The sequence below is a fragment of the Idiotropiscis lumnitzeri genome, chromosome 9 (assembly GCF_059441095.1).
Source record: "Idiotropiscis lumnitzeri isolate Australia: NSW breed Sydney's pygmy pipehorse chromosome 9, RoL_Ilum_1.0, whole genome shotgun sequence".
In the NCBI taxonomy this organism is placed as follows: domain Eukaryota; kingdom Metazoa; phylum Chordata; class Actinopteri; order Syngnathiformes; family Syngnathidae; genus Idiotropiscis; species Idiotropiscis lumnitzeri.
This window is the reverse complement of record NC_142399.1, coordinates 14,822,429-14,947,633: the sequence shown is the minus strand read 5'-3', so window position 1 is coordinate 14,947,633 and position 125,205 is coordinate 14,822,429. Positions and strand designations below refer to the sequence as shown.

The 125,205-nt window shown below is 39.6% G+C and overlaps 9 protein-coding genes and 1 pseudogene across 12 annotated transcripts; 6 read left to right on the top strand and 4 right to left on the bottom strand.

The window, feature by feature from the left end:
- Positions 1 to 13,643: 13,643 nt before the first annotated feature.
- vwc2 (von Willebrand factor C domain containing 2) lies at positions 13,644 to 48,258 on the bottom strand. The gene is made up of 4 exons (XM_088304905.1): positions 48,000 to 48,258; positions 37,610 to 38,291; positions 33,435 to 33,564; positions 13,644 to 14,719 (listed from the first exon to the last, which is right to left on the bottom strand). The coding sequence occupies exons 2-4, from the start codon at positions 38,210 to 38,212 to the stop codon at positions 14,568 to 14,570; spliced, it is 885 nt and encodes a 294-aa protein (XP_088161031.1). The 5' UTR covers positions 38,213 to 38,291; positions 48,000 to 48,258; the 3' UTR covers positions 13,644 to 14,567.
- A 1,748-nt stretch (positions 48,259 to 50,006) lies between these two features.
- Positions 50,007 to 60,136, bottom strand: LOC148330384 (poly(rC)-binding protein 3). 2 transcript variants are annotated; one of them, XM_088304492.1, is made up of 14 exons: positions 59,645 to 60,136; positions 58,732 to 58,773; positions 57,547 to 57,657; positions 57,421 to 57,444; positions 57,296 to 57,328; positions 57,089 to 57,205; positions 56,892 to 57,023; positions 56,339 to 56,467; positions 55,592 to 55,681; positions 54,779 to 54,820; positions 54,302 to 54,377; positions 53,172 to 53,224; positions 51,691 to 51,860; positions 50,007 to 51,353 (listed from the first exon to the last, which is right to left on the bottom strand). In XM_088304492.1, the coding sequence occupies exons 3-14, from the start codon at positions 57,622 to 57,624 to the stop codon at positions 50,993 to 50,995; spliced, it is 1,305 nt and encodes a 434-aa protein (XP_088160618.1). In that variant the 5' UTR covers positions 57,625 to 57,657; positions 58,732 to 58,773; positions 59,645 to 60,136; the 3' UTR covers positions 50,007 to 50,992. The 2 variants fall into 2 exon arrangements, with proteins under 2 accessions (XP_088160618.1, XP_088160620.1); XM_088304494.1 differs by having other exon boundaries at positions 59,650 to 60,136.
- Positions 60,137 to 63,585: 3,449 nt separating this feature from the next.
- Positions 63,586 to 72,053, top strand: mocos (molybdenum cofactor sulfurase). Of its 2 annotated transcripts, XM_088304843.1 has the most exons (15): positions 63,586 to 63,756; positions 63,839 to 63,928; positions 64,017 to 64,083; positions 64,186 to 64,830; positions 64,926 to 65,002; positions 65,072 to 65,271; positions 65,371 to 65,487; positions 65,557 to 65,916; positions 66,008 to 66,178; positions 66,274 to 66,383; positions 67,088 to 67,212; positions 68,465 to 68,561; positions 68,715 to 68,844; positions 68,942 to 69,046; positions 69,192 to 72,053. In XM_088304843.1, the coding sequence occupies exons 1-15, from the start codon at positions 63,645 to 63,647 to the stop codon at positions 69,342 to 69,344; spliced, it is 2,559 nt and encodes an 852-aa protein (XP_088160969.1). In that variant the 5' UTR covers positions 63,586 to 63,644; the 3' UTR covers positions 69,345 to 72,053. The 2 variants fall into 2 exon arrangements, 1 of the variants encoding a protein (XP_088160969.1); XR_015845078.1 differs by lacking the exon at positions 69,192 to 72,053 and having other exon boundaries at positions 68,465 to 68,547; positions 68,942 to 68,966.
- Positions 72,054 to 72,372: 319 nt separating this feature from the next.
- LOC148330382 (lysophosphatidylserine lipase ABHD12-like) lies at positions 72,373 to 76,105 on the top strand (annotated as a pseudogene).
- Positions 76,106 to 78,555: 2,450 nt separating this feature from the next.
- tm9sf3 (transmembrane 9 superfamily member 3) lies at positions 78,556 to 91,642 on the top strand. Its single transcript, XM_088305528.1, has 15 exons — positions 78,556 to 78,772; positions 79,909 to 80,104; positions 81,965 to 82,087; positions 84,938 to 85,098; positions 85,234 to 85,311; positions 85,729 to 85,860; positions 85,940 to 86,106; positions 86,177 to 86,271; positions 86,358 to 86,488; positions 87,695 to 87,834; positions 88,047 to 88,115; positions 89,191 to 89,337; positions 89,416 to 89,499; positions 89,594 to 89,670; positions 90,145 to 91,642. Exons 1-15 carry the CDS (start codon positions 78,680 to 78,682, stop codon positions 90,210 to 90,212), a joined length of 1,761 nt encoding a protein of 586 aa, XP_088161654.1. The 5' UTR covers positions 78,556 to 78,679; the 3' UTR covers positions 90,213 to 91,642.
- Positions 91,643 to 91,805: 163 nt separating this feature from the next.
- On the bottom strand, positions 91,806 to 96,762 carry prdx3 (peroxiredoxin 3). The gene is made up of 7 exons (XM_088305532.1): positions 96,621 to 96,762; positions 93,940 to 94,030; positions 93,679 to 93,820; positions 92,861 to 92,996; positions 92,421 to 92,524; positions 91,950 to 92,115; positions 91,806 to 91,864 (listed from the first exon to the last, which is right to left on the bottom strand). The coding sequence occupies exons 1-7, from the start codon at positions 96,654 to 96,656 to the stop codon at positions 91,814 to 91,816; spliced, it is 726 nt and encodes a 241-aa protein (XP_088161658.1). The 5' UTR covers positions 96,657 to 96,762; the 3' UTR covers positions 91,806 to 91,813.
- A 99-nt stretch (positions 96,763 to 96,861) lies between these two features.
- Positions 96,862 to 103,492, top strand: sfxn4 (sideroflexin 4). Its single transcript, XM_088305530.1, has 15 exons — positions 96,862 to 97,180; positions 97,327 to 97,392; positions 97,653 to 97,709; positions 97,796 to 97,822; positions 97,956 to 98,010; positions 98,405 to 98,430; positions 98,506 to 98,559; positions 98,643 to 98,705; positions 98,824 to 98,892; positions 99,336 to 99,426; positions 99,698 to 99,813; positions 99,885 to 99,970; positions 100,036 to 100,153; positions 100,226 to 100,344; positions 103,334 to 103,492. The coding sequence occupies exons 1-14, from the start codon at positions 97,139 to 97,141 to the stop codon at positions 100,301 to 100,303; spliced, it is 948 nt and encodes a 315-aa protein (XP_088161656.1). The 5' UTR covers positions 96,862 to 97,138; the 3' UTR covers positions 100,304 to 100,344; positions 103,334 to 103,492.
- On the bottom strand, positions 100,973 to 104,734 carry dennd10 (DENN domain containing 10). The gene is made up of 9 exons (XM_088305529.1): positions 104,434 to 104,734; positions 103,715 to 103,911; positions 103,551 to 103,630; positions 103,315 to 103,463; positions 102,852 to 102,963; positions 102,639 to 102,739; positions 102,022 to 102,129; positions 101,817 to 101,911; positions 100,973 to 101,726 (listed from the first exon to the last, which is right to left on the bottom strand). The coding sequence occupies exons 1-9, from the start codon at positions 104,477 to 104,479 to the stop codon at positions 101,559 to 101,561; spliced, it is 1,056 nt and encodes a 351-aa protein (XP_088161655.1). The 5' UTR covers positions 104,480 to 104,734; the 3' UTR covers positions 100,973 to 101,558.
- Positions 104,735 to 105,384: 650 nt separating this feature from the next.
- On the top strand, positions 105,385 to 118,642 carry eif3a (eukaryotic translation initiation factor 3 subunit A). Of its 2 annotated transcripts, none has more exons than XM_088304561.1 (22): positions 105,385 to 105,587; positions 105,969 to 106,159; positions 106,231 to 106,367; positions 106,462 to 106,625; positions 107,217 to 107,416; positions 107,836 to 108,044; positions 108,503 to 108,674; positions 109,608 to 109,712; positions 110,725 to 110,823; positions 110,925 to 111,041; positions 111,108 to 111,293; positions 112,255 to 112,602; positions 112,704 to 112,808; positions 112,877 to 112,990; positions 113,067 to 113,189; positions 113,267 to 113,420; positions 114,266 to 114,447; positions 114,664 to 114,743; positions 114,815 to 115,260; positions 117,033 to 117,156; positions 117,236 to 117,435; positions 117,929 to 118,642. In XM_088304561.1, exons 1-22 carry the CDS (start codon positions 105,539 to 105,541, stop codon positions 118,096 to 118,098), a joined length of 3,675 nt encoding a protein of 1,224 aa, XP_088160687.1. In that variant the 5' UTR covers positions 105,385 to 105,538; the 3' UTR covers positions 118,099 to 118,642. The 2 variants fall into 2 exon arrangements, with proteins under 2 accessions (XP_088160687.1, XP_088160686.1); XM_088304560.1 differs by having other exon boundaries at positions 117,018 to 117,156.
- A 1,548-nt stretch (positions 118,643 to 120,190) lies between these two features.
- On the top strand, positions 120,191 to 124,058 carry emx2 (empty spiracles homeobox 2). The gene is made up of 3 exons (XM_088304562.1): positions 120,191 to 121,099; positions 121,850 to 122,034; positions 123,076 to 124,058. The coding sequence occupies exons 1-3, from the start codon at positions 120,709 to 120,711 to the stop codon at positions 123,241 to 123,243; spliced, it is 744 nt and encodes a 247-aa protein (XP_088160688.1). The 5' UTR covers positions 120,191 to 120,708; the 3' UTR covers positions 123,244 to 124,058.
- The last annotated feature ends 1,147 nt before the right edge of the window (positions 124,059 to 125,205 follow it).

The following is a 125,205-nucleotide window of genomic DNA, read 5'->3' as shown; positions in this document are numbered from 1 at the left end:
CAGACAACAATGTAGCAGGTAAAGAAAATACCTGCTGTGAATCCTGCCCATGTTTTGCTGGAACCGCTTTGCTGCATCAGGCATATTGGCTGCTTTATGTGCAAATTACAAGTGCAATTAGAATCTCAAGACTGTCAAGTGAAATGTGCTGCACAGAGTTAGAAAACCTGTTCTCGGCGGCATGTCTTGGGTTTTCTAACAGAATGAAGACCCAAATTACACAGCTAAAAAAAATCTGCAGTGGGTGGAAAAATTCAATGACACCTGCATTTATTGCAGTAATTGCACAGATTGTGCCTACAAAGTAATACGTTCAAAATTTTCATTTTCATTTTTAATTCTAAAATAAATCAAATCATCAGCTGTCATTTGGTAGTTCTTTGTAAATTTAAACTTATTTCAGCGACCATTTAGTTTTTTTCCCATTTATTCTATACAAGATTACCAATTGTGTAATGTGTCCAAATGAATCTACACTGGACTGGAAAAAAATGGTCATATTTTTTGCAATGCTTATTTACACTATGGCAAACCCCAGTTATGCATTTATAACATTCTTCTGTCATTAGTGATATTCTGAGAATTCAGCATACTAAAGTAAAGAAAGAAAAGTAACGTAAACGCGCCATTTCCTGGACAATGTATAAGTGGTAAACAGAGTTCATTTTATGGACTCTGAGACTCTCACCAAACGAGTCCAGTTCACTTGAGTCAATGTTTTTTCCCAATAGGTCTGATAACTTGAGTCAGTGAACAACGTAGTTCCCTGAGTCCACTATCTTTATGTGAGTCCTTACCTTGCATATTTAGCAGCATCCAGGCAAAGGGTTCTTCGGATCTGGATACGTCGTCTCTCTCTCCTGATTCAGTATGATGATTCAAATTTATCGCAACCTCGAGCCATCACCGTTTTTGTGGTGCAGGAGTTTGCGTCTCCTTATGATCCTTGGAGCTATGTCGGACCTTTATGACATTCATTTGGATTTTCTCTTCCAGACACCAACACCTGGGCCTCCTTTACAGCCAAGACCTTGTTGTAAAGCTCTTTTGCAAGTGCCTGGAATTGCACATACAGCTGGGCACAGCCCAAAGAGGCAGTATTGGAAGGAACATTTCCTAATTACAGGGGGGCTGTTCTAAAACCTCACCAGGGTACCCGGGGTGACTGGAAGTTCACCCAGCCAGTGATGATGCATGTTGTGGACTCAGTGAATCCTGTGGGTGGGGCTCAGGGAGCCTGTGTCATTGTCTGCATTGTTGGCAGTAAGTTGGAATTGTTTTCAGTGAAGGTTGAACTTTAAATCTGCCCTTTTGTCATATATATTGTTTGTAAACATTATGGCCAGAATTTCACCCAGGGGATCGAGTCGGGTCGATTTGGTGACCTCAGCATTGGATTTTTTATTTTTGCTGAACTTTCTGACCTTCAACTGTCATTCTAGCGGTTCAGACACTCTCATAACAGTTGGGTTAGGAAATAACACAATTTTGGGTCAAAAATGGACCAACATACAAATTGGGTCAATTTGACCCACCTTCTTTGTTGGTTTTGTAGAAAATAGTCCAATTTTGGGGGTTGTTATTTACAAAACTGCCCATTTTGTGGGTTGGTTTCTGCAAAACAACCTAAAAAGTTGGGTCAAATTGACCCAAGTAGTGGATCAGTCCATATTTGACCCAAAATTGAGCTATTTTTCACCCAACTGTTTTCAGAGTGCAGCTGAGTGGGTTGAGAATCAGTACCTCCAAATGTCCAAAAGGGTGGCATGCCGTGTTCGGGTCACACATGAGATCTTGCCCCAAATGGAGTTCAAGTACCTTGCGGCCTTCTTCAAATATTGGTGAACAATGAATCAGGAGAGTGACAGGTGGATGAAGCATCGGTGCAGAAGCAGCGCCAGTCTCTTGTGGTGGAGGTCTGGATTTACTGGCCACTCTATCTTCCCACCCTCACCTAAGGTCATGAGCTGCGAGTACTAGAAGGAAAAGATCACTAAATGAAATTTCCTCCGCAGGGTGTGCGGGCTTTCATTTTTAGATAGAGTGAGTTTTTTATTTTCTGTTCTTTTGCTCACTCACTCAAAGTTGTATCCCACGTACGTTTCTATTTTCTGTAAAGTGTCATGTTTTCTGAATGTATAGGATTATGCATTTCATCCTTTTGTAAAGGTTCAAGATGGGTTAAAGCAAGAGTGGGCAAACTACGGCACCGGGGCCACATGTGGCCCGTTAAACGTTTTGATCCGGCCCGCCGAAGTTGAACAAAAATTAAATGAATCAACCTTGCTAATGTTTTATTTTCTAAATAGTGTGGTGTGTCAAAGACAGACATTTTGTTGTAATGTTTTTGTTCACTTTCTTTTAAAATTAAATGTATTTTTTTTTCTCTGATGAAGTGAGGTTACCAAAACACGCCATCCATCTGCTTCTGGTCTGGCCCCCCAGTCAAATTTTAGAACCCATTGTGGCCCGCCAATCAAAAGGTTTGCCCACCCCTGGGTTAAAGGTTGCATCGAGGCACCTTTCCTAAACATTTTAGAATCCAAACAGCCTTTCTACCAAGTACTACTACTTTAGATAGGAACGTTAAGGAAAGTTCCATTGCAAAAACATGAATTCAAAGAAGCTCTGCGCGCGGCCCCAGGTAGGTGGCCGAAAGGATGGATGGATGGATAAATGGGCGGGTGGATCGATGGGTGGGTTTCAATCTTGGGTTTGATTCAGGAACCGAGCAGCTCTCGGACGGTGATAATGATGTAAAAGCACTGCAACAGACCATTTGTGAAGAAAATCAAAACAAGCGGATCTACAGCATCTCTCTTGACAGCATGTCATCATTTTTCTGAAAATCTAGGCCGCTGTGCGGTGGCTCAGAATGAAATGGGCCGTTCATGCAGCTTCCCCAAAAAAGACAAACGATGATTGATGACAGATCCAATGACTGTTGCCACAATTTTACTTGAAAACGGAGCTATATTTACGCTGGCAGCCATCTTCTTCTTTCATGCTTTTGAGACGCTTTGATCCATGATTTTAATTTGTGTGATTTTGTTCCGGAGTTTCCCATAGGCGTCCTGATCATTAGAATGCTGGCAAACAGCAAATTTTGATCAAAAATGGCTTCACGTGTACCTTTATGGAATTTTCTTGTAGCAAATCAGGTTTTCTGTGAATGTTACTTTTTTTTTTGTGAAGTATGACTTATAAAAGCATGGGCAATATGAATTTTTTAAGAAACTAATTCCACTGAAACTAACACTTAATTCAAGTATATGACAATATTACACGTGTTAAAGGAAAGATTAGGGCAGTTTGGTAATTTAAACCCCCCAAAAAACAATCTAGCACAGTTAACTTGTGTTTATAAATATTTGTTGACCAGTATAATTATATCCATGAACAATAACTACATCTGCAATAATAAGTGATTAAACACTTAGATAGATGCCTGTTAACGCAGTTTTTTTTAAATGTATTTCAGCAATTGGTTAAGACATCCTCATAATGATACCAAATCTCGAAAGCAAATTCAATACTGTATTTAATGTCAATGAGGGTTTTATGAATGGCGAAGCATACAAAAACATACATGTACACACATGAGAAAGTAATTGAACATATCTGTTTGAACTCCCACCCCTTGTATCATGAATTATATGATGACGAATGACATCTCAATATACACTCGACTATACAAATATACACATACATAAGTATTCATATATATATATACACACACATAGACACAATATCCTATATATAAACAAAAATGTATATATGTATGTATCCTGTATATGCATACACATACCCCCCCCCTCCCCCCCACTTATTAACCATGATCATCCATCCTCCTGTATTTTGTTAACACCATACTTTTGTACAGTACTTTGAATTGTTTTAAGATTGGCCATTGCTTTAACGCCTCAATCAAACTGTTTCATTGTTTTACACCAACATTTGATATGCAAAAACTTCTCCTGGTGGTATTTCGGCCTAATGTTTTAAAGTTGTAATTTCCCCTTAAATTATAACCCCCCCCACGCCCCTGAAATTCTTTGCTGGTAATTGATGGCACTTGGCTTTGTACATTATTATTGCTATTTGATATTCAAGCGTGTCAGTGAATTTTGACAATTTTGACCGAAGAAATAGTGGATTTGTATATTCCAGATAGCCTACCTTGTCAATGGTCCTTATTGCTCTTTTTTGAAGAATGATTAATGACTGCAAATACATTTTATACTTATTATTCCAAACCACAACATATTGTTTTAAGTGTGGCAAGACTAAAGAACAGTAGAGAGTGTGGAGTGACTTTTGATCCCGAACCTGTTTTTGCTCTAATTATGATTTCTATACCTCTGAATGTTTTATTCTTGATGTGGCTAATCCAGCTAAATTTGTCATCAATTTTCAACCCAATATTTCTTTTCATGCACCTTATCAATGGCAAACCCATCTATTTCGAACTGCACGTGTATATTCATATGGTACTTGTCAAATAAAATGTAATTCGTTTTGCTCACATTTAAAAATAATTTATTTACATCAAACCATAATCTCAATGCATTAATTTCTTCATTGATTTCAACCTGTAATTTCTCCAGATTATTTCCAGAGTAAAAACCTTCCTGTCGCCAGTGACAGCAGCTCCTCAATATACTTGACAGACTCCATTGATTGTAAAGAATGAAGCATTTTGGCCCTAATACTGACTCCTGGGGGACGCCACAAGCAATGTCCAAGCATTTTGAGATATGATTCCCCACTTTCACAAACTGTTGACCACTGTCTAAATAACTTGACTGAGTCTTTTGCAATGTCACTTACACCTATTTTATCCAATTTATTCAATAATAATTTTTCCCTATGGATTCAATAAGTGCCTGTGATGTTGACTTATTTGTCCTAAAAGCATATTGACTCTCAGTGAGTACATTCAACTTGTCCAAAAATGAATCTAGTCTGCTATTAAAAAGTTTCTCCAGTATTTTTTAAAATTGTGGCAACAATGAGACAGGTTTGTAATTTGTGAACTGTTGCTTGTTCCCATTTTTTTGACCTTTGCTATTTTCATTTGGTTTGGAAATAAATCAGTTGGGAATAATAAATTGCATATGTAGGTCAAGGGCTGTGAGATCCCTTCAATGATCTGTTTAACCAGTGGCGTGCCAATATCAATAAAATCTGTAGATTTTTTTGTTTTTAGACTTATTTACTAAGTCCAAAATTTAATTTTCCTCCACTGGAGTAAGGAACACTGAGCAGGGATTTTTCTTCACCAATTTCCTCGAATGCTCCCCATCTGACCCATAAACTGGAATTCTGCCTACATTAACAAAAAACTGATTGAAGCGATCTGATATGTTTCAATAATTATTTTTCTTCTTACAGGCATTTTGTAGATAACCATGGTCAACTTGTTTTTTTGTCATATTTATTGATTGGACAATGTTTATCATAAAATGACTTAAATATTGAAAAAAAAAAAACTTTTGTATGCTCTGTCCACGTCTGCTTCATTCTTAATACTGTCCCAGTTCTGAATCAATACTTCTTGTTTTAACATTCTTTTAATAAATCTAAAATAAAAAGATCAATAAAAAGCAAAAGAACTGTATTGAAGTTCAGAATTCATCTCACGACCACCACTCCCTACTGGAGAAAGCAAATGCGGAAAGAGTTGGTGCTTCCAGTTTTAATGATTGATTCCTCTGTCTTTTTATCGTCTGAATAATAATCATTTTTGTTTGGAGATTTGGTTCCTATAGTTCCAATTAGATACTGCAAGTACTGGCAGGTGGTCAGTAAGATTTCTGATAAATAACCCACTTATTTTGTTATCGATTACAATGTTAACAATGAGAGTGGCACTGTGAGTTGTAATTCTACTGGGCCGGGCGATTGACGGAAGCCGGCTCATATCATGTATTGTATTTAAAAGAGCTTCAATACTTTTATGGTTCTTATATTTTAGTAAATCAATATTAGCATCTCCACATGTATTTTTTTTGTTGTCTATTCTTGAATACATGTCTTCCATCCAAACCCTAAACTTTTTAATACTTGAATCCAGTATTCTATACACACAGCTGATTAAGATATTTCTCAGATTTTCCAAACAGATCTCGATTGTAATACTTTCAAATTATAGCAACCACTTTTGCATCATTTATAATTGTTCATCTAATATATACCAAATAATATAGCCTTTGGCCTTTCTGTATGGGTTTTCCGTTATGTGGGTTGTCTGCAAGTACTTTGACTTCCTTCAATATTCCAAAAACTTGTATCTTAGGGCTAATTGTAATTGTAACCCTGAACAAGATAAGCGGCAGAAAATAGATTCATGGGTAGTCTACTGGAAGGGTGCGAATAAGTCTCATTAACAGATATATTGTGACACCGCCACCGTGGCACAGCTAAAAACGATGGCGTCAAAATGTGGCATGCGATAGACTCTTTCACATTTCTATGCAGCATAACACAGATTTGCTTTTCAATAACAAATGAGATGTTGCATGAGGCAAAGTAGCAGCAATGGTAATGGATTTTCTCTGTTACCCTGGAATATCGACTTGTCCCTGGCTTCTGTTATTAAGCTGCCACCAAACTGCAAAAGTCTCTTCTTTTGAACCCTATAAACTGAAGAGAAACCCTCGGGATGGACACCTACAGCTTCAAGATATACTTTTTCTCCTGTCTGGTATTTGAAGTTGTTTGGAAACAAAACGGGTGGGGGGGAACAAATTCAGCAGCGCTGTATGTATTCAGAACCTTTTCATGCACACAATATCCCAAGGGTGTCCACACTGGCATGGGAGCAAGCAGCATACGCAAACTCTCACACTCAGGATCAAGATATGACATGGATGAAGTATTACCATGAGGAAAAAAACCAACAGGCTGAAGTTTTTCTCCAAATGCAAACTCCTATTATTAATATTCATCACAGCACAAACGAAAGCTGTTTTTTCTTGATAACCCCACAAACCACAACGACAGCGCCAACCTGGCAGCAGCGTTTGCAGATGGCTGGCGTTCATGCAGCAGCGCTGCGCTGAATTGACCACCAAAATAAGAAAGTCTTCTGCAAGCCGTTCACACTGGCTCAGTAAGCTGCCTGTGTGAGATGAAATATTACCATCCTGGCCGCTCGAAGTCCTGTAACTCATTTTCCATAACAACCTGTGACGGATTGGATGGTCGGCGTGAACTTGCTCTAATCTATTTAACCTGTGTGTGTTATTTGAAGAAAAGAAAGGACCCTTGACGCAGATAACGTTCCGACATTATACATTTTTTCTTGCGATGGTGTGTACCAAAGGTACGGGGATGAACACAGAAGGGCAATTCAAAACCTCCAAGAGATGAGAAGTAGAATGTAAAATGTGAAGATCTTAGTTAATGGCCTGGGAGCAGAGCGCCACTAACAAAACTAAATCTATAAAAGGCAATTTGAGGCTCCGGGCGCGATTCACTCGGATTGATCAAGGAGCAACCCGATCACAAGGGAGCATCACGCATGTCTCCATGGTTTGAGCAGGTGGAACTGTCAGGGGGATTCAAAGTTGGATTGAATGGATTTGTGGAGATGGGCTTAGAAATAAATCCAGAAGGTGCAAATAGAATCCTCAAAGCATTTTAACCACAATTGGCTGGTGTGCAGAGAATTTTAAAATTCCTAATCATATCAGTGCAATTTCAATGAATCCAAAAGAGAAAAAAAAGTACATCTCAGTGCAGAAACTTTTGGCTCAGTGACAACACCTTTTCTAAAAGTCCCACCCTGAGCAGCAAGCCGAAATTCACGGACTGAATACAAGGCTTTGTTTATTTTAATTGATTCTCATTAAAAACTCATTTCCCACTCTCCAACTGAAATGAATGCAGCACATCCGCCATTAAAAATGTAGAACCTGAGGCTCGAACTGCACTCTTCCTCGCTGAAGAAAAATAAGTGGAGAAAAAAAAAAAACAGTCAATCATTCACTTCTGATGATTGGCAGAACCGTGAAGATTGATCACCATAGCAGCGTGGGTCATGTACAGTTGCAATATTCCACAGCTACAGAAGACACACTAAAAAAAGAATAAATAAAGAAAAAAACCCGCAGCTTTTGCTCTCAAATCAGTGGTTCATGAATCTGGCTGATTTTTAAACATGATCGCCACAACAGGCCAGTGATCATGGTTTTGAAGTTGCTAGTAAAATGCAAATTGTAGCTTTGTAGAGCTCCATAAGAGGAACCTGCACATTTATGTTTCTTGGTGCATATTGTTTGTCCATGCTTTCATGGTTTCATTTTATTGCTGTGCGACATGACGCTTGGTTAGAGCTCAGATCCTTGGAGCCACCGATCTCCCGCGGCGATTTCCATAGCTTTGGCTTCTTTATGCTCCGAAGTCGCTAAGTCCATGACCAGCCCTCCTTCTGTCCCCTCCATCTGGCCAAGGCGTAATTGATATGACATTATAATTGAATTCTTAAAAAAAGGAATGCATCCAATAATTAAATCTCTCTTCTCTCTCATTCGTGTGCTTTTCTGACAATTGGTTCAATATAAAGAAGATGAATAAAGACACTTGAGCTATTTGGGGAAAAATTAGAGTTGATGCTCTTCTTCAAATGTAATCAAATTACACATCAACTGTCAACTGTAGTTGGACGTATTATTACGGAAAGTAAAAGATAATACATTGGTTTCTGGTCATGCAACTCCTTAAAAGACATTTTGACTATCTCAAATTGGGGGATAAAATAATTATGAATTAATTTTAGCATTCAAAAATGTTTCTGTAATAAATGCAGTGCTTTTAGTACTTCATGGCCGACTGCTCCATGAGTTACTGCAGGAGGTATAAGTGAAGATGAAGAGATCACAAACATGACTCTTAGTCTTCAATTCAAAGAAGCAAACCTTATTTAAGCATAATCCACGCCTTAAAATGTATGACACTCACATTGTGACTGCATAGCCAACTTCTGGTAAGGATTGAATGCACAGCACATTAATTAATTATTTTTTAATTAGTGTTTGACATGTTTTCAGTCATTTTTCATTTAGGTTTCAATACATTTCTTTGTTGTAGTTGGTTTTTTTTTTGTTTTTTTTTAAAAGACATTTATTCGCGTGTATTGTGAAACTTGTGGCGCTTTAATTGCAAATGACAGACTTGGCTGGTTGCAATACATAAGTAATGAATTTCATCAGCACGAGTAATGTGATCAGCACTGGTGCAAGCACGGTAGTGTATAGTGGCCAGAACAGGGCAGGAGTCTAATTACCACGTTGCAGTGTTGGGAAGTTCAGAGGCTAATCCTTTATGAGTGGCTCTGACAGATGTGTCCAATTAATGGCCTGTCTGGAAGAAGACTAGTTTAGATGCATACCATCTGGGGATTTTCATTTCAAAGTAAAAGACCCAAGACTCACTTTTGACGAGGATTTATGGTGAGATTTAATCAGACTATCCCTTTTTTAGTCATATGCTGAGACTTCAGTTCCTAAAGTGTTGGAATAAATAAGAAGTAGTTTAACTCAAGCAAAAGGTTATGTTGAAATGTTAAAAGAGCTGTGAGAAGAGCGACTTTTTTTATTTATATATTTTTTTTGCTACTGACCACCTCCCCGAGAGAATCGTAATTTTCATTTTACAGTACAATTAAAAGTAAAAGAGTGGTAAACATGTTTTGGCTCCCCATCAACAAGTAATTGGAGAACAGAGAGAGGGGGGGGGCGTGTCAGTAAATTTCATCGGTCCATCATTCGTCATTCGTAAATGGCCGGCCCGCCAGTTCATCAGTCGTCAGTTCATCACAAGCCGTCACTGGCGTTTCCAATGCCCTTCTGTTATCGTGAAATTCCAGTTCATCTCCTCTAATTTTACACCTTTGCCCATTTCGCATTGATTGGATTAAGTGAAATTTTGACTTTGGCGACAGCCAGTCGGCTACTATATCACACGCAGACACACACAGCGCAAGCGGACAGAAAGCCAAGTAAATAAAAAAAAACCCAAAACAAAACAAAAAAACAGACAGGCACGCGCAGAGCGTGGTGAAATAAAAACAATATGGGACATGATCATTATGGACTGTTATAGTTAATAAATTTTTACAACACAGCCAGCTTCCTTTACTGGTCGGGATGACAAAAGAGAGAAACAAGCTTGGAGAATAGAAACTGAGATATAAGAACAAAATCAACCACAGTTTACCAGATTGACTTACGATGTTCAAACATGATGTTAAAAATGTTTTTCTATCGGAGAACAAGGAGCCCCTCCTGTGCTCCACCACTTGGGTGAGCGGCGAAAAAACGTTTCCATCTGCAATTAGTCCGTCAGTGTTTCAAAGTTTTCGTCGTCAGTGTGTATAAAAATGGGAGTCCATCAACGACGGACTGACAGATTTTCAGATGGTACTGATGAAATGCCAGAGAAGCTCAAAATTTACAATTAAACATTATCGGCTCAATTTTTTCGCGAACAGCCTAATCCTACGTGGTGAGCTGTGGAACTTCGCTGAGGTGTTTTTTTTTTTTCAATTTATTTTTTTTTACAGTCTGTGAAGTGGACACTGAGAGGTCACCCCCCCCCCCTCCACCCCCACACACACTCCCAATTGTTCATCACCTGACTAATCCACGGAACTTTGTACCTGTCTGGTTGTGCCCCAGTCAGATTCACCAAAATCATGTCACACCAGCAGTCTACCATCCGTCAGCACTAAGACGTGGTTTAAGCAGATATAAGTTGAGATGCACCTTCTGCCATCAAATTTCACTCTGCCTGACACATCGCCTAAGACACTCACTGTTCGGTGGTATGAGAAGCTAAGCAAAGACCCGCCTGCCAAATTGGCCAATACATGCATTATTTCTCATATGACTTTGTACAAACCACTGTAACATCCAAATGATTTTGAGAATGTTATTTTACATTGTACATTATCGTGTCACGGGTTATGAAAATGCAGGTGCAAGAACAGGGCAATAGTTTTTTATTACCTGAATAATTAAATAGGCTAGTTAAGAAACTAGACGTAGGGTGAAAATGATATAAAGAGGACACAGTTCTATGAAACAAAGTTTTCACTTAAACACTAAACCTGTAGTGTTTTACCAGGAAATGTTGGATTGAAGAGAAAAAAAAAAAACATTTCACTATCATTTCCCACTCCAATGCGTGAGCACATTTCCATTCCTTCTTGAATGAATGAATTTGCTTTGAGAGGACAGTCAAAGAATCTTACCCGTTAGGTCTGGCAAGAAACCTTAATGGAGCTGAGCCACCTCTCCCCGGCTGCTCAAAGAAAAGCCTGTCATCTTGCATGTACATGCATTTAGGCTGATTTGCCTCGGATCCCGCTGGCAGGCTCACAGGCACGTTTCACTGCTGGAGATGCTACGCCGTTGTCTGGCAACCCCCTAGATCACAGAGTTGTGCTGCATGACCGGCGCATTGTAAAGTGTGAGTGCACCGTGCTGCTCATGCAAACCACAGCTAGTAAACATGGAAGCACAGCATCTGCATCCATTGATTTGCCGCCTGCCCTTCGGTGCTCATTACCTGGACTTATTATTCGGCATCGTTTTGATCGGCTGGCCGGGGGACCGCCGGGCTTGGCCAGACACATGCACTCATTACTGCTCATTATAAACTGCATGTGTAATTGTGTCAGATTTCATTTTAAGGCTGAATTGACCATAAAGGTCCAGATTCAGATTGAATGCTTGAATCAGATTGTTAACATGCAGGTTAACATTTGCTGCCATGATTCGCTCTGAGTTTCACTTTTGCTTCCATGGGACAATTTACAGCTCAACATGGGAAGAACAGGTGAAGACAGGTGAGCCGTGATTGGTCGTTATCTGAGCCCTGAGCTACTGTGATGTCATTTTCAGTTGACGGAAAGTGACAAAATGGCCGCCCCCTGAGATGGTGAAAAACGGGTGGATTTTGCTGCTTAACTCATATTCCACAAACGCTATATTTATTAGAGTCATAAAATTCATCTTGTCTTCTTTATGTTAGTTGAGTTTTTTTCAATTCTTCAGACAAACGGAGGTTCTTTTTTTTACCTTTAAAAAGAACCTCCAGAGGTAAAAAAAAGAACCTCCGTTTGTCTTAAGAAAAAAAAAATCAAGCAATATTATTGAGAATGCCATGGTTGGTCTAGTGAAGGTGCATAGGGCATATTACTGTCACTACCGTCATTGTCAGAGACTCTTTTGTCGCCGAGTGCCTCCTCAGAAATGATGCCAGCTTTTGTGAAACTGGAACAGTGCAAGTTGACACATTAGCGGCTAAAGTGGCTAACAGTTAGCCCAAGCATCCACAATCCATTCACAAATTGTGGTGTGACTCACCATAGGTGCCTACCAGTCTTAATAAAGCTGTTTCGCCATCTGTCATATTTTCATGAACTATATATATATTTTTTTTTTACACAAAAAGAAAATGCAGTAACTTCAGAAAATAGTAGTTTCAAATTAGCGTCGTAGGTCAGAAATTCTGTGCTGATTTGTCAGACGTTTGAAGGGAAGCCCCTTTTCATCTCACCTTGACTGCAATGAGGTTTTGCACAAAGGTTAAGGAAAGGTGGCAGATAGATAAGGAGATCCGACTTTACGATGCTGTCCACAGTGTTTCTTAAAAAAAATTTTGTCTCCAGTATGCACAACGGCTGCTGGTGGAAAGTGGAGCAATGAGTGCATCTGGATGCTAAATTATCATCAGATGTGATGCAACAGGCATATACATCAAATGGAGAACAATTCAATGCTCTTTGACATGATGGCAAAAGGCACACTTAACCTGTGTATCCATTATTATTTAAGTAATAATAATAATATAGCCTTTATTAGTCCCACAATGGGGAAATTCGAGATTCGAACCCAGGCCTCCTGGGGAGACTGGGTCCTGAACGCGGCGCCTTAGACCACTCGGCCATCCTGGCAGCCAAGATTCGAACCCAGGCCTCCTGGGGAGACTGGGTCCTGAACGCGGCGCCTTAGACCACTCGGCCATATTTATACTTTATGCGAAAGTTTTGTTTGGTGGTGTGCAATGAAACGTGGTCAATATAAAATATGTGCCTTGGCTCCATAAAGTTTAGGAAACCATGCTATGCGGTATCAGGCCCCTAAAGCTCAGCGCCCACACAAGCAGTCAGATCAATCCCTTGTCTTTTGCTGTTTGCCGTGCAGCATTCTGTCTCGTTCACAATGTCGCTGAGTTTGTTACCGACTGCTTTTCATTTCTATTGTTTTTTTTCCCCGTGTTAGATAACATACTGTTAAAATTCTTGTTTCCGATGATTGATTTTGCCTCTTCCTGGCCTCCCTCCTTGTGCGTTCTTTTTACTCACTGTAAATTAAAAAAACGACTCTGAAAGCCAGATTTATATTTAAGTGAGATATATCCAAAATGACATGTACCAAACACCTAAACAAGCCTGAACACATAAACTCGCTGAATACATGAAAAGGAGGCATGATTTGGATCTGGCCGATGACATGCAATTTTTTTTTCATGCTTGCACCACCACAATCCATCCATATCTGAATAAGATAATAAATAGAATGCTACCAATTAAAAAAAAAAATCATTAAGAAATGACAGACACATGTTTCCAATTTATGGAAATAATTTGCAAAGTATTTTAATTGGTGCCTTATAAAGGGTTAATATCATGCTAACAAGAATTTGATCAAATACACAATCTTTTTTTTAATGAAATGAAACACAATTACTTTCAAGGGTTTTGGTGTGCGTGTGTGCTGTGTGTGACATTCAGGGATCCTCCGAAATGTCACGGACTTTATTCATATCTGAGGTCCATGTCACAAACACACCGAAACCAAATATTTTAGTCATTTGGTAGTCAGTAAACAAGCACTGGGTTTCATACAGGCTGATCGGAAGCATCATGCCAGCACCCGCAGAGCCACAGACTGCCGTTTATTTGAAACAGGAACAAACAGCACCAAGATCCCAAAATAATAAATAAAATGTTTTCGAATCAAAGCACATTTGAAACATCCGAACAGACTAAAGAACATACAGTGGTACAAGTCAGAAAACAGTCGAGTTAGCTTGAACTTTACTTTTAGCTCCGTAGTTGATCACCTTGAACAGCAGCGCCCAGCGGATTACCTCCAATTGAGACGGCTGCTCGTCTGAACGGCAGTTAAGGAAGAGGTGTCAGTTTGTCACAATTATGAAGACGTCGAGGTTTCAGCCTCTTGTGTTCTATACATTCGCTTGTGTTTCTTTGTAGTCAATGAGGCTGATTATTAAAATACAGAGCCTATAAAAATATGTGTACCTAGTTCAGCATAATGACATCTAGACAGTATTTGTATATATTCATAAATAATTCAAAACATAGATAAATAAATATTCTATGTGCGGATTATAAATCTTCATAAAAGCCTTAGTACAGACTCCAAATACTGAGCCGGCTGACCCTGACGTCCGGAAGTCTGGGTGAAAGGCCAAGTGTTCACATGGACGGGCGCTGGTGTTGCATGCCAACCTTCCTCTCATCGTGCCAGTTTCTAACCGCGCTGGCATTCGTTCTTACTGCAGGTGGCCTGACGTTCGATCTGCCAGGTGCCCTCTTCGTATGTGCAGTAGCAGATTGTACACTCATTGATCTTCACCTCTCGGCCGGCCGGTATCACTGTTGTGTCTGCAAAACAGTTGGGTCCTGTTGGCAAGAATAAGAATGGAAAATGAGAACTGCAAAGCAATACACATAATCGGACCAATAACAGCATCCGGAAATGAACCAAGACAAGAGCTCAGAAAATTCTCTTGGATCCCCAATACCCTGTCCACCACCTCTTCCAGCTCCTCCCCTCAAGTAGGCGCTATCGAACCATGCACGCCAAAACCAACAGACATTCAAACTGCTTCTTTCCTCTTGCCATTAACACCCGAAATAGTTAACTCAAACTCTATAGTGGCACTATGCTCATGTTTGCCAACTTTATATATTATTATTATTATTATCACCGCACGGATCGTTGTAGCCGCAGCCGTGTACCTACTTGAACAGCTGTTGTTGATCAATATTCCCCAGCACGGACACTTTAAAGCACTCAAAGACCATCTTTATAATTGCACACACAAAATTGCACTACATGTACTGATAATGGACACTTAAAAAAAGGTGCAACATATCTGCATTTTTTGCACAAATGTTGTAGTATTGTAAGTACTGCACCGTTGATAATTTCTAATCTCTGCTCTTATGACTGTCCAAACGGCAATTTGAAATGGGGACCCGTAGGACCACAGTACGTCCATCCATCCATTATCCAAACTATTTATCCTCACGGGGGTCACGGGCATGCTGGAGCCTATCCCAGCTGTCTACGGGCAGTAGGCAAGGTACACTCTTGGACGAGATGCCAGCCAATCGCAGAGACCACAGTACGCTTTTTCCATTCTACCTCAATCTATTTCAGGTGAAGCCCAGAGAAGCAGGAGCCCTTTCTGGGTGTTTTTGATATATGGCTTTTACTTTGCATAGTTGAGTTGGAACATTGAACATCTTGGGCATCCATTTTTGTGCCGAGCAAAAGGGCAGCACAACTGTGCACAAGTGTGGAGTTTTCTTCTTTTCTTTTCATATTTTCAGACTTGCACTGATGAAAGAGGGTGTTTGTGACATTGTGAAAGCTGTTGTGGGATGGAAGGCAGCCGACTCCCGGCCAATCGTTGCGGCTACCCTTGATCACTTTAAAATCAGGACAGTCGAGATGCGCACAATGCTTGACATTGCAGAAGCAGAAATTGTGAAAAATGTGCGTTGGCCAAAATATTTTCGTCTAGTTTTCATTCACAAAATGAACACTAGTCGTGAGAATACCTCTACGCACTTTTGGCATGATCGCAGCATATCTCGTATCCACGTTTAGCAAATGTTTAGTGCGTCTTGTCAAAAATTGATCCATTTCCGTTAGTTCAAACAAAACGCCTGCCTGATGGTTGCATCCGTGATTGGCTGAATGTGCATAGCTTCATATGACTAATGAAAGTTATTTTGAATCAAACATAAGATAAAATTAAATAAATAACACACATAAATTTTTTGTTGGAGGTGGTTTTTAGCCTTTTTACCAGCCCCCTCCCCCCAAAAAAATAAATAAATAAAAATAATGAAAGAAAAAAATATACATGTATATATATATATATATATATATGTATATATATATATATATATATATATATATATATATATATATATACATAGATTGACAAATGATACGAATACTATGACATTGTGATTGGATGGTCGTGAGTGAGGAGGTGGAGCCTCCGTCGACCAGCACAAAGTGCCACAAGGCTCAACACGAATTAGCTTTTGGGCTCAACACCGGCACAGAACAACCACGGAGTGAACAAGCCTGTGTTTTCTGTCTTATTTTGCTGATCAGAACAATGACGTCATTGATAGATTGCGGGAATAATGACATTATAGTCGATGAACGATTTTGCATGAACTGCTAAATATCGACCGATTTTGACCCAGCCGATCAGATCCGTGTAAAGTCATGATGATGAATTGATGATAATAAACCCTGATAGGGTGTGTTATGCATTTGAATAAGACAAATTATCGTCCAGATGATGTCGTTCATCACAAGTGCTGTCGGTGTGTGCGCATTTTATGGCCTGATGAGACAAAGGTTAACCATTCCCACATGTATACATGTCATCAACGATAAAAGGGATTGTTCTCACTGTGGATGACAGTGTACCGCTATTTCTCATGTAAGAATTAAGAATATTTTCTTGATTTAGAGTTAGGGTTGGATATGTGACATTTGGATTCAATTTGTTGCTTTCATTGATCCAATACCTAGATATATCTTCTTATTGATTCAACAAATGTTTAATCCTGGTTTGAGGAATGCTAACGATGTGTGCACTTGAGGTCTTTTTGGGACTTGTTTTTAATCCTATCACCTTGAATCTTGTTTGCTATGTATTCTGTTTTGTGTATTTGATAACCTTTACCGAGCCCTCTGAGTCAACACTTGTTTCACAATGTTTCTCTTCTTCCTTCTCACCGTTTCCGGCCTGACAGTTTAGCTAATCATCATGTATTTGTCGTGCGTTCCTTATTTGTGCCTCATTAATTTGAGCTTCCACTTTCACATTTTCAGTTTTGTATCTTTCTAATATTGTGACTCAGTAGTAGGTCTAATAATTGTACTTTTTGAAGAAACCACATTATCAAGTGGAATATTTTAACAAGTGGGATTACAATTTGATTCAATATGCTACAGCTTAGTTCAAGAGGGTAAGATACAATGACTTTTTGTCGAAAGTTGGCAAATCGTTTTTACGCTCAAAATTAACTGATCAGTACTGCAAAAAAGAAGTGTTTGCCTCACTTCTTGATTTCTTGTTTGTCACAGATAAATATAGCTCATTAAATAACTTTAAATATTAGTCAAAGACAACACAAGTACAAATCCATCCATCCATTATCTGTACCGCTTCTCCTCACTCGGGTCGCGGGGGTGCTGGAGCCTATCCCAGCTGTCTTCAGCCAATCGCAGGGCACAAATAGACGAACAACCATTCGTGCTCACACTCATACCTAGGAGCAATTTAGAGTGTCCAATCAACCTGTCATGCAAAGTTTTTGGAAAGTGGGAGGAAACTGGAGTACCGGAGGAAACCCATGCAGGTACGGGGAGAACATGCAAAATCCACAGAGAAAGGGCGGAGTCGAAATCGAACCCTTGACCTCTACACTGTGTGACCGCGTCGCCACAAGTGCACGTTTTATTATTATTATTATTATTATTATGATTAAGGGAGAAACTCCAGCACTACATGTCTCTGTGTGAAAATGTGATTGCCCCCTAAACCTAATAACTGGTTTGTCCACCCTCAGCAGCAAGAATCGAAATCAAGTGATTTCTATAACTGGCAATGAGTCTGTCACATCGCTGTGCAGATATTTTGGCTCACTCGTCCTTGCCAAATAGTTTTAACAGCCTTTTATACGTTATGGCACAGAATTTCAATCAGATTCAACTCTATACTTTGACTAGGCCAGTCCAAACCATTTTACTTTTATAAGCCATTCAGAAATTGACTTTCTGATGTGTTGAAGCAGAATCCAAATGTTGGTTCCATCAATCACAGCACGTCATCCAAGTTCTGAATTAGCAAAGCCGCCCCAGTCAATCACACAGTCATCACATTTGACTATTAGTATAATGTGATTTCTCTGAAATGCCATTGCTGATGTAACGAAACACATACCTTTCAACAATATGTGTGTGTTTTGCAAAAGTAAGAAATTCTTTTAAGTTAGAGAGGCTAGCAATTTTTTGTTCTTTGTGACCTCCTGGATGAATTGTAAGTTTGCTCTTGGGGTCATTTTTGGAGAATGGCCACTTCTGGTAGGGTTCACCTCAACTTGTGAATAAGTGCTATAACCATCATTTACTGGAGTCCTGAAGTTTGAAGAATGACTTTGTAACCCTTTCCAGACTGATATAAGTCAATTACTTCATTTTTCATCTGTTCTTGAATTTATTTGGATCATGGCAAAGTGTTGCTTTTAGAAATATATGGCCGACTTCATTTAATCATAAAGGTTCTATTATTATATTATTATTATTATATAATTAAATTAAAATTGTCACAGTAAATTTCTGATTCAACAAGGGAGACAAGTACGTTTGCACACAGGGTCAGGTAGGTATGAATATTTTTTGCCCCTCAATGAATCATATCATGATTTAAAAACGGCATTTAATGTTTACTTAAGATATCTCAGCTCAACTCTGTTTTCTACATTTGTTTGGTGATCTTAAACGGTGAAGTGGGGAAACTATGCAAAAAATTAAGAATTTTAGAAGAGAGTGCATTTTCATGGTACTGTATTGACACTAAATCAGATTGTTTGTCAGGGTCTGGGGGCCAACATCCAGAAACTACCTCAGTCTCCCCTACCCTTACGTTTAAAATAGAAAAAAAAAAATCAACATTTCAATGCTGAAATAACTAAAGACCAACAACGGTCATATTAAATATTGACCGGAAATTAAACATTGACCACACATTGTAATTGAGTTTAGGATATCTGCCTCAAAGTCTAGTGGTACTAAGGTCAAATCTAGTTTCAGGCTGTGTGGAGTTTGCTTGTTCTTTTCATAATTGTGTGGACTTTCTAGTGTTCGTTTAATTGAAGAATTGCCCATACGTGTGAGTGGGGCAATTAATTTTATGGAATGATTTTAACCAGTGCAGGGAATACCTACACATCTTGCCCAAAGTAGTTCAACGTCCAGCTCAACGTCATCCTTTTTGAGGCCTATCGTAAAGAGTTGGATGGACGAAAATCAACTAATGGAAGTCAGGAATTGCTTTATTTTTTTGTGGCCCAGCAGATATAAAAAAAAAAAAAAAAACTTGAGAAGCTGGCATGGAAATATTTATGGTATACGAAATGTAATCTGACAGGTATTTTGTCCCACTCCTCGTGAGCAAACTGCTCCAGCTGTTTTCTACAGACTGCATGTTTCAGCTGTTTGCCCAGATGTTCAGTAGGATTTAGATCAAGGCTCTTCAGAATAGTCCCATGTCTTGTTGTGCTTCTGCTCCCATGAAGGACCTTGGTAAAAAAAGTGCACTGCCTGTGTACAGCTGGATCTTTCGTCCATAAAGATTAAAAGATAGTTACTTGATAAAACATGCAAAAGAAAAGTTAATACAAAATACAGATACTCTATGGTAGAGGTGTCAAAATTATATGATTACCAAATTAATCGACAACCATTTAATAATCGCGTGATCATTTTCAGGCATTGTTTCACATGAATCTTCTGAATCTTCTGATTTCAGCCTCTTATCAGTAATTATTCTCTGGTTTCTGCAGTCCTTCATGAAACAAGACTGATTATATTTTGTGTTTAATCAAAATAAGAATTGAAAACATCTGCTTTTACTTTGGAAAACTGAGTCAGTTTCATAAAGGTTGGCGAATACAGCAGTCCTTCTAGTGTGACACTGCTTGTCTTTTAGTTTTAGTCTTTTAATATTCTATTAATAATTGGTTAATAAACAGTAATCTGGGAATAATTTACATTGTAATCCAATTTTATTACAAAATACAATTTTATAGCAAAATAAAATTGAATTACAAAATGAACAGAATATTTTATGTTGCATTAAAGTGTATCCGATTAATCGACCAATTCTTATAATATTCAACAGTGACAGCCCTACTCTAGGCACCAGGTCGCCCCTTAGGACCACATGCCTGTTCTAAAAATAGCTCACCAGGCATGAGATATTGTGATTTCCGAGGAATGGTGTCCGTTTGATCATTTGAAATTGCAGTGATTTATATATATTAAAAAAAAAATCAGATTGACAGATTTATTAATTTTCTACCTTGTTAAGTCATTTTGGATAATTATGAGGAAAAAAGATTAAATTGGCTAGTGTCTTCTCGGAGATGAATAGCATGAATTATTAATAATAACATAATTAAAGGTCATTTGTGAAAATGCGTCATTTCAGAAGTGTTTATCACACTGTTAGCACTTCACAGTACCCACAGTTCAAGGGTGCAATGTTTTTTTTTTTCCATATTGGATGAGCATTTTGTAACAATCCGCCATACATTGCAGTAGGCCACATACAATAGACTTTTCCTGAGCAAGCCAGAGTGCAGTCAAAGACAAACAGACCGCAAGCAACCACAGCATCAAGCGTCACAGTGAAAAAATATGCTCTCCAACTCTGTCCCAAAATCATGTAATGGCATGAGAATGAAAAGGGCAGGAACATAATATAATAGACACACAAATTTCATATCTTGCGATAAGGTTTGTAATACTGTAGGTGCCATGCAGTGCCCTTTTCTGACCGGCAGTAATCAGAAGCAAACCAATACAGAAGACATTTTACAGGATGCATCAAAGTTTTCACCAGGGCCATTTAAAAGGTGGAATTTACACTCTGACATTTTCCCCAAACTACCATGAATCATCCAAAGGATGACGCTTTTCACTGCCATTAACAGCCTCTTGAGACCAATGAGTGGCCGCCCTTGTTTTATGCAGAGAAGCGTTTTGCTTTTAGCATCAGACAAGGGATCCATATTTTTTTTACTACAATAATCAAAAACATTGAAAATATAGCTATTAAAATGTAGAATGAGCCAAATCCCATAAAATAATGTTAGTGTCTCCAAAGACTTCTTTTTAAAGGCCTGGGTCACCATACTCCAAGTAGAAAGGCGTCTAAGCATTTTTTTTTTTTTAATGAAGGTACTAGAGTTCTCTGTTCAGACAAGTATTGCCTTGGTCATTAATTATGTTTGTAATTTCAATGGGTTTTCGGAAAGAGATGCTGTTTTTGTTCAAATAGTTGAGGAGACATTTCAAAAGCAAATTTCTGCGTTCTGTGGAATAAAATTAATAAATAATATTACATCACAGCAGGTCAGTCGCTCTATTTCTTTAAGCATCATCATACCAAATCAGATCGATAAATGTTTGTTAGCCAAGTTATTTTTTTTACTATATCTTTAAATTTGTAATTTCTCAAATTTCCCTATTGTGGGACTAATAAATCTTTATCTTTATCTTTATCGTTAAACCAGATCTTTGACCAATGTAGTCAAATTAGATGGATTTCTGCAGCAATTTAATCGATGAAGCAAAGATTTTTCAAATTATTTTTAAGCTCAGTTGTCATTGTAGTGCATGGAACGGTGATCTTTGCAAATGAAAGCGAAGAATCAGCTTTTGCCGCTTCTGCTTCGGTTTCAAATCTTATGCTTGTTAGATGAGTACACCTTTACCACCTGATACACAATTAAATGTGATTCGCAAGCAGGTCGCCCTCCATAGCTTGAACCAACCATTTCTGACATTAACAGACAAACATGATTTAATTAGCGATTCTCCTGGTTTTCTTACTTTCTGATTCTGTAATAAGTACATTGCTGTGGATGGCTAGCAACCAGTTCAGGGAGTACTCCACCTCTCGCCTAGCGGGTGTGCTAACCATGCCGCCAAGCTCTTCGGTGATACTCGTAAATGCCAATAAAGCAATTTCTTTAAAAATATTTATTCTTCTTTCCTGAACTTGCCTCAAGCACAAATTGAACAGAAAGTACCAAAGAAATGAGCAAAATTTTAAAATAAATAAATAAAGAAATATAGCGGCAGTAAAAACAATGTATACATGCGTAAATATTTTTAATATATCAAATATATTCAGACATCACAAAATGAATACGAATGACCTTTGCCCTCTACAATTACAAGGTGCTGAAAGTGGTAGTAGCTTTCAGGCATTTACGTGGATGGCGATTTACTTCTTGAGTGAAATTGGCTTTAGTGTCCAATGGGATTGCTGCACATGCATTTTCAATTTCTTGAAAGTACCGTAGGTAGAAAAGCGTTATACAAGTGACAGCCCAATTACCATTTGTCTACTGCACAATATCCTTTAAAATGCCAATGGGGGAGTTGAACACATGAAAATGCATGTGCAGCAATCCCATTGGACAGCTTTGCTAAAATTATGGAAATTATATTGATAGGCCCTAGCAGACATCACTTCACCAGAATTTTCTTTGTTGTCCACGTATTGGGATGGCTGTTGTCTTCTGAAGGTTCTTTTGTCTTCAGCCTCCAGGAAGAAAATAAGAGGCCATAAAGCATCTATTATCTCCACAGCAGCGCCACACAAAATATAAACTCGACAGGAATTGTTTCTCGCAGCATCAGGTATCGCATAACAATAGCCATTCCTTGCACTAACAAGCTCTCAAGCTGCTGTGTCATACATTACTATGTAATTAGGAGACTGAAAAATGAGGGGTCTCTCCGCCCCGCCGCAGCCGCCGCATTTCATTGGGTGTCAGCACCCAGAGGAAGTGAGCTGCTAGCACATCAATCAATGCGAACAGCCTGTCAAAATGTCAGCTTTAACACATTCATAAGTCCTTTAGATGCCAGCAGACACCCCTGCTGGGGAACAGCTCATCCTGAGGCCGAGGACTGCTGTCGTTCCTGATTCATCATCATTAGGGGTCCTTACAACAGTTTCTCAAGTAAAGTGTATCAAAGATTTGCAAGGGCAATAATGTTATGAAGCAAACGTCAAACTTCATCATGATTAGACTGCGAAACACTTCTAGTGGCATCGGCGCATGCATTGCACATCCGTTTTTATCACCCTTTTATTCGTTTGTCATGGCTTCATTAATACACAGGCCTCATCTGGATCACTCGGTGCCTTTTCTGTGCAGCAAACTCGGTACGACAAGAGCTTTTCAATAACACTCGCGCAGACAAATGGACTGTACGTGTACACCCAGACATTCACTCCAGTTTGTTAAGAGGTGACAAAGGCAGCATGTGGAAATGATATGCCATTAGCACCTGTAGCTTGAAAGCAGCATCACATCATGTAACGGAAGAGATGACACATTCAAACATTCACATCTCATCATTCAAAAAAAAAAAAGAAAAAGAAAACCAACAGATCTCAATTATCCAGAGAGAAAAGTCGCTGAAATCACTCATCCTAATGGACTTCTCGAGTGCATTTGCATAAGAAATGCAGAATAAAAGTGTCACTGATGTGTAAGGATAAAAAAATGAGAGGGACCAATATAACAAAAATATGAATAAATGAATTCAAGATATTAATAGCTTAGAGTGTCTGTACTGCGTCCAGCATAACCTTTTCTTTTTCACGTTTTATCCAGTGAGACCACCACTAATCTTTATGGATGAATCCACCTGGAAACAGGGCAACCTACCGATTGCAATCAATGTTGTTCATGAAGGTAGAAACACTTTACCTTCGTCATTCAAGTGTCCAAGTAAGAATAGGATTTTGCTTGAATCCCATAATATATTTTATGCTTTGATGTCATTGTAAGGAGCTCAATCGCGTTGTAATGTAAAACATCCATCCAAAGGGAGGCGATGAAATACATTCAGAATGAATTCACAAAAACATAAAAGCACAAGCGGAGAAGCACTCTGATTGAGCACACCGCATGTAATGTGATCATTTCTCATTATGGCAAGCACAACTTTAATGCAATGGTGCAAAATGCCGAGTAAAATACTGAAATATGATGAAAGCGCTCAACCAAATAGTGAAATACATAAAACAAAACCGTTTCCGTGCCAAGCGCAAGTCTAGTGCAAAACAAAGTCTAACTGTGTGCATGGGTGGAGTTTTCTTACTTTTGTTTTTTTTTCGAAAATGCCGCAGATTGAAGGGGGTCTTTGCGCCGTTGTGGGAGGGAACGGCGGAATAGAGGCGTAAATGTAATGTCGGCCTCGCAGTACAGAAGTGCACGGTACGATTCCAGCTCTGGATTTCCCGTGTAGAGTTTCCATGTTCTCCATGTGGGTTTTCTCTGGGTCGTCCAGTTTCCACCCGCATTCCAAAAATATGCATGGTAGGTTAATTGAACAATCTCAATTGTGTGTGTGTGTGCGTGTGGGGGTGGGTGTGTGTGTGTGTGTGTGTGTCGCTTCAAATGGACTTAAAAACAGCATTCATAGTGTTCTTTTTTTTTTCAAGCCACATCTTAAAAGGCCCTTAATTCTTGCCTTAATTCAAATGAGCCTTTATCGCTCTTGGCAACGGGGCCACCAAGTCTCATGTTACTGTACTTGAAGTGATATTGGCTCTGGTTCAGACCATTTATCACATTCGCACAGATTAGTGCTGACCCTAATGTTGGGGTCTCAAAGAACACCATTTGCTTCCTTGTACGGTTTGTAAGACGGTAACCTGCAAGAGTACAGGACAAGAGGAGTGGAACACTGGCAGAAGTGATGAGGAGAGAGGCCTCTCTGCTTTCAATATGGTTGTTTTAACAACCTTAAATAGCAGATAGCGCAGAATCTTGATTTTAAATTGAAAAAGTGAATAAAATAATCAATTTTCTTGGCTTGATGAGCCAAGATGGTGGCGTGAGTAAACGCAACGAATCCGTACTCTTCAAGTTTCAGCAGATTTGGGAGTAGCTTTTGCAGCGTTTTGGTTTATTTGTTTGTTTGTTTTTGCCTCCATTCTCATGAGTGGTATTTACAGAACTGCTTCCTGTGGTTTATTTAATGACAGCAACTGGGACTTCAATGTACCACGGAGATCTGCAGATTAGCGGACCTCTCCTTCACCATGTTTCCAAAGTGGCGCAGAAAGGAGCAATACAAATACAAGAACTAAAACACAGTGCTGCAAAGGGCTAACCTTAATGATAACGCCTTCAAAACAGCCATCCCAAGATTCATTCTCGACAACTCCCAATTCAACAACAAAACGGATGAGCGACCACTGCGATACTACGTGGTGGTTATAAAGGAGACATGGCTGGACTCTTTAATCCTGGACTCCACTAGCAGGCCACGCTAGCTTCAGGGCAGATGGATCCAACAAGTCTGATAAGAAGCGTGGAGTCGGGCTGTGTGTATGTGAACAGCATTTGGTGCACTAACGCTAATTTGCTGCTGTCCGGGCATCGATTCTATTTTATGTTCCATTGTAGAACCCTTCTAGCTGCTGAGAGAACCCACATTGATTATCATAATCATAATCGGTTTATGTGTCGCCCCAAGCTAACGCTAAGGTTGCCATGGTAACGTTACACAATGCCATATAGACAAACAGATGGCCGCGCAACCTGACTGTATTATAATAACGATAGCAGACGCTTATCATGCGAGCTTGAAGTCTGTGCTGTGTGGCCATTCTCTAATTGCTATACACAGCCATCATATTATGGTAACTTCCTGGACAAACCTTCCATTTCACCCAAGTTCCGTGTTGGGGTTTTGACACGGCATAACAACACCCACGACAAACCTTTAGCCCTGCCTGGTTCGTTACCCCTCTCCTGTCCTATTCAGTCCAATCCTGTTTTCTACTCGTTGTATCTGTTCCTCATAAAATGGAGCACAGTGCACATCTACTATAGATAAAATCCAGCTACTATGTAAGGTTATTGGTGTCATGTGCTCTTGTTATGTTTTCATTGAATCGTTTTTTTTTTTTTCTCTGTTCTCTCCTCACTCTAACCTTGCTCTGGCTGACTCTATCTCCAAGAAACATCTCAAACATCTCATAAATAACAAAGGGAGTATATCAATTTGCACTGTTGCCCAGCAAAACAGTTTTGATATACATTTAAAAAGCTATGCAAAATGGCCATACTGCATGACCAAATAGCCAGACAAGGACATGTTTAAAAAAAAAAAAAAAAAAAAAAAGAATCCAACACCTAAACCCACAACACAGACTTGTGTTACTTTTTTTGACAGCATCGTTCTGCTGAATGTCACAATTCATGGAAAATGAATCGCTCATTATTTCTCTAGAAACCCCAAAACTCCAGCTATATGTTTTCTTGTTTCGAGAAGAGGTGCCAAATCCAGGTCAATAAAGTAAAAAGGCTGCCACACTTCCCCTTTAGCCAAAGGTGCTTCTACTCAACCGGCAGGTAAACAAACTCCCACAGGTAAACGAGCAGCGACAACTGCAAAGAGAGATAAAACACCGACCCCACCGAACCTGACCTCTTCAATGCATCACCTGTCCATAAAAATCCATCCATCCATCCACTTCCGCTATCTATCTATCCATCTATCTATCTATCTATTGCTTTGTTGTATGCCTCCAATATATATATATATATATATACATATACCTGCATAATACTAGGAATGTTTGATACCACTTATTTCCGTCTTTTAATTGCATTGTACACTGATGTTCTTTTTACGAATCACTAAATTTAACTTGACAGCATCCAACAAAATGTCATTCACAAACTTTATAGGTAAAAGGCTGTAAGAAGAGTATATTGCAGAGAACCTGCCTCCATTCACAGCAGTTCTTTGATATTCATGAACAACTGTCTGGGCGAGATGTCGGCGATACCTCACACTTTCATCTTCATCCCCTGGCTCTTCTCCAAATGTCTCCATGCATAACGACCGAATACCACATCTGAGAAAGGGGACCCTGCCATAGGCATTGATTTTGCATGTCTGAAAAGGCCACGATAATGCCAGCGCATAATTGATGAACCCATCAAACGTTGCAATACTTTATTGTATTTAGCGATGAAAGTGATCAAAAGCCAAAACGCAGAGTGGCTAAATCACACAGATAGCAGATATGTTGAAATGGGAATCTCATTTGGGTACTTGCGTTACAACCTTTCTTTCATTTATTTCACTTTGTCTGTGCACCTTACTTTTCAACATCGGTACAGCGACTGTGATTTACTCATTCAGTGGTAATGCACCCCTGGATGAGGAATTTGTTATTTTGCCATTAATGAGATGAGCTTTGATGTGACACATTTCCTACAAGCTATTAACATCTGCTACATTTAAACAGCATATGCTAGCAGGGCGACATCAATGACCGCCGATAACCTTATTTTGCACAAATTACTGTGTTGGGTGAAAGATTTTCCCCTTTTCTGATGCAAGTAGAATTCCGTGTGATTAACAGCGGGTCGGTGGAATGTGACGACTATTACCATTTTAATTCTCACCTTTAAGGAAGCATCATGAATAAAAGACAAAGTGAAATGAAGTTTAGTTACTGGATGTCAATAAAAGTTCATCGATGACGCCATCACTTCTGTTTACCTGGGTTCAAAATATACAGCAACTAAACAGCTGCTGTGTAGCTGCAAGCAGAATTAATTCCCTGCATTACATTTCTGTCCGCGGCAGTAAAAGATTAAGTTGCAAACTTGTTGGTTGACTTTGCTATTTTATTCATCATTTGGCAATAAAATATAATATTTGAAATGACAGTTATGTGTTTTCATGCTTTTACTTTATTGTTTCTTTTATACATTGTCAATAATCAAATAAATGTTGTAGTCTCATATCTTCATGCGATTTTTTTTTTTTATTTCACATATCTGATTACATTTCATACATTTTAGATACTACTTAAATTCATCACTACAATGATCTGTCTATTGATTTTGGTTTACTATTTAGTGTCATGTTTTTTTTCCTTGTGTTTGGTGTGTCTCGTCATGTTCATTGTGTCCACCTGTTTGTTTCCCAAAGCTGCACTTCCTTCCAACCCTTTCTGTCTTGTCCAGGTGCTCCTCGTTGTCTTGTTAATTTGTTTGTATTTAGTTCCTTGTTTGCTTTCTCTTCTTGTTGGTTCATTGTCCGTCAGTGTCTTCCTGCCTGTCTTGTTAAGTAAAGTCGTCGTGTTTTCTTTGTCCCTGTTTTTTCCTACTTTAGAATTTTTTTTTCCAAGTTCCTTGTTTGTCTTTTTTTTTTGTCAATTTAATACCCTTTAAGTTTCCCTTGCCTCGGTTCCCTGCATTTGGGTCCTGCTCTCCCTCAACCATCACGCAAAACTTGACAATGACAGACTTCTAAAGCATGAGAAAGGAACAATGTGTGTTTTATTTTGATCAATTGTTACATAAATATATAATTAATCTAGTGGTGTACTTATAGATAAGAAACATTTAGGATGGAATAGTTCCCATATTCATCGACTGGTCCAACCGAAAAAGCACTGTTAATTGCTCTGAAAAATAATGTTAATAAAATATTTAAATGAAAAAAATGTGACGAATTTATTGCAGCCTCTGGTTACAAGTTTTTAGGAAACATTTTAATCAGATGTCCATGTACATTTTCCTAATTCATTTTTTACACTGATTGTGAACCTGACCTTGTTTTTTTTGCTTGCACAGCAGGTTTTCATAATAAAAATAACATGTAATATAATATTTTTTTAGTAATATTTGAAAATTAAGTCAAGTTCAGCAACAGGTGATTTTTAATGTTATAGCTACAAATTACAATTCATGGGGAAATTAATTTAGTTTTTATAGGAATCACGGATCAAATAAAATTAATCTAAATCACAGTCTAAAGTACATTAGGGACAAATAAAGCCATCTCTGACTACAATTTGCAGTTGATTATTATTATTATTATATATTTTTTGATCCCACCACTCATTTTTTCGTCCAAGGTTGTGCATGCTTGAAAATTCATTTTCGTTTTCTCTGCTTAGTTCTATGAACTAATACAATTTTGGTCACAATGATTGTGATAATATTGTTTCATATAGTTTGTTTTGCTTGTTGTTGATGAAGGATAATAGTGAATAACATTTAGACTTGAAGTTTATTACAGTTTGGTCCAATGAAGCTTCAAAGCACTGGCAATGAATAGTTCTTGCAAAGAACCCTAAATTTGACAAGACTGACTAAATTGGAAACTAATCGAAAATCCTTTCACTTGCAAGAAAGCAAATGGTAATAAATCCACAACAAAGATAATGATAGCGTGTCACAAGTAAAGGGGCATTACATTTGTTGGCAAAGAAGCAATGATCAGTGTTTTGGCTCTGGGGAGATATCAGATGGTATTCAGTATGACTCATTGTACTTTTGGGAGAAAATGCGCACGATTTCAAACTCCAAATGCCACTTTCAATTTAGTGCATCCTATCAGGCACATGCTACAAAGAGTGATATCAGGAAAAAAAATAGAAGAAATAATAAGCTGCCATTTTTATCAAAACTCTACACCCCCTGTTTTAAAATTACATTGTACTATATGTGATGGAGTGTGGGAATGTCGGACAGCATGACTAATTGTATGCGTGAGTCTGTGTGTCTCTTCGGGCTTTTTGGGGTCTAAATTTTTAAGATAAAAAATAAATATAGTACCAGTAAAAAAAAAAAAAAAAACAATTTCAAAGAGAATTTCAGATAAGAGCCTTGACAGCAGTGGCTAGCTCATCCTTCCCCGCCCACTTAAGACGCCATGATTGTCTTGGCGTACTCTAAAAGTACAAGTAATACAGCCAGTGTCAGGGTTTTGCAGTGTGCTTCAGCATTGGACAGTTCTGCGCTTAAAGGGCAGCTAAAATTAAGAAGAAAAAGAAGCATTAGTGATGTCAATGGTGTGATAGTTTAAAACTCACGGAGAGCACAAATCATTTAATCAATGTTGACAAGCATTTGTTTAGATTTTTTTTAACTATATATGCATATATATATATATATATATATATATATATATATATATATATATATATATATATAATTTCTGTATTTAACACATACTGTGTGTAATGTCTAATGTAAAGAACTTTTTTTTTTCCCCATGTACAAGTCACTTCTGAGTATAAGTCGCAGGACCAGCCAGCCTATGAAGAAAAGTGCCCGTATGTGTACACAATATTTACTCATTAATTTAAATTCTTTGCAGTGCATCACACCCAATTTTTAATGATGTTCAATATCCTTTTAATACTTTTTTCACATTATTAACATAAACGGTGTCTAAACCTCTTCCTGAATGATTGACTTGATGTAAGGTTAAATCACAACAGCACACAATCTTTACTATCCTTAAAATGTCATAGAATCCAATGAAAAAGTAGTCTCTAGTGTTCTGCTGTCTGCACATTTATGTTGATGATTCCTTCAGGCTGGCCGGCTCACTTTGGTTCTGGATGGCTTCATTGTACGTTTAAGATGCATTGTGTGTGTTCATTGTTTTAAACTTGGCTTGTTGGTGGTGCTGCACGGTTAATTACAGAGCTCGCTGTCTGCCTGGTATAATTTCCTGTCTCACTGGCTACAGGGTATATGAACAGATTATATCATTTAATACGGTGCTATTTCTTGTCACAGATCTACTTTGAATGACAGCAGCAAGAAGTTCGGCATCACTGTAAGTGACGGAATCAACATATAAATTGATTTATGAATAAAATAAACACGCTGCCTCAATTCCACATAGATGAACAAAGTAGGGATTAAACGACTTCAGGTTTCTTGTAGTCAAGTCGAAATCAATTAATCGGTGATGTCATTGGTATTTTATCAATGACGTTTTTTGTTAGCAAAGTAGAGTGGTCTCCAACCTTTTTCGCGCCGCACATGGAGATATATTTTGACAAACTGGCATAGAAAGAAACAAAAACTATAACTCACTACCGCACTGTCGTTTTTGTAATAAATGAGTGCCGAGCATGTTTTTTTTTCTTCAATGAGTGAGCGGGAAAGTCTCATCTTGGGTTATATAGCATAGTGAGTTGTAAGATAGGAGATAAAAAAAAAAAAAGCTTTCTGTTTCACATTTTTATTGGAATTGTGCTTTAATTGCAAATGGTAGCCTAATTTTTGGTCAAATATTTCCACACGCTTGTAACCTAGTACAACCGTATGCTGTAAAGTGACAAGTCTCACAATTTCTGATTCAGGAACAGCAGTGAAACAGCAGTGTTCATGTAATTTGCTGTCTTCGATACATTGAACTCAAGCTTATGGTAATATGGTTGGAATCCATCGCAACGCAGCATATCCTTCTCGGCTGAAAGAGCATGAAGGCTTGGTGGCAATTTTGAATATTATTTTACACCCAGGCCACATCTGTCTCCAAACAGATGTGCGTACAGCCAAAGCTCAGTAAATCTGTTCGATCCAAAGGAGAAAAGATGGCGCACTGCCCAAATGCAACACAAAGCAGTCTCAGCATGTGCAGATTTCACAACTGAACAAACCATCATCATGTTGTCTGCCAAAATACAGCAGATAAATATGATCGTCTACTACTGATACTTTTAATTTGTATTTTGATGATAAGACGTCACCAACAGTAATTTCTGCGCACATTGTAAATGTTTTTTGTCTACTTTAATTCACTTGGTTGGAAATGTAATCAAGATCTCTTTTCAAAGCCATTCGGTTAAATATTTTCAGTTGAAAATTTCTCCCGTGAAGATGAAGCTCGGTGCCATCATGATAACGCAATAATTTCTTTTCTACTCTGAACTCTGAAGGGATTCAAGCAGTGCTGTTATGCGACAACTGTCTTTTTGTGTGCAACATATTCCATGTCGTCTTCATCTGGCTGAATAACTCAGCGATATATACTGTATCATTTTAGTCATTTGCTGAAGGAAGCAATGTTGATGACATATCGACATTGAATTGCAATCGTGTCACAAGCTGTCCTAAATCATTGGAAACAAATTTGACTTGAAATGACTGAGCTGCATGATTTCTTCTCAAATGGGCCAATGCAGACCCCCCCCTCCCCAACAACGAAATATGAGTGTGCAGTACCTCGACTTGTGGTAGCACGGCACATTGAGGCATAAGTTTACCCCTGAACAAATGCTGCAGCCTCTCTTTGAAATTAGCTTAGAATGAAGAATAATTTGTCAAAAATGTGGAAAGACACATGACTGATGAGCCATATGCCATGCATGACCTTTGAAAAGTTATTACACAAAGGCACGCACACACACATGCGTGCACACACATACAGTTCATTGTACTATTAATATTTTTCAGGGTTAACTTTTCAAAAGAGAACATGCATTATTCATGCAATGAACGCAAGATTAAAGTTATTTTTTTAAACTACGCTTTGTGGGTATCGTGAAGCCACATGAACTTTGTTTCTGTAGCATCACAGATGATATCTAAAGGTATTTTGAAAATGGGAAATGTCTCGGAAGACGCGCTTCACACGTTCAAGTAAAACAGCAGGACACCACAGGAATAGGAATTTTCTGATAAATATGTCATTATCGTTTCTGATATTGCACACCTGTGCTCCGATTTGTACTTTCTCTGAAATTACAACACCAGATACCACTTTCCCAGCCTTTTATACACTACACTATTCTATCCTCTCTGAGAATGCTGTGTGACGTTCAGCAGATAACAGTTTGTTACAAAGACTCTTGTGTATTGGGTGAACTAACAAAAAAATGAAAAGGATTATTGGAAAGCTAAACAAATACATCGCTTTGTCCACTTACTTAGCTTGATGCAAACGCCTAATGTGAAACCCTACAGACAGATGAAAAATAGCATTGAAGTCGCAGTAAAAACCTTTAAATAATGAATTTAAAAAATATTGAGCAATATAATGTAGAAAAAAACAATACAGGACTCGCATGCAAATATGTCGTCTCGACTAAAAACGAGTTATATTACTGCAGCTTTGCATCGACATTGTTGTTTATGTCTTTTCATATACTCGACTTGTGTTGAGTCCATGTGCATGCATTTAAGTGCCGCATCCCTACACGTGAACAGGCTCAACGTCAGAGCGTAAGCATGACATTTGAAGAAAATGAAAGAACTGAAAAGATTCGACCAATAGAAACACTGCAAAACTTGCGTGTGATGGCCATAACGTGCACAACATGGGTTTGTCAGCTTTCTGTGCCATCAGCCTTCAGGTAATTTTTTTAGGTGCATTTTAGCCACATGTGCAGAGGGGTTTTTATTCGATGAACGTACACTGGCTCAAGTGTTCAACTGGACAAATCAAAATCTGAAATCTTGCAGTTGAACAGAACATCCTCTAACTTACCGCTCTTGCAGATCGGACAGCACTGGTCCGGCTCATATTCCGGGTCCACACATTCTGTCTGAGGGCAAGCTGACACAGAACACAGCACCTCTCCGTTGGGCTCACATCGGCATTTCTCGCACGGAGACACCTGGAAAACACAATTAGCACACTAAGAACCAGTTCACACATGCACAAAGCATTCATTTTTAATTAGTTCCTTGCCAACCTTGTCTCACAATAGCACCGTGACAAGATTTCTCAAAAATGACAGTCTGTCAAAATGCTGAGTTTGGTTGGAATGGACACTTCAACTTGAGTCCAACGCAGCAAGAATTTTGAAATGTAAAGTTTTAGTTCCAAATATTCACGGGTTACTCATTCAGGCCTAAATTTCCGAGACGGTCACAGATCAAAATGATTGTGATAGTTCAAATGCCCTAAAAAGTCGACTTAACCAGAGCAAATGAAAGATAATTAGGGAGAAAAGCAGTGTGGACAGTAGAAGAGGTCATGTATGGTACTTCAGCAGTCAGTTGTTTTTTTTTTTTGATGAATTTATATGTTACAGAGGATTTTTTTTAAGCATTTGAAGAGCTCAGTCCATGTTTTGGAGAAAATCCCACAAAGAGGATGGCCACCACATGCTACCCAGGTCTGTACATAAGAAATACATTCAACTTTAAAAAATCTCCTAAAATTGTCTAATTCTGCTTCTCGGGGCATACAACCCAGGGGTGTTCTAATACAACGCACAAGTAACATTCAACATGAGAGGACAACAAGTCAAATACATTCCAAATGGAACAAAGTCCTTAAAACCCAAATGTCCGTTTGATCTCTAACTTCTTGTTGACTTTTCGTTGAATCCTGCGAAAATTAAGTCGGGAGTCAGCACTACGTCATCCTTCCGGTTTAATAGGAAATTCAAAAAAAGTTTAGGCTATATTGACAAATCAACTCACCTCACTTTGCTATGACACCACAAATATATCGTACAATACAATATATTACAACTTTATTTATATCGCGCATTTCACAACAGCTGGAGCTGCAACAAAGCACTTTCCAAATCGTGTAATATAAATTAGCAGGTAATTAGAACACCAATTAAAACACATTCAAAATAGATACTAATATTTTAAATATGTCTATTTATTTGCATAGAAATCTTTATGGATGTGATTTCCTGTTAAATGTTGGCGAAATTATTTGTGTTCAAGACTGTTTTGTGTTTACTGGCAGGGTTACTTCCATTGACCATATATGGAAACACTGCGTACACTTCCTGTACAGTAGGTGGCGAGTTACTCCAAAGCGCTCTAATCCGCCCATGAACCAAATGAGGGCCATAATGCAAAGCTGGATTCTTGTTTAGGTTTCAACTTTATGCCATTTTAGAAGTTAAAACAGGTGCCGGCAGCCATCAGCGTGCACCTGCTGCTACTTTAACAGTTCAATAGATCGGCAAATAAGTGTGTGTGAACCTCTTTGGGAAGCTGCTGGATGATGTACACTGATAGATAGTGCACTCCATTTACTATTTTAACCAAATTTGATTTTTCCATCTAGTGGTCTATGACAGTATTTTTTTTTTTTTTTTTTTTTTTTTTTATGAGGACGAGAGGAGGGGACACACTTAAGGACTGACGATAGACGGACTGGCGGACCGACAGAAGCGATGACGGCAGCTGGGTTAAAAACATGACAGACGATGGACGTAACCATGATGGACGGGTGCTCATGCGGCTAACAGACTTGTAGCAACCTCTGGTGATATGATTGTGCCACATCATACCGTCCATGATAATATTGACATTTATTTTCGCCCAGAATACAAAAAATCCACAGTATTGATGCTATTGCAAGTGACAAGTGCTGTACATCCATGCGGTAATAAGAAACGACCAAGCTCGACTAATGATTTTTTAAAATTTTTTTTTTAGTCTGAAAATGATTTAATATCCACTGTTGGATCTCAAGACCCCCAGGGCGAAGCAGAGTAATTTGGAACACATTAATAGAGAGGTGTATGATTACAGAAATCATAACTTTGAGGACGCCAGTGTGCCATCATCACACGCTTGCCTGAGGGAATAATCCTCACTTATATTTACGTTGGGAATAAAAACTCTAACGCTTGAGACATGTCAGGTAAATCACTCACTCTCGTATTGGCTACATGCAGCCTCTGCTCACACCTCACCTCCCGTGAAAATCAATTGAAAAAAAATAATAATTTTGAGAATGGAAGTAAAAATTAGCAACGGATACCGTGGTTGCACAAGTGTACACACCCTCTTTTAGTAAGAGCTATTCAGAATTAATCATCCATACAATCCATTTTCTGTCCCACTTCATCTCACTTTGGTCACCAGCCTATCATAGAACATGTAGATAAACAAATCATAAACATTCACACCTAACGACAAATTAGTCTTCAATCAATCACATTCAAACTCTTGTTAAATGCAAGTCAGCACCCACCTGTCATCATTTTAAGTGATTCTGATTAACCCCAAATAAATCAAGTTTTGATTTTGTACTTGGGGCTTCCTAACTTTTTTTTTTCAAGCAGCACTCTGGAGGTTTTGCGCCGGTATTTGAAATTGTTTATAATTCCTTTCACCCGGACTATGTCCCCAGTTCCAGTCGAAGAAAAATAGCCCAAAGCATGATGATGCCAACGCAATGCTTGACTGTATCTACAGTATAGTATTAATTTAGTGATAAGCAGTGTTGTGCTTACGCTAAGCATACATTTTTGAATTACGGCCAACAATTTCAACCTTTATTTAATAATCCATTTTCGCACATGCATTTGTGAGATTTTTCAATGTTTTTGTTTTTCTTTATAAGATAGAGCTTCCATCTTGCCAATCTACACTATAGTCCAGAAATATGAAGAAGAAAGAAGATTGTTATTAAACATACATAACCGCCACTAATTGCCAGAAATTCCTGCAACTGTCCACCTGCCTTTTGGCAGAATCCGGTAATATCAATAAAAAGCGAGAAGGGATTTTTTTTTTTTTTTTTTAGATGCAACTTGACTTGGCTTGTACCAATTAACAACTGGCAAGGAGTAAAAAAAAAGAAGATTCATCATTGAGTTAAAGAAGATTCATCGTCCCTTTTGTCGTTGAGGCTGAGAGTGTTTGGTCAAATATGGAATTACACACAGTGCATGTAAACCAGAGGGGGAAAAAACGAACAATGTGTGCACGTAAACATACTTCAAATACTGTCCAATAACCTGTCTCAAATTGACTAAATAGTCTAATTTTAGGTCAAGTGAAGGAAACAAGTTACCGGTAGCGTTAGGTTCTAATAGGATGTTTACTGTGAAAATCAATAGGAACAGGAAATAAACATCATGAGAATTTTATAGGTGTGTCTTTGAAACTAAATTTAAAGCAAACAAGTTTAAAGGTCTTTGCTCTTCAATTGTTCCCATGCGTCTCATAGCCCAGAAAATACTGGAGCTGATTGTGTGCAGATTGAAAGGCATGCAGCGCCTATATTCTCTGTGGAATGCTTGTTTGGCAGTCCCTTGTGCCCACCTTTGGTCCTATCAAGAGTGCGAAGGTTAATTCTGACAGCATTGTTGCTGATTGCAGAGGCTTTCGCCTCCGCATACCACTTCACTGTGAAAAATGAAGCGAGGAAGCACTTTCCAAAGAAGTTAGCAATCACGCATAACAACCTGCCTGTTGCAAATCCCACGGCACAGCACAAAGGCTAATGTATGATGCTTGTGTGAGATTTATTTTTTTTTTTTGCAGGTTTAGCTCAGCACATGTTTAACATAAAACCGCTTTTAACATCTCAAGCTTGACTGCAAGATTCAGGAATCACTAGCATAAAAAAGGTAATTGCAACATTGTGTTCGATAAACGATTCCAGCACACAAGAGACACTTGTGCATATAAGACAACTACACAAGTACAGTAAGAATATGAAAAGACTGCTGAATCCGCACGTCCAAATTGAGCCTACGGAAATATTCTAGCAAGAACAGAGACAAGTGCTGACCTTGGCCATTAAAAATCTGCCTTCATGTCTTCCTCTCCGCCTGCTATTTTCTTATGTAGTGCTTGCCATAGACTCATTTGAACGTCAAAGGAGGTTCTGTGAGCATTTTGCTCCACTTGAAAAATGTCAAATAAAGAAGTGGAAGCAGTTCATGAACTCACCTTAAACTCCTCTAGCGAAGAGTAGATCTTTCCGCGAAATTCACAGTAGTTCTTTTTCTCCTTGCACTGCGGGCAGCATTGACTTGTGTCCACTTTAATGCAGCGAGGATGCACCCTGGGACACTCTGGCTTGCTGCACAGAGGACCTTCATCTGTACAGAGGCAAGGGCATGTGGACGGGCCTGGGGTGAATTGCTCACCGATTGCGAATACAAAACCGCTCTCATCCATGCAGCCTTTACCCCTGTAGTCCGGGTAGGCATACTCGTCGATGGCTTCCAAGGACAAGGTGACGTCACTTGTGGGGCCCACGTCTATTTGGTTGAAGTTATCTTGCTCAGTCAACAGCTCTTGAGACTTGCCACCCTTAGATCTGAGGTTGGACCTGGCACGGCTCGTGGCAGTTCTGTTTAGACCCAAAGTATCGTTGTCCTCAGGCTGCAGCTGCTTGGGGACCGCTTTGTCCTCTCTGGCCTGGGTCAACACCCTTTCCAGACGTTCACGGCCAACTGGTAGGGTCGTTATAGGATTACTCTCAGCAGCGCTCATCAGGAACCAGAGAACAAAGAGAACCTCTGCTGTCATGGCAACGGAGTGCAGCATCTCTCCCCACCACCAGTGAGGTGGGAAAACACCTTGGCTCACATAACACACTTCACATCTCAGGTGTGAGCCAGTCCATCTGGAAAGAGAAAATTAAACTGGGGTTATGTGCTCAGTAGTTTGTCACTTTTTATCCCACGTGCGGGCTTTGGAACAACGCAACAAATTCACATGGCTTTGTTCCATCACGTCAGACAAACACCCCAGAGAGTTTAAGATCAGTGAATTGGATTGTCAAGATAGGGAAAATTCATCGGCCTGTGTAAGGAAATCAATACTGCTGGATACCGTGACAGTTCTCTGCATCTTTCAGTCTTGTTGGTGACAAAGAGGAAGGACTTCAATCAAACGTTCTTAAACCTCGGCTCCTTTTAACGGAACAAAGAGTCTGGATCAATTTGCTTCTTAAAATGAATCGTAGTCAGCTGTAAGAGGAATTGATTTGAAAAAGAACATCATTTGTGTCAGGCTGTAACCGCAAGTCATTCAAAGTGAAGAAGCTTTACTTTTCACTGTGCATGTTTGAGAATCAAAAACCTCCTCGGAGCCTTCTTTTGTGTCGTAATCGCATATCACTTGAACGTAACCTTTATGCACAATACCTTAATACACAACACCTCGGGAAGAATGAAACCCTGGAGTAAACTGCTAGCACCGCACATTTTATAAAAAGCTGTGCTCGATATTTTTATTTTTGCCTCTCGCTAAACTTGATTTACTCTGGCACTTTGAAATTCAAATGCCTGCTATGACGCTTTGCCGCGCTCAGTGGCCTACTTCCATTTATTTCCTTGCCATCGCTGAAGCCAAGCAAACGCTGCAGTTGCATTGATGTTAACAATTTCATACAATGATATCATTATTTTGTGTTGCCTAACAAAATGCAAGATAATCCTGTGTGAATTTATTCCCGCATACTTAATTGAATAGATTCATTCGTGCACTTCAAGACGCTTTCCTCCAGAGCAAAAGACTGAAGAGAAGTTAGTGTGAGCACAAAACAGCTACAGTGTGTTTGTGACAAGTTGAAAGGCAGATGTTATGTTATGTTTAGACAACCTGACAAAAAAAAAATCAGTCTGGCACCTAAGTCTTCATAAATTCTGAGCCACTCAGAGGAAAAAGCTGAAATTGACTGCTGGCAGCCAACAGTATTTGAGCAATGTTTCTATCTGATTTTCTATGTTTGAGGCAAAAGCTTTTGAGTTGTAGTCAAAGTGAAAAGCAGCAGAATGAGAGAGAGAAAGAGTGATGATGAGACAAGCCCATTAGTAAAGGAATCTCACCCCTACCTACCTGAACAGCTGTTACAAGCTGTCACTTGGATACCGCGTGCTTGCCTTGTGCTCCTGAACGAGTGATCACTGACTGCATGGCTTTCACGTGGCTTATCAAATGAATGTCAGCAAGCACATACCGTTTTTTTTCCGGACTATAAGCCGCTACATTTTTCCTAGATTTTGAACCATGCGGCTAATACAAATGTGCGGATTTTCTGTATTTTTATTTTTCATACTCACAGTAAATCATTGCCTGTACAGTTAATAACGGTTTTCTGATGGTGTCAGTTTGTTAAATATTTGAAGTTTGGGATTCGTGAATTCACATCGATTTTTTTTTTTATCACGAAATGTTCTCATAAATGAGCATTTCAGTACAAATTAGTTTTAGTGTATCAGTAACAGAGTTGAGACATGAGAATAAGTTAAGTAACAATAAACAAAAACTATTACTACTCAATGTGTATGAATATAGAAAAGTTAGAGATGCTGGCAGGTTAGTGGAGCAGCCTCTTACGATGTACACTAAAATCATGAACTGGAACCCGGCAGTAAAAAAACTACAAAGTACACTTACAACAGAGTTTCTGGGATTCCATTGAACTACTGTGCTAACTGGATAGTTATAGTCAGAGGCACCGCATCAGTGTAGACAAGCTAAGCAAGGAGACCTTGTGGTAAGGCTGATATTAACATTGAAGCTTAAGAAACAAAGTGTCATTGTGGAGAACTCTGCATAGGACCCCTTATTTGCCATTGCTGGCTAGTAGGCTCCACCTCGGAGAGACGGCTGATAACAGACGCTGCAATAAGGGCTAAACGATTTATTGCATTTGCGACATAACTGCGACCTGATAAAACAAAGGTTGCAATTTCACTGGTCGTTGGGAACTGAGCCGAGGAAAGGTTGCGGAGCAGGCAGGGATGTCAACTCTGTGATTAAAGCATGCCATGCAGACAACACATCGTTTGATTTCTCACAAGACCTTGAGGTGAGTATCTAAAAGGTTTGATCTTTATCATCGGGCGAGGTAAATAGAAAGAAAAAAAAAAACTGAGTGTTCACGTGACCAATTGAAACACATCCTTTGGTCAAATGATGTGAAAATTTGAAGCCCCATGCAAAGTTGTCATCATAAGATGTCGCCTGCACAGCATGTAGCCAGATGATCCTTGGTCCGATTTCATGAATGTAACCGAAGCCTAAATGATGATTCTCCTCATTTCATTGACGAGCCGCAGATTGTAATTCCTGCTGCCACTTATCAATTGTTTAAATCAGGTGTTACATCATATTAAACGGTATAATCTTACTTTTCCTGCACTTTTTCATGCGTGTTGTTACCGATTGGAGACTGGTAAGCTTTCATTTTTCACTCTATATATTCTATTTATTTATTCATCTCGTCCCCAAGCACCACCTGAGTAGCCCATCGTACTGTTCAAAAATAGCTGTGACGTCGTTGTATAAGCACTTTAAAATATCATCGTCTTAGCGGGAGAACTTGTTTTTAAGCACTGGTAACTTTTTTTTTTTTAATCAAGACGTTGCTTTGATAAAAAATGTTAAAACAATTGTGAATACTGTGCTAAATTGAAGAATGAACTCCATCTTGATAAATCACGTGTTTATTATCGATCTACGCGTGTCACACGACTGTAACATGGCTGATCCGATTCGGGTCGAGCATTTAAACGGCGGAGCGGAAATCATCTTGCCACATGGAAACAGATGACCAGGGAGCTTCAATTAAACATGCAGGCGCTCACCTCAACAATTTTGTTCCGCTTTAAATCCTTGTAAACATTATTTGTTGATTTGTGTTATGTTGCATGTCAAAGGAGAACCTGTGATTGCACTCCATCAGTCGGGTACCGTTGAAATCACTTTCAGGCAATAGACCGATTTATTTCCCCTCTTTATCATTTCCTAAGGATTAAAACACTTTACAGGCAACTTTATTTCATAAATTATTGGGCTGTTCTTTATTTTGTTGTTAGGGAGTCTATAAAACTGAGATTACAATGTTTTTAACAGTTAACAACTATGAGAAAATAACGTGATCTATATTGTGTATTGTCATCCTGTCAGAAGAAAATCCTAAAGAGTGACTTATTCTTGGAAACAGCAAATCAAAAAAATAAAAGGGAAAACTGCGCAAACTGATCTTATAACATTCTACAGTAGGTAGAGCCGTTTACTCCCTTTGGTCGCCATCGTCTCTAAAGTAAAACGCATAAATATGTCTTGGGCATTAATTTACATGGCACAAGTTGAAAATCTTGTCTTTGTATCTTTGAAAGAGATACAAAAATGAGCAGGAGAAATTGAGGACATACAAGATGAACAAATCCATTACAATGGTGGACAGAAAGGAAAACTGACTGCCGGACAAGCTTCATTCATTCGGAATTGAATTGTATTTATTGCAGCTTTTTCAAGGTTATTCTGTCTTCTAAACCTTAATCTCGCTGTTTTATTGCAAATCACATAGTTTCCTTGGGTTTTTTCTTTCTTTCAGAGCATTGTATAAACTCTATTAAAATACAAATCAGCCCTTTGGCACAGATGTGTCATTATTTTCTGGGTGTTTTTCTTTCTTATAAGTTCAAGTTCAGCAGATGGGAAAAGACCTCACAGCGATAGTGCTGGGGCGGGGGGGAAATGACATTGGTTCATGCTTCAATGTTCTGATAGGATACTTGAAAATACATTTTATAATTACTGGAAAGCAACTAATGAATCCGGATTTAAATATAACTTTTTCCCGACATGAAAGCAAGGGAAAAGATGATTCAAGGGTCACATTTTCCACTGTTTGCTATCCTTTGCATGTCTTTCGAAGGCAAAGGCGTGCAGAAACGGTTTTGCAAATGTTGCTTTGTGTGAGTGCACATTTCATGCTTTTCACAAAACGTAGCTCATGGTATGGTGCTTTTTTTTTTTTTCAACATGTAGAATCGGGTCAGGCTATCAAGTTAAATGATCACTATGATTGGCTTCGCCAAAGCTTGAGCACTATGAGCACTAGCTATCACTTTAGAAATACAGTTTGAGTTATAAAGCTCACCTTTTTTCCATGTACACACAATTGTAAATAAATACGTAAACTGAGAATAGATGCAAACATCATTTGCAATCCGATTCTGAAAAATAGATGCAGATGGTCTGGAAATAACGAAATCCAGTTGCAGAACCCTGCAAGACGAACCAATTGTTCTGTCGTGTTCAGTTGCATTGCTTGGGGTGCGGCTTGCTTTTAAGACTAAAATTCAGTGTCGCAACTCTCTGCTAGTAGTGAGAGTCAAAATTAAGCCTTTTAAACTGAGCACAGATGTGGCCCTGTGGACTCAGTAAAGCCTTTGGACTTACTGCAGTCATCAGAGTTCATATATTGTAAGATGATATATATCGTAAATGTCTGAAAGTCTCTTTAATAGAAAGCTAAATCATCTCTGCAGGTGGAGGAGGAATTACTTTTTAATTCTTTCCACTTGCATGTAATTACCCCAGTTAAATGTGCAAGAAAATGACAAGTCCAGTGCATATATATGTTATATATTTCTTTATTAAACTGAGAAGTAAGTGGTGAGGCGATTGTCACATTGGGTGGGCTTTGCATGCATACATATAATGGACACGTCTGAGCCAACGCCAATGTTGTGAATACATAACTTCCAAAACTGTCAATTAAAAAAAGAGTATTTGGCTCACAGAAGAATCAAAAATAATTTGTATTGCTCAGTAATGGACAACAAGTGTTGAGGAAAGCAGGCAAAATGTCTGCTCATTTCATTCTTTATATAAATTAAATGATTGCTACTTTGTAAATCTGTGAGGTGCGGAAACAACAAACAACAAACCTGAAAATTCCAGGGGTATTTACTTGTACATTACACGACATTAAAGGATGTCCCAAGATGGCCCATTTTTCACTAACAAGCCCAGTTTATATATTGTTTGCTCCAAAAACTGGAATTAGTTAACATTATCTTTTTATCCATTCATTGTAGAGAAATTAAAGTCATTAAATGGACTGATTACAAACTCTCCATTGGAAATCATTGGACTTTCATTGCTTATAATGTCCAAAAACGATGGTCAATTGGCACCAAATGTTATGTGGACATCCCTACCTATGACCAATTCAAAATATCAAAAGGATTAAGCTCTCCGTGGATGATTTATATGAGAATGAGGAAACGTGGAAGTGACCAGGTGCAGCCGCAGAGCTACATATACGAGGGCTGGGAGGACACGCACACTGCATCTTTGATTTCGGTGAGGACGTGCGGTGCCGAAATCACCAGTCATGATATTTACAGAGACTAAAGTTAGAATTAGTAGACATGCACATTTATTTGGATGAGAATTGGCCCAAGTTTTTTGACCTACAACGGGACGTCCAATTTGGAACGTAACAGCCGAAATAATACGTTCCAATGCGGCCACAATCGTCTGTGGAGTCGGCCTCCCCCAATGGAAGTTTTTGTTCATTGAACATTGACACCCCCTAAGCGGCCCTGACTAAAAGCACATGCTCATCCGCGATGCACACCGTTCCAGAAGGTATCCCCGGTGTTCGATGAGGTCTTAATCTTAAATCGATACCCACTCACTTTCACGCCAAAGCTGGCGGCTGCAAGCGGTGTTGGACAACGCATGCCGCTGCTTCGGAGACAATTCTGCGACATGAAGATGAAAGCTGGACAGTAAGGTGCTAATTTTGTTGTGCTAACGCCTTTTGTATCAACGACATGAAGCTAATTGTTGGTATTAGCCATGCCGTTATTCTACTCTTAGCCGGGGATGGAAGGGGGGAGGGGAGAAAGATCCATGCCCGCCTGCTGCCCGCTGCCAGCCGCTTTCTGCCTCCTAATAGTTGACATGACTTGAGCGTAGATAAATGTCGGAAATATAATCTGTCGGTTTTTGTGTGCACATTTATGCTCTTGTCTGCTTCGGCTTATGGAAGTGGAGAATTGATCAACATTTTATTTTTGATTTTGTGGAGGTGATCACATGAGCTCACGTTTGATGTCAATAAATCCAAACTATTGTGCAGAATGCTTTCATAATATCAAAGGTTGAAGTGGACAAGAGTAGTAATGTGCATTTGCATTTTGGTGGCGATTGGTCGCCGTTTTAGACAACAGAAGTGAAGAAACGAGCAATATTACCTCGCTTTGGCTCCCTGCTGTGACGTCGATGTTGAAACCGGAAAAAAAAATAACCAGCCGAGCTCCAAATGGGGGCGTGCCAATTTGTTGTAAATCTCATCCCTAAAACAAGACTTAAATCACGACAGAGTCTTTTATGGGGGGGAGATTTTAGTACTGTACTGCAAATCGATTCTATAAGTGTCAATGTTAAGCTCATCCCAGTGTCCCTTTAATGAGCTATGTCAAGTTTAGTTTGAGGCCCAACTGAACCCATTTGCATTGAAAGTAAGCTACATGTCACTGGTTCTTGATGAACAATACGAACACGGCGGCCTGAATACAGTTCAGAAGGCGTCAGCACAGCAAATGTTCAAAGCGCAGACATTGACGAGCTAACTTTAAAAACCTTGTTAACCTCACTCTATTCACTCTATATTAGTCGGGAGGTTTACAACAAAGCGATGGAAGAATCTTGCGATCAACGATCGAGTCCACACAATAATGACAAGTCTGACAAGTTTTAAAAATATGGAGTAGTCCCACAGTAAGAAAAAAAAGATATACAGAAATACAAAAAGCATCAATTCATGCTTGCGATGTAGCAGTACGCAAATTGTAAGATCAAACACATGAAGAAAGAAACACCGTTGAATGTCCCACAAACTTTCCAAATTTCAGACTTATTAAATAATTAAATAGATTTAGGTTTCTAATATTTTCCACTCTTGTGCTGGGATTGCTCCTCACATCTTTACTATTCTTAAAGTGCAGTAAATGGCATTGGATTCTTTTACTGGAGTGCGAAATTTTTTTTTGTCATTATGCCATGGAACATAATCTGTGTATGTGATAGCTTTTGTCAAAGGAATACTTTCGACTGTGTTAATTCTGTTTGTCTTAATGTTTGAGTACATTTGGGAGCGTGGATGAAAGCAAAATTACATTTGCTGTTCCGTTGCAGCAGAGCAAATAGTGAATATGATTTTTAAACCTAAGGAAAGAATGCTAACGCAAAAGTAAATAGAGCAAGCATCAGATGATTACATGATAATGTAATTGGGCCTTACGCCATATTAACACGAAATAAAACGCTTTGACACAAAGCATCAGCACTAAATCTAAGTTTACGGCTGATTGTGGCAATGAAGGTTTATATTTTTTGCCTCCCAATAAAACTGAACTGAGATAATCAAGGTGATGAATGTTGAAACAAAGCAACATTAGCAAGATATCGCAGACCAAAACCACAACTGTTTTTGACTACTTAATGATACTGAGAGCTTTTCCTTGACACAAAGCCAAATTCACAATGAATAATTTTCCGCATCATTGCTCGGCTTTGCTATTAATATTGCAAATTTGCTATTGATCCATGTGTTTTTTCTTGCTTTTTTTTTTCTCAATAACTCTATGATCCTGATCTCCACTGACATTTAAATGTTAATCTGACTTTCTGCACAAGAACGAATAAACCGCTCGTTTTGCAGCATGAGCAGGTTTAGTGATGTCACTTTGGATTCATGTTCACAAAGTCAAAGGTCAACACTTTGCTCAAGTCAACATATTTGTCACAGTTGAACACAGAGGTGCGACCACAGTGATTAATCTACAAGAGATTTAACCTGGCTGTTAGTTCATGGTTCAGTGATTCTCACCATAGCGTTGATTTATGACTCATAATAAATATTGTTGCTTTCATTACCAAGCAGAGGAAATCAAAGCCATAAGTCTTGAGGAGCTCGGAGAGAAGATTTAGCTCAAGCTTGACTAATAAGACACTACTCATTCTATTCCTATAGATTAGACTGACAAGACTTCAATAAAGAAAAGGTTGACCTGCCTCTTGCTTTCTGCGCTCATGTCACTCAGCGACGTTTCTTCTAGGTTAGCTTTGAGCAATTTAACACACACATTAATTCTATAAATAGGCCCAAATAAAATGAGGCATGCTCATCTTCAAGAATTTTCCACACATGAGCTGAGACATCTCTGTTCTAGTTGATTTCTAATTAGCTGTGATGCGCTCTGGCAGTATTTAAAAGTATCAAATCTATTACGAGCATGTTTCATCCACATGAGCGGCGACATGCAGAGGGGGAAATAAGCACGCGCGGCTAGGAGCAGCCTTGTGTTTTGATTTGCGTTCAGGGCTGTTGCTGTAAACAGTGCAAGGCTCACACAGGTTGGCTGGCAATGAACCGCCACAGCCGGTATCGCATTCAAAATGTCTCAGTGAATAAAAGTAAAACGATGTCCCTCTGTCACATCAAACTAGATGTCACTTAGAGGAAAAGCAAGTCCACGGGCTAGAATTAAATCAGACTCACAATATGCCTGCACAGCTGTCTGCACTTCATTTCTTGCACATGCTGAATATCGAATTCCTTATCTTCACCCGCTCCAACATTCAAACATGCCAGCTACACGCTCGGGAAATGGAATTAGTATTTACTTTGGGTCAATTTGTGACAAAGCACATCACAGGGGATAAGACATGAAAGGTTATGACAGTGTTTGCTTGTGGGCTACCATGTAACAGGGCTGAGAAAGCATTGAATTAATGATGTCATGTTTAAAAAAATGTGACACAGGTAAAGGGTGGAATCATTTGGAATCGAATTAGAACAATAAGGTACACCAATGCATAGTATTCTGTCAGCAGATAATTTGCTGTGAGGCTTGATAAATTAATTTGATCCTTTCAATGTATATCTTACAAGAGACCTACATCAAAATAAAGTTTTCCAAAACACACAACCCAAAAGGCAAACACCCTTGCAAAACTGTCATATAATCTTTGGATCTTGTGGCCCGGAATAAAGGTGAAAATATGCTCGCGTGCACATTTCCAGCCAGGAAAAGTACAAAAGAACTGAGTCGATATTAAAGGGCAGAGTGCAGCATATGACAAATAGTGTATATTTCATTTTGATACAGCTCACCAAGAAATGTCGTTTAGATTTTACTGAGTGTATAATGCAACACAAACATCACTGCGGTTTTTTTTTCTCATCCTCTAGAAATCCTCATACCTACCTGAATACAATCTGAATGCAATTTCATTGCACATGTAACGTGTGTACACCATAGCTACTACTGTATTTTCTCATCCCATCCTTAAGTTGCACGCTAAAGGAAGACACATGCAGCATCTACAGGTGCAAAAAGCGTCTCTTCTATATCTTTCTGAATATGCACTCGTAGATGCTGTTTGTATAATATATAATTGCATTTTACAGTCTGGTTGCAATCTAAGTACATAGCTCTTTAAGTGCACTGAAACACACCCCCAAATTGCAAAAGAGCATTCCACTTGAAGTGCAACGACAATGACGTGAACCTACCTGTGATAAACGCACGGTTCCGTCAGCGCTTTGGGTCTCCAGCACACACAGTTCGAAGAGTATACAGTGTGTCGGAAGGAGCCCAGACAGCAACAAATGATCACAACAAGTGCAGACTGGTCCACTTTGTTAAAAGACGGTGGCTCTCTGGAGGATGGCGGCTCGTTTTTAACTTTACTCGTCTCACAAGAGTGTATAAGGTGCTCCGCTCTCTGCTTGTGCTTCAGAGAGTGTGATGTCCCCCTGCTCCACACACACGGGCACTTTATTCTCTCTCCCCAAATTATTAAATAAATGGAGGCGGAGTTGCTTGGTTCCGACGTCGTGGTAACGACGGATGTGGCCGCTAGATGGCGCAATTTACGAGTGCTGACGGGTACGGGTCAGTCAATTGATACAGCTTCTATCGGTTTTACTCTCCTATAAAGAATGTCGGTTAATTGTGTACAGGGCTTTAAAAAATGGACCATTCATTGCATTTATTTTTTTTTCAGTTGTTTAAAAAAAAAAAAAACGGTATTAAACCACCACAACTGGAAACGCCCACCTCAACCATACACTGTGATGTAAAATATTTTCACACAACCATGTTATAGAGACTTAAGCACCAGAAAAACAGCTTTAAAAATATTGCTGAATAAATTATTTGCAATTGAATAAACCGCAGTAACGTGGTTGGAAGTCATTGCTAATGCTAGTCTTATGAATATTTGCCACCAATGCCAACTTGTTAAGTACATGTTTAGGTGCATGATTTAAAAAAAATAAAAAAGATCTATCGATATTTTTCTGATTATTGGACGCAATGAATAAAATAGATACGAGGACATACCCAAGTACGGGGGTTGGCAATTCATTTTGCAAAGGGGCCATAAAAGAATTTGGAATGCTTGAAGGGGGCCAACTCGACATGCTAACCTCAACTATGCCAGTTATTTTTAAAAGTAAAAAAATTTTATTGTTTTGTTTCGCTACTGTGCTACGTGTGCAGATATGTTATATATTGTTGAAATGAGGAAATCCAAATTGTACACAAAATTCAGAGTGGTCATTAAAATTATATTTTTACACCTTAATTATTCGAACGTTAATTTTTGTGCATCAACTACCAACTCCCAAATACAGTACAGTATATAGATAAGTGGGATGCAAATTCATATTAACAATGACGTACAGTAGAATGATACAGAGATCATTTATAATACAATAATCCAATATTTAGAGGATGTGAAACTGTAGATATGTGTACAGTATTATCAGGCAAACTCTTCTTGGCTCCCTTCCCTTCACAACGCAGAATATAAGAATTCTGCTAACATTAAGACCACTGAGGTAATTTCCTCTTTTTTTTTGTAAAAAAATAAATCAATTTGCTTTTTGAAAGCCTATAGTTTTCATTTAATTTAAAATGACCACTTTATTCTCTTTGTTTGAAAATAGAAATGATCTCTGCATCAGGGATTGGCAGTGACCCGACATCATCATACAAGTGACGTCGGTGCTCTCTGCTGTTACACCTTGCCTGAGGTTGAATATCAATCTTCACTGTCATTACATTTTGGCCCCATCAACTATTGATCAATGCACTTCAACATTTAAGCCCAGCAAAATGGCCCATACGGTTCTCTAGTCAGAAGGGTGAATTCAAGGTTGGGACAACACATTGGGGACGGAAAGAAACTACCTACACTCCACTACACAAGCAGCCTGTTAGCAATACAGTAATGTAGTGTATACACTTGGGTCTAAGATAGTGATTAAAATTGTCAGTTTTTTTTGGGGGGGGGCTGCACCTTACTGAATATTTACAAGGATTATATTCTGCTCTTCCTCCCTGCTCACCTGGGATTTGCAAGTGTATTTATTTATCAACAGCCTGCATTCAAAATAGTTTTTCTGCTTTTCAGTGTCTTGCCCTACATAACACATAAACAACAGTTTCTTTGGGCAAATTATAGCCCCAAGTGCTCTATCAAAAAAAGTGAAGAAATGAAACAGTATTTAAAATAGGATTAGGACTCTCCAGATATTTATTTAAAATAAGGTATTTTTCCTTCTGCGTAGTCTTCATTCTAATACAATAAAAACTGAAAATTACATAAAACAGTGAACAATGCATGAACTTATGTACAATGATTTGTAAAATAACAATTCAGACTCCACTAATAAAAACAAACACTTTTTATTAATAAAAACTCACATTTATTCCAAATCCATATCATTAACACCAAGCATTACAAAACTGCAATGTTTCAGTACTATAGACCATCACCACCAAAAAAACCCCCCAAAAATATAACAATTACTGTGCCGTGTCAGTTTCTGACGTAAATGGTTAATCAGTTGTGATGGAGACTGAACAAAAAACAAGCAGAAACAATAAAGGAGTTGTTTGGACCAGTCCCACGCTACAGGATTACAGTGCAGAGTGAAATCCACTAGAATCCAGTGTGGTTTTAGAATTATCCCATCAGAACTGCAACAGTGCCACGCTACTACAGAACACCCAAGCCCGTTAGCCCTGATGAGAGCCTATAGTGAAGGAACGTAGAAAAGTATGACAGAGAAATGAAGCAATCCGTGTTAATTATTCTAAACACAACCACCTCTATTGTACATAACAAAACGTTTAACAGCCTGCTGCCTACGGAATTTGCGATCTAAAAGTGGTCTAGGAAGAAACACACAAAGAAAACATTGCATATTATGAAACAAATCTCCTGGAGTAAGTCTTCATATAAAGCTCTGTGACACAAAGCCATAAGAAATGTTTGCTTTTTCCTTTTTCAAAGCAAGCCTGAGTTTACACATTGCATATTATGCAATTGATACGGAGTTAATACGCACCTCGGACGCCTATGAAAATATGCTCCCCTGATTAATGGAAAGCGAGAGCTACACAGGTAAGCCTTGCATACTTGTGCCAGCCATTGACACATTCACCATCATTTTTGCAAAGTGTTATCCAAATAGACAGACATGTCCAAGTGGACTCAATATGGAGCAAACTTCTGTCGCTCAGACTTTTTGACACCAGAGGTTTGTATTTTTGCAGTGTAAGGGGCTAAACCCTGTGTTAGGCTGGTAGCGGCTGCAGGGTGGACAGCCAGAACGGGAAGTGTTTTCATGCCAAGCAGGCTGGAAACAGGGACGGCATAGTGGGAATTTTGGATGGCCTGTAAGGTGGAGGGAGCGTGGACGTTAATGTTGGTGGGGGCTGGGGTGGTGGCCGCCAGAACGGCGAGAGAGGTAGCAGCATTGGAGGCGGTGGAAGCAGACTGAGCGTAGCTCATGTTGAGGTCAACTGAGGTCGCAGCGGAAGCAGCCTGCATGGTGTATTTAGCCATCTCTAAGCTGCACGCCGTGATGTCGGAGGGGATGTTGAGACGGTGTGAGGTTAAGGGAGGACAATGGAATGTGAAGGGGCAACAAGTGGGTAAGACAACAGAGAAGAGAGAGGAGAAAACATGAGAGTCAGAGTAGCAATGTGTTAAAAAAAGCAGAAACAATCAGGATCTCTTTTTATGGAGTCAAGAGACCAGAGCAATTATCCAACCACACCTTGACCACAATTATTCTGCCCTCACAAAAAAATAAAAAATAAAATAAAAAAGATAGGTTGACTTTCTCATAATTGTGCACTCTACATTGCCGCCCTTTCTTTAAATGGTGGCAGTGCATCATGTCTTACCTGGCACTGATGAGGTACTGGGCCACGCTAATGCTTGCCGGTGAGCCTGTGATCGTGACTTGGCGCATGGCTGAGCCATCAGTGGCACTGGCAATTTTGATGTGTGCTCCCGAGACCTGGCGAATTTCATTGATCTTGCTGCCTTGTCTTCCAATTATGCAGCCAATGAACTAGAAGAGCAGGAGAGTGAACGAATGTAAATAGCAAATGAGCTCATGTTTCTTCCCTTCGCAGAAATAATATCACAGGGGAGTAACTAAACAAAAAAAAAAAAAAAAAGAAAAAATAAACACCACTGTGAATCCTTAAGAAGAGCGGCTCAAATTGTGGGACGATATTACAGCTCACTTTTAGGGATTATGCAAAATTTGTGAGATTTTGCCAAACCTTCACAAATCAACACAAGCCAGTTGTAGTGCATGGGAATTTTAAGGGGCTGGCGATTAACAGGTTACTTGTAGAAGGTTGTTTATTTTGACTTGTAGAAGGTTGTTTATTTTGTGTTTCTACAAGTGCTGTCAAGCAATTAAAATTTGTAACTAAATAATCGCAAAAAATACGTAATTAATTGCGATTAATCACGTTTTTCAACTACTATTTATTGTGCAGCTTGTAACATGTATTTACTTGAATAATATCCTGTAATTAATTTAAAATCACCAAATATTAAATGTATTTTAAATCAAATAATGTTCTAATCGCTTTCTTTGATCCTTCTATATAATCTAAATGGATCTTTACAAGCATTTTTCTTTCTCAGTTTTCCAAATTTCTACATTTAGTTCTGCCCACAAGCACCACATTCCAGAACTGTTGGTTTGCAAGGCCCAGTGGTAACTTGAGTAGGATGTTTTCTTCTGAGATGATGTGCTGAAGATGTACATCTAACAGGGCCAAGTATTTGAATTTGGCTTTGTAAGAAAAGCAAATTATTTTTGAACTAAATAAAACTGCGTTAAGTGAGTTAAACTATTTTATTGCAAATATTTTTTTTCTAACGCTTTAATTTTGACAGCCCTAGTTTCAATAGATGCCAAAGGGCATCGGGGCATTATATTAAATCTTTGTATCATTTGCCACTTTTCTTCAAATTTTGGAGGAATCAGTTTTTATTTTTTTTTCTTATTATTTACTGTGTTAAAAAGACTGCTGTGCAAAAGGTGGTGTGGCAAAAAGATTTTGTCTAAAGACATGCATGATACTAAATTGAACCCTACATTGCCTTGCTTCACTTTGACCAAATTATCTTTAAACAAACATATGCTTATCATAACGCATCTGCACAAACATTTCACAATAAGGTATTGGGAGCATAAATGAATGAAAGAAAAAGACGATACAGTTCTTACATGAAATTACTGATGTCCAAAACATTCCTTCTCAAAGCTAGCCACCGAGACAGTGCTAATAATGTACGCAGCATCCGAATTATTGGTGTGGATTCTAAGTAACCGCCACAACACAAACAATGAAACACTTACATCATTAGGTATTGCCAACTCCTGTGAACTTGTAGGGGCAGACGCATCGAATCCTGTAAAGTAGGACACAGAACGCTAACAACCGCATGCCGCTAATGGCTTCCACTTTTGTGACATAACAGGTTGACCTACTTTTAGTAGTTATTACTTTTTATAACACTGGAGTAACAAAAAGAAGCTTTCTAACCACATGTACTATGTATTATATACATATTTAACACACATTCTAGCCACATATTCCACGGCTACAATTCTAAGGCTTTAATGTCATATACAGCGTGGATTCTTTTACGTCAGTCCTCTCTATGTGGTGCAGGCTCAGTTAGTTGTAGCAGACTGCATGGAAATGTGGGTTGATGATGTCAGGGATAGTCTGAGCCAAGATAATGTTAGATTTTGAGGGGAGATGTCGGTGGACGGGAGGGATGGGAGGTCAAGAGATTGGGATTTGTTTCCGACGGTGAGAATTGGACTCTTTCAGAGGATTGGGAAAAAGAGACAAATGGTTAAATATTCACAAGTGTGTAAATGCTACTCTCATTTTCACATTTCTCTCTTGGTTTAAAGTATATGGACTAAAGTACGTGCCTCATTGACTTTATTAATTTTTCAGGGGATGTGCTGACATGTGGGGCAAGGCTATAAATCTAGATTTGCAGGAGCAGTTTTGGGAAATTGCCCTGTGCGTGCCCCGTTGCACAACTGAAAGGTCCAAAAAGGAAGAATTGTGGTTTGGATGAATTTGAGAACCCTGACCTAAACTCCATCAAAACCTTTGTGAGTGACGCCGCTTGTGAGCCAGCAGACCCTCTCAACCACTGTTAATGACCTCTGACCTCAACTGAACCCTCTGATAGCTAGCTATTTTCCCACAATACCTTTGTCTATTCAGTCTACATGCTATCCACACACTAACCCACTCTGCGGGTTTCACGGTTTCGTTTGATCTCCTCTATGGCTTCGTAAGATGTGGCCACTAACAATTGACCAGATAGAGGGTGAATGGCCTTTGAGAAAATGGACGCAACCTTGACACTATCTAATGTGACAGGGCTGTTTGATGTTGTGATTGGAAGAGGAGTGACGACAGAGGGATCGATGGTCTTCCCCGGGGAGCCGTGGGTACGTACCAGGGAAGGTAGGGTTGCTCTGCCCAAGGGAAGGGAGGGGGATATGCTGCATAGCCAACTGGTGAAGCTTGGTCAACTGCAGGGTAGGAAGGAAGTTAGAGCTAACCAATCAAACTGGATTATTTCAGAGGAGTTGACAGCTACAATACAGAGACAATCTGAAGTTCACAAACATCACAGATGGTGTCAGTGAGAAGATTCTTTTCCTTCAGAAAGCATGCTGGACTCTCATGGAAGTAGTCTGAAAATACAGTCACATCTCTGGCTGCAAAACTACAACTTGATCATGAAGGGACTACCTTTAAACTTTGATTTCAATCAGAGCATGCTGCTAATTGGTGTTAGTGTTAGTAATGTTGACAAATCAGAGTTTCATTGATGCTGAGACGGTTAAGAAAGGGGATATTTGGGACTGGGGGGAGTGGGCAGAGTTGGACAGAGAGGGGAGGAGTCAGTCATTTAGAGGAGCACACTTACATCTTGATGAGCAAAAGCATATTGCCCTGGAAGTGCAAATGCCTGGATGGTGTAAAGAGAAGAGATGTGATTACGTGTCACTTGACATATGAGCATGAAGTGTAAACTCAGGCTTTGGGTGCTTTATCGAAAATCCATTTCCCTCACTTTTTCCATAGCCAATCACTGTAATGGGTTTGATGGAATTTTATCTATACTGTATGTCATCTGATGTTTTCACCCCATTTTGACAATGCCAGAAATTCAATAACAGATGTCTGATAAATGAGAGCAGCATGTGCCAAATGTAGGACAGTGGCAAGCCAGTTCATGGAAAACATCAGATCGAGTCACGATATTGTTTATGTTTCACTGCAGGGAATTAATAATGCAAATGGGTATCATTTATATCCGTCACACACTGGCTACATTGTTGAATGTATTTTAATCAGCCTATTTCCTCAACTTAATACTTATATTTGTGCAATATAAAGTTGTTACCGCCGTTCGAGTGTCATAATAACCACAGTCCGCTTTAAAACAGCCTTTTTTTTCAACTTAGGTTTGGGGGCATAAAAAAAGGGAATCCATGACAGGTTTTTATTGGGTTGACAGGGCAAGATACTTTGTATTTGACAAATAAAAGAGCTTAAAGGGCACACGTTTATGGAAAAGGCATTTAAATTCATGTTCGTTGTTTTAAATATTCATTTATCAATATGCGTCCATGAAAATTTGAGCAGTGACTTAAGAAAACCCTGCCCTCAAAATCAGCAATTCTAAGTTTTTGGGGTTTTGCCAAAAAAAAAGGCAAAGGTGAAGATGGCAACTTACTTGTGCAGAGTGCTGTTGTGCTAATACTGCATGAGCTCCAGCAGGTATGGCCTTTGGACGGTAGGGAATAGTTGCTCCTTTTGGAGGAGACTAGCGACAAAGTCATGAAAACCAAAAAGAAAAACCCAGAATATTTTATATACAGAACTCTGACTAAGACTGATGCATTTTACATCATTTATATCCCTTGCTGAATCTTTTAATAGCCGTCTAATCGGCTGAGAAGGTTACATGGACCTTGCATGCCACAGATGAAATAAACTCTTAATTTACAAGACTTTTCATTTTTCCAGCATGAGCGTAACCGTGCCCTTGCCAAAGGGTTGGAAAGAGAGATAAATTAATTATCTCAACCCCGGAAAATACAAATTATGCTGTCACGTTTAGTAAAACAGGTATTGTGATAATGCTTCATGATATTATGTGATAATAGCTCATCTAATTGTTGGCAGCTTCATCAATGCAAAGGTGAGTTGATTTAAAGCTTATTAAGTCGCTAATTAATTCTTTGCTCTTACCAAAATCATCACCTTGGAAATAATGGCTTCATGGCTGAAAGGTTTTCCTTGTAAGAACTCCACCAACGCACTCAGGAAAATTAATATGCATATATTATTGTATGAGACCAACAGGGAGGTCCCAACTCTCAACTCAATGCAAAGCTTTCCCACAGCGCTGAACAAATAAACACGTTGCCCTCTTGAGTGTCTAAACAAAGATCATGCAGGGCCGTTTGAGCGTACATACCTCCAGCATGATGGAGCAGATGTGTCGCACGCACTGAGTGATAGCTTGTGGAGTGCCCGAGATTGTGACAGCCCTTTCGGTCGAATCCGGAAGCATGTCTCCTGCCACCTGAACCTGGGCCCCTGTGGTCTTAACATCACAAGACAACACAGCAAAATGACTATTTACTGCCAGAAAGAGCACTCCATCACCCAAAATTGAAATGCAGTGTCAAGCACCTGCAGCTTTACCCTGATAAGATTCGGACATGCAAAGAGCAGCTGCAAGCCAAATAGAAACGTGTGCACCAATATTTAAAGAGGCGCACATAAATAATCTCCGGTTACAATGGGGTTTCAGCCTTTGCACTGGCTGAGACGTTCAGATTCTCGAATGCAGCTCCCGATGCAGTTGAACAAAATGTATAGAAAGGAAAATTGTGCCGGCTTGATTGAAGTGTTTGATTTTTGAGGACCCTTGACGCCAGAACATCAGGTAGAAGGCGGTCTCTTCTCATCCATATGCAGACAACCAACTTCCCGAGAGAAAATTGCAGAAACACACGGCCTCCTACCTCTCGGATCTCTTTGATCTTCGATCCTCCTTTTCCAATCAGTGAGCCGCACTGGCTCCCTGGGAAAACCAAGCGAAGTGTCACAGGCGGATTGCTTGTCACATTGCTGTTTGTCATTGCTGCCGTTATATCCTGTGGAGAAGATCAACAACATATTAGCGCAAACTTTCAATTGTAAAGATGTCAGCAATACTGACCTCCTCAAACTTTTGTGCAATCATGGAGAAAGCTCTGAAGATTCCCTCTGTGGGTCCTGTGATGGTTACGATCCTCTCCGGAGACGATCCCTCTGATATGTTGATGCGAGCGCCGCTCTGAGAAAAAAATAAATCAAAATATATTCAATTTAATTCCTATGCTGTGCCAGGGAGGACATGCCGAGTTACGCGCTGTTTAGTTCTTACCTCCTCTCTCATTTTCTTCACTGTTTCCCCTTTCTGGAAACAAATAAAGAAGATTAACTGATTCCTTTCCATCTTAATAATGGAAATGACACAATGAGTGATGTTTTATTTTAAATGTAACCTACCTTTCCAATTATACTGCCAACTTCCTGTCATGAAAATAAATAAGTTATAACCTAAACGCGTCTTTCAAAAACATGGACTACAATACAACAGTGAATTAATTACTTTATTCCACAATGGTCAATTACCTTTCCATGCATCAATAGCCTCAGTGTCAATGTAACATTCAGAGTCCCATCTGAGGCCATTGCTTCCCTCTCAGACATGCCCTACGTTTTCACACCTGATATGGAAATACTCTGCAAATGAAATAAAAACAAGTAGCGTTACTGCTGTCTGTGGAAATGCATCATTTCCATTTTGCCACTGTCACCTCTCGAGAGAGAATGTCTTCAGACTGATAATTTAAAACAATGGCTTTCATTGCAAAATCCTTGACTGTATCATCATTCCATCAATCTCCAGCAGAAATAAAACTGATTTATATCTGTAAAGATGTTCAGAAGCTCATCACGGGACTGAATTTGGACCAGTGAGGTTTTTCTCCTGATCTTGTAGTTGTGAGTGCGAGGAAGATAAGCCTATCACGAGGAGCAATCTTACATGGGACCAAGTCTTTGGTTCCGGCTTAACGCAAGATGTGTGACTCCCTTGGATATGATAAGACACAAAGGACGCCACTGTGGAGAGCCGACAATCAAGTGATATGTGTGTGATGGTCTCCAATGTACTGACACACAATTTCAGCTCGGAAGACACTCTGAATCAAATCTTTGTTGTCTATGCAGAACAAATGAAGAATGTTTGGAGGCATTCAGTGTCGGAAGAGAGGCTTCTTGCTAATAACACACAAAGAAAAAGATTTTTTTTTTTTTTTACTAGATTGGATGGCCGACATCATTTTTTATGAAGAAAGTTCTATTTCTTTCTTGAAAGAAAGAATAACCATGAAGTGTTTTGGAGTGTGCAGACCTCCCTCGCGGTTAACGTGAGAGTATCTGACCCAGGGAAGACAACGGCACTTTTTGTGTCAAATCTTTGCTGCTCTGTCGCAATATGATCAAAATCAATGAACTGAATTTACTCTTTGTCTTTTAGAGATACTTTTGGGGTTGAGGTGGCTTTTTTTTCTGCTGCTTGAAGCCTCATCTAAACCCTGCTGCTCCAAGCAAATGTACAGTAGATTGCTTCCCGGGGAGGTAAAAAGGGGAAAATAGCATAGCTACATGCTATTGGTGCATACCCATGAGGAGTTTCTTGTTAATCCGGATTCATCTGGTCCTACCGCAGGATTTTTGTGTACACAATTACATTTGTAATACATGACCATTGACCCCCCCCCCTCCCTCACAGATTCCCGTTGGGATACTTACATAAAGCAATCAATGACAAACTCTTTGCTGCCATTCCAAACCCTAAAGGAAAACAAACAAAAAAAGAGATTATTTTAATCACGGAGCAATTACCAGAATAAAATATTTGACGATGATTTGCTAACGAGCCGTTTACTCTGAAATTGTCCCGTCATATTCCAGTGTTGATTCCGACCAAATTACCAAATCCAATTAATACGTTTGAGGTTGTTTTGCTGTCAACAATGAGGCTTCTTTTCTCCTCTGTGTATTATTATAAAATTACAGTGGCAACATCAAATAAACAGCAACATCTCTTCCTAATCCTATAGGCCAGGATTTGTTTAGTTAATGCTAAGACCCTTTTGACCCATTTCTGTCACCTCTAGTATGTCAGCGCCTACTCAAGACTTCCGAACAAAACATTGGCACACAATAGCGCCCACAGTTGACAACGTGATATCAACAAAACAGCTTATTAATCAGTCAGGCAGGTGGAAAAAAAAACGACAGGGGTCGCGTTTTGGTTTAGGGAGGTTATTTTATATCGCACGCCATAAAACAATACTTCACTTATAAAATCAAGTTCGTTTTGGAGGAGCACATAGAACAATGCTGAGCGCAAGTTGATGTTCTAGCAATTCGTGGAAAGTGGACAACCGCTGTATATATTGCATTAGTCTATAATGTATTGATAAAATCGGGTAAAAAGTCACTTTAATGGACCAAACTGAAGACAAACAGCCATCTTAATCCTTTCCATCACACTAATTCAAGTCAGGAGTTACACATAGGTACAAAGACGCTCATTCTTTCATTGCAATCAATACAGTTGTCTGCAACACTGCCGGCTGTCCAAAGTAGACGGTGAACACCCTACATCTTGAAGGATGAAGGCCTAAGTCAACACGACAAATTAGAAAAATGTACTGACCTTACATGCAAATCATTCACTCCTCTCCTTTATGTTGGGCAGCTCCTTACAGTAGCAGTTTGTTTGTTGTCCGTGTTTACTTCCTTTGTTGTCAGTTATCCACAGAGTGGACAGATGGCTCTCTATGCCCTTAGACTGGCTGGAGCGGAGGCTGGCTTTGCTATTAGTCCCTCAGCTTAGCCCAAGATAAGCCCCTACACAGGGCAAGTGAACCCACATCTCTTGCCTAATTCTCCCCGTCCCTGCCACCAAAGAGGCGTTCCTCCACACGAAGATCCACAGGCTGAAGAGGCCTAAGGGCAGGGCAAAGAGTCTCTAGTGCTGGCCACAATCCAAGCCACAGATAGCTCTGGCTGCACCACAAAATAAAAATAAACCTTTTATCAAACATAAAAATGCTACTATTAAAAAAACTGAAAAGATGCAGTATACTAATATTACTTAAGAATACATTTTCAAGGGTGAAAAAAAAAAATTGGTTTGTTGTGGTTACAGTCCGACTAATTGAGGGCTGAAAAGGACAATGTGGCGTTGGAGGTATTTAGTGATGTTAAGCACAATGTCCTCGTGGGGCGCTTCTCCCCCTCTCCCTGCCTTGCCCTCCCCCACACCAAGCCCCTCTGCCCTGGAAATGAGGCCAGACCAGATACAATACAGCCCTTCTGCACAGAAAAATGTATTCAGCTGTGCTTCAAAATTGTGAGGGAAGTGAATCAGTGAAGCATAAGTGGCATATTTAATTACTATCCACTGTGTCGCACGGAAACAATGATGGCTGCTGTGAGCCTCATGGCTGTCTTTTAGACATCTGAGAGTTGCTCAGCGGTTCAATAGATCTCTCCAGTAGTTCTTCTGTGAATAAAACTGTTTAATTCAGTCATGAGAAGAAATGGCGTATGTGGGCACTCTTTTTGTGTTAAGTGAGAACGTAAAATCAAGAGGTCCTTTGTTAATGATAGAAAGTCAATAAAAGTTCATTTTCTAATTCTACAAAGATTTATATTGCTACTGTTTGGCATGATAGAACATTTCAATTCCAAGTGATTTGTGCCTTACCCCCCCCCATGTTGATGGTCCAGTTGAGACTGGGATTATATGTAATGGGATTACTGTGGAAGGATTACTTAAAATATTTTACAGTAACTAGTTCCAGTTAGAGTTAAAGATCTGCACATGTCCAGGAGTCCCTTGTTGTCTGGTCCATTTTTTTTATATTTAGTTCCCCATTTCCTTTCAGTCCTTGTTGGCTCATTTGTGATTTGGCCATGACAAGTTGTTTTTGTTTGTCTGGCATGTCTGCCGTCCAAGTCAAATCCTGTTTTTCTAGTGTTTGTTTTGATACTTCGATTCTTCTTCTTGTTTTGTACTATTGTATTTTTGTTTTGCCAAATGCAGGTAAGCAGGAGGTATAATTCAAAATAATGTGTTTAATTTCCAAAAGAACAAAACAAAAAAAACAAAAAATCAAACAAGGTACTTGGATTATCACAAATACGATCAAAACAAATATTAAGAAAACAATTTAGACTTGACTTGGACTGCAGACAAACAAAATCAACTTGACATTGACAGAAGACCCGACAAGGAAACGAGGAACTAAATACAATCAAATTGATGAGACAACGAGGAACACCTGGATAAAACAGAAGGGGTTGGAGGGGTTTGATTCGATGGCACGAGGAATTAGAATAATCTAACGAGACAAGGAAGGAACAAGGAAAACATAAAACTAAATTCTGAGTTAAAAAACAATCAACAGATCATGACAGTAAGCCACTCTGTCTCTTTATGAAGTCAGAGCTTCAATGAGATTTAAAACCATTAATACAGAAGGCTACTCGACAAAGTACATTAAATTGTGCCATTTTATTATTTTGGGAGTCTCTTCCATTACATTGCACTGAGTTAATCATCTTTTTTTTTTTAATTAATGTGATATTGTTACTATTTTCAATATTCACATGAGCTTTGTCGGATACATTCCAGAACTGCTGTCACAGAAGATACGTATATTATAGGTTTTTCCCATTGTTGTAATCACGCTGGAATCAATCACACACGCCTGAGACACGCCTTCACTCCTGGAAGATTCTTCCAGAATCATCCCAAGTTCTGTATCATGGCCCTCTTCACAGCGTCGACATCTTCAAAACAGGGTCCCCGGGATGACCTGCTTGAGTTTGGAGAAGAAAAAAAAATCACACAAACTCATGTCAAGTGAGTCGGGATGTCGCTCCAGCACATTGATATTCTTCTCAGTCAGGAAGTATCAGATGCTCCCGCCGTTGTAAGGAGGTGTGTTGTCAAGGTGAAGAAATCATGAGTTGTCTTGTCACAGTTTGTGCCTCTTTGCAAGATGTCTGTAGACATGCTGGTTGACAGTTTTTCTCACAATAAGGTCAAGTACCAAGTACATGTAAGTAGTTTGTCATTTTGGAGTTATGATATTTGTGCAACTTTTCTGACACATTTCGTATATTGTATAAACGGATGTCACCAAAAGAAGGAATACAGTAATTGATAAAAAGGTTAATTTTGCTAAATTATTTTTTTTTCCAGGCATTCTTTTACTCACACAGTTGCTCTTTACTGCATCCTGACTTCTATCCTTCCTGCCTTTCTTCCCCAAGATTAAATGAGTACCGGATGTAATTTTTTTTTCCTTTCATAAAAACAATAATTCTGTCATTTTCCTTTCATACTTTCCATTCTACCGTTTTGTATACTGTTTATGCTCTACAAAATGCATAAATGTGTATTTTTTTAATTAATTTTTTCATTTGAGTTGTAACTTTTAATCAATTAATCAACAACTAACTGATTATCAAATTAATTGATAATTATTTTTGAGAATCGAATAATCGTTTAGATAAGTATTTCAATTTAAAAATTGTCCAAATCCTTGCAATTTCAGATTCTCAACAATACATATTCTCCAAATTCTGTAGTCCCTGATGAAAGCAGACTGGTCATGTTTTTGATGAATCAAAATTAAACATTATGTTTTGGAATGCCATGACTGAACCTGTAACTTGAATTCTAACTAATCTAAGTCTGTGCATTTTATACAGTCAGTTTGAAATAATGTCTTGTTTCAAAACAAAAGGGGGGGGAATTAAAACATGTTTTTACCCAATTAATCAATTTAAAAAAATGGACCGATTAACGGATTATTAAAATCTGTAGTTTCATCATTATTTACAATGAATAAGTAAAGCAATTATTAAATGATTGATTAAATACAAAATTAACGTACATTAAGTTGACTATTTAGCGGGGGGGGATTTATCAATTAATGCAAAAAAAATGTTGCCTTACTCTTTATATTTTAAATGATTGGTGGGATGGGTTAAATATAAGAGTGTGCCCTGTGGCCCATAGATTGTCTATCTTGTTTTTATTCTTTGGTCGAACCTGTTTTTCATTAATGAATATCTAGAGTCTGGAGTTTGGGGCATAGTGTATGGCAACTAGAGAAGAGATTGGTTTCGAGTAGGGTAGTTGTTAACAACTTGTTGGAGTCTTGTTGGGACCAGTGGCATGTGAGCACACTTTGAAGATGCCCCTTGCAAAAGCCCTTTGCCCGTCAACCGGTTGATACGCATTTGCAATCGGATCTATTGTATGCCTGTCTCAAAGACAGATGCTCCTTCAAAAGTTGGTCAATGGGGGTGAAGCAAAAAAAAAAAATGTGTTGGTTGATGCACATGCGCCAAGTGTAGTGTCGTCAAAAGACGTTGAAATGTATTCATTGACGGGGAGTTGAAGATGTTGATTTTGAGGTGGATCCCGCCCTGTTGGCTCCCCCACTCAGCATGCCACTGGTTGTAATTTTAGTTCCAGCAAGACCATGACAAAGAGGGAGCCAGGTCTTGTGCTCTTCATGGGACTGTGAAACTGAAACTGTGGTCAGGGGACTTTGAGCGTGGAAATCAATCATTGACTGTCTTCTCTCTAAGCTTCGGCTGCGTCAAACACAGACACTATCGCAAGACACTCGATGGACTTCCACAAACTTAACTCTTTTGAAACCTTTAAGGAGGAATGGAGTCGTTATGGTTATGGAGAAAACATGGAGGACGTGCTTGAGGGGGAGTTCACGCGGATTAAAGGTAATATTTGTGTCCTCGTGAATTGCTGTGAGCAGTTTAAAGTTAAGTAACAGTACAGTTCAGTTCTTGTTATTGTACAAAGGCACTGTATATCTGGATCACGCAGCGACTACTTTGTACCCGGAATCACTGGTCAGGAGGTACTGCCTGGATATTTCAAGGAACGTGTATGGTATGCAAATCAACATTTATTCTTATTTGGAGGCTCATGTTACTTTATGAAGCGCTAAAATTGATGTATGGTATCATCTTGCTAATAGGAAACCCTCACAGCCACAACCCCAGCAGCAGGTTGACACATGAGACTGTGGAGGGGGTCAGATACAGGTGAGCCTTAGACACATTCCAAATAGGCCCATGTGCCCTCTTTGTAACTACCTTGCATGAAATGAGTTTTTTTTTTTAAAAGAAAAGATCATTTTCTTTCAGGATATTGCAACATTTCAACACTACCCCTGAGGATTATTCGGTGATTTTCACTTCTGGCTGTACAGCCGCTATCAAATTAGTGGCAGAGGTCTTCCCCTGGAGGTCGCAGACAGAAAGCGGGGCGGGCAGTCACTTCTGCTACCTCACTGACAACCATACATCTGTCGTTGGCATAAGAGGACTAACATCAAACCAGGGAGTAGTTTCCCTGCCCGTCTCCCCTCAGGAAGTGGAAAATAGGGCAAAGGATAAGACTCAGGGTGAAGATGCGGTTTGTCAGACGCCACATCTCTTCTGCTACCCGGCACAGAGCAACTTCTCAGGGATGAAGTATCCCCTTAGCTATGTAGAAGGCATCCAGGCAAGACGTCTTTATCCAGCATGTGACCATCGAGGCCAGTGGTTTGTGCTGCTGGATGCAGCTTCGCTTGTCAGCTGTTCTCCTCTAAACCTACAAGACTGCCCTGCTGATTTCATTCCAATCTCTTTCTACAAGATATTTGGCTTCCCTTCAGGTCTAGGGGCCCTTCTTGTCCGCAACCACGCAGCAGGCATACTAAAAAAGACTTATTTTGGAGGAGGCACAGCAGCAGCTTACCTTTCTGGAGAAGATTATTATGTGCAGGCTGCAAACCTTTCTGACAGGTAAAGTCGTGAACAACATAGCAAAGCATAGAGAGTTTCTGAAAACACCATAACTTTGCGCATTCATACCCGTTTTTCTTTTTCCCCTGAATAAGATTTGAGGATGGCACTGTCTCGTTCTTGGACATTATTGCCCTCAACCACAGTTTTGAAGCTTTATATAGGATCACGGGTAAGTAACAGTGAGACAACAAATTTGCAAAAGGAAACAACAGTGCTCTGTTCCTTATCTGTCTTTCAGGGGGGATGGAAAACATACAACAGCACACTTTTGGCTTAGCTCGTTACACTTACATGCTTCTGTCAAGTCTGTGCCACGGCAATGGGCGACCAGTGGCCCTGATGTACACAAAAGGCCAGTTTGACAGTCCAAGCAGCCAAGGCTCAATACTAAACTTCAACCTTATCGATCCACACGGAGAAATAATTGGATATTCCCAGGTGCGTATGTTTAATTCCTCATACCATATTAAATATAAAACATCCTGTGTGGTACATGCAATGGCAACATTTATGAGTGCCACGATAATTGTCCTACAGGTGGACCGAATGGCAAGTTTGTACAACATTCATGTACGCACTGGTTGCTTTTGCAACACTGGGGCTTGTCAGAGCTTTCTCGGCATCACAAATCAACAGATGAGGAGAAACCTGCAGGTAAAAAAAAATTGTGAAATGCATGAGTACAGTATTTCAGAATCTGTGAAACTGTCTTTTTTTTTTTAGGCTGGCCACATCTGCGGAGACACCATCGACTTGGTGGATGGGCGGCCGACCGGATCTGTTCGCGTGTCATTTGGCTACATGTCAACGTTTGACGACTGTCAAAAGTTCCTGAGTTTTGTTGTCGAGTGCTTCGTGAAGAAACCAGTGACAGTAGACCATGCAAGACTCGAGAGGCTTAAAGCTGCCGTCAAATCAAATGAAGAGACAAAAGTCAATTCCAGTGAAGTAAGACAAAAAGTTGAAGAAAAGAAGAAGGTTTCAACCAATGGAGTTGAACCTGTGCGTCCAAACAGCCGTGAGGGGCCTTATACATTGACGAACATCTACATATATCCCATCAAATCATGTGGCGCATTCGAGGTGTGAGCAGCCACTTGGTGTTATTGTTTCACTATTTGCATCTCAACATTCTTTATCTTTCTACCATGCATTTTTGCTATTTTTTTTCTAGGCCCACAACTGGCCAGTAGGACCTCAGGGTTTACTATATGACCGAAGTTGGATGGTGGTAAATGGAAATGGCGTGTGCTTGAGTCAGAAAAGAGAGCCACGTTTATGCCTCATTCACCCACAAGTTCATCTGTCCTCCAACGAATTGCTGCTGCAGGCATCAAGTCACTCAGTCAGTCAGTCAGTCATCAGCTCTCTGAATGTGACACACTGCTCATGCAAGGAAAAAAAAGCAGCCAATCAGTCTGTATTTTTTCTTTCTTAAAGGAATTTTCCTACTCTCCTGCAGGGATGAATACCATTTCAGTTCCATTGGAAATCAGGGCCGAAATGCACGCAAGCTTTCCAGTCTGTCAGAGTAAAGTTTGTCGTGACAGGTGAGCTGCGGCGGACAGGAAACAAGTCACATTTGTTTGATATTTATACTTGCCGCTTGTAGCATTGTATTCTCCTTTTACAGCACTCTAGAGGGTTTTTCTTTTTTTTTAGTTGTTTTTTACCGCGAATGACATTTGAAAGCATCATTTTTGTTGCAGGCCACATCATAGTTTTATGGTTTTCTGACAGAATACAAATAAATGTACGATTGCTCCATATAACAAATTAATGAATAACTAGATTTGATTTCAGAGGCCAGTAAAAACATTTTGTTCAAATACTACTTTTTTTAAGTGGCGATATAGTAACAAAAACAGCTTGCAATATCAAAATTTCTAAAAGTGAAAACAATTTGCAATGTTGGTATTTTAGCAAAGCATGAACTCCATGCACATAACTTGTTTTCACGAGCCACATAAAATCATGTGGCGATCCAAATCTAGCCCTCTGGCCTTGAGTTTGATATCTTTGTTTTCAAGCCTCACAATTTCCGACAAAACATATGACCCCATTTTTTACGGGAATACGAAACAATGCATTAGAATTGTGGTGGATACATTTTGGTTCATCATTGTTATTACAAACAGCTACGTAGATGGTGACACGTGAATTAGGTGTTGCACAAAAGTTTACAACCTTCTCTTTATGATATCAAATTGTATCTCCTGGGGTCTCCTAAACACATACTTTCTGTTTTGCCCAGGGTGGAGACGATGGACTGTGGCGATGAGGTTGCATCGTGGCTTTCAGACTTTCTCGGACAGCCGTGCCGCCTGATCAGACAAAGTCCTGATTTTATTCGACACATGAATAAGAAGTCTGATACAGGTGAATGTGTTTCATCTTTGGACAATGGAGCGCAGTGCTTCTCAATTATTTTGTATTACGCACCATCGCAAGAAGAAAATATTTAGGGGCTGAACTAATTTTTTGATAAAATATTCATAAGTTAAAAAAAATTGTGGCATCATGATTTTCGTGCCAGTTATATTTAATACCCCTGGCGCACCTGACAAATTGTTGGCTGAAAGTTGACTCAACTTTGTGCCTGCTGGAGCTCGGTTTTGGTGCATTTTGGTGAATTTGATCAAGATCAAGAGAGTGCGGTGGATGTCATCATAGTTTATTGATAAATATGACAACAGCATGCATTGAACCGTCTGAATCATTTTAGAAATCAATTCATTGAATTATAATTTTTCCACACACCACCACAAAATGAAATTTTTTTAATGTTTGCAAATTTATTAAAAATTAAAAAGCAAAGATATTATCAGACAAATGTTATTTTTTATTGCCTTTTGGCAAACTCCAAGCGGACTGCCAAGTACCAATTACGAAGGAGTGGCTTCCGTCTGGCCACTCTACCATGCAGGCCTGATTGGTGAATTGTTGGTAGAGTGGAATGTTTTCCTCTCTCTACTGAGGACCACTAGAGCTCTGAGAAAATGACCGTCAGGTTCTTTATCGCTTCCCACGATTGTACAGTTTAGACGAGCGGCCAGGTATAGCAAAGAGTCCTGGTGGTTCAAAACGTGTTTTCCATTCAAGGATGATGGAGGCAACAGGACTCATTAAAGCAGCAGATTTTTTTTCAGATTTGCGGCTCAAGACAATCGTGTGTCTGAAGTCGACACACAATTTCTTGGATAAATAATTTTCAGCTTGGTGGCAATGGCTGTGAATACTTAGAGTACGTTTTAAATACATTTGTATCAATTCCGCCCAAAACCTTGCTTCATGCTGTCATTATGGGGAGTTGCGCGTGAATTTTAGGGAAAAAAATGAAGTTGTACCATTTTGTAATGAGGCTGTAATGAAGTGAAGCACTGTGAATACTTTCCGGAATGCCATGTACATTCTTCATTAGTAGCTAAAAGAACTTGGGAGCATTTTTGTCAATTTAACTGAGAGTGCACAGGCCAAATACTAAATTACCACACATATATTGAATGTGCAAGTTGTGTGCAGTGATTCCTGCACTTTGTCGAAAACAACTTCAATTTTCACATTCATTGAGGATTTCCAGCAGAGATGAGTGCTTAAAATAGATGGGTAATATCAAGTATTTCCCTCCTAGCCGTCACCTCCTCGTCACTCTCCCTGGTGAATGAAGCTCAGTATCTCATGATCAACCGCGCAAGTGTGGAGCTCATTCAAAACGTAATGAGCAGCAGGTTTGAACACATGCTGTCTTATTCAAAATACTCAATGTGCACTTTGTGCAGTGAAAGACATCAGGATGTGATAAAACCTCTACATTTACATAACACCGGATCATTTAGAGAGTGAAATGAAATAACATGCAATTGCCACCATTCCTTTGAAAGGCAAGAATATCCCGCGCTTGACACACAGGACGTCATCAGTCGGTTCCGAGCCAATTTCGTCATCTCAGGGGTTGAACCGTTTGAGGAAGATAATTGGTCACACTTGATTATTGGCAACATTCGATTCATGGTGAGCTGGCACTTTGGGATATGAGATGACAACTTCTAATGTGTCAGAAGTCGATTCTTAAAAAGCTAAATATGCTTTCTGTGTGATAAATCAAAAGGTTAGAGGTCAATGTGTACGCTGCCAAATGGTTGGAGTTGACCAGAACACTGGGACCAAAACAAAAGAGCCTCTGATGTCTCTTTCTGCATACCGCAATGGAAAGGTGAGTCAAGGCAATATATTTTCAAATTGGAGAGAAATAAATAGACACAAATGTACAGTAGCTACGACTCCTCCCCTTTGGAAAAAATCTGGAAAAATTTTTTTTCAATCTATGTCATGCTGCTTCTTATTTCTGGCGTTTCCAGGTTACATTTGGCGTGTACTTGAGCCATCAGCTGCCAAAAGGTTCACCAACAGCCGGCGTCCTCAGTGCTGGCTCCACAATATTGCCTGAGTCCCATGTTTCTGAAACTGGTCATCCATCTCCTTCTTCAGCAAACTCTGGGGACCTACCCTAAAAATCAGGGGGATTTTATTCATGATTGCAGATAGATGTGTGTTTGCTCTGTTTTTTATTTTATATATCGTTGTTTGCTACGACGCACGACATTTTGGCGACATCCGTGGCCCTTAGCAACCACACTTCCAGAAAGATCCATGCAAAGGGGTTCAACGTTTTATTTCTCAGTCTCTGAGCATTGAGTCTATACAATATGACTAATATATGCAGCATTTGATACAGTAAACCATAATATACTGTTGGACAGTGTGGAAACTTGGGTAGGCCTAAATGGAACAGTTCTAAAATGTTTAAAGTCCTACTTGGAGGAAATAAGTTATTTTGTAAGCATTGGAAGTCATAAATACAATTGAATAGCCATGACATGTCAGGTACCTCAAGCGTCAGTCCTTGGATGCATTTTGTTCAGCCTGTATATGCTACCCTTGGGTCAATTTATTCACAATGACGATCATGGCTATGCAGATGATACACAAGTATATCTATCAATGTCCCCAAGTGATAACAGTTCAGTGAAGGTGCTCTCACTGTCTAAAACAAATTAATAACTGGATGAACAAACATTTCCTTCAACTAATTCAAAACAAAACTGAGGTAATTGTTTTTGCTAATGAAGAAAAAAATTGCTGTTAGTAAACACCTACCTATTTTCGCTGCCAGGTGCCTCTACCCGCTGCGTCAAAACGGGTGCATCTTAAGTTTAAGCAAGTCTGTCTTAGTGTGTTTTTGAATTTGGTAGAACATGTTACACCTCGATGTATCCTATTGCACGCGTCCGGCGCATCTGGCACTTTGGTGACAGAAAGCAGACTCCATTTTAGACTCACTAAAAGCAGGTCTAAGTGGTGGCGCAGGTTGTGTAATGCGATTTTGGCGGACTTTACTGAGGCGCAGGCGTACAGTGTCGTGTGTGAGTAATTGTAGAAATTCATTGAATTAATTAGTATCGTAAAAATATTTCAGTCTAATCGGAACAAACAGAGCAGAACAGTTGAAGATTGGCTGACTAAAAAATAAAGTGTATTAATCCTGCTGAGATATGACGCAGGCATGAATTTCTGTTAAAATTACAGTTTCAATGAGCTGTTGAGGAAGCAGATAATTAAACATAGCCAACTGCCTAAGATGAAAAAAGATGGATTTAACAACAGCACCAATTTGCAGGTTCAATTTAAAATCAATGTTGAAGCCCGTTCACTTGGTGAATCGTTCGTAAATGGGAAATGACACCATGTTCATTCACTGAATCGTTCGTGAACAAGAAATGGCTGCACTCACTTCATGGTTTTGTGAACGGGAAGTTACCAGCCGCTGATTGGACGTTCGCAAAGATTGACGACATGTGCCTGGCTGAACTCAAATGAACTGAAAAACGAAAAAAAATCACTTGAGAGTGATTCATTCACTCAGGTTAACTGAAAAGATTTGTTCTTTTTGAACAAATTGTTCGCAAACAACACAACACTAGACCAAAAGCACCACAGTTTAACTGTACTGTAACTCACTCTTAGCATGCAGTCGACGTGCATACAAAAACGGTGGAGGAGGAAGAACTTATTGTTGGTGAGAGGCAGACTTGTCATCATCGCCCGAGATTTCTTTGGAGACGTCTTCACTGGGCAGTTCCTTGGAAAAATACTGGGCCGAACCTGGAGCACCCTGGAGTGGTGTGTGGTTAAACATACAGTACGACCTTTTGAAAACATTTATGACAGTCATGGACATCAGTCAGCATTTGTTTGTATCTACGAACGTTATACTATAATACTTAAGTATTCATGATACATTTCCGACTTCTGGAAGAAGCAAAATTTCACAAGTCAGGCTTGATGCACTCACTGGTGCTCATTTTAACCTGCTCAACAATTCTTCCTCTCGTTATTCCAGTGGGGTTTCATATAGTTTTTATTCCAAACACACCACTCATCCTGCTGCCAGAAATCCAAGACAGACTTTTCCCTGTGAAGAAGAAAATTACCAGGCTATATCTACTGTACCTTCATCATAGGTTTGTAACACGGGCACATGCAGCCCCCTTCCTAAAAAACGAACAAAAAAAAACAGTAGAAGGTCAGATTGCTCAGTCAAACGCATTTCTATGTTGAATGTCACAGTTTTAATCACTATAAAAGTGTTGTCTTTGACCTAATAATGCTCGAGACCGGAATTTGGGGATCGTATTTTTTTTTTTTTTTTAATGGATGCCTTGGAGTAAACCACTGTGAGTAATTTCATTGGTCACTTTTTCAGTTACACCCTTGTTTGGCAAATGTAATTTAATATTCATGTTATTGTAATCCATTCATGTCTGCTGTGCCATTTATGCCCTGTAAAGTAGGTTATGCTGTAGAAAAGTTGTGGAAACTACTGTTGGACTGTGAATTCAATCAACCACCGTCAAATCAACCACTTCCGGTTTGTTGCATTATCAAACCATGTTGTGTTTGTGTAACTATTAATGTCGAGCATTTTACATTTATTGTGTTGGAGGACATTGAGTTTAAATTTAAAAAAAAGATTCTTACAATATATTACAAGCTGTAATAAGTTTATTACAGCTGTTCAATTCCGTTTTATTAAATTGTCAAGGTGCACGACGCGGTAATTAGCTACAATACAAAATGCCCACATATGTAATTAAAATGCAATTTCTTTCAATTGCAACGAGAAAAGTTTAGCTGTCAAATGGCCATAGGATTTATTTATCTATTTTATTGAACACTATTCTACTCAGTATTAATAAAATCTGAAAATGTGACATAGTATGCATCGATTCCTTACATAACAATAACAGGTTCTACTTAGTGCTGTGTCCAAAGAGGTTGCATTCATGAATGGCGCTGCCTTAAATTTTTTAGCCCCTGGCTGCGTTTAGGTTGAGCCACGCCTCGATCTGCGCTCTGCTGCTCCCTTAAATAAGTATAATATTAACGCCCTCGGACAACTTTTTACGTAACTCTGGGGCTGCACTATTAACAATAAAAAGGGTGTCCCCATAGCAAAACGCACCGGGATTGCGGTTCAAAATGAGACAAAGAACTTATAAAAAGGATGTGTCGACCTCCACTCAGACAACAGCCGAAGTTCAGAAGAAGCACAGAAATGTGTAAGTTAGCATGTTAATTAAATGTTGTTGGAGTCAGTCTAGAAATCACATTGTCTCTCTGTAGGACTTATAAACATGAATTGTGCAATGTCATATCGAACAAAGGGCAGATATCGGTAGCAATATTCAGTGCAAGTACAATAGAATACGGAATGACACTTTTTGGTGGTTAATTATGCGACTTTTGAGAGGCGGGTGGAATAATGCAGTCCAATATGGTTCCCTTGAGGGATGTAGGGAAATCAGTCTTTCCACTCAACGGGCTCTTCTGTCATATTACACTGTTATGGAAGTGTGTGTGTGAGCGTGTGTGCGTGTGTTTTGGGTCGTAGGGGTGTATTGTCCATCATGGAAACAGTCTGAAGAGCACCCTCTATTGTTCTGTTACCTCTCGCAAGGTCAAACCGATCTAATAAGAGTCTTGGCATCCTCATCACATCATTCAACTCATTCATCGAATTATGGGTTATTATTATTAGAACAATCAGAATATATATGATTTAAACATCAACATTGTACATGAGCAGTATTCATGTGGTCACACATGTATGTCCGTCGAATGGCTGACACTTGTAATTGACCTAACACAGTGATTCTCAAATAATGGGGCAGGCCCCCCTGGGGGGCGGCGCTGTGGCGATGCTGAGGTGGGGCCGTGTGACCCTGGGGAACATGCTTTTTTCGTAGTACTGAAATTAAGTGTAATTGCACATCCACTCCAGTAGTTGGCAGTGGCGCTCTCATTGTTCATTATGCGCAGCGAGTATTAACTCTGCGGTGTAGGTTTGTTTTGCAACGAAAATGCTATTATTTGTAATTGCGGCGGAGAGTGGGAGGTGGGGTGGGGACGCAATTTGTTTTCTTCTTGCTAGAGGGGGCGTAACAGAAAGTAATTGAGAAGCACTGACCTAACACAAGATTTTGGACTGTGGAATGGTGGTGGAGTACACCGAGATAACACTAATGAGTACAAGGAAAAATGGAAATGGATACCAAAATGAAAGTCATGTAAACATGTGCGTTTCCCCGCGAACACAAAAGTACCACCTGGAGAAATCGGGTTTCTCAAGTATTTTCTCTGCTGTCCTTGCCTAGGTCCCGGTGGATGAAAAGTCGTTTATTTGTACTGTTTGTCATGCTTGTTTTGGCTCCTTTCACCCTGATCATGTCACGGGAATTGATCCAGCACTTTGTTTACAAGCACAGAAGTAAGTGAATTCCCAATAGGAATATAAATCCTTGATTTTCTTATAAAAAATATCCTTGCCTTCTGTTTGCAGTCAAGGTTCCCTTCTTTGTTGACCTCAGCCAACCTGCTGATTTCTCCCTAAATCACACCATAAACATGTACTTAACATAAGGGAAAGGAATTTCTCTTGGTGTATGGTGAGTCCAGTATCTAATTTTAAACAGAAATTACATTTTAATGATCCACTTATTAGCTTTGTATTGTTTTGACTTGCCCCAGGCACACAGTGCCTGATAGTCAATGGAGAGAGGCACAAAGCAAAGACTTGGCATGGTATGAAAGCATGTTAAGTGACGGAAATCCAGTTTTTATATATCGACATGGGAACACAGGCACAAGGCATGTTGGAAATATGGTAGAACTCTTGTGCACCAGGTATTTGAACGTTAAACCAGTTGCAATTTTATTTCTCGCAAACCGTTTCAACAGGGCAGCTACTCATCGGGTGGGAGTTTCAAAAGTGTGTGATTATCCACACAAACCTATTCATTCACTAACAATGATGGTAGTAAACCAGTAAAGCTAGTCCAATGACAAGTAAGACTTAATTTGTCAACAGGTGTTGAGTGCACTTGGTTACCATGTGTTGGTGCCTGATTACAGAGGTTGGTGAAAATAAATGATTATACGGTATTTATTATTAACTTATTTTTATTCCTAATGATTGATCGCTACGCTGAAATGAAAACTTCTGCAGGAATAAATAGCAGGCAGTTGAATTTTCAGTAAGCCTGCCATGCGGCGCTACATTTGCTTTGCGTGAGGGCCATCTAGTGGTGGCTATGTGAAACTGCATCTAACTGTCTTCAGCGAACACCTGACAGGTTTTGGAGACTCAAGTGGTGAGCCAACTGAAGCTGGACTCACTACAGATGCCCTCCATGTGTACAACTGGGTCAAAGAACGTAGTGGAAGTAGCCTGGTCGTCTTTTGGGGACATTCTATTGGCACTGGGTCAGTTGGATTTGCAACTGTGTACAGGCAGCATTACGAAGGCAGAGTACCCGCCTACCGTTTTTGGGAAATACAAAGGAAGATAATGTCGTACTATACAGTGAACCCTTGATTATTAGTTTTCTGTTGCAAATTAACCTATTTTCTAATTTATGTTGATAGTAAAATCAGATTTCCATTTCATTACATTCTCTGTCCATAGTACTTACATGCAATGCCTGAAAAGGCAGATTTGATTTTCTTCAACAAATGCTGCTTTTGTCAGAAAGTTCATCTTTAATGTTATTCATGTGGAAAGTGTTGTTGTTGTAATTCAAATATAAAAACATGTCTTTTAGTTTGCTTTAGAGGCAACAGCAACAATGTCTCAGATGTTGACCTTGTACGTTTTTGTTGCTTTGCGCACCTCAATAATGTTCAGCGGTTCGTGTTATATTTTCAGTACTGGAAATAAAGTGGAAGGCTATGTAAAAGCCAATACGAAGTAATAGAAAGGAAATTATTGCTAAAAATGCATATGAACCTTGTATATGGTGTCTTTGCAGGGTGTCGACTAACACTGCAGTCAAACTCATAAATGAAGGTGGGTTCAACTATACACAAGTAAATATTAAATATCAACTATAATTCAATTTTACTGTGACTGCATCAGCAGATATTGTTTTAGATGGTGTGATTGTGGAAGGCACCTTTCATAAAGGTAAAGAGAAACTACCAGGTCATCCGTTTTCTTGGGTGAGCTTTGCCAACATTTGCCACTTTATACCACGTCATACGTTTATTTTCCACAAAACATAATGTTGATCTTTATTTGGTCTTATTTGCATTTTTTGTATAAGTATTACTGGAAGCTTCCTGGCTGGGGATACTTTTTTCCAGAGCCTTGGGCTGAAAATAAACTTGTCTTTCCCAATTTGGAAAAGTAAGTTTTAATGATAGGCAATGCCTAACGTGTTCAAAGATTCATTTTTATTGTAATTTGGTAAAACTAATATTGATATGCTTAACATGATTTTCGTTTATTCTGCAGTTTAAAAATAATGAAAAGCCTGCTACTTTTCTTGCATGCTGAAGACGATCCATTTCTCATTCAATCTGCTCAGCAGGTATGACTGTGATTATTTAACTATTTCCCAAATAAAAAATGGTTATATTAAATCATTAATTGTATATATGTTTGACATTTCCCGCCAGCTGTATGAAGTAGCAGTGAGTGCTCAGAATGCAGAGCGAGTAAAGTTTGTCTCCTTTGAAGGTTCTTTAGGGTATCTACACAACGGATTATACAAAGACCCCCGTCTGCCGGACATCATTAAGTGAGGAAACCTTTCACTGATTATTCCACGAAATATATTTTTTAAAAAGTTAAATACATGGCAACACATTCCAAGGTCCAGTGACTTAACAGTTTATCATTTTTTTGCACAGAAAGTTTGTGTTGTCTTTATGAAGTGGGAAGACGCCTCCGACAGATGTTTAATGTGTGTATGTCAGTGATATAGTCTTTAAAGTAGAAACAAATATTTGCTTTGTCTCAAATGCAACATATTGTTCATTATGTAGATTGTTTTATAGACATAATGAATGTAAAAAAAAAAAACATTTGGGTAATTACTCTAGGAAATCTAATTAAAGTAAGCCAAAGCTGCAGTAGGTTCCCTGTTATGTGGCGATTCCTGGAAAACAGTGTGAATTTGATAGATTGTGCAAAAATCATTGTTAATCAATTGTCCTTCGCCTCCAAGCAATTCAGGCAAAAAACAAGTGCACTGCTTGGCTGCAACCAGCTGAGGCTAGAGTGATTCAATATTATCTTGCTGTCTAGAAAAGCAAAATATCACCAATTGGAAGTTAACTAGTTGAACGCATACCACCACTTTGACTCAACTTCTTCAGTCATGCATGCTCCGCCCACTGCATTATTGACATAACTCTCTGAAATGTGCTGTAAAGAATGTTGATTTTGGATTGGAAGAAGGATAGGAATGAATTGCATTTGTCAACTGTAAAAGAAGTTAAAATTACACTGGGTTGGAGGATTTTGTTGATGGTGGAGAAGAGAGCCTTTTTGGTTATTGCAGTTGGAGTGGATGAGGTTGGAGTAGTAGGCGGAACGGCTGGAGTTGAAGGGTTTATACAGCTGAAGATGACCGTGTCCTCCAGAGCTGGCCAGCTCTTACGTCGTACTTCTGGTCACTTGGGGAGACCTGTCCTGTTGCACTGGGAAGAATTTTTGAAGATGAAGAAAAAAAAGGCTGCTGTTGAGATTTACCTGTTTTTTAACAACGTGGGGATGTGTATTTGACCAGCTTGTAAAAAAAAAGAGGAAAACAAGCTCTGTATCACACACACACACACACACACACACACATACACACATATATATATATATATATATATATATATATATATATATATGAGGAAGTTCAAAAGTTTAAGATGAATTTGCTTCAGCGGAAACAGGGCAGCTTTTTGAGATACCAGGCCAAGCAGCTGATTTCTAACCAAGACAAATGGTTTGAAAATATATTCGTTAAACTGATTGGCCTTCATGATGAACTCTCTTTTACTGACCGGGAGCATGTGGTGACTGCCTTCAAGCTGACAGAGACAGTAAATGTGGACCAACTCTATGATGAGTTCTGTGCAAGGCAGGAGGAAACACAGAAAGTCAGGCAAGATTCTACAAAATCCACAGAGGAGAAGTGGCCTGCAGTATTCAAGAAAGCCGGAAAAGCAAATCTGATCTACATGTTCAAGATCATCTCATTTGTCATCAGTGTGCCATGTTCAAATAAATGTCTTTGTGGATAGGATTTTCTCTCAGATTGCCAATAAATGGTCAGACTCAAAAAACAGAACCGATCAAAAATTAACTTTAAATATCTGTAAACTGTGACTTGTCATGTTAGGACTTCTCTCTCGCTGTGCAAAAGGACAGAAGACTGCTTGAATCAGTCAAACGCAGCCAAAAGTATCCATGGAACAAAATAATTTTCGCGAGTCACACTCTTATTTTGCATTTCAGTTTTCTTGTACCTGTTTTTTAATGTGAAGAGCCAAACTGTGGTTTCTTTGAGTTTTCATATGAAGTTAGTATACAATAAAGATAAAGAGAATGTACGCACTTTGAATCAGAATTTGCACTCAGTTTACATCATTAAGGTATGGCACCGTGCACCTGTCCCTTATTTAGGAGTGTGAGAGTTGACAATCCTAATTCTCGTATATGTACATCCACAGTATTATTTATGACATGGGATTTTTTTCCCTCGACATGAAAGTATTACCCACAAACGCCCACTTGGCTAAGAGGTTTTCGTTTTGTTCAAATGAAGTAAACCAAGTGAACCCATAAACTTACAGTATTGCAATATATTGAGCGTTGTAATGGTAAATGTTGGAACTGGAAGCTTTTGTTTGACTTTTTCCATGCCATGCTTAAAATAACAGTACTTAACGTTGCCCCGTATGTTTGTAACTCAACGCATGTCTTTCTCAGTTTTGTTGACTTTATTTGCATGAACGGTGAAAGGTGAAAGGTATAAACTGCGTTCACTTTGGCGTGCGCATTTGATTTACATAAAGGCTAAATAGACGTGCGATAGGAAGATTGATCTTTTATAGCGAGGCTGGTTCGTTTCGTATTTGTCTTGTGGTATGATTCACGTCATATAGTACCCTTTGATAAACGTGAAGCTCCGGTTGGCATGAAATTAAAAAAATAAAAGCTCCCGTTTTAGGAAGTCGGATGACGTGGCTGAAGGTTGCGGATGAGGCGCAGTCACGGTTTCCATATTCATCGTTTCATCCACCGCTTTCCAGCATGATTGGATGAGCTGAGTCACGTGGTGGACTTCAGCCAATCAGAAGTGCATCCGATGAGTAATCGTGAAACACTTACGCTATATGCGTAGTGGAAGAACGTCCCAAAAAATCTCCTCAGTCATACAACCAGGAAGAAGGTGGGATAGCCCCGCAAAGCTAACACCCCCGATCTTTCTGCACACTTTCACCGAAAAGAATGGGATCATCCTGGTGGAGGGTGGCAGCTGCGGTGTTCCTCGGTCTCCTAGGCTCCTTATTACCTGTCGAAGCAGATGAACATGAACACACAGTAAGGCTGCTTTTGAAGGCCGAATGAAAGGGCTCTTCTTTTAAATAATGGACGTTTGTGCTGTGTGCAACATGCTAACGTTTTGCTTAGCTTTAGAGTGAAGCTGCTCTCGGATCGCAGAGACGAGAACCACTCGTCGTGTTCTTTCTCGTTAAAAATTGGGCTAGGCTTACCAGAAGCTAGCTAACTTGTCAACGCTTGTCGGCCTAAGTGCTTTTGGCCAAACGCTTGCCTGTTGGTTGGTTAGCACGGCTTTTTAGCTCCTCAAGCTATTTCGGAGCACCGGCCGGCGGAAGCGACACTCAAGTTTGACGAGTCACGTTCTCAACTCTGGTCACAGAAAGTGTTTTGATATACTATTTTGTAAAATTATCTAGAGTAGCGACTAAAAGAACAAGCCTTGCCTTCGTCCGTGCTAATATGTTGCGAACACTAGTTAGGTACCAGGCCTCACAGTAGTCTCTCGATCTGACAGTTATTTTTTTCATTTTTTTATATGTATTGATTAGAAATGCAAAATAATGCACTAAATGGAAATATGCTACTACTTAATCGTGCACTTGTCATGCCTACGGTACTTTCCACGTTTGCTTTTTCGTTGCGTCAATAAGGATAGATCAGTGAAATTTGGGTCAATATCGCTGTTCTCATCACAATCGCATTGACATAAAAAACGTTCCAGAATAATTCAACTCTGAGGTCTTCCTGATTTGGGCATGTCACCCACACTGTCTTGGTAACTACAGTGCTGTAAACACACACTGGTGAATGGTGTGACATAATTCAAACTTTTTTTAAATCGAGGGCTGAAACAGTGACTAGTTGCAGATTAAATATTTCATTTCATGGTCCATAATTATAATCCTATTATGTGTTTAGTTGAATGTCAATCTCAAGATGTTAATATATTTAGCTGTTTGCATATAAATTGTGTGCTTGCAATACATTTCTAAAACATAAAGTGCGAGGGCTTTACTAATAGGAATTTGTAACAGAGCTACACAACACAATGTATATTCAATAAAATGGTAATTATTAAATTTTCTTTTTAGGAGTATGGGGGTAATCTCAGTCTTTTTATGATATTGACACACATTATGTCCAGCCTTCATGCTAAGAGTCCTTTTCCTTTTCAGTACACAGATAAGGAGGAGGTAGTATTATGGATGAACACAGTGGGGCCTTACCACAACCGACAGGAGACATACAAGTATTTCTCTTTACCCTTCTGTGTGGGCACAAAGAAAACCATCAGTCATTACCATGAAACACTTGGAGAAGCTCTACAAGGAGTGGAGCTGGAATTTAGCGGCCTTGACATCAAGTTTAAAGGTATTTACCAGTAACTGTTGCACCAAAATGTAATACATGAGCATTTCATCAGAGGGATCGATTGCTTTTAGGCTGCCACAAACCACTAGTTTGCTAGTCGATTTATCATGATTTTGTCGACTAATCAGATCATATGTAAATTGTGGCATATCATACCAGCAAGCAACTGCTTCTATATAACCTGTGTTATATTGCATATTGAATTCTTTAAAGTAATGTGAAAATAAAAACAATTAGCATGGTAGTCCATTAAACTTTGTTTAAAAAAAAAAATAGTAGTATCACTATGATGTAGAATTAAAGTATTAACTTGATTTACCAAATTAAGGTACATACATAGACAAAAATCCTTTAGGATTAGGACAAACTTGTTTTTTGTACTGTAATGTCATATTTTGAAGTGAATTGGGTTATTTGTGCTTTGTTATATTATGCTGTGTTGGAGCAAATATGTCAAGTTCTTTTATGTTGAGTGATCCTGTTTCTGATTTCTGACATTCTGTTCGCGAGTGGGAACCAAAGAGAGAGAGAGCAAGCTAGCATGCATCGTCGTTGTGTTTTGGCATCATTATGACTTCACATGAAATAAATGTGTTTTGTTTAATTAACGGACATTGCCTAATACATAACCCCTAGTAAATCCTTCAGTATATTAGCATACCCAAACATGACATCGTGTTGTGTTGCACAAAACTCAGATGGTAATCTACATGTTCTCATGATAGCTTCTGGACACGACCGCCGTCTGTCAGAAATGGAAGCAGCAAAAACATGCGTTCTTTTTCTTTTCTTGTACCTTTGTGCTGCCATGAAAATCGCGTTTGCATAGCATTCAGTATTTTGGATGAGATGTGCCCTATCTTTTGGGTTCTGCTGCGAACACCTACAAAACTAATAACGATGACCTCCATCCATCGTGAATTCATTGACAATGCATAGTTGACGCTACAATTAACAACAAAGACATGTAATGGTGGTATATTGAGATAAGTGGTGAATGCTCGGACCGCTGTGTTGGTGTAACATGGAGGAGACGACAGTGAGGGCAAAGGGGCACATGTAGGTATCGTTACTGGTATTTTGTTGACAGACTACTGATATGATTAAAAGTACTGTCCAGGATGGCAACGGTGTTCTCGACCTAAAACGAAAACAAAATACCACTTAGAGCTTAGCGTTGGTATCGTCCAGTACCTGAACACTGTTTTGATCAAAATAGTTATGACTGGGCATAAATATAGACATTTTATTTTTTTAAAAATGGAATTCAGTAGATTGTTATACAAATTGTTGGTAATTCAGGAGAAAGGACAGACGGGTGAAAATGGTTGTGGGGAAATACACAGTTCTGGTAGATGGACGAATAGGAAAGTTTAGTGTCTGTAACATTGCTGGTTGGTGGGACATGATTTTCCTTATGAAAAATAAATGGAATAAAAATACCCTTTTTTGGGCTTAGACTCCTTGCCTCTTTTTCAGTGAAGAATGTATACAATTTCAACACTTTTCTGTTGGATGAAGGATTTAATTGATTCTCTCATAGTCGCGAACATTTTAGCAGAGATGGGAGTAAGGCGCACATCAAAGTTCAGATCATTTATTACATATCAGACCTGATCACAGATTTCCACCAGACTCACGTAAACTGGCTGGCTCTGACACAGAAAAAATAGGACCCCACACACACACACACTAAGTGTTCAGAGGAGTAGACATTTTAAATCTGTCCAGAGAACACAGCGATTGTCTGAATTCGGACAATTTTCTCATTCCTACTGCTTTTCAAAATGTAGATTTATGCGTTCACGTTTGCAGTTTGAATATGTCACTCAACATCATGCATTTGCTCCACCTTTGCAGATGAAGTCATGCAGACAACATACTGTGAAATAGATATGGACAAAGCCAAACGGGATGCTTTTGTGTATGCAATAAAGAATCACTACTGGTACCAAATGTACATCGATGACCTGCCCATCTGGGGTAAGTGACAATCAAAAAGCTCAATGCATGGTCATGCTTTGTATAGATCTGTGTTTGTTTTTTTGTCTTTGCAGAAACAGTTGTTTACCCATGTATGAACATTTTAATTGCTTGACACCCTCCCACCCTTTGCTTAACTTCTAATAAAAGTTGGTGTGAAAAAAATTGAAATATCGAGGGAAAGTCAAAAAGTGTAATTGGCATATATTTCAAGCTTGTATTGGTTTCAATTGTGATCATTAGGGCAGAAAAAGGAAAATATATTTATCATGTATTCTATGTATATGTATAAAAATGATCTTAAAGAAACGTTGGCCTGAGAAGTGTCTGAAAGTAAGGTCCTCAGCACATTTTTTACCTTCCTTTTGTATTAATGACAGCATTAAGTTGCGTGACACGGAGATGAATAAAGACTCATGTACCTTGATTTCCAAATGAAACGTGAGCTAGACTTTCTTCGAGGACTTGGGACCGCTGGGGAACAGAACCTTTCTCCTTAGCCCAGCGCAGACGCTTCTAATATTGTTTTTGGTTGAGGAGTGGCTTGAGTCATGAAATTTGACAGCTGTAGCCCTTGTCATGCAACATCTGTTTGTGGTGGTTGTTGATGCACTGACATCAGCCCGAGTCCACGCCAAGGTTATTTTAGTTAACGAAAACATCAAACATTTTTTTTAACGAAATTAAATCAAAACGAAAACGCTTTTCCAAAAAATGAAAACTGAAACGACGATTTACATTTCTAAAACTAACTTTGATCATACAAAAATGTCTTTGAATTCGTCTTTGGTAATTAATTTAATCCACAAGCCTTTGGGGTTGATCTTAAAAAATGTTGGCACCCACCTGTACATGTGCCACAGAGCGTTATGTTCAGTTGATGTCATGTTTAATTTTAGTTTATTTTGCACAGTTTAAATCAGGTATTCTATAGTAATATGCATGCACAATGTTATACTACATTGGATGGATTCCATTCCTCGATAGCACCATTAATTAGAGGAATTTAGTGTTAACAATGAAGCCACTCTTAACTCATATGTGTGCCACACCTGTGGCTGCTCAAACAAAAGTGCATATAATAATTTTGATGGAATGGGTGGAGTGCACGTACATTTCTCTGTGTTGTGTATCTACCGTCAGTGAAGCAACAATTAATGGACTTTGACCTCCCTCGGTCAATGTGTATCTTTTCCATTGAAATATTACAATAAATCATTCATGTGAAAAAGCTTGACTTGTCGCAGCCACTTTCTCACCTCACCATGTAGGAAGATAAAACTTCTTGAAAAGAGTTCAAGTATATCCAGGTCATGGTGAGAGAGAGAATTATATTACCATGTTGGGCCCCCGCTATCCGCAGGGTATAGACACCAACCCTGGCCGCCGCGAATATCAAAAATCTATGAATCGCAGGGGTCACCCAAAAAGTGATTTTGATGTCTATGCAATAGGGATGTCCCATGATCAGAATTCTGGGCTGATCTCATGATTTCCAGCTAATCTTGTATCAGGTAAAAAAGAAAAAAAAAGTTTTTGACGTAATTTGTATTTTTTTTTCCTTGTAGCCATGTAATTAGTGTGACACGCGCACACACCCACAGACCCGAGCACAGCTCTCTTGTGTGCAGCGACAGTGCGGTGGGTTTGTCTTCATAGCATATTTGGGTGGGGCGCCAAGCTCCGAGATGATCCTAAATAAGTCTCTTGCCTGATATAAAGAAGCTTCCTTGCTAAACGGCTTCTTCAAAGAGTTGAGAGGGCTTAAGAGTGCGACAGACAGGTTAGCAATTGTGATTAGTTTGTAGCATCTGTCGGCTTGTCCTAGCTGCTGTCCGTGCAAGCAAAATGTTTTCATATCACTCTTTGTGCCTCTTTAATCACAATCTGTGGAAAAGCTTGAACATTTGTCTATGTCTTTCTGTTGGGGAGGAATGCTTTTTGGGAAGCTCCGCCCACTACGTTAAGTGCTATATCTGCGATCTGGCTGCAGACACACCCACTTTGTTACCGGCGCTCTTGTATTTCCAGTACCAAAAAAAAAAAAAAAGAGACACCTGAAACATTCCATCGTGTAACATTGTGCAAAACGAAGATATTGCTGTGTCATTGGCAAGTTGTTTTGTACCCCGGAATTATTTAGTATTTCTTGTCCGACTCGGAAAAAAGAGGTGGGTTGCCATGGGAGTATAAGCTCTGACCTTGATTTCTGATCACATGATCGGATTGGGACAACTGTTGGCTTTATTAACAGCTTCAACCAAAAAGTAGACCTTAAACTATGATCCCAAAACACTTGGCACCCCCATAGCATTTCAAATTCTCAAAAACACATCTGACAAACTACAACTATCGAATGCATCTTTATTTTTAATAGCGCTTTTGCAACAGCTGCTGTAATAAAGCACTTTAAACAACATTTAACTTAAAACAAAAAAAGTCAGGTACAAACTATTGGTGCTCTTATCAATGACTTTCATTGCCGATGACAAAAACCAAGCACCCTCCCAGATGTGGTTTCTGTCAATTTGAAATAATGTCCTGTTTTTGTATATAAAGGGTTGAGAATTGGAATAGAATGTTTTCCGCTCTGTATCTGAATTTGCATTAGAATATGCAGCATAAAAACCCCGACCATAACACCCAGAGTATAAACAACTACCATTGGGAATGACGGAGAAAGTTTAATGGCAGTAAATGTACCCGCAAAACACAGGAAAATCAGTGCGATTGTTCATTATATCTTGTATTACATTTACCATTTTTTTACGCTGAATATTTCCATGTCCTTATCCACTTCTTAAGGTTTATTTGCGATATAAGATTAACTCCATACCCATTGCTTTGCAGGTATTGTTGGAGAAGCAGATGAAAATGGAGAGGATCACTACCTTTGGACGTACAAGAAATTGGAGATTGGCTTTAATGGCAACAGAATTGTTGATGTTAATCTTACTAGTGAAAGCAAAGTTCGACTGGTGCCCAACACAAGGATTGCAATGTCTTACTCTGTGAGTTCTGGATGAGTTACAGGAATTTTCTTTGGTATAAGTGATAATTATGGCTGTGTCTTGAATGGAGGTAAACGTGAGTTTGTCGTAGACAAATGTTATAAATAATTGAAATGTTCCTAAATGCGTACCCAGGTGAAATGGAAGAAGTCTGATGTGAAGTTTGAGGACAGATTTGACAAGTACCTCGACCCGTCCTTCTTCCAGCACAGGGTGAGTGAGATGAATGTATGCTTTTAGGTCACGTTCCGTGAACATCCTACTTTTCCGTTTATTTGTATATACTAAAATAAAAATTCAAAATATCACAACGACCCTTTTGGTGTTGACGCTTCACTCTAAAAAGGTCTGACATGTGGCCCAAAAGTTCAAATGATGAGAAACAATAACTTGCATTTACATAGTGCCTTTCATGGGCCCCTTGGACACTATGCACTATGACACACAACAAGTAAGCAGTGTGTGCACGATCTCAATGCATTTGTCTATTTCTGTTTTGATTCCTTACGGTGAACTCTTCTCAAAAGAGTAGAAGTCAATCTTGCGGCTAGATAATGTTTGATTGTTGTCGTAGCCCAATGAGTTATTGCAAACACAGCTTAATCGTTGGTATTCACTCATTCTTCCTAGATACATTGGTTCTCTATCTTTAACTCCTTCATGATGGTGATCTTCTTGGTGGGTCTGGTGTCCATGATTTTAATGAGAACTCTCAGAAAGGATTATGCCAGATACAGCAAAGAGGAAGAAATGGACGACATGGTAAGATCACTCGTGGTTCTTGAGTGACAGTCACCTGGCCTTTCACGCGAGGTTTCAGACAATGCTGTTCCCCCAATAGGACCGAGACCTGGGAGACGAATATGGTTGGAAGCAGGTGCATGGAGATGTATTCCGGCCCTCAAGCCATCCACTGATTTTCTCCTCACTCATTGGTTCTGGCTGCCAGATCTTCTCTGTATCCCTCATTGTCATAATTGTGGCAATGGTTGAGGATCTTTATACAGAGTAAGTCATTAATTACAGTTCCACGAAAGGAATCATGGTTTTAACAGACTTGTATCATTTTGCTTTGCAGGAGAGGATCAATGCTGAGTACAGCCATTTTTGTGTATGCTGCCACCTCCCCTGTTAATGGCTATTTTGGTGGAAGCTTGTACGCAAAACAAGGAGGTATTGTGTATATTTGAAAATGAACCTTTTGCATTTGCATGGCATATTCTAAATATGGTTTTATTATTATTTTTTGACTAATACAGGCAGAAGATGGATCAAGCAAATGTTCATCGGGGCCTTTATGATCCCAGCAATGGTGTGCGGAACCGCCTTCTTCATCAACTTCATCGCAATCTATTATCACGCCTCCAGAGCGATCCCATTTGGCACCATGGTGCGTTTACACAGACATCCAAACCTCAATATATCATCGAGGTCAATAACTAGCATTTTTTTCATGTGCAACTGAATCGCACTAACCTTAGGAAGCAGCTGGATTGGTTTGTAATATGGCCGAGCCTCGCTTTTTGTGATTAATCTGTTCCATAAAGTTTGACTCAAACTGAATTCTATGAAGACGGAATAAGCAGGATGACGCTCAGATACCAAGTAAACTATCAATTAAGTTGAGCATAGCATAGGATGGGATTGTGTAGGAGCTTGTTTCCAGGAAATGAGTGGCAGAGTCCCACAGGCAGCTAGCTGAGTTTAGTACAGAACATTTTCAACTGTATATAAACCGAGTGGATGTATGAAAACTGGGACAACATCTTGTATAGCTAAAAACTAATAGGATTTGAGCAGCTTTATTAGTAGAGTAAATACCGGAACAATCTAGTCTTAGTGTTTGTCGACCCTTGCAACGTCAGTTGCTGGTGATGTCATGATCTTAGGTTAGGTTTTTTTTGGGGGGGCGGGGTCAATATTATTTCCTTGTAATGCAATATTTCACAACTTTTATTGAGCCAAAGCACATCAGTATTTACATGAGAAAAGTCTCACATTACACCACCAAACAGAAAAAGGCCACAAAGTCTATGCAGTATACTGACATTGATCTTGTTTCAATTCACTCGATAATGGAGAGGATCATTAAAAATGGGGGATACGGTGTATTCTCTCCAGGAATATAATTGGACAGAGTGGTGTGGCAGAGATGGATTTATTCAAATCAAAGAGCCGGTCTTCCGCTTGAATTTGCTGTGTTCTGTGATACAAACAGGGACTCATCAGTAAAGCATTTGCAATTGTTTCTGAACCAATAAAGAGAAATTGGTTTATTTACCGCGGCACATCAGATGAAATCTCACGGCACAACAGAGGTGCTGTCAGCTCAATGTCAACTAATTTGCTGTTATAAAGAACAAAACTTAACATCAATTGGAAGTTGATTTACATTTATGGGAGCTTGCCCCGTGTGTGCTGGCTGCAATGATCTGCTTAGTACAACATAGGCATCAAAACAGAAGTTCTCAGGTTGGTGTAACGCTGTATTAAGTAGATTATAGCAAGGGAAGAATTCATTCTACAGTTGTTGTATAAGTTGGCATTTCACTTTACTATTATTGCCTCAACTATTATTGTCTGTGTCCATGTGCAGGTGGCTGTGTGTTGCATCTGCTTCTTTGTCATTCTGCCGCTTAACCTGGTGGGAACAATTCTGGGAAGGAATCTTTCTGGCCAGCCAAACTTCCCATGCAGGGTGAATGCTGTTCCAAGGCCAATCCCTGAAAAGAAATGGTAGGTGTGCTTCGGGCTACCTTCTCTCTGGGGCGGAACTAGCGGCGTCATTTGCGCGGTGACCTTCTCTTTATTAATGTTTACAACCCTCAGATAGCACTGCTGCCCGTTGCCCAAAGGAAATAAGTGTCTCGATTTTCAAACCATTATCCTCCTTTTCCTTTTTACTTGAAACGCACTAAAGCCATATGTGGTCATTTTTCTGCTGGTAGGTTCATGGAGCCAGCTGTCATCGTCTGTCTCGGTGGAATCCTTCCTTTCGGTTCCATCTTCATTGAAATGTAAGTTGACATCCTGAGAGAGAGTTTAGGATATTTTAGGCTTATCTTTATTAGACACTAGGGCTGCTCGGTTCTGGAAAAAACATGAATCCAGATTGTTTTAGTAATAATTCAAATCACCATTATTCAAATGATAATTTTTGTGGTACAAAACCAAAAAAATTATAAATGGAATAAAATAAGACAAATCAAATTTATCTTAAAATTTAAAAAAAAGTGCAAATATATAAATTCAAGTGTTTACCTTGTATAAAGAATGCATTGGTGCATATTTGCTATACTCTGATAAATTGCCGTAGAACTGTTCAAACATTTAAATAAACAATTTCAATAGAACGCTCAAATTTACATAGTATATTTAATTTGTATACAACTTTGAAGCTAGTACCAGCATTCCCGAAATGCGTAAAAATGATGGGAGCAACTGAATTAGAAGGCGGTACAGTTTTTGTCTGTAAATATTTAGTGCGTTTTAAAATGACACCAAAAATTATATGCTGAGTTGCATTAATACTATGAAACTATCTGTAAATTAATACAAAAATAAATACTTGTAAACATATATCACTCTTCTTGGGCACCAACCTTCTTTTTTTTATGTAGAAGAGTGAAAGCATATGAGTATAGTTAGGGAAATGCACCGTGTTAAAGTAAACGAAATATAAACTATTGGTTTTTAATATAGTTTTTATTTCACCTTTATTCAAGATACTTTGATTCGCTCCTCTGGTATGCTTAATTTGATCTTCACTTTCAAATGCATGCACCTGGACTGGGGGGGACTTTAAATTTTTTAGCACTGTAACTTAGTATATTCTGACAATCTCGGTAAGTTAGTCTTTTTGTTTTATGTTGCCATTAAGGTCTTGAGGCAAAAGAGGTCATGGTTTTTTACTACGAGTACTGAGATTTCCGAGTTCATAAACGCAACACTTGGCGCGTGCCTAGCGTGTGACAAGGAAAAACAGTTTTTTACGATTTGCTAATTTTGTAATCCTTGAGTGCAATAGTCGTAATAGAATTTCGATTAATTGCACAGCTCTATTACGCACGTTAACTTTTCTTCCCTCATCAGGTATTTTATCTTCACATCTTTCTGGGCCTATAAAATCTACTATGTCTATGGCTTCATGATGCTGGTCCTGGTTATCCTTTGCATTGTGACCGTGTGTGTCACCATCGTGTGCACGTATTTCCTGCTCAATGCCGAGGACTACAGATGGTGAGCATCTTTGTCTTAGACTGCAACTTTGAATGAAAATCTGTTATAATAATGCCACATAACATTTTTCCTTTTCAGGCAATGGACAAGCTTCCTGTCTGCTGCGTCCACAGCAGTTTATGTTTACATGTACTCCTTTTACTACTATTTCTTCAAAACTAAGTGAGTTTGAGTCTGGCAGATGGTATTTTATTTATTTTTTTTTTTTTTGCACAGTTGCACACGCTCAAGGTTTCTTTTCTTTGGCGTATTTCAGGATGTACGGGCTGTTCCAGACATCCTTCTACTTCGGTTACATGGCTGTGTTCAGCACTGCTCTTGGCATCATGTGTGGTCAGTCCTGATTGTTGTTCTTAAAAAAACAAATTATTAAATACAAGAAATAAGACAAAAAAATGAGACATGACTAGAAATGTAATGTAATTATGTGCTTAAATAAACATTGAACATTTTAGCTTTTGTTTGTACAACAATTCATCCAACCTTGATAATAGTGCTAACATTTCTCTCCGGGTAAATAGCTATCCTTCCAATTTCTATGGCGCTTGTCCTCATTTGTGCAAGTGTGAGGTCAAGCCTATTCCAGCTGCCTTTTGGGCAAGAGTATTTTTCTAAATCAACATTGCTCACCTTTTTAAGTCTTTATGACTGCACTAAATGTTATTTTTCTGGGAAATATGCTCCATTCTGAATGATACACTCGGTATTTTGGATGCATTGGATTTTTGTTCTAAGCATTTTCAGAATAGGCGTGCAGTATAATGGAATCCCAAGAACTTTAACTGAACGTTGGTGTGTTTGTTGCAGGTGCGGTCGGTTACATGGGAACAAGTGCCTTTGTGAGGAAGATATACACAAATGTGAAAATAGACTAAAGCAGCACGGCGAGGTGGCTCGTGGTCATGGAATCGCCTGCGAGCATCCTGGAAGATGGCCGGCAAACAACATCCTTTGTTAGTTTTCTTTCTTGCAAAGAGATTGTGAGAATCTCACTTTGTACAATGTAGTTTTCCATTTTCTGAATGATTTTCAACGCTGCAACATGAAGTGATCAGATGCAAAGCTGCGAATGAGGCATAAAAAAAAAGGGTTCTGTTTTTATCAGTTGCTTTCATACAAATATTGGGGGCAAATGTTTAAGGCTTACGTGGCTTCTCTTCCAAACCAGTCCCACCTGAGACCAGACTACATATGTTTATGGATGGAATAGTGCAGCTCTCTTCAGTGAAGAGGCCTAAGTATATTGAAAGCCTTTATTTGTTCTATTGTGTCAGAATAACAGAGTTGGCTTTGTGCCCATATTCTGACTTGATTTCTATTTTGTATTCTTGAAGTCAACTCACAGTAACGTTAGTGCATAGTCCTAGTACTTTGTTCTCATTTGCTTTCACTGCAAAAAACAGATGCTGTCACTTGAGCCATTCCCCCGATTTTTGGCGGCTCTAACTTCCCTGTTACGGTCCCTGTCCATCCAGTGGCAATGTTCGAGTCCTGCTGTACTTGACTGCGGAGACAAGAATGAGGGTCAGATCAGCAGTTGGGGTACCATAACAGACTTTTAAATGGATGTGATGCTTCCCCCCAGGTTTAGTCTTGTTTTCTTAATGTTTGGGTTTGAATTATGTCTACATGTAAAGATAATATATGTATGAGGGGAGTGTATATAACCTTAATGTACCTTTAGATGTAGATCCCAAATGTATTTTCATTGTACAGATTTACAAGAGGGTGTTTTTTATGAATCAGCTAAAAACAAAAGGTATGTTTAGTGCTTAAGGTGGGGCTGGTGGCACTGGTTTATCTTGCCTGAAATTGCATGGGGGTGTTCACCAAACCTGACTGATCAAATTGTTTCGCCGGTAGGATCGGCTTCACATTGAAAGTATGCATTGTGGAGGAAGGAAGGTCTGCTTAGTTTCACTTATTGATTTCCTATTATTTAAAGCTTTAAAAAGGCCCGTCATCTCTTAAGCCATTTCCCTTGCACACCATTTTTGTTGCCTAACTTGACACGCCATGTGTGAATGTCCAAAGGAATGAGCTTTGTTTTCACATACTGTACACGACGTACACTTAATTGTCTTCATATTCACACAAGAGTGCTGCAGTCTTGCAAAGTCTTTATTTACCCCTGACATGGTGTATATACAGTATGTTCCCTACTTGTACTGCCTTCTCAGTTCCCGTTCTCCCCCACTGAAGTTAATTTTGGCACCTCAAGTTGTGTACCAATGTCGGATTTCAGAGACATTTTCATCCTGCATATTGTTGTAAAAAGAGGAAATAAACATGTTTATGTACAGGGGTTGTGATCTTATGCCCGTTATCTTAATGCTAATGAGCTGCACTTTTATTGTATAAAAAAAAAAAAAGTGCCAGAGATTCGACAGGTTTTCCCCCATGAATGAGCTTTTATTGCATAATTGTCCATGTCACAGTGCATAAAACAAAGTTGCATCTCCACAGACCTCTACAATCAGTTGACTTTTTCAAAGTACTCTTTAGAGCCTTCAGGGGTCGGTTTGATCTGAAATCACAGGAAAAACAATTACTTCCCATCTCAGAGTTTACCTATGCAAATTAATGAGCAGGCTGGAATATTGTCCACTCACTGTTGGCGACTTTGGGGTCCAACTCGCTGGGCACACCTCGCCATGAGTCTCCACAAACTGAAAAGCCTTCACAAGGCGAAGGGTCTCTTCAACACAACGACCCACAGGCAGATCGTTTACGCTCATGTGCTTCACCACACCATTTGGATCGATGATGAATAGACCCCTGAAAGGTGAAGTCATACTTAAAAGTAAAATATCAGGAAAACAATCATAATTTTATTGGGTCAATGCAAGGCCGCATTAACCCTGAATTGCCTTTGATGACAAGGCTAGTGACTGGACTAACAAGTGCCGTATTTTATGAGAACTTCACGAATAATGAAGTCGCTAAGCACAGTAACAACAATGCAAACTTACTGGCATGGGTACAAACTAAATCAACAGTGGTGAAAGCAAGAATCTTAACAGTTAATGTATTAAGTTAAAACATTTCACAGTAAGAATTCAGCTGGAAATAAATGACTGTACCTCAGAGCAATGCCCGGGTCCTCTAGCAATACGCCATAGTCTCTGGAAATCTGCTTGTTGAGGTCAGCGAGCAGAGGGATATGAATGCTACCCAAGCCTCCAGCCTGCCAGACAAACAACACCGACACAGCATGAGTCGATTACCATACTCAACGTACAGTGCCGTAAAAAAAAGAACAAAAAAAAAAAGGATTGCACCCTTCCCCCCCTCCAAAAAAAACAAGACATGAGGAAGGGGTTTATTTTTTCTCGCCATTGTAAATGACAAGACCCCTTTTGAAAAAAAAAAAAAAAGTTATTTGCCAAAAATGGCACACATTTGTGGGAGTACGAATAAAACCATTTAAATGTCATCCAGCTAGAAACACAACAGGTTTATAATATTGCATTGCGTGTTGATAATTGAACTTAATTGTACATCATTCCACAAGGGAGCAGACCTTGCGAGGAGTGTTGGTCCACGCTAGGTGTGTGAAGTGGGAGTCCACAGACACGCCCACTACCTCGCAGTTGACGTCATGGAACTCATTAGCCTTGTCACTGAATGAGATGATCTCTGTTGGGCACACGAAGGTGCTACAATATAGCAAACACAGAGAAACCGTTTTACAATATTATACATAATTGAGACATCTGTGAACCTGTTCATGGTTCATGCAGGCCACATTGTAATATTTCATTTGTAAACATTTTTGACCCTTAAAATATTGCTTGAAGAAGGCACACAATCACTCACAACATATCTCCATTTGTCAGGTATTGGTATTGAGACAATACCGGCCTGGTTTTAAAACAGGGAACTTGTGGAGTAGGCCGATACCAGCCCCAGATAACCAGCCGAGTCCTTGTCGGCAGTAGTTGGCGCTATACTGCGGCAGTTTGACACATTTGTGACTCATCTATGTCAAGATTTTTTTGTCGTGGTGTTAAATTTAATTTGATGTATCAAATGTATTTGAGGTACTCAGTATTGTAACTACTCAAAGAGGAAATACCGGTTTGAGAAAAAGTGGTAAACATCCCTAGTTTTTACATTATACTTAATCTATTGTAACTCCCATTGTCAGAGTTCTATCATCATTTTCAGCACCCTTGATTTACCTCGTAAATTCATCTGACAAGCTAAACATTCACTTAGATAAACAGTCTGGCCTAAAACCGGTTGGTCATTATGGAAATACTTATCAAAATCACAGAACATTGACACAGGACAACATAGGATGTTCTGAAGTTTGCCAGGGGGTGTGGCAGCACTCACAAATCGAGTGGGTAGAAGAAGAGGACCAAGTATTTTCCCTTGAAGTCAGCGAGGCTCATCTCCTTGAATTCCCCATTCTGGACCGCTGTTGCTTTAAAAGCAGGTGCTGGTTGAGTGACTGCAGCGATCCATCTGCAAGAGCCTAAGAGAATTAACACGTTACCTACTAACGGTATTGCGAACTAGGTGCTACTTTGGGCTACATGTCATTATTCAGATGAGTGGTCTCAGCAGAAATGGACTGATGACATGAATACATACTGGTAGAGAAACAAGCCCTTTGAAGTGCAGAAGCAGACGCAATTCGTTCAGCTGCAGCGCCTCCGTGCCGACACGTGACTGCAACTCTTGCCTAGAAAATGACAGCCATGATTAAACATGCAGTTACGTTCCACCACTACCGCGGGTCATTGTTTGGGCATCTGAAGATTCTGAAGACTTTTTTTTTTTTAACACAGCCAGGCAAGTCCAAATTTAGAGCTGAGTGCCTTCAGTACAGTTGTACATTGGGTCGCAGCATGCCAAGAACAGAGATCTACTGGGAGAGATGGGGCAAAAAAGTCCTCAACTTATCTCTAATAATAGTCGTCATTCCAACAGACAATGAATATTGGTGTAGAGTTGTTTAAAAGGCGTATCATTTATATAACACGTACCGGTATAATTAATTCCATTACACTGTCTGCAGCATATTGGATTTTATTTCAGCATTAAGACAGTGGACATTCAGTAGCCAAAATGTTGGTATTTAAATGTTGGTGTTTAAACTAGATTAGATTTGTTCAAGCACATGAGTGGGTAAATTATGTTAATACTATACATAAAAAGTGTTGCAAAAGTCACATTGCATTTCCTTTTTCCCCCCCACCATTTTAGGTGCAATTTTGACTGTAGTTCAGCACCAGTTTAAAAAGGCAAACAGAGTGCGGTGTGTTGTACAATTTATGGTATCTGAAGTATGTGTAATTAATGTGTGCTGTCTTTGTGCAGCCTTTTCAACATTATACATGGGAAGTTTCTTGAAACAAGAACTGTTCTAGACAAACGGCGCAGCGGAAGACGGCCTGAAACTACCACCATTAACAAAAAACACGCAAACTCTAGAGCAGGCATCACCAAATGGCGGGATGGTTCGGACCGGACCCATGACCAATCTATGATTTTTTTTTTTCAGGGCGCATTCGCAAACGTTGGCGCTGCAATTCTAGTTAATACGGAAAAGGCGTCACTGATTTGAGCCAATCAAATCTTTTGTTTACGATCCACTGCCAATTGCGCAACAGACCGGAAGAGAATGCGGCTGACAGTATGCCTTGCTAAAAAGTTAGCAAGGTCGATGCGTGTTGTTTTCAATGAATGGACGGAGAAATTTAGTTTCGTTCTGGCTGCAGCCGATTCGAAACCAGTGTGCATCATATGCTCCGAAACCGTCGCAACATTTCGAAGCGCCACTACGAAACAAAGCACCGCCCTTTTTTGCAAAGTTATCCGCTGAAGTTTGAGGTGAGGGCAGGCAAAAACATTGAACTTTGAGTGCAGTATAACAGATGTTTACATTTTCGTTTACAGCCCAGCATGCAAACGAATGTTCACTAAAAGTATCATGGATTTTGGGGAAACATAACAAAAAAACATTCAGTGGTGGGGAAGTTGCGAAGGAGTGCTTAAATGCTGTTGCACAAACATTATTTAAATGAAAACACAAAGCCCAGATGTGTGAAATCTACCAAATCCCTATGGCCCTGACTCCTTTCCAACCCAGATTTAAGTTACTGGCAGGGCAGTCACAAACTCATTTTTCTCATTAAGAGAAGTTAAAAAAATATTCAAAAGAAAAGGTGTTGTCAAAGCTAATTTTGAATTAGTTTTTCATTAGGACAGCCATTTTTATTGATTGTGTACTGAACATGTTGACCTGTTTTACTCCGATAATTAGGCTTTCTGTTTTTTTTAGGCTGATAACTCTTTCATTTGAAAAAAAGGCAAAAGATGTTAACTCAATGCTTAGCACTTGATATATTTCCGCGGGACATATTTTACTATTTTTTTCCGGAAGTGGCACCCTTAAGTTCCTGGAGCCACATTTTCTTGAATGTGAAATAAACGCCTTATATTTGTTTGACTGACAAAGGTGTTTAATGGGAACATTGCTAAATATTTCGTATAAAAGTGTGCTCTGTTGAAAATGACTAAATATTGAAACTATATAAAAATGTGAACATAGGCTAGACATTAAGGGAAGTCGGACTTTGGTTCGGACCTTTTAATTGGAAGAAATTTTCGTCGTGGACCTTTGTGACTTTTAATTGAATACCTCTGCTCTAGAGCAAACATTTGTGCAAAGCAAGGGAAAGGTTATCCGGCTGCACAGGAACTCAGCATTGACAAAACCTCAGTACAACGGATAATTCGGAGCGTGAACTAGCATTGCCTGTGCCTATTTAAGGTAGTTCAAAGGCTTCAAGCAAAAGATAATGATGCGCAACAATACGCAAATAACATTCCACAAATAATAAGCTCGATGATAATAATACTAATACGACGGCAAACAATGACAACTTGTGTTTAAAAAAAATGATGTGTCAAGTGTTGCCTATTTTGAAAAGACCTGCGCACGTGTTATTTTTAGTTTCGTAACCTCTCATCGGGATAAGTCCTGGAGGGAAACACGGCAACTTTTCAGAACAGTATTTTATATTTGCACGCGCGTGCCATGGAAATCGAGATGCCAGTCACTATTTTTTGAGTTATCTAAATGTACAAGAAAACGCGCAAAGGTCAGGAACCAGAACGTTCCGCCTCGCAAGGTGCGATACGCCGCATGTCAACACAATCTCAGGCTTGTCGCGTATTCTTCAACAGCATGTCTAGTGACATTACTAAAATGTAAAAGTAAGCCAACCCAGAGCGTGATACAATTTAGTGTCAAATTTGCAACTCACAGACGTCCTGAGGAGTCTTCCAATGCTGGCTGCCATTTTGGATGATGTCAGAAATGGGCGGTTGGACGTTAGTAAGTCGCATATTGCCGAATTTTACACTATCGTATACAAGAGTACCACTATTGTTATAAAATAAAATAAAATAAATAACGTGTTAAAATAAAATAGAAAAAAATAAATTGAAACGAAAAGGATAAAAGATGCCCTTATGTACTTCCCGAAGACATTTGCTGGTATTTGAAACATGCAGCTGTGCATCTTTCAACTTGGGTTGAATTTATAGAATACAACAAACGTGTCCGTACTATTCGACGCAATGTGTTTATGTAAATTAAACAAAATCTCAATGCTAGCGTGGACGCATGCAGTATTCAACTTTCTGAGCGTCCCTGAACGAATAACCGATCACGTGACTAAACACGGAAGTTGTTCCTACTTGACCTCAGCGTGTTAGAAGCGTCAATTTGAATGTGATTTTTTTGTGTTGAAACGAGAACCTTCGTAATTACAATACTTGTATGATGGATGCCAATCTGTCGTACTGGAAAAGTCATGGGGAGGTAATTAAACAACTGGCGCTTCCTCATCATCATCATTTAATAAAATGACTATTGGTATATTATGTATCTTATCCATTCATCTTAACGCATTGTGTATTTTGACACAGTACAGATTTACATTGATGAACTTGTATTTTTCATTTCAGTCTGTATTTAGTCGCTTAAAGATCTGGGTAAATCTTTTGGATCCATTATTTCTGCTCGCATCAAACGTAAGTATCAGTAACAGTCATTTTAACTATGCTGGACAGTAGTGATGGGAAAGAAAAGCATCAAATTTGCTTCATGACCCAGTTGTGTTTTTAACTCCTATAGATAGCACTTTCTGTTCAACATTGGGCTGAAAGTACAGTGCCATCTAGAGAAGTTAAAAAAATAAAACAGGTTCATGAAGCTAATTGGAAGCTTCATTTTCTCTGTACTACTAGACAGCGATGTGTCACTAGTGGTGAACTGATCCTGATCCTCACAGGCAGATATACAAGAAACCTGCACCCAACTTAGAACTGGAGAAACATTTGACAAAACGGTCAGATACACTCAGTGTTCAGTTGTCTTTTTGACACTATCACTGATATAAGTACCAATATTTCTGTTTGCTCGTTCTGTCTGTAGGATGACCATTCATGGAACATTTCCCTTGTAAGTAATGCAGGAGGCAAAGGCCCGATTTAGTAAAATTTGGTCTTTGAATTAAATCAAATGCTTCCATATAAGTGCCTGTTTTAAGAATTATGTTAAAATTCATGTTTTGACGACCACTCTGCCTTAACAGACGTCCGCTCATGCTGATTCTGGTTCTGTACTTCCCCTAGTTTTCCGCCCTCCAGGTACAGTAATTGAATTTGGCTTTGCAAAGTATGCAAATTATTTTTGAAGTAAATATAACTGAGTAAACTGGAGCAACATGAAGTCTGAAGATAGCACTCAATACAAATGACTGAGGCCATCACTAGTTAAGACAACAAAAAACCTTTGGTGTGGCCAAATCAACACATCGCCGGTCAGCCCAACAACATAAAATGGCCTGAGAGGTTGCAAAAACAACTGAAGGCCACACCGTTGTTAATTGATAATGTGACTTCTGACAAGTGTTCTGCAACGTTATTAATTGTAATTTGCATAGGGCTGCACTTTCTGCTCACACTCAAACATGCTGCTAAGATCCCTTTGAAAGAACTTTCACTGCTGTTTACATTCTCGCCTGTCTAATTTTTTTTCCAGCATATTTTCCACTTACAGCTCCTTTGGTACGTTCGCCCTCCAGTCATAATACGTGATAGTCTAGCACTTGGTGGAATATGAAAACATGTCTCTATTTTCAGATGGTTGCCAGCTTTTTGCCCCATAGAAATATCAAACCAACCTTGTTCTGGCAGGTATGGGACTTACCATTTTAAACTTTTTTGTAACTGTGTATTCCATACCACTTGATTTACATCAACATAACACCTCTTTGCAGTTTTTGCTCCAGAGTTACACTGCCGGGTTCAACTATGCAAACAGAAATTGCTCCTCAGAGCAGGTAATGTACGTTTTGCATGACTGTAATGATGCCCAAGATACTAAATAAAGTGACTGCATCTGACCTTTGCTTTGACAGTTGCATGAATGAGCAGTTGACCGTTTTTGCTTATCTGCAGGGTCAGACGCCGTCTCCGAAGCAACTCTTCTTGATAGCAGGGACAGTCTCGTATGCAACATGTGCAGGGGTATGTACAGCAGTTATTGTGCAACATCAACTGCAGACACAAAAGTTGGGTACACGTGCGCAATTCACTGACATACACTTAAAGAACTGGAGCACTTTCATTTAAAATTAAACATTTTTTCTCAGATGAGGTGAGGTAACCAAAACACTCCATCCATCTTCTCTTGGTCCGGCAAATGTTAGAACTCATTGTGGCCCGCCAATCAAAAAGTTTGCCCTCCCCTGATCTAGAGCCACAATAACAAACTATTGAATTGTTGCCTGACCGCGTCAATCAAAACACAGCGTCGTTATCTTTGACTAGCGGAATTGTTTTTTTCTTAATGCTGCTCATCTACGTACACTGTACCATATACTTTATTCTGAGGGTTTGTCTTTTCTATATTGTAAATCATTTAGGATATTAGAAATTGTGATAACGTCCTGTACCTTTTTTGGCCACAGGCACTTCCTCAAATTATTGTGAAGCGACTGGGGATAAGAAGCCTACCCATCCAAAATTTCTTCAGGATCATCGCACCAATCCCACTCTCAGGTTCTCACTTAAAATAAACGTGGTTAGACGAATATAATTGCTGTTGGTCGGAATCCTCATACATCCCAAATTAGTATTTTTCAGAATAATATTTTTTTTTAAATTATGAAATATTGTATCATTGGAGAGGGTCGTTATTTACAACACTTCAGATTGTTTTTTTTTTTTTTGTTTTAAACTCTGAGGGATTGACCAACAGTAAGAAGTAGTTCTCGAAAAAAAATACAATATGACGGTAAGATATTTCAGAGCCCGTGTTTTGTCTTGCCAGCTACTCTCGCTTTCTTCAACGTGTTTACTGTCAGAGGAGAGGAATGTGACAATGGTATCCAAGTGTTCGATTCCAATGGGAATGCTGTCGGCATATCTAAGGCAGCAGCAAAAAAGGTAATAGAAGAGAAAATATCGACGCTACATGTTGCATGTTGGTCATTCCCACTATTGCACTTGTTTGCCAGGCTGTGATGGAAACTGCATTGTCAAGAGCAGTACTGTTTGGCACAACTGCTGCTCTTCCAAATCTCCTGGTTTCAGTCTTAGAGAGGTCAGCTGACTCTAATATGAATCATTAGACTGAAATTGTTGGTGAATTAAAATTCTTCCCTGCAGAACTAGACTTTTCCAGAAGAATGCTCTGCTAGTTGCTCCTCTCCGTCACATGAGTGTCGTGTTAGTCCTCGGCCTGATGATCCCAATTTCATTCAGTCTCTACCCTCAATTGGGGACGGTAAGATTCTGGACATCCTCTCGACTGAATTTATCGACATGAGCTCAGCTGACACTGACCTTGTTATTCCAGATAAGGAAAGAAAATGTTGATGAAGATCTACAGGCCAAGGTGACTGAAGAACAATTATTTTACCACCGAGGACTTTGAGCAAGTTTAATACAACTGAACCCAGTAGGCTCGGACCAAAGGTAAAACGAATATGCAGCATGTTGGGTTTTTTTAACAATACATTTATTAATACAGTATGACTATTTTGAGCATTATGCAGTACCAAATACACAACTGTTCATAAAAATAAACCCTCCAATTTGACATCATCAATTTTATGCACTGAACTATGTAATGACATAATGAGGCACTTAACCGTCCTTGTGGCAAATGTACTGCACAACCCAACGAGTACTTAATAAAAAAAAAAAACAATAGAACCTGAACAGAGACAATTTATCTGTAGGCATGGAATGAGCTGTTAACTAGCTAACATAAAAAATGAAACACTTGTTTGAACAAATCTGAAATGATTAGCAAATTTCACAGAAAAACTGACTTGGTTTAAAATGTTTGTATAATTGTCATCACTATGGCAACCAACCATTTTTTTTCTAAAAACTGATGTGATAAATTGACAGGAAAATGTTTAATTATATATATATATATATATATATATATATATATATAACAGTCAGATCAGCATTTGTGTTAGATGGGTGCCATGTACTTGATTGATGAAAAAAAAAAGTACTGATTTCACAGGTGAAAATGCTTTCATGGTCTTTGTGGGCGCACACAATTTGGGCTGCATTTCGACAACTGGGCTTTATAACTCACAGTGGTCATGGTAATAATAGCCTTACGTGGCCGCAGTGGCGGCGTTGTGGTTATCGGTTGCTGATTTTCATGAGACAGGACCGCTCAAATATTATAAATTTTAGAAATTTTTAAAGTATGAAAATAATTCAAGTGTATTGTAATTGTTGATCATTGGGGTATTCGGACGACGAGCTTTGGACAGATGTTGGAATTTTGTTTTTTTGTAGTATGAAATTCATTCTCCTTTTATTGCAATTACCCAAGTTATTTGCTGGGAACTACTAGATTACTGCACCATGTTTTCCCTCTGGGAATGATATTAAGGACATGCAACAATGAGCCACGGTGCCATTGTTGTAACATACTGTAAATTAAAGCCACACAAGCAGATACAAGGTCATTTCTGGGTCTGTATTATGTCTTGAATTTGAGGTCAGTAAGAACACTTTTCAATTCATACTTGATTAAAAACAAAATGCCACATTTGGGCGTACTTTTATTGTCATAATCAGTGTCTGCGTAAGTTACAGGCATGCCTGAACTGTCACCCTTTTGGATAGCATCTGAAAAGATGTCAAATCTTATAAAAGTCTTACACCTGTAAAATCTGTTCAGCAGCAGCCAGATGAAACAGGAAGTTTTCCGTTGCTGCAGGGAAATGTTGCTGCTTTAAAAGTTCCAGAGTCATTTTAGAGCCTTCACATTGATCTGCTAAGGTCCCCAAATGAGCAAGAATCTGTTTGGTCTTCAAAGAAATGTCCTGCAATTGAGAATGTGGGTGTCACTCTTGGGGAAAAATTGGCTTCAATCCTGACAGCTTTAAAAACAAAAACAAAAACACAACTCTCACCTTAATGACGTGACCATCTGACCTCTCTGCGTCTTCTGCAGACTGGACAATAAGATGGCCGATGTCCTTGTGTAACTTCCCCATCATCATAGCCTCTGTGTTGGAACACACAACATTGTTTAATTTCATTTCCCACTCCCTGCAGTTAAAATGCTCACGAGCACAGTTCTGGAGTTTTACTTTATTTACTAAAAGTTTACAGCACCTTTGGCGCACTGTGACACAGTGATGATGCTGTCTGGGAGATTCACATACACATCGAACAGGTCTGATCTGTTGCTCACCTCTGGATTGACAAATCCTGCTATATAACCTGTAGAAAAAAAGAAGGAAAAAAACTTGCACATAAATGAGTGTTATCCCTTATCACGAGAAAGCAACGATTACATAGATCTGACCATTACAACTTTACAACTTTCCTACCATAATCCACTAGAATTGAACTGCTGCTGGGTCGACTTTATTTTTTTAACAAGCCTCAATAAGTTGAACCTACAGATTAAGAAAAAGGTCAAATCATTTTAAAAAAAAAAAAAATCGGTGGAAAAAGCTGACAAAACAGATGACCTTTTATAGTTTGCCAAAACAAAAAAAAGTGACACCTTGTAACATAAACTGAACAATACATTTTATGTCCATGAGGTTTATTTTTTATTTTATTTTTTTATTGTCTGACACTAGGCCAGTGTGGCCACATTCAGGACATTTTTATCCTCCCCACCCCAAACACAAAAAGGCAAGGGACTAAGGTCCTTTTGTCCCAAGTTGCTGCATTTTCGGTTATTCTGAGGCATGTTGAATGAAAGCAGGAAAACTTTTCACCTGGGCATTTATTGAGATCCTCGACTTCCGTATCTGTCAAGTGCACATATGGATGCAGAATAGACCAGTCTTTCCTGTGCCACGCTAGAGCAGGAAGCACTCTAAAAGGCAAGATGAACAGTGTGAATATGCACACCTAAAGCTACCATACCACTACAAGCAAATATTAAATAATTACATTATACATTTCATAATTGTTATTGTTAAATTTACCTTGTGAATTCCAACAAGGCTTCAATTCGAGGATGGTGGACTGCAATCCGCTTTTTCAACATGACAGCCGTGTAGAGGATAATGGTCTCCATTCCAAACTGAGACACCACATCTGGTACAAAACACAGGTGCTGATTGATGTGTGTTTTACATGCTATTTATATATTTATATACAGTGAACACAAAGAAAATGGTTACAATGAAGCAATAACGCTTTATTAGGCTGATTTTTGCTTCTTTAATTTCTTGGTTGAAATTGCTGCAGAATTGTGAAACATGTTCAAAATGTTTTAATATATTATAGTGGTTTTGTCCTTTTTTTTTTACTCATGTCTTTTCTGTTGGTAGATGTTCAATCTGTCCGCCTATCCCAGGACATCTTCATATTTTACATCATTTCCAATTGATATCAAGTGATGTACAATTAATGAAATTAAGCAGAAGTCACATTTTACATTTCTACCTTTGATTGATCCTGCCAGGAACGCCTTTCGGACATCGTAGTCCTTGGTTAAAAACAAGCCATTCTCTTCACTCTGGCAAATACCTTTGGTGAGGACAGCGATGTAGACCTCCAACATTTTCACTGGACTGCCATATTTGATGTACATCCTAAATAATAAATCAATTTATTAAAAGGTGATCCTCTCAAATTGTGTAATAGTTCAACTCAAAAACATTGTTGCATGCACATTGTACCTGCACATTATTCGATTGAGTGCAGCATATTTCTCAGGGTTGAAGTCTTTTGCTGTAACTACCACTGACAAATGAGTGACCTAGGAGGAGAGAAACACAACTGAAGGGTATGTATTTATGAAAAGCAAGTGCTGTATCATTGTTATTATCAATGAGCCAGGTACCTTGTTCAGAGGTGTAGGCTCCTGTACCTCCAGTGTGCTTATATAGTACCATGTACGACAGAACTGACCGAAAACAAATGTGTGAAAATCTTCATCGCTGTGTGTCAGACAGCACTTGCTGAGCAGGACTTGTCTAAGTTCGGAGCCCACCGCAGGATAGCACCAAACCCACAGAGTGTCCCCGTTCACATCTTTTTCTGGAGACAACACGAGACATTTTAAATTTAAATTCTTATAAACACACTTGTACATAATGAAGCAATGGTATAACCAAGGGGCCATTTGATATTTAGCAGCCTCCTACTAGACATCAAATGTTTGGGCGGTACAGAGAAATTCGCAGTGCTCAAGAAATCAGACGTCAGTACTCAACGAGACATGCTGGAGAGTATGCAAAATAGCAGGCAGATGGGAGAGAGCAGGAAGGACCGAGTAAGCAATTGAGTTCATGTTGTGAAGAACTGAGCTGTTATTAATTAAGATTTGATTAGTTGTAAAAGAATATTATTTTACTACATGAAACCCCTTTTCTTGGGAAATATTTGACGCAGCCTCGACGCACCCAGTCTATCTCAAGCACCCCCAACAGCATGAGAAATTTGCTTCTGGAGCAACTTAGCTCACATTGCGATCATGTGATTCTATACCACGAACTGAGTCGCTAATCTCCCATGAAAAAGAACACGAGGTAAAACATTGGGCTGAGAACTTTAACTTACCAATCAGTCCAACACTTAACATAGATTGCGTTTCAGTTGATGCCATGTTCCATTCCTGGATAGTTCACAGTAATCACAAATAAATTTGGGCGGCACAAAATCACATCAAGACGCAAATATAAAGCCACGAAGCCTAAAAGCTATTCAAATATAAAGAGTTCCAAATGGATGCTGCACAGACGTGATGACACCTTAAGTCCCATGAAACTGAGGAGTTTTTGTAACCTGTTCTGTCACAAGTAACTCTCTGTGCGTATTTTTCTTCCTTCTTCCGGGTCAGGAGATCTGACAGACTACTCCTGCTCATAACCAATCACGTTGCGGGCGTTGCATTCACGGTTACGGATAAAAATGTTCTTATGAAGCAGCTATCGGTCTAATCATTTGTCAATTAAAGGTTCTTAAAATTAATTCACCTAAACAGTGTAACTGCTATTATCAACCGCAGAAATCCAGTTGGATGTTTCAATTTCTTGAAATATGAGATATAGCCACACCACGGACTGTCGCATTCTCTGCCAATATTTGAGTGTCTTCAAACGCCCCGCAGTGGTTGTACATACGGGAATTTTAGAGTCAGATATAGTTGCCAGATTTTGAAAAAAAAACCCTTTAAATGAAAATTTTGTAATAGACTAATGTCAAAGTTGTTTTAGAACTTTAGAACACTTTAGAACTATTCAAATAGCAACATCCTCTGGAACATATAGCGCAAGTATACCTAAGACAACACACACACACCCACCCACCCCCACACGCGCACACACGCATACATACATACACGCACATATACATATATATATATATATATATATATATATATATATATATATATATATATATATATATATATATATATATATATATACTTTAAATCTTTGAGATCACGTTGGTAGTTATTTCAAATGTACTTCATGATTGAACTGTTACATTTCATGGGGGATGGCGCCTGACGGACTTGGCAACCTTGGCAGGCCGTTCACGAGGTTCTTCCTTTCTCAGGCACCGCCGTCTCCGTGCTTGAACCTGTGGCCTGGATGGACTGGTGAAATCTTTCAAAATTCACATAAGTTCGGCGATTTGAGTAGACAACCGAGCCACCAAAATGCCGGCGTATTTTCAGCGCCCAGAAAATGCTCTAAAACGAGCGAATGGTGAGTAGAAATAGTTTGTCGTGGCTGACGCTGCCGTTAGCCTTGAGCTGCCTCGTCACCGAAAGCGGTGCTAATGCTAGCGCTAGCTACTTAATGGCGCGGAGGAAGTTACGGTGAATGTATGAGAGCTAACGAGCAAGGCCGCTCCCGTGGAATGAAAAGAAGAGACAATTTGAAGCTTAACAGTCGAAGTGAATGATGCAATGTCAAATTACTAATGTCAATTTTCTCGTTTAGTAAATGATGACGATGTCTATGATAACGTGTCGTCGCATTGGGCCCAGCTGCGTACCAAGAAATTGTTATTTAACGAAATGTGATGCAGTTCTGCCGAATTTATTGCATGGCTACACAGTTACTTCATCTTCGTGTAATGTGCAGAATTTTTGGAAGTTGGCAAGAAACTGCCTGCATTGGATGTGCTGTACGATGTCATCAAGAGCAAGAAACATCGAACATGGCAGAAGATCCACGAGCCTATTATGCTCAAATACCTGGAGCTTTGCGTGGATCTTCGCAAGAGCCACCTGGCAAAGGAGGGCCTCTACCAGTACAAAAACATCTGTCAACAGGTTAGGGTCATTGATGTCTCCTCTTATCCAAGGACATTTGGGATTCATGTGGTCTTGGTTTGTACTGTCAGGTGAACATCAAATCTCTAGAGGATGTGGTGAGGGCTTATTTGAAGCTGGCTGAGGACAAGACCGAAATGGCTAAAGGGGAGTCCCAGCAAATGGTCCTTGACATTGAGGATTTAGACAACATCCAGACTCCAGAAAGGTGAGAGAGTTTGTCTTGGTTGTACGTGGTGGTTTATTGGTTCTTCTTTAATAGTTCAATGAATATTGTTTTGGGCTTGGTTGTCTACCTTCAGTGTACTCCTGAGTGCTGTGAGTGGAGAGGACACTCAGGATCGTACCGATCGTCTGCTCCTCACTCCGTGGGTGAAATTTCTGTGGGAGTCCTACCGACAGTGCCTGGACCTTCTCCGAAACAACTCCAAGGTGGAGCGCCTTTACCATGACATCGCCCAGCAAGGTATTGATAACATATTGATTATTAGGACATGTTTAACTGTTTACTTTGGAATGTGTTATTTGGTGTTAGAGTGAATGTAGTAAGTGGGGTCATAATTATTGTTAAAGGGAAAGTCAAGTCAACCTTTTCCTTTTTACCACGTTATATTCTATGCACCTCCATACGCCTAAATTCGGTATTCTGGTAAATATTGCGCTTTTGGAATATAAATTAACGTGGAAAAATCCACCCATTTCTGTCCACGGCTGGGAGCTACATTTTCCCTTGTACTGCCCCTTGATGCCCACTGAAAAGGACATCACATCACAGCTCAGCTGTTTTCTGGGTTGCACGATGTTCGCAAGCCGAGCCCTTGGGCACTGTGATGTCCTTTTGAGTCAACAGCAAGTGGCAGTCCAAGGCAAAATGGCTCCCCCTGAGATGGATAAAATGGTTGGACTTTTCTTTTTCTTCAAAATAATCACAATAATAATCAGAAACCGTGTTTTGAGTGCCAGGGAATGTTGTAAAGACAACTTTGACTTGACTTCCGCTTTCAGGTCTCTATTGTAAAGTCATCTTGCTTGAAATGTGTTGTCCTTTCTCTTGCAGCATTCAAGTTTTGCCTTCAGTACACCCGAAAGGCAGAGTTTCGTAAGTTGTGTGACAACCTGCGGATGCATCTGGGTCAGATTCAGCGACACCACAACCAGAGCACTGCCATCAACCTGAACAACCCTGAAAGCCAGTCCATGCACCTGGAGACACGCCTGGTGCAGCTTGACAGTGCTATAAGCATGGAGCTCTGGCAGGTCCGTTTCTCATAGAAGAATATATGACTATTACTCATTCACAAGGTTGAAGGGTGGAACACAATATGTTGTGGTACCTCTAAATGTTTCGAATTAACTAAGCCTACATTTTCTCCTATTGGAAATACTGGAAATAAAAATATGTGCCAGCGGCAAAGTGTCTATATCACAACTTGTGCCTCAACAGGCAATGTTTTAAGGAGGGTTAAAACATTAATAATGTATTTAACTGGTGAATAGGAAAACTCAAACTTGTGTAGTCTGACCCACGAAGAGCGGGGGTCCACTGTATATGACAAATATGACGAAATGCGTTGAGGTTGATGAGGAAGACCTCTAATGATACTTGAAATGTTTTCTAATGTTGCGATTGTTAAGAGAATGGTGCTATGTATAAAAAAAAAAAAAATTCTTTCCAGGAAGCATTCAAGGCTGTTGAAGACATCCATGGTCTGTTTGCTCTGTCCAAGAAGCCGCCCAAACCCCAGCTAATGGCCAACTACTACAACAAGGTGTCGACTGTGTTTTGGAAGTCTGGAAATGCTCTTTTCCATGCTTGCACCCTCCATAGGCTTTATCACCTCTCCAGAGAGATGCGCAAGAATCTCACACAAGATGAGATGCAGAGGTATTTTAATTTTATTTTTTTAACAATCACACTTTTGTGTAAGATTTATTCTGGTGAGGGCTGCGCGATGGACAACTCGTTAGGTCGTCCGCCTCACAGTAAAGAGGTGCAAGGTTCGATTGCGGTTCCGGCCTTCCTTTGTGGAGTTCGCATGTTCTCCCCGTGCTGTGTTTTTTCTGTGTACTCCAGTTTCTTCCCACATTCCAAAAACATTCAATGTAGGTTAATGGAACACAAAATGGCCCAAGTTGTGATTGTGAGTATGAATGGCTGTCTGTCTATGTGTGCCATGTGATTGGCTGGCAACCAGTTCACGTTGTACCGCGCCTACTGTCCAAAGACAGCTGGGAAAGGCTCCAGCATGCTCGCGACCCTTGTGATGATAAGTGGCTCATGGATGGATGGATTATTCTGGTGAAGCGCCTTTAATTATAAATGCCATCTCACTCCACCTTCAGGATGTCTACTAGAGTCCTCCTGGCTACTCTCTCCATTCCCATCACCCCTGAGCGCACAGATATCGCTCGGCTGTTGGACATGGATGGTATCATTGTGGAGAAACACCGCCGGCTGGCAACCCTCCTGGGCTTGCAGGCTCCACCAACCCGCCAAAGTCTGATCAATGACATGGTGGGTCTTTTGTATGAATGTTCTCTTAAATGTTTTATATTGTGGAGTGATTTTGGGTGATCGTTTTAGAGTGAGTTTGTAATTATTTTTTTTTTCATTTACTTATATATTTATATTTATTTATAACTCAAAAAGTGACAGTATTCTGTCAAATAATTTTATTAAGTTTTGTTTGTTAGAAATAGTACTTGAAATTAGAGAAGGCAAAATTAATCGATTTAATAAAAAAAATCTTATTTGATTGTCAATTTATCGTTTAGAGACAATATTTATCTCAAAACGGTCTAAAACCTCTTGTTTTAGCCTAATAAAGGCAGATGGATTAGCGTTTGTATTTAATCAAAATGCTATATTTGCAAGCAAAGAACAGTGAACATTTTTCCCCATTGTTACAGACCAAACCATTAAATGATAATTTATCGGGGGGAAAATGTTGAATGAATTGCAAAAATATTCATTATTTCCAACCATAGCATGAATAACCTGTAATTGACATGCAGTTGAACACAAAACCTTGAAGTGTAGCCCATCACATTAATCAGTACCCAAGAGAGTAGCTCTGTTTAAAAAATGTTGGGCAATACATTTGAATTCAAATGTATTTATTATTCAATTATATCTATATATATATATATGTATGTATGTATATATACACATGCATACATACATACGGAATAATTGATTCTATAAATATTTGATAGTGAAATCTCAACATAGACAATGTCGTATTCTGCAGATGTTCATAAAGTTGTCTTGTATATGTAAGACGTAAGCAAATCAAATGTCTTGGTACATTGTCTGCATTAAAATATCAAATAATTGGTGCATGCCCTGTGGAATATAATGTGGTCATTTACAACTACTCCGCTTTACTTGTTAAACCTTTTTTCTTGGAGATTTTGAAAGACCTCTAATTTTTAATGTTTCTTCCAGGTGAGATTTAACCTGTTGCAGTACGTAGTACCTGAGGTGAAAGAACTTCACAACTGGCTCGAAGTCGACTTCCATCCTTTGAAGCTGAGTGGAAGAGTAACCAAGGTAAAGCAGTTGGAAGCAACAAACTTCTCAATGTGGTAGGGTTGGGCCAGATTCAAATTTTGACGTTTCGCTGTTGTACACAGCGCTTTTTTGAAAAGATACCAATGCGCTAACGACAATGCAGCATCAACCTTAAAATAAATTACTTTGACCTTCAGGAACCCTCGCCTTGATGTCGAATGGCAGAACACATGGTGTTCTTCCCAAAATGAATTCATCTATTTTCTGAAGCATTCAACATTTCAGACTAGTTATAAATCTATTTGCCTGTCGTCAAGCTGCTATCTGGCGATTCAGCGAACCTAAATATATTCTTGTCTCCTCGCCGGTAGGGCTGTATGATAAATCTAAATCGAATCGACATCGAGGTTTGACGTAGTGCATTTATCAAATCGCATGACACTGAGGTTTTGTATTGTTTTTCCACTCTCCCCCAACCTTTGGCGTTTGAATGACAGACGACTTAGCCAACCAAAATTGTCGATGCTCGGGTCTTAATGGCGCTGGCCAATCAGTGTAACGTGTTAGTCTGCGCTCCGGTGCCTAAAGTCAGCGACAATAACACACTACGCATGCACCTCAGTTTTTTTCTGTGATTGCTGTGTACCGAAGTGGATGTAATGGAAGTAACTTCTGCCGCCGTAGATGAGGAGAGGTAGATGCTCGTGCTATAGACGGGCGGTACGTCTATTATTTTAAACAGATGAAGGGGAGGCAACAACTAGCAATATTGGTCCGAATAATCGCAATTATTTATTTTATTTTTTTTTTCAAAATTGTGCAGCCCTACTCTCCGGCCAAACTCCCCTCTTATGCTACTGTGAGAGGCCAGCAGACAAAGGTGTAAATAAATTAAAAAAATTTAGACACCATGGGAATACCGTATCACGAAATATCGCCCAACTCTACATTTGTTCACCCAAATAAAGTATGATAAAACGTATACCATATTTCTCGTTGCCTTTGGTAATTTTCTTTTCCCATTCCAAAATGTGCTCTGCTCTATTCCCAGGTGCTGAATTGGGTGAGAGACCAAGGTGAGAAGGAATCTGACCTTCAGCAATATGTCCCTCACCTGCAAAGTAACACCATCTTGCGTCTCCTGCAACAAGTAATAAAAAAAAAAACAAAAAAACAATTGTCTTGAAATAGTTTGATTTTACAAGCACACATTTGCTATGGTCATTTCCTATTTGTACCCATTTGTATTAGGTGGCGCAGATTTATCAAAGCATTGAGTTCAGTCGTCTGGCCTCCCTTGTTCCATTTGTGGATGCCTTCCAATTGGAGCGCTCCATTGTTGATGCTGCTAGGCACTGCGATCTGCAGGTAAAATCATGACTCAGGCACACACGAATGGACTAGTGTCACCAAAATCTATGTTCCCTTATGAAGGTCCGAATTGACCACACCTCTCGGACGTTGAGTTTTGGATCTGACCTCAACTACTCGACTAAGGAGGATGCTCCAGTTGGTCCCTTCTTGCAAAACATGCCATCTGAGCAAATCAGGAACCAGCTGACTGCTATGTCTGCCTCTTTGGCCAAGGCCCTGCAGGTCATCAAACCTGCCTCCACACTGGTGAGCTCAGTCTATTCTCGCATATTCACTTGCCGCTTTTTCTTAGTCACTGCAAAGATTGAAAAGGGATGTCTCACATTGTAGATTGTGAGTCAAAATTTGCAAATTGCGCCTCATCAAGACAAAGAATAGCAATGCTGAGCATCACAGATTCTTTTTTTCTTTTTAGTTTGTATTTATTCATTTTTTTCCTTTGGTTAACTGAACTGCCAAGAATGCCGCAAAGCGCTTCGCTGGGCTGGGCGCATATGGCCTTGGTGTGGTGCTATATACACGACAGCAATTAGTTTACTATTGGTGTTGTCAAAGTACAAAAGATTCATGTAAATGTGTGAAATTCAGGCCTCTTGGATTGTAATTCTACTCCATCAAGACCTTAGCACACGTTTGAGCTGTAAATAAGCATCTCCATTTCATCTGGTTCCATTTGTATTTCTTGTGAATTACTTTGCTGACCTAGGGTATCATCTTTCTTGCACTATCATATGGAAGCCTGTGTTGGTACGACAATAAAAACAAATAAATAAATAAATAACGTAACCCTAAACTTTAAATGCAACTTGAATAAACTACCAAAGAAGGGATAAGTAACAAATTAATAACATACCAATGAAAAACAATTCAATAAAAATAAATACCGGCTGTTATTTTTCATTGGCCTCTTAGGGCAGTGTGGTCTCGTGTATGCATGGAGTACTCACTTAAGTTGAGATAAGTGTCGAAGAAGCAAATTGCGATTGAGTTCTATTAAATTAAAGAAAATTAAAATAAAATATTATCACAGTTTTTTTTTTTTGTCAATGACATTCTCACAAATGTTGCTCTTTTCAAAAACCTTATTTTTCATCAATTACAAAATGCGTTCACAGTTGGACAAATGTGGCATCATTCCTCTTGACCCTTACATAGGTTTTAAATTCTTGAGTGCAAAATGTGAAATAACCGTTTTTTCCTCTTTTAGCAAGAGCGTGAGGAGCAGAGCCAGCAGGCCATAGCTGCTTATCTGAAAAATGCCCGCAAAGATCATCAGCGAATCCTGGCTCGTAGACAGACCATCGAAGAGCGCAAGGAGCGCCTGGAAAGCCTAAACATACAACGCGAAAAGGAGGAACTGGAGCAGCGAGAAGCTGAACTGCAGAAGGTCCGCAAGGCAGAGGAGGAGCGCCTGCGCCAGGAGGCTAAAGAGAGGGAGAAGGAGCGCATTATGCAAGAGCATGAACAGATCAAGAAAAAGACGGTTCGAGAGCGGCTGGAGCAAATTAAGAAGACTGAACTGGGAGCCAAGGCCTTTAAGGATATTGACATTGAGGTAAAGTCAGACCTCTCAAGCCCTGTTGGGCCATACGTTTTGCAGCAATATGTTGTAATTGTCACTAAGATGCCTTTAACGTACCTTTTGTCGTGGTGCAGGACCTGGAGGAGCTGGATCCTGACTTCATCATGGCTAAGCAGGTGGAGCAGCTGGAAAAAGAGAAGAAAGAACTTCAAGAGCGCCTGAAGAATCAGGAGAAGAAGGTAACGGCGAGATGTTTTATTGGTGACATCACTCATCACTGTACTGGACTCATTGTCTCCCTCCACAGATCGACTACTTTGAGAGGGCAAAACGACTTGAGGAAATTCCTCTCATCACAAAGGCGTATGAGGAGCAGCGCATCAAGGACATGGAACTGTGGGAGCTGCAGGAGGACGAGCGGGTTTGTTGGAAAATGAACTAATACACACACATTAAAAAAACTTCCAGATTTATACAAACTTGTTTTGTTCTTGCAGATCAGTAACATGAAAGTAGAACGAGAAAAGGCCCTGGAGCACAAGAATCGCATGTCCCGCATGATGGAGGACAAGGAAAACTTTTTGTCCAAAATAACTGCTGCTCGTAGCTTCATTTATGAGGTGAGGGAGAGTAGTTGCCTATATCGGTTTAGTAGTAACATAATTTAAGTGCACATTTTACGTTTTTCGTTTCGTAGGAGAAACTGAAGGCATTCGAGGAGCGCTTGGTGGAGGAAAGGAAGAATCGTCTGGAGGAAAGGAAGAGGCAGCGTAAAGAAGACAGACGTAAGGCTTTCTACCTCCAGAAAGAGGAAGAAGAACAGCGCATCCATGAGGAACAACTCAAGAAAGGTAATGAACAGCAATACACTATTACTCAGAAACCAGATGGGCCTACTTATTGGCTGGTAATGCTTTTAATAAGATGTAATAAAAACATTTTCGTTTAGGTTGTTTGATATCTGAAGCTTTGCTCTTTTAACATGATAGTAGTTTGTCAAAATTGTGTTGAACTTGAAACCCATGATGTGCATTTGTTAAAAGATGAAAACTTTTACTTTTTTTCCCATTTAACTTAAAAGCCGCAAGAGCTCAATTTACCCATAAAAATTACCCATTTCGGAGTAGTAGCAGCAGGCACGTTATTAAAATTTATTATCATCTATATTAGAAGCTCCCCCCAAAACGATGCAGAACGCAGCTACTGTTGCACAGCGTACTAGAACCTTTTTTAGAATCTTGTCACGCAAAGCAAATTCACAGATGATTTTTAGACCTAGTTCACTTGATTACATCAAATTAAATGCAACTTAAGATGTTCATTTTGGCTCGCAATTGCTTCTTTCAACAGCTGCGCGTACCACAACACTTCCACATATTTTTTACCTTTAAGTCCCGCTGTCTCTCGCTCCTTCTCTCTCTCAGCCAGCCGGCTAGTCCAGTACATCATAAATAGCTGATAGGGATTCAATATGAGGACTGTGACATGCTCTGTAATTTTATTGGTCAGATGTGACAAGAATGTTAAATCTATTGACGGCTCGTCAGTAAAAATCCAAACCCCATTACATTAAAAGACACTGGGTTCAAAGTTTGGGGAAAAATTAGTGGTTTATGATTAAAAGAAAATCCTGTAAACTAAAACCTTTTTATAATTTACTTAAGTTGACTAAAGCTGGGTGCTGTTTGTGTCTCAGAACGTGAGGAGCGTGAGCGCATTGAACAGGAGCAGCGAGAGGAGGAGGAGAGAGAGTACCAGGAGCGCCTGCGTAAGCTTGAAGAGCAGGAACGGAAGCAACGTGCTCGTCAGCAGGAGATCGAAGAGCGCGAGCGCCGTCGTGAAGAGGAGCGACGCACTATCCCGGATGAGAAAACCAAGGTTCATCTAAACTTGTATTTTAGGGCCCCTTACTAACAATATATCACAGTTTATTGTGGGGATATGTTCCAAACCCCCCTGCAATAAGAGAAAGTCTGCTATTAGCGGCCTTACCAAAACATTCTTGCTGTAGCAATCTCCCAACCGCCTAGCAATATAGTGGGAGTTTACTGTAGATCCTTGATGTGAAAGTAAAGTTATTATTGTTCTAATCAGGACTGGGGTGAGAAAGAAGAGGGAGGATGGCGGAAGCGCACTGAAGGAGAATCAGAGTGGCGGCGTCCTGTGGCCGACAGGTGTGTTTGCTGCATACTCATTGGCTGTGGGAATCTGTGCTCTTCTAAGACCTGGGCTCTCTCACTCTTAGGGAATGGAGGCAAGAGGGTCGTGATGATGACAAGGAGGAGAGAGGTCTACGTCGGGGCGGAGATGACAGAGGCCCTCGTAGAGGCTTTGATGATGATCGAGGTTCACGTCGGGGTGGAGATGATGACCGTCCATCCCGCAGAGGTTTTGATGACGATCGCGGCCCGCGGCGGGGCTTCGATGATGATCGGGGTCCCCGGCGTGGCTTTGACGACGATCGCGGTCCTCGGCGTGGCTTTGACGACGATCGCGGCCCCCGCCGTGGCTTTGACGACGATCGCGGTCCCCGCCGTGGCTTTGACGACGATCGCGGTCCAAGACGTGGCTTTGATGACTGGGGAGCCAGAAGAGGAGGCGATGACGACAGAGGTGGAAGAAGAGACGATGGTCCGCGTCGTGATCGTGATACCGATGACCCTGCACCCTGGAAGCCCCTCGGTAGAGCTGGTAAGCATTTGGCCGTTGGGTCATCTTGTTAATTGGGACTAAAGTTAAATCCAGAGAGCGTTTTTGTTTAAGAGATGCAGGAAATGACAAATTGGAATTGTGACTTCTCCAAAAAGGCATCATTGAATGCCATTTACCTGTCAAGACAAAACCTTCTGCAGTTGGAGAATTGGTTGTCAGTCTTCATAAAAGAGCCAATAAATGCAACAGAACTTTTTTCTAAGCAGAAAGCACATTGCACATCTGCTAAATGAACTTAGTCAATATGGTTTTCTGCTTCTGGATCTCATTGCTCATAAATGGATTTAACAGGCCTAACCGTCCAATCCCCTTATAAGTCACGTCAATACAATCCTTTTGGACACTCCTAGAAGAACTTAAAGTTACAAATGTCATTTATTTCGTGATTTTATTAGCAATGCAAAACCTTCGCACAACACTTTAACGTTTCCTCTTGGAATTAATGAAATGCACTTCCCGTAAAATCCAGTGAATTCTATAAAAAAAAAAATCACATTTTATATATAGTTCGTGTTACTTAGATTATTTGTTGTGTGTGTATTTTGGCAAAGAAATAAATGTTCTAGTGTGCACTGTGTGAAGACCTAGTCAAGCCAGCAGCAATTGTTCATGCTATTCATGACGGAGCATGCGGCCGAGTGGTGAGGCCGACTTCAAAATAAATAGTAATGCACTGACATCGGTGCCTTGGTAGGCTTTTATTTTGGAGTTGTTGGTGGCGGTGTGGCAGCTGACTTGATTCATCTTCGCAACTGGAGAGGCTCAATCGGTGGAGCCCAGTATAAGTTTTGTGCCAAGACAAACTGTTGCCACCAAGATAAAAACATTATGATGTGTGTTCAGTTACTTATTAACAATGCTAAGAAACTCAAATAGAATATGCTGAGATTGTTTTTTACAGCACCTGTTGCCACCAGTTAGCGGCAAAGTCTTCCCCAAGCTAAACGTGGCTGTCAGCCTTTCTAACATCACTACGAGGAATAGATTGCACTGCCTTTTGTTTATTTGTCTCCAAATATAAAGTGCATTATAAATAAAATCTGTTATTTATTTAAGAGCATTTCATACACAAGGTAACACGATATGCATCAGATTATTAAAAATAGCACATTTAAAAGCATTTGCAAATGAAAGAGTTAGACATTTAAATGCAAGTAAATCACGGTTTAAAAAAGCGTCTAACTAAAATTACTTAAAGCATACAGTGCAAGAACTAGATTTTGGAAAACCTGATTTTAAAAAGACCATAATCATTGGTGTGGGAAAACAAAGTACATCGTTTTCAACCAGGATTTAAAATAATTTAGTCTTTATTCACTCACATTATTCACTTTAATAAGACTGGTCAATAAAAGTCTTTGATGAATCTGAAAAATGTCAACAGCTTTCCTGTTTTGGAGAGATTCCATACCTGCCAAAAGTCTTAAGAAAATTCACCTTTTGAAAGTGGCTTTTCCTTTATGCTACAACTTTCAGGCTGTATCTGTCTTTTCAAGCAGGTCAATACTGTATTCTTTCATTTTTGATGCAACATGAAAGATTGGTCATGATTGTCGAGAGGCAATATAATCAGTAAACAGCAAGCTTATTTCACTTTTATTAAAGAATTAACAAGGGACAATTTTATGTCACCAAATGAATTAACAATCAATTAATTCTCAGCAATTCATACCTAAGTTGGGATAGGCTCCATCCCTGGCCACTTCCCTAGGTTGATCATGATGATGACATTCTAGGTGCGCATGTCACAGGTGGTTGGCGTGAGCGGGAAAAGGCTAGGGAGGAGAGCTGGGGGCCTCCTCGTGGCGGTACCAACGATGATCAAGATGACGAGAGAGACGAGCGACCCAGTGACCGCTTCAGAGACCGTCAAAGGTGTGTCTGACAGAATGACGATTGTATTGTACGTTTGTGTGGATTGTCAGTTCAATTAATGGTCTGTGTGTTTTTCCAGAGAGGATAATGGCTGGAGGAGATCAGAAGAAGGAAAAGGCGGTTGGAGAGATTCTCGCACAGAGGACACCGACCGTCCTGGTGAGCGTGATGATCGCCGTGGGAACCGTGATGATCGCCGCGTAGAACGTGACGATCGCCCACGTGACAGAGACCGCCGTGATGATCATCAGAGAGCCCCGCCAAGAGAGCTAAATGATGGTAAACTGAGCATATGCTTGTGCTCTTGGTCTTGAGGTTTTTGCACGGTATTGTGAATTGGAAATGTCTTTTTCAAGCTATTCTAGTTGGTCAGATGTGCTTGGCCCATTAATATTTAATATATAAATAAGCTTTGCTCTAATCGGATCACTGTTCTGCTCACGATGAACATGGAAATCTGCTTTTCTTTGATTGGTAATTGGCAATATCTCGGCCATAAATACGTGGACACCCTGTATGGGCTTTTCAGGCTGCATATACTGTATGTTATACTTTATCTCAATTCATAAACCAAAAAGAGATATTGGCTCATGCTATTATTAGCGAGAAAGATGAGATGGGACCTGTAAGTATGTGAGCCACACTTCCAACAGCAACCAGTAGGTGGTGTCATGTACCTTTTATATATGTAGTGTTTCTGCATAGCTCCAACTGAGTGTGAACAAACTCATTTTCTAGACCTCATTACTAATGAGTCAACTTGTTTCTGCAGGAGGCAACTGGCGTCGTGGCGGTGAAGAAAGGCGTGAGGAACGAGACAGGCCCAAGGAGCACGAGCCAGACAAAGATGTTGAGGGAGAGAAGAATTGGCGTTCAGACAAAGACGCTCGTCGCACTAAGAACGAGACCGATGACGACGGCTGGACCACCGTCCGCCGCTGAGTGCCAACATCGTTAATGTAGCCCCAACAATGATGGAAAGGCAGATTACCCTTCAGTAACAGATCCCTTATTTAGCTGAATTGAAGCTTCTGATACTTCCTGTGTATTGTTCATTTTCAAATTTCTTGCGAAAACTCTTTTTCTTCTTGAGGATGGCTATTCCTTTTACTCCTAGTTGACCTTCTGTAGTTCTGAAAACGTGAGGCCTCGAGCAAACCATCTGCGTAGACATGATGACCCCCAGTGGATAGGAGTGTTATCTATAATGTTATAGTATATCGGACAATATATCAACTTCAACTCTCAATGCAAACTCAGTGAACCACCAACTGCCTCTTTTAAACTGTCAACTTTCACATTGCTGTTATATGATGGCACTCTTACACAAATGTCAAGCGCTATGTTAAATGAGTGAAATATCCATTTCGAAGTGTATGCTTCAAATATTAAATTTGCCTCATCTGATAGTTTCTCCTTCTCTCATGCAGTGACCACCAAGTTGCATGTGAACAGATAAAGCCTTTATTAAAATATTTGACCTCCACTTGTAGTATGCTCTTGGTTAAAAGACAATAATTGGATATTGACATTTCAGGAGGTGAGCATTCAAATATTGAGCCCTAATGAGAAATGGGACAGTGCCTCACTTTCTCATGCCATAGCTAACGGGCAAGAATGACAGCAAATAGCAAGTCTGCATAAATATTTTGAATGAGATTTTTTCCCCTCTGCACTTAAACAGGCAGAATTATGTAATCGAACATTTTTTTTTTATTGCAGAGATGTGCGGGGGGGGGGGGGGTGCGGTGTACTGTACTGGTTGAGTACCACCTTCAGACACACTGTATGCCAGTGTAAAAAATAACGCATTGTGCCGCACCTGTGAAGTAGTCGTTAGACTCAGACCTTAGTTGCCATGTCTTATCTGAAGGTTTTCGCTATAAAATGGTAAAGCTATATTCTTGCAAGCATTTTAATTGTTGTCGTTAGCCTATTATAAGTTGATTGTCGTTTATAGCTTATATGGACATTACTGTATAATACATAATATATTGGATACTTGCTCAATATACAAAAAGAGTACCATTGCGCTTGCTATTATTCTTTTCTTGTTTCCGAAGAGGTTCAAACTCGACTTGAATTGCTGTGCTTTTCTGCTCACGCTTAAGTACATATGTCATTATGAGCCACTAGAGGGCACTCAAGCTCCACCTGCCAATTGCAGGCTAAGGCAAGCATTTTTAACGCGGAAATATATTTAATATGATCAGAAACTTTGAATAACCCAATGATATACTAAAACACAAGCAATAATAAATACATTTGCTTAATTAACTATACATAAATTAGCGTTTGATACTAGACATTTAAGACATCTGTCATCGGAGATGAAATTCCTGGGTTACAGAAGTTTAAATAAAATAATACTCACGGATGTATTTTACCATGAACAAATATTAAGGTACCAAAATAAGAATCCACTAAAGGAAATTCATGAATATTCTTTTAATTAATTAATGAAAACTGGAAGACACTACACACATATATATATATATATATATATTATCAATTTTACTTTTTGGAGGCTGCTGACAGGGTGATAGTTTTACATTGTTTTCTTCCAGAGACGCTGGACATGGTCGAAGATATTCTTCAAAGAGCAACGTAAAAATCAATAACGTGTATTTATATTAATGCGTAAAAAGATCATCTTCGTATGCTGTAAGGCAAAATAAAATCAGTTTGGATTTAAAAAAAAGAAGGAAATAGTCTGTATAACGATTGAATCAGCATTGAAAATTCAAGATGACAATTGTCCACAAATATGCCTGAATTTGGAAAGTCTCGATTTTCATTTGTATACAAGAAATTGTAGTGATTCTCAACGAGCAATTCCTTCGCTTGTTTTCAGCCTATAGCGGCTGTCTACTGTAGCCTCCACTACTTTTTATATGCAGTCCTTCAATGGGCTCAATCGAATAATTCGTGGACGAACATAAAGGAGAGACGCGTTAAGGCCGACCGGTCTAATTACTCGATCCCCGAAGATCGGAATAAACCTCTACTCGTTTCGAGTGCGGACTTGTCAGAGGCCTTCCGGTGCCTGAGCTCCGTGCGTGAGTTGCGCGCGCTGGCGTGTGTGCGTGTGTGCGTGTGCGCGCACGGCGGGGGTGCCGGGCAGCGGGCGAATCGTGTCAGCATAGTGTTCGAGTCCGCCTCTCTGAGCTCAGGCCGCTTTGCCATTGACGCAGTTTAAAGCGCTTCGCTCCTTCTCCACCTTAAGGCGAGCGGCAGAGGCGGCGGCCAATCAGCATGCCATTAGAGGCTTCACAGGAAGCTGTTTATGGGAGTGCAGCGCTAATTAGCCTCATGAACTAACACATCTGCCCGCACCGAGTCACCGAGGAGAACGATCACATCCATGGATTAGTCTGGGAGCGCACGGACTCTTTTGATTTGACGTCCTCCTCCGGTGTCCACCGCGCCGTGTGCGTGCTGCGCTTTTGCTGAACTTCTTTGCCGCGCGCAACAACTTTTGCCTCTTTCCCAACTCTGGAGTATTTTCCGCGGTAACTTTCACTTAAACTGGGGAACCCGGACCATCGCGCCATGTTTCAGCCAACACCCAAGAGGTGTTTTACGATAGAGTCTTTGGTGGCCAAGGATAATCCGGTACCGGCGTCCCGCTCGGAGGAGCCCATCAGGCCGGCGGCTCTCAGCTATGCGAACTCGGGCCAGATGAACCCCTTCCTCAACGGCTTTCACCCCGGCGCCAGGGGTGTCTACTCGAACCCGGACTTGGTGTTCGCCGAGACGGTCTCTCATCCGCCCAACTCGGCGGTCCCGGTGCATCCGGTGGCCCCGCCGCACGCCCTGGCCGCTCATCCGCTCTCGTCCCCTCATAGTCCGCACCCACTTTTTGGCAGCCAGCAAAGGGACCCCTCCACCTTTTACCCCTGGTTATTACACAGATATAGATACTTGGGACACAGATTTCAAGGTAGGTTTTCGGCTCACTTTTACGCAAGGAAAGCCCCAAAGTTTTTTTTCTGAGAGGACAAGAGGAAATAATTTTAAAGCAACATTGCTTCAAAATTGACCAGCGCCTTTCCGCGTGGCGTTATTATATAAAACAATTTACCCGTTTAAATGTTATACTGAATTATGTTCTCTTAAAGAAAAATATTTTCGGTTTTGTTGCGCATTGCGAAATATGTTCGGACTGCAGGTTTTATTCTTCTTGCACGCAATTACACTTGATTTTCATTTTTATTGCATTTTACTCCTGTTATTTTTATTTATTGAGTTCATTCTTTTTTTATTATGTAGATGCAATGCCTTTAATTTCGGCTTTTTCTGTTTGTCTTTAAAAAAAACAAGGCTCGACACTCGCTTATTGTGCCATATTTTTGTGCTACATTGAAATTATTTTTTTCAAATTAAGAAGACAACAAAGTGCAATCAACATACTTTGATTAAAACAAATCACAATTATTTCTCTTTGAGGTTGTACCTATTCTTTTATACAAATAAATTAAATTAAGCCTTTGTTATGTTTGTGGCCTGTGAAAAATGTGACATGACATTAGACGGTAATACCTCAATAATTTTTTGTCATAAAATTTATAACCTCCCCTATAACGTCGCACAGGCCTGCCGTTTAAACACCTTACGGTGTATCATTTAAAAGCAACCAAACAGACTGACAGCGTTGCATTCTCCCCCCATTCTTCTTCTTCTTGGGCTTCAGGTAACGAAACGAGTCCCGAGAGCTTCCTTTTGCACAACGCGCTGGCCCGAAAGCCCAAACGAATCCGCACGGCTTTCTCGCCATCGCAACTCCTACGGCTCGAGCACGCCTTTGAGAAAAATCATTACGTGGTGGGTGCAGAGAGGAAACAGCTCGCGCACAGCCTTAGCCTCACAGAAACTCAGGTAAGAATACAATTTGGGATTTGTGTATTTTTACGAATAAATTGCTTGCCATTTAGATGACCATATTGTATGATATTATGCGGGCATGTGTGTTCATAAAATACATTTAGAAAACAATACTCTCTCCATGCGTGGTGTTCAGTTTTCACCAATATTTGCTCTTGTATATTTTTGTGTAATATATTGTCATTTTTTAAAAATATATCACAATGCTCGAAAATTAAATGCATTTGCGCACCATATTTCCCCCCCTTTAAATTGGCTTGTGGTGTATATGCAAGGCAATATCTGATCCCCCGCCCCCTCATTGTACAAGCTAACCTCATTTTCGGAGGGGTTGCGTGACTTTTTGTTTCGAGGAGGACATTGAGAATGTTTCCTTTTAAAATGGAGGCTAAATGAAGGAGTTAACCATTTTGTGGGCTCAATGATACAAAGAAGGTGGCGGCCTCGGTGGGTCGCAGTGCCATATTTGCCACATTGTTCGAACCCGTCGGCCCAAATGAAGCATCACGTCGTTCAATTAGCACACTGAGAGCTGATTAAATGCACCTCACTTGCCATTGAAGGGAGGGACAAAGCTGCGTGGGCCAGACAATTTATCGATTTAGATGTTGTTAATTCCCCACGGTACCCCTGATCAGCACGATGAGTGGATTTAGAGGAGCGTGTTAAATGTGTCACATAATGAAAATCCTTCTTTCAACTCGATTTTTTTTATTGTATCTTATTTTATCTGCCAGGTAAATAGTGCCTTTTTAATGCTATGTGGATAATTGACGTTGTGTCACCGTGGCCTCTTTTAAGATGTAAATTAATGTAGCATTTTAAAATAACAGCTGCAGTCTCATCTTTGGTTTTGTTTCGATACGTAATAAAATGTTATTTAATACTAAGAAATATGCAATGTGCTAATATTTTTAACCTTTCATTTTTAGCATGTTTAGTTAGTGAAGGCCCGTCCGTATTTACGCAAGGTTTTGCGCATCTGTTTGGTGGTACTGATTTATTTTTCCGTCATTTTCCGTCTTCCCATCTTAGGTAAAAGTGTGGTTTCAGAACCGAAGGACAAAGTTCAAGAGACAGAAGCTGGAGGAGGAAGGCTCCGAGTCGCAGCAGAAGAAGAAGGGCTCCCATCACATAAATCGCTGGAGGCTGGCCACCAAGCAGTCCAGTCCGGAGGAAATCGATGTGACTTCGGACGATTAAAATGAAACTCAAATGTGCTTCTGAGCGGAGGAGGACACGAATACAGGATACAGTGGGAAGACAGTAGGGTCAAATAACCCGATGTCACATTTCACATCCCCGATGGGCAGCTGAGGGCGACGGAAGGCCGGCTGCTGCGTGGCCCAGCTGTCACCCTGCGGCTCCGTCAGTCCAAAAGAACCAGGAACATGGTACATGACAGATTGTGTGTCACCACCCGCCACCTCCTGAAATATTCTTCTTTTTTTTCGTTCTCCAATTCCTACTGGACGGTTGCACTTCTATTTTTTTCCACTCAAGATACCAAAACAGCTTTTTTAAAAAAAAGGAAAAAAATGAAATGCATGGTAGTTGTTTTAATTTGACACAATCAAGAGGAAGACATCAGATTTTATTTAATTATATTTTCTAACAAAGAGGTATTGTACTTCTTTTCAAATTGTGTGCAGTCTTTAATTCATAATTCTCGTGTAAAAGTGATTGTGAAAACATATGAAGTAGCAGTGCTTTATCGTGGTTTTTTTCCAAGAAAAAAAGCAAAAAATGGTTTTCTAGAAAGAAAAGGAGAATTTAAGGGAAGGTATCAGGACATTTCTTGAACCTCTAAAGCTTTACCAGTGTGTGGTTGTGCTTGGCCCCACGCAGCCTTCTGTCAGGACGTGAGCCTCCACTCAAAGATGCCACAAAGACTAAAATGAATTATAAAAAAAAAAAAATCCAAGCACTGAGCGTATTCCATGTACAGAAAAAAAGTTATTGTTATTGTTTCTGTTAAACCCTCTTTTACAGAATGTAAATAATTTTGTGTATGTGTTAAGTTTGCTACAATTTTAACACAAAGTATACTTCCAAGAAGTATGTAATTGTCAATATTTTGTCAATAAAGTTTTATCAATATGTCGCGCGCTGTAAAAGTACGCAGGCCTTTATTTCAAAAGCATTTCATAAATTAGAGCCATTGCCGTTTTTGTGCATTGTTAAATAAGCAAAGAAGGGCTAATAATTTGCGCTCAATTCATTTGCATTTGTTTCTCCCGTGGTTGTGTGCAGCAGCTCCAAAGAGTCTCGACAAGCTTTTGTGAAAGTGCAAATCAGTTTGGGCAATTATCATGCGAGTAATATGAGGGGGAGCTGGGGGGTAAAGGGAAGCATTGCCCAGTGGTCCACTTTAATCTCTTAATCCGGATCCAAAGGGGCTTGGTTGGACATAATTTAGCACAATCTGACTCGCCCTCGCGACGCGATAAGGGAAGGTTGCAATGTGCCGCAAAATGGGATCTTTGTCTTAAATCTTGATGTGCTGCTGCAATCACCGCAACATGACGCATTTTTTAGGTGTATGTCCACTTTAAAGAAGCACAAAAATGAAAGTATTTTTTCTGGTAATTTAGGCTACTTTTTTCCGATTTTTGGTGGGGAACAGGCAATTCTTAATCGGTCCATTTGATTATAACAGCAATAAAAATCTTTAGAGAATACCATTAGCGTTAGAGGGGGAAAAAATAAAAGCTTTATTACAAACCCAGCTTTGAAATAGGGGGGATTAGAGGACTGAAAGGGTCCCACAATAGTTAGAAGAAAAGGTTTCATGCTAATGAGGTTAATGCCCTTTGTATCTCCGGACTCCACAACTTCATTACTCCTATCTCGGGCAACACCGAGCGGCTCAGAGCCTCACAATCCACTCGAGCTTTTCCCCTCCCTGCCTATAAAGACGGATTTGATAGCGGTCCTGTTCAAACTAGATAATTATATCTTTTCAAGTTGGAATTAAGATAAAGAAAGTGCAGTGGAGGCGGTGAGCCTTGATCCGCCACAAACAAAATTTGGCGCACCCTCTGTGCGCCTGTGTGGACACACAGGAGACAGGACAGAGTCTCATTAGAGCCTGCCACCATTTGATAAATTTAATGCATATGTTTTAACCTGCAAATCCCTCTATTCAACCCCTTTTTACGATTA

Coding starts and splice junctions, on each gene's coding strand:
- LOC148330384 (XM_088304492.1), bottom strand. CDS start 57,624: ATGTCTGAGAGGGAAGCAATGGCCTCAGATGGGACTCTGAATGTTACA. Junction 57,329..57,420: donor TTGGCAGTATAATTGGAAAG/GTAGGTTACATT, acceptor ATTTGTTTCCAG/AAAGGGGAAACAGTGAAGAA. Junction 55,682..56,338: donor TCTGCTCCATCATGCTGGAG/GTATGTACGCTC, acceptor CTTTGTCGCTAG/TCTCCTCCAAAAGGAGCAAC.
- mocos (XM_088304843.1), top strand. CDS start 63,645: ATGGACTTCCACAAACTTAACTCTTTTGAAACCTTTAAGGAGGAATGG. Junction 64,084..64,185: donor GTGGAGGGGGTCAGATACAG/GTGAGCCTTAGA, acceptor ATTTTCTTTCAG/GATATTGCAACATTTCAACA. Junction 68,845..68,941: donor TTGGCAACATTCGATTCATG/GTGAGCTGGCAC, acceptor ATAAATCAAAAG/GTTAGAGGTCAATGTGTACG.
- tm9sf3 (XM_088305528.1), top strand. CDS start 78,680: ATGGGATCATCCTGGTGGAGGGTGGCAGCTGCGGTGTTCCTCGGTCTC. Junction 82,088..84,937: donor CGATGACCTGCCCATCTGGG/GTAAGTGACAAT, acceptor ATTGCTTTGCAG/GTATTGTTGGAGAAGCAGAT. Junction 89,671..90,144: donor TGCTCTTGGCATCATGTGTG/GTCAGTCCTGAT, acceptor TGTTTGTTGCAG/GTGCGGTCGGTTACATGGGA.
- vwc2 (XM_088304905.1), bottom strand. CDS start 38,212: ATGCTGCACTCCGTTGCCATGACAGCAGAGGTTCTCTTTGTTCTCTGG. Junction 33,565..37,609: donor CTTCGCTAGAGGAGTTTAAG/GTGAGTTCATGA, acceptor TGTGTTTTCCAG/GTGTCTCCGTGCGAGAAATG. Junction 14,720..33,434: donor CTGTCCGATCTGCAAGAGCG/GTAAGTTAGAGG, acceptor TCTTGCCAACAG/GACCCAACTGTTTTGCAGAC.
- eif3a (XM_088304560.1), top strand. CDS start 105,539: ATGCCGGCGTATTTTCAGCGCCCAGAAAATGCTCTAAAACGAGCGAAT. Junction 110,824..110,924: donor TCTTGCGTCTCCTGCAACAA/GTAATAAAAAAA, acceptor CATTTGTATTAG/GTGGCGCAGATTTATCAAAG. Junction 112,991..113,066: donor AGCTGCAGGAGGACGAGCGG/GTTTGTTGGAAA, acceptor TTGTTCTTGCAG/ATCAGTAACATGAAAGTAGA.
- emx2 (XM_088304562.1), top strand. CDS start 120,709: ATGTTTCAGCCAACACCCAAGAGGTGTTTTACGATAGAGTCTTTGGTG. Junction 121,100..121,849: donor CTTGGGACACAGATTTCAAG/GTAGGTTTTCGG, acceptor CTTGGGCTTCAG/GTAACGAAACGAGTCCCGAG. Junction 122,035..123,075: donor TTAGCCTCACAGAAACTCAG/GTAAGAATACAA, acceptor TTCCCATCTTAG/GTAAAAGTGTGGTTTCAGAA.
- dennd10 (XM_088305529.1), bottom strand. CDS start 104,479: ATGGCATCAACTGAAACGCAATCTATGTTAAGTGTTGGACTGATTG. Junction 103,464..103,550: donor CTCAATCGAATAATGTGCAG/GTACAATGTGCA, acceptor TTTATTATTTAG/GATGTACATCAAATATGGCA. Junction 102,130..102,638: donor GGATCTCAATAAATGCCCAG/GTGAAAAGTTTT, acceptor TTTTTTCTACAG/GTTATATAGCAGGATTTGTC.
- prdx3 (XM_088305532.1), bottom strand. CDS start 96,656: ATGGCAGCCAGCATTGGAAGACTCCTCAGGACGTCT. Junction 94,031..96,620: donor GAAGACTCCTCAGGACGTCT/GTGAGTTGCAAA, acceptor GTCATTTTCTAG/GCAAGAGTTGCAGTCACGTG. Junction 92,116..92,420: donor GACCCGGGCATTGCTCTGAG/GTACAGTCATTT, acceptor TTCACCTTTCAG/GGGTCTATTCATCATCGATC.
- sfxn4 (XM_088305530.1), top strand. CDS start 97,139: ATGATGGATGCCAATCTGTCGTACTGGAAAAGTCATGGGGAG. Junction 99,814..99,884: donor CTAAGGCAGCAGCAAAAAAG/GTAATAGAAGAG, acceptor CTTGTTTGCCAG/GCTGTGATGGAAACTGCATT. Junction 99,971..100,035: donor CTGGTTTCAGTCTTAGAGAG/GTCAGCTGACTC, acceptor TCTTCCCTGCAG/AACTAGACTTTTCCAGAAGA.